This window comes from Engystomops pustulosus, chromosome 2 (genome assembly GCF_040894005.1).
Source record: "Engystomops pustulosus chromosome 2, aEngPut4.maternal, whole genome shotgun sequence".
Classification (NCBI taxonomy): Eukaryota; Metazoa; Chordata; class Amphibia; order Anura; family Leptodactylidae; genus Engystomops; species Engystomops pustulosus.
The window spans coordinates 59,572,638-59,697,839 of record NC_092412.1 but is presented as its reverse complement, the minus strand read 5'-3'; the positions used below and the strand labels follow the sequence as shown (position 1 = coordinate 59,697,839).

Here is a 125,202-nt window from a genome sequence, read left to right as displayed (position 1 = left end):
TTTTAAAATTATGCAAATGAGGCTTCAGGCATCATTTAACCCCCTCAGGCTCATTTGCATTGAGTTAAAAGCCTTTTTTGTATAAACCAGAGCATAAGAAGCAAAAAGAAGAGCGCATCCTGCCAGAGGGGTGCATACCAGTATGTGAGTGTGCTTGGGTTACAATCCTGCATCCTGTTGGTAGATGTCCTTAAAGATGCCAAAGTGGGGGTATAGCAATGTGTTGTCTATTTATTATTTTATAGCTATTTTTGAGTTTATAACAACAAAATCGTTTATTCACATATATTGGTGACATGCACCTGTGTCAAATTAAAAGGAACCTATAATCAGAAACTGGCCTAATAAACCACAACAAGTATGTTGTCTATGAGCTTTACATCTTACAGATCAAGTTTCTTTTATTGCCCATTATGGTTGCATCATCCAGAAAATCAACTTTGAAGTGTGTGTAAATTGGTAGCATAAAGTCAAGGAAGTGGACAGTTTAACAGTAAAATCAAGCTCTCCCCACCTCTGATTACCTGGCATCAGAGGCGGCGTATCCTGCTCGCCCCCTTCCCCCCATTTACTTCCCATGTCCTATGCCTCTTATCAGCACGTCATGAGACCAGGATGATGTTATCTAAGTTCCTGTTGCATCTGCAACATCTACTCCATGGGGGAAATTTATCAAAAGTGTCTGAAAGGAGAACTGTTCTAGTTGGCCATGGCAACCAACGGGATCTCACTTTCTCCCAGCTGGGCTCTAATTGGTTGCCATGGGTAACTAGAACAGTTGTGCTCTCAGACACTTCTGATAAATCTCCCCCACTGTATGTATCTGATCACATGAAATCACAACATCCCTTAATGGAAGATGGGGAGGAGTAGAAGTCCATGGAGGCTGCTGTGATTTCATGTGATCAGATACATACATGGGGTAGACATTGCAGATGTAACAGGACCTTAGATGACATCACCCTGGCCACATGACTTTAAGTGCCCAATGATGTAACAGAACTCTATCTCAATGTTCCATACAGCATCCTGTCTTAGTGAGACCTGTCAATCAGGAACAAGGAGGCTGGACAGGGTAGTACCCACTGAATATGCTGGGCCTCATTGAACTCTTAGTGTGAATGGACTCACATCAGGTGAGTTGCATATAAGTTTACATATAATATAATAAACCATTTAGGGATAAGGGCAATGCTTTTTAATCATAATTTTTAACCTCTTACTGATGTGTGACGTATCTGTACGTCAAACGTCGGCTCCCCCTATATGGAGAGGGCTCAAGGGCTGCTTGCAGCAAACACCCACCGGTAACACCTGCGGTCGGTGCTGGCACTGATCACAGGTGTTTATCCAGCAAAGCTGCCGGAGGCATTAAAGTCTTGGCGGCGCGTGTGCTCCCTTATTTTATTTTAATTTCAATGCCAGGTTCTCTCTAAGACATCAATTTAAATGTGTGTGTCTGGCTTCCTTCCACAGTAAGTCATATACAATATTCATTTATTTTTATTAATGGATATAGATAATTTTTAAGTTGCTCTTTTCAATTTAGCCATGCGCCCCGCAGACATGTAATATTTCTTACTTCAAAATGATCTTCTTTGGCTCATACAAACAAAAGTATTTGGAATTGGTGGTAATATTATCTTTCATCACTATGCACATTATTGTTATGATAGACATGACACAAGCTCTCAAGCAATAGGGATATTTGATGCACCTGCATGTTGTCAACTTGTATAGTAAATCTCCCTGGTCACGGCACAGAAGGAATGCTGCCTCTCCGCACGGCATGTGTTCAAACAAGATCTGACGCAACAGTCCCAAATCATTACAGAGTACAAAATGTTGTCCACAGGGCTGAGGCTACTTACTAGAAAGAGTAACTTCCAAACATGAAATGCATATTTACTATCACTGTTGTATGAATATGCATATCTTTGTTGAAGTTTCAAGACTCAAAGCTTTCTTCTGACACTGGTTCTGACATTAAATTGAAAATATACTGTATATTAAATTCTATATATCTGTTCTACATTTCTGCTCCATCCACCTTTGGCTTCTTGACAATTGAGCTATATTGCTGTGTAACCAACAAGTGCTGCTTACATCACTGTCAGGATGACATTTGATCCTGGCAGTCTAGTCAAGTCTATTGTTCCTGATTTCCTTCTGCGATGTTCCCTAGACTATTGCAGAAACCCAAGGTTGACTCATTCTGGTTATAATCTCTATTGCAATGCCATTGTTTTCTGAAACTTATTAAAGCAAATCTATTGTTTTTATGCATTATGAACCAAACATACCTTGAGAATGTTGTAGCTACTCTGATGCGGAAACATATCTTGTTTAATCGCTGAACTAAGTGGTTTTGCTCATAAAAAAAATATAAAATTCAGGACCTTGGGAAAGCTGGGTGTAGGCTGGCTGCCGTACATAAACACATTATGTGCACATACAGAGGAGCTTCTTGTACTGTCCAGACAGGACTAACCAACCTGAGCTGGATAACACATACACAGCAGCTGTGGGATGGGGCAGCGATTACTTCTGCCTGTCAGGGACAACGCAGTGATGTGCCCCGCTTATGCTGGGCAGGACAAGGCTGGAGCAGTGCATAATCAGGGTAAGAGGAGAAGTGCCAGAGCAGCCACAGGAGCAACAGAGCCTCATTATCACAATTTTATAATTGTTTTTTTCAGCAAAACCACTCGGTTCAGGGATTAAACAAGATATGTTTCTGCATCAGCTGTGGTTGCCTCTGGGCTCTCCTTACCTTAATTATGCACTGTTTCAGAGAACGCTGTATTCACTGTGACAGACAGAAGTAACCAATTACTGCACCATCCCCCAGCTGGTGTGTACGAGTCATCAAGCTCAGGTGGATTAGGGTTGATTAGGTTGATTATGTCTGGACTGTTCAGGAATCTCCGTTTGTAATGTGTTTAGGTAGGCACCCAGCTTTCCCAAGGTCCTGAATTTTATTATTGTTTTTAAACAAAACTACTCGGTTCAGGGATTAAACAAGATATGTGTCTGCACCAGTGTAGCTAAAGCATTCTAAAGGTATGTTTGCTTCATAATGCATAAAAGCATATGGTAGATTTCCTTTAATGCCTGCTATATAAAGTCTACTAGTTTTCTAACTAAGTCAGCTAAATACGCAGCAGCAGCTCTTGGTTGTACCCGCCTGTTGATACTTTTTGTACCACTTGATTCTGTGTTCCTGACTATCTGCCCCTCTAGACCTGGTTCAAGCTCCTGCCCCTTTGTTGATGTCTTTGCTTCTATTTCACCTGAAACATCTAGTCTTGTTTGGGTCCTCTCAACTCAGTTTCACCAGTCCACCACTGCAGTAAAGTGGATATAATTTTCACAAATTTTATCCAGATACCTCACAAAAACCCCACAGCACTAATATCTTAGTATCACAACTCATGATGCTGTGAGTGCAGTAGTGAGTAGTAGTTCGGCCGAAAAATCCAGCTGACATGGACCATGTCTCCCAGCTCATCCTGGTATCCACCATCTCCGAGACATACACATGATCCAAAACATACAATTTTGTTCATCACATAACGGTCATGTAGAACACCTAAGAAAAAGGCCCTGTACACAAGTAAGGTGTTCTGGTGTTCTGTGAGAGGAAACATACAGTGCATACTATTCTGTCAGCACAACAAGTAAAATATATATAATAGCTGGAGGTCTTCATGTAAGCTAAGCTTTGTCTGATGCAAGAAATAGATGTCTGGAGCATTGCAAGCTCCCAAAGCTCTTATATCACATAATGTAGGTGGTCAACTATGCAAACATGGAATTACAGTTATAATGAGATGTTTTATGACTAAGCAGTCACATGCAACGTCTCTACATTTTTCAACATTCACATTTCCAATTATAATTATATGAATATAATAGTTAACGTATATATACTGTAGATGTTTCCTCATGCACTATCCAGTATACAATTTCCCCTATTTTTAGGGTATTTCAAGTTGGTACCTGCTATTAGCACATTCTTCAATGCTTTACCAAGACTACTACTGGTGCAACCATTTAGGAAAAGCAGTATGCCAAACAGTATGTGTTATGGAATAATCAATTTATGCCAACTACCACTGGGATTACGTATCATGAAATTAAAAAAATTATACGTTGGTATACATGCAAATTTATTTGTTGGATTTTTTTTTTCAAATTTTTACTTTTATTACAAACTTACATATAGATACAAAGCAATACATACAATACATAAAAATAACATTGTTACATAAATAACATATGGTAATTAACATGACATAAAAATATTCTTGTCCCATTATAGTTATCTTTAATCACTATTGCAGCATCATAGATTTTCTCTCTAATTTTCCCTATTAGTCATCATTTTATTCTTTACCTCTATATCTCTAATTATTTGTTGATTTTTGAACATATTGATCCATGGATTTTGCTTGTTGCATTGTACATTTTTTATAATTTCTGTAAACAGGGTATATTAAACCCCAGTTATTAGCTTTGTACTGTACTCAATGTATAAACCTTTGCCCTATCATTATCTTTGTAACTTTTTGAATTGTTTATACTTTATGGTGGCTAAAAGGGACAATTTAGGGGTTTTCTTTCCCCAGTCTTGCTTTATTTCATTAGGAAATTCCCCATTCTGCCTCTACTGACTGCTGTGCTACTTGAGCAGGTTCAACAATAGTGAGTGTTTGACCATTGTTGACCATATAGAGAGAATTGTTGTAACCATCTCAGACATAGACCATGTGTATAAGTCTTTTAATATGTGTCTGTTTGTGTCTCTTCCACCCTGAACACATGTCCATTTATTTCCTAACCCTCTTAACTATTGCCCATCATAAGAGATTTGTCCATAACAATTATTTTACTGTTACATATTTCCATTAAGATGAAGAATAAATAAATATACAAAATGTGGGTATAAAAATTATCATGTATGGCTACCTTCGTGTATAAAGTCTGCAGAAATGTTGTTATCCAAAATTCTGTAAAAAATCTCTTTTACATAATGAGTGTAAAATGCTCCACATTTTGCAAGACTGTCAACTTTTACCTACTTATGTGTAATATAGTCCTTATCATTCCAACACTATCTCTGTACAGGATCACATTACAAAGCCACCACGCTCAGCCTACATCCGATTCAAAGATGGTATGTACACATGTATGAACGGCAATGTATAATGCACATTGCATCAGTTTTTTCCATTCTGCAGATAGATTACAAGAGGCAATGCTAAATGTGGTGCATGTTAGGCAGTTTTGTTTTACTTTACATCACCCATTGGTTGTCTAATATTTGGGAAAAGCTTTAACTCCCAAGCCTCGCAACTTTCCTGTAAATAGGTGAACATTGGGGATATTTTCCTTTGGAAAAATTCTTGCTATATGATCCCCTCACTTGCATCCTGCTGCTCCATTCAATATCACCGTAGAGTTGGATATTGCAGAGTACGCCACTTTCATAGACAGTAAATGGTAGTGGCGGAAAAAACCAAGCATTGTGCTCAGCAGTTTCGTTACTTAATATGTAATCATTGAATTATTGAGAATGGGACCCCTGTTCTCCTAATCAGTAGGGATCCCAGAAATGGAGTGAAGCCAAGTTGCCAAACTTGGTACGATCCCTTTAAAAGGAACTTAAACCAGCATCAGAACTTTACAGGGCATCTTGTGTCTTGTCTGTGATCTTATAATGCCATAGTGTTGCCTTCATCCTCCAAAAAATGTTTATTCCTATGCAAAATAGTTTCCTTAAATCAAGGGAGAGAGCTAGGAGAAAAGTCGAGATCTTCACTACCCAACTTTGCCCGAGCTATGATTGACATCCCTTAGTCCTGCTAAAATAACCCCAGGTAATGGACTAGAGCTTTGAATGGTGGAATGGGGGTAAATGAGGCTGACAACCAGACAAGAAAGGAACATGTTTTTTTTATATTACATCAGTTTAACAGGTATTTTTTTTGTACTGTAATTAAAAAAATATTGGAAATTGAATACAATAAAGGATATTATTTTACGTAGATTATATTTCCTGAAATCTTAACCTTATAATGGTATATGGAATGTTTAACCTTTCTCTCAACTTTCCTGTGGTTAGGTCTCTCCAGACACTGAATCATTAACACCCAGGCAAACATCTTGTAGTATCCACCTAGATGACAAATCCGCTGTTTTCCATCCATGTCTCGTTGAGACAGACACACACTATTGTGGAGATTAGCCAGCCCTGGCATATTAATGAAACTCTTCTCCTTTATCTACCTGCAGGCAATCTCCCACTTCCATAGCAAAACCATGTTTAGAGGTTACCTCACCTTGTTTAATTGACCCCTTCAGGACCTAGGACATAAATACACGTCCAGGTCTGCGGGTACTTCCCTCTCCTGGACGTGTATTTAGGTCCTGCCTTGCTGTCGCCGATGGCAACTAGTGACAGGAGTGCGGAAGCCCGGCCATAGACGACAGTCATTCTCCCGCGGGGGCAGCTGGGAATGTGTTTTGGGGTGCGCTGATCATCTCTATGGCAGCCTCGGGGTCTGGACAAGGACCCCAGGGCTGCCTTCAACAGCACAATGATAAATCCTGTCAAAAACTGGATACGTTATTGTGCGCAGGGCCTGCGCCAGCACAGGGCATAGCTGGGCAAGTGCCTAGGCCCAGAGCTGCGGGGGGGCCCCACATAAGGCTGTATATAAGAAATCCATGGGGTGAGGGGGCATTATATAAAATAACCATGAGAGAGCTAGTATCGTGGGAGTTTTCCCGACGATCCGTGGCTTCAAAAAGTGACGTCATCGGGAAGAAGCGATCCATCGCCAAGGCTGCTTTGTATTAACCCTTTTATTAGCACATTGTAATGAATGAGGAGGAAAATCCCCATATACTGCCATACTGTAGTATGGCAGTATATGGTAGGATCGATCAGACAACCTAGGGTTAAAGTACCCTAGAGAGTCTGAAAAATAGCAAAAAAAAAAAAAGTTAAAAAAAACAATTATAAAAAAACAAAAATTATTTTCCCTAGAACTGATATAAATATTAATAAACAGTAAAAATCAGAAACACTTTAAGGATCACCGCGTCCGAAAATGCCCGACCTATCAAAATATAATAACGTTTTTTCACTGCGTTTATTCCTGTAACGGAAAATAGCACCCAAATTCGAAAATGCCACTTTTTTGCCATTTTAAACATTGAAAATGTCATCAAAAGTTACAAAAAAAAAAAGCTCCATACATCAAAGTATAAAAAAGTTATTAGTGCCAGAAGATGGCAAAATCCTAAAAAAACCTTTCATTTTTGTAAATGTATGAAAACATTATAAAACCTATACAAATTTGATATCCCCATAATCGTAGCGACCCATAGAATAAAGTAGACAAGTCATTTGGGGCGTACAGTGAAATCCGTAAAATCCAAGCCCACAAGAGTACGGTGCAAATGTGGTTTTTCACCAATTTCACTGCATTTGGAATTTTTTTCCCGCTTCCCAATATAAGGCATGGAATATTAAATACCAACATTTTGAAGTGTACATTGTTATGCAGAAAAAGCTCTGTACATGGAAAATGCAAAATTTGAATATTTTTGAAGGTTGGGAGTGAACACAAAAACGAAAAAGGGCATCGGCAGGAAGGAGTTAAGGGGTTTAGTATGACTTTTGTCAAATGAAAACCAATGCATTTTCCATAAGATCTTTACATCCTTACAACAATGGTATTGTCTTTTGTCATTTTATGAAGAAGCAGGAAGTTAGCAGTACATGATGGAGATGTGATGGCAGCAGTACTGGCCTGTGATAACAACCAGAAACAGAAAATCTAAGATCCAGATGTTTAAAGTGTAACTCAACTTCAAACAAAATTTTGATAATATTAAATTTAGTAATATACTTTTTATTAAATGTTCCACTGTCCTTTTCCCTATGCCTTTCTTCTTTATTTAAGCATTTTGTGTAAATCAGCTTTGTGTCCTGCAGCCACTGACAGTTGAGAGATATAGAACCTAATAAAGTGTCTAATGACTTAGATTAACTCACATTACCGTTCCTTCCCTCTCTTAAAAAAGTGAAGAATGGAGGTTTAACGGAGGTGTAACATATCAATTAAAAATCCCATTGACAGCAATGTAAACTTTATGTCATCCGTTAGTTTGGATCCATTATTTATGTGTTACTGCAGCCTGTTATTTTTCTGTCCAAAAAACACATTGATAACAGATTTTTACAGTGATGTCAATGGGATTTTTCACTGATACTTTAAACCCCCATTAAACCTCAATTCTTTACTTTTTCAACAGATTTAAGGTATGGAGAGAATGAACGGTAGTGTGAAATAACCCTAAAAGAGGTATTGGCACGAAGACAGAATTGTTAAGTATACTCATGAAGGCGAAATAATATATTTTCAAATTCTAGGTTAGTAACAAAAATGCTACATTTCACATATATAATTCTAACCTGTATTTACCAGTAATAATGTTGTATAATTTGGTTGTCCTTGGATACGACCATAATCTATGCCCTGAATATGAATGGCCTTGGATATTGTCTGGTCAGATTCCTCACACATAAACACCTTTCTCCTGATTGCTAAGGAAGGGGTTAACAGCTATCTTTATCATGTTAACATCACTATGGGATTAAGATTTATGAACTTTCTTTCATGGGCAAACTCCTTTAACTCTTTACAGACAGTCCCTGGATAGTCTAAACTCCTCAGGTCGCTGAATCATTAAGGGAAATGTTCTCTAGGTTTGGTGGTAGTTGATCATTAACCTCCTTTTAAGTCTGAAGTGGAAGGACCTCAGGAGGCTTTCTGATATGCTGCTCACTACAGGCAAAGTTTACTAATATCATTTGTTCATTTATTAATTTCTGAAATGAAAGAAAATAGATGGAAGTTGTTTCAGACAGAGAGAGGTTCCTTCTGTTATCCGGAAAATAAAGATTTTGTTATTTATATTGCAAGATAAAACAAAACCCCTACAAAAATCCTCGTTCATCAAGGCCCGATAGTAAGGAGTTAAAAATGTCTACACTATTGTATAGCTTAAGCTCCAACAAGAACCTATGTATTTTCATGTTAACAGAATCCTAGAAAGTGTAGCCTGTTTAAACAATAACTGGATAGGAATTTTTTTTTATCAAAACCATTTGCAAAACTGATTAATTTAACATTTTAGATGTACAGGCAGGTTACGTACAAGATAGGTTCCGTAGGTTTGTTCTTAAGTTGAATTTGTATGTAAGTCGGAACTGTATTTTTTATTGCATTGTAGCATCAGCCAAATTTTTTTGGTCTCTGTAACAACTGAATTTTTAAAATGTTGGGTTATCATAAGAACCAGGATTAACAATAAATCTTAATAGCAGACACCCTTGATAACTGTTATAGTTGATCATTGTACCTAAGGCTTAAGTTCAGTTAATTACCAACATCCAGAGGTCTGTTTGTAACTAGGGGTCGTCCCTAAATTGGGTGTTCTTAAGTAGGGGCCTGTATTGAAATAATAAAAGAAACGTAACCAGTTATTTCTTATCCATTGTCTGCTTCCTCCTCAAAATTATGCTAATGAGTCACGATTAGAGATGAGCGAGCACTAAAATGCTCGAGTGCTCGTTATTCGAGACGAACTTTTCCAGATGCTCGAGTGCTCGTCTCGAATAACGAGCCCCATTGAAGTCAATGGGAGACTCGAGCATTTTTCAAAGGGACCATGGTTCGGGAATAAAATGTGTTAATTAATTGAAAAAGAATGTCTTCTGATAAGTTAGCAGATGTATGCAAACATCTGCAATCTATTCTTCACTGTTCCGCGCGTATATTATCTCCCGACAAGTTAACAGATGTGAAGAACAGTGAGGAATAGAATAAAAACAGTGAACACAAGATCATTTAAGTGAAAAACACAGTGAAGAATAGATTACAGATGTTCTGCACATCTGCTTACTTGTCGGGAGATACGCTGTCCCGTGCCCCGCTGCTCTCCGTGCCCCGCTGCTCTCCGTGCCCCGCTGCTCTCCGTGCCCCGCTGCTCTCCGTGCCCATGTCTCCGTGCCCCATGTCTCCGTGCCCCATGTCTCCGTGCCCCGCTGCTCTCCGTGCCCCGCTGCTCTCCGTGCCCCGCTGCTCTCCGTGCCCATGTCTCCGTGCCCCATGTCTCCGTGCCCCGCTGCTCTCCGTGCCCATGTCTCCGTGCCCCATGTCTCCGTGCCCCGCTGCTCTCCGTGCCCCGCTGCTCTCCGTGCCCATGTCTCCGTGCCCCATGTCTCCGTGCCCCGCTGCTCTCCGTGCCCATGTCTCCGTGCCCCATGTCTCCGTGCCCCGCTGCTCTCCGTGCCCATGTCTCCGTGCCCCATGTCTCCGTGCCCCGCTGCTCTCCGTGCCCCGCTGTCTCCGTGCCCCATGTCTCCGTGCTGCCGCTGCCCGATGTCTCCGTGCTGCTCCCCGGTGTCTCTGTGCTGCTCCCCGGTGTCTCTGTGCTGCTCCCCGTTGTCTCTGTCCTGCTCACCGTGTTCTTCAATGTGTTCTTCACACATATATATTGTTCTTCACATACTATTTTGTTCGCACCGTTCCGCGCGTATCTTCCGACAAGTAAGCAGATGTGCCGAACATCTGTAATCTATTCTTCACTGTGTTCTTCACTGTGTTTTTCACTTAAATGATCCTGTGTTCACTGTGTTCACTGTTTTTATTCTATTCTTCACTGTTCTTCACTGTGTTTTTTTAATTAAATGCTCGATCTCGAGCAGGGGAAATACTCGTCCGAGCAACGAGCCGTCTCGAGTACCTTAATACTCGAACGAGCATCAAGCTCGGACGAGCATGTTCGCTCATCTCTAGTCACGATGGATCTGGAGTGTGAGAGAGGAAGGAATTGCTGAGTTGGTGCAGTGGGTAGGGTGAGATAGTGTAAAATCCTGTGAAGCTGCCACATAGAGGGGCTCTGATAAAGCACCCAGCGCCCTTCTGGCTCATTAGCATAATTATAAAAGCTGATTTTAAAAGGAAGGAGGCCATGGATAACAAATGTAAGAAGATTACTACAGCCATGGTGCCTGGATCTATGAATAAGATCTATTTTTTTTTTTTGAAAAATTTTTTATTTGCACATAAAATCACAGAATAACATGATTCCACATAATACATATGCAATACGTATAAATACACAACCTACAGTATATACCCCACCCACCCTCTCTTTTCCCTTCCCCTACTTCTTCAGTTTTTGTTATAAATCCTTGTATTCATATCCATGTCAACAGTAACAGAACCATTACGATTGCATAAATAGGCTTTTATGCTCGATATAACTATTTCTTGGTTGTCTCTTATGGCGCATAGTGTTTTGTATCGTTACTCGAGTCAAAACAGGTGAAAAAGGGGAAGAAGGCATTATTCCTTTTACCAATCCACTTTCCATGAATGAAACCCCGTTATCTTCAATTTATCCCCATTTCCCCCATTTTCCCCCCAATCCCCCCTCCCCCTTACCGACAGAGAGTGAGAGAAAAGAAAAAAAAAAAAAACCCCAGAAGCAGTTCTAGATAGATATACCTACAGGGTTCCAGTTCCCCCATACACTTTCCCATTTTTTCCTTCCTTTCAGTCCTTGCCTTATAAACCATGCTTTTTCGTATTTCTTAGTTTTTTCCACCAACTTGAGCCATCCTTCTGTTGAAATGGCCCCTGCATTCCCCCAATTTCTTGCAATGAACACTTTTCCGAGGTGCGTAGCTCTCTGCACCAATATCTGAGCCCCTTGATCTACTCCACATCCCTCCATGTCCCCCAGGATCGCCACCCGTATTGTTGGAATAATTTTTGTTTTTAATATTTTCGAAATATAAGAAAAAACCTTAAGCCAAAATTCTCCCATTATTGGGCAAAACCAGATGACATGGGCAAAGTCAGCTTCTCGTCCACCACATCTCAGGCAACTGTCGTCCGCCCTCAACTTCATTTTATATAACTGTGCCGGTGAAAAATAAATCATGTGTAAAATGCTATGCTGAATTAGTCTGTGATTCCAGCCCAGCGAGCAGTGTCTAATATTTCTGTAAATTCTATTCCAAACAATAGGACCATTGTCCTCCTTTGCTACAAGTTTTTCCCATTTGACTTGTGAATTGTGTCTATTATCCAGTGTCGTGGACCTCACCAAATGCTTATAAATCTTCGAAATCATTTTCCTTGTGCTTTTACCATTCTTAATAAACTCTATACACTCATGTGATACTACCCTCAGCCCATACCCTGTCCTATTCCTGTATTCTGCTAAAGCGTGTACTATTTGACCGTATCTCAGAAAATCTCCTCTATTAAGATTACATTCCTCTACAAGTTGGTCAAAGGACTTGAACCTTCCTTCTACAAACAATTGTGCAATATACCTAATACCCTTTTGTTCCCAAAACCTTAGGTCGGGTACATTTGATAGTTCCGCTATCGAGTAGTTGCCCCTTAGAGGTGTCATGTCCAAAAAGCCATGTATTCCCAATAATCCTTTAAAGCCTGCCCATCCTTTGTACAACAGCTTAGAGATTTCCCACTGTTCGAACTCCTTAGTATTAAGGATACCGCTCTCTAGTATCTCAAAGATCGAACCCATTAAGCCTTTTGTGGTTTGGATCAACCTTTGATATACTGGGTTTACCCTCCAGCCTAATAATCTAGACATCTGTGCAGATATATAATAGCCAAAAAAGAAAGGTATCCCCAGTCCACCCTCCTCTACTGGACGATATAAGTAACCCAACTTCATGCGTACTTTCTTACGTCCCCAGATGAGGTCATTCAACATTGCTTCTATGACTTTAAAATATGATTCCTCTATCCATACTGGGCTGGCCGAGATTACGAATAAAATTTGGGGAAGCAGGATCATTTTGATTAACCCTATTCTGTCGGCTCTAGAAAGGGGTAGTCTGTTCCAGCAGTGGATTTTATCCCTAATAGCCCCTATGAGGGGGACTAGGTTTAATTCCACAAACCTATCTAACTTGCTTGAAACGTGGATGCCGAGGTACCTAAAACTGCCTTCGCATATCAAGATCTTCTTGCCCTGCATTTCTTCCCTTACTCCCGTATCCAGAGGCAATAAAAGAGACTTTTCCCAGTTAATTTGTAATCCGGACCATTTCCCGAATTCATCAATCGTCTTGACCACCCTTGGAACTGTGTTAGGAGTATCTTGGAGGTACAGGATCAGGTCATCAGCATATAGGCAAAGCTTGTCCTGGTGCCCCCCACTCCCTCCACCCACTATCTGTCCATCTTGCCTCAGCAGGATTGCCAGAGGTTCGATATATATAGCATAAAGTAGAGGGGACAGGGGGCACCCCTGTCTTGTTCCTCTGGTCAGAGGAAACGGGTCTGATTGCGCTCCGTTCACCACTACTCTTGCCCTAGGAGCTGCATATAAACTTTGGATCCGTCTGATAAAATTGGGGCCAAAACCAAAGCATTCTAATACGGACCAAAGGAAGCACCACTCTACCCTGTCAAACGCCTTCACGGCATCTAAAGACAGGATAGAGCGGAGTCTCCCCTCCCCCATCTCCATTGCCGAATAGAGCCTATGGATACACTCGTTCATTCTGCGTCCTGGCATAAATCCATTCTGGTCTGTATGGATGATAGTAGTGATGACCTCCTGGAGTCTATTTGCTAACAATCTGGCTACGATCTTTGCATCTGTATTCAATAGTGAGATGGGTCAATAAGAACCCACCTCTAACAGATCTTTGTCTTTTTTCGGGATTACTATAATGTTTGCTTCTGACATGGAACCCGAAACTCTCCCCTTCATCTCTGGGTCCTCCAAGACATTTAAAAACAACGGCATTAGTTCCGCCCCATACTTTCTGTATAGAGCAAAAGGTAGGCCATCTGACCCTGGAGATGAGTCTTTTGTACATCCCTTTACAGTCCCAAGTAACTCCGCCAGAGTAATTTCTGCCTCAAGTTTCTCTCTATGTTGTGCAGAGAGTATGGGGAATTTTATTCTGCTTAAATATGCCTTAACATCTGGTTTCGAATCCGGGGCTCCCGAGGTGTATAGGTATTCATAAAAAGATTTAAATTGTTTTATCACCTCCCCTGCTTCCTTTACAATCGCACCCCGCTCCCCACGAATTGCGGCAATATAGCTATTTTCATTTAGGGGCTGGGTCATTTGTGCTAACATTCTACCCGCTTTGCCTCCCTCCGTAAAGTACCTTTGCCCATTGAAAAACATTTTGTGTCGTGCTTTTCCCTCCAAGAAACTCTCGTAATTCTCTTTGGCAGTCAACACTGCCTTACTCCTCCCTTCGTCTTGTTCACCCCGCGGGCTATTGACCGCTTCCATATATTTTGTTTTAAGCTGTCGTTCTTCCTGACTGAACGCCCTTTTGGCATCTATTATACCCCTTTTGAACACTCCTCTCAGATGAGCCTTAAGTGCGTCCCAAGTGGTCCATCTATCTGCTGAGTTTAGATTTGCCATCCAAAACTCAGTTATCGATCTTCTTACATCTATCGTGTCCCCCAATATAGTGAGCCAATATGGGTTAAGCCTGAAACTTTTGCTTTTTCTTTCTTCTATCCCTATCTCTACCATCACAGGGCCATGATCAGAGACGATTATTGGTTCGTATTGCATCTTCATAATGCTATGAACGAAGGATTGGGTTACTAAACAATGGTCAATACGAGTCATTAAACTATGTGTTTTACTAAAATAGGAAAATGCTCTTTTAGTGCCATATTTGGTACGCCATACATCTACCAGGCCAAGTTCATTACACAAGATAGTCAACCTGGAACTCCTTTCCGTAGTGATTCCTCCCTCCCGTTTTTCCAAACTCTTCCTATCTAACTCGTTATTGAATATTGCATTCAAGTCCCCCACTATTAAAAGTGGGAAACTTTCCTTTCCTTCCCTGAATTTTAAGAGTTCTACAAATATACCTGGAGAGAAGGGTGGGGGAATATACACAAATGCCAGCACAATCTGCTGGCCAGCCATTTTTCCACACAAAAAAACATATCTCCCTTCCTTATCTATATGAATAAGATCTATGAGTAAGTATTCCTAGTTTATCCATGCTTGATTTTGCTGGTAGATTTCATTTAAATAAATACAAGATAATCTGCAGATAAAGGATAAGAACAAGAAAGTTTGAAACTGAATATACATTAGAAAGTCAGGTAGTATTAAGAATGACTTGCTAATATTTACAGGCACCTTAAAGAAGACCTGTCACCAGAATTTTACCTTTAACACCAGTAATACCTGCTAGTAAAGGGTTATAATTCCTACTCAAATCACCTAAAATTATCTGCCACCATGGAATGAGGCAGATCTCCGCTGGACACCATCCATCCCACAGAACGCAAGCCCATGGTCTGTGCAATACTACATGCAACACAGGTGACATATTAAAACCTGTCATCCTCTGCCGGGTCAAAGGCCTATGGCCAGAATGGAACCGGCCCAGGCGGATGTCACAATACTTAGACAGCGCAAGATCTAAGAAGAAGACACGTTTCTTTTTTTTTCACATTGGGAACAGGGGAACAGCACTGCCTACTGTAGGGCCGAACCTTACTTTTCGCGTTGCTAAATCTTTAGAGCAGAGTTCTGGCGGTAAGAAGCTGACGCAGAACAGAACACATTTTCTCACAATTCTGCACTCAAAACACAACATTGGGTTTGGCTTTAGTTATGGTTTCATGTACTGATATCTCTTGCTCTCTGGTTGCAATGTCACTGCTGCGGCTCTGTATAAATGGGAGGCATAGCGCTGGACTAGAGCACCAGTGGGGGGTAAGTATAACTGCTTTCTTGTTTCTACAACCCCTGTAATTTTGGAAGGCGCTATATATGTTTGTGGGACAGTAGTTTAGAGTTAGTGGGGCTAGGGGACATACTCCGGTTCCTGATGGTTATGTTCACACGCTGTGCTGGAATTCCACTTAGGAACACAATACATGCACAGAAGGGGAGGAGTGTCTCCCAATCACATGCGCACAATGCATACCATATAGTGAACATTCACAACGTTTCAATGTAAACGCAGATGCGTTCTGGAGAAACTTACCCCCACTGTGCTGGAATTGGCTTCAAATGCATAGGGATAAACGCATGAAATGCATGTGCTTTGTAAGTAACCACGATCAGCGATGGTTCAGGTTCAAGTAAAATTAAAAAGTTCCACAACGGAAGAGGGAGGTTTAGGTATACCATATTTTTTTGGTTATTTTATAGCGGCACAGATGGTTAGATTAGTTAGATGGAGGGAGAATGCAGGACTTTGTAAATTGGTTAACCTCACGAAAAGTTGCAGAAGCTCAATTTTTGAGGCTCTGGAAAGTGGAGCACTTGGAAACGGTAGTAGGACACATTGGGTAACTTCTAAACTTTTGGGGAAAGTATGGGGGAGTTGCAAAAAATTACTGGGGGTACACGGTTTTTTGGAGATGACACCGTTATGGGACAACCTCCAGATCCGAGAATTATTGGAGGTGCCAGACAATGTTTTGGGAAAGAAAAGGGATTAAGTTTGTTGCACAGTTCATTGAGGGGGGGGGAGTTTAAATCGTTTGAATATTTTAGGGAAACATATCACTTGCGTAGAGGAGATTTTTTGAGATATGGACAGGTGATACACGCGTTAGGGACATTTAAGAAAAGAATGAGTTTCGGATTAAATGTGGTTTCACACGAGTGTCTTGATGAAGTGTGTAATGGCAACTCTAAAAAGGGACACATCTCTAAGATTTATAAGCACTTAGTGAGGGGTTTGGCACTAAACATTAGGCACAAGTCACAAGATAAATGGGAGCAGGTAGCAAGGGCAGAAGGGAATAACCCCATCGCATGGAATAGAATATATAGAAATATCAGGCAAAGTTCTCTGGGATGGAACCACAGGTTAATTCAATATAGTATAATACATATGATATATTACTCCCCACTCCATTTATACAAAATGAAATTAAAAGAGGATAATAAGTGTGCAAGATGTGGAATGGAGGAAGCAGATTTCTGTCACGTCATTTGGTATTGTCCAATAATTGGAAAATTTTGGCAGGAAATCTGCACCCACTTGTCAAATATGCTTAGCATGGAACTCCTTCCCACGATACAGGTAGTGATTTTGGGGGACACTGAGGGATTGGGGGTAGATCAGGGCACCCAAAAACTGTTGAATAGAGTCACGCAAGTGGGGCGGGTGTGTGTTGCAAGAAATTGGGGGAATTCAGAGGTTGTTTCCATATCCGGCTGGATAAATATGGTGAATAAGATTAAGCTGTATGAAAAGATATGGTTCACTAAGCAGGGTGGGGAGGGTAAGAGGAAATGGGAAAACATATGGGGAAAATGGAAGTAATGGCGCATCAAACAAGAACGTCCGCAATTTCAGGTTTCTTCCTTTTTTTTTTGTTTGTGCTCGTTCTCAGCCGGTCGGTGTAGGGAGGGGGGGGGGAAGGGGTATAAAGAATTTGTATAAGATTGTAAGAAAAAATTTTGTCTGGTCAAGATACAAAGGATAAGAGTGTGTATGCAATCTCTTTATAAGATGTATTGAATGCATGCTGTGTTGTTTATTCTCTTATCTGGTGTAAAGTTTTTTAATACTGACATTAATAAAGAAGTTTTGTAATGACAAAAAAAAAATAAAAAAGTTTAAAACATTAAAGAGTAGCTGCAAAGGTTTTTTTTTTTTCCAAAAATGAATAGCTCTTGGGACATAGAACAATGTTGCCTATTATCTTTGTTACGTATATGCAGTAGTTTTTTTGCTATAGCCCTCAGATTACCTCAGAGCTGCAGTAGCTGCTTCCTCTCCAAGTGCTGATAAGCCATATGAATCCCTACTTTTTTTTACCCTGTTTCTTGGTCAGTTTCATGGGAGGGGAGGAGCTGTTGCTCCCTGCTAACAGGGGAGGAGGTCATTTGACATAGTATGTAGCAGAGCTGGAAGTGTACAGAACAGTGGATACAGATGTCTCCTGCACAGAATAGTACAGGATACAAGATCCTCTATGGTCCCTATCAGTCCCTCCATCCCAGTCTGTGATTCTACAGAACTTTCTCTGTCTCTCTCTTTGCACCACATGCTGCTCTGTTCCCCCACCTTGTTATAGGCACCATCAGCTCTGTGTAGATAAGCTATTAACCCTTAGTGCTCACACAGCACAGGCTATAGACTTCATATAACTGGTTAACTGATGATTTCTACCACTTATTACATCTTCCCTGCTCCTCTATGTGATGGAAGCTGCCAGGCTGTCACCATATACATCCTGTATGTGCTCTGTGCATGTCCCCTGCTACTCCATGTGATGGAAGCTGCCAGGCTGTCACCATATACATCCTGTATGTGCTCTGTGCATGTTTCCTGCTCCTCCATATGATGGAAGCTGCCAGGCTGTCACCATATACATCATGTATGTGCACTGTTCACTGGAGTTACTTGTGGGAAACTAAGTGGATTTAAAGAGGATCTGTCACCCTCTAAAAATCCCCCCCCCCCCCCCCCCCAAAAAAAAAAAAATGATTCCCCCCCTAATCCTTTCCCCAGCCCCTTTATATTTATAGCATTTTTATTAAAATTTATGTTTGCAAAGGTGGTTTAAATCGATACGACCTCTTACCAAATAAATAAGAGGTTGTATCCTCGTATTCTGTCCACTGGCAGTCGGCCTTATGCATGAGGGGCTGGCCAACACTCCCCTCTCTACGCCCTTGTCAGTTTGGGACCTGTAAGAATAGCCGGCAGCAGCACATATAATGTGCAATTGCTTCCGGCTCTCTGTGATGCGGCGCAATGACAGCGGCTGCGCAATGCTTTTTGATAGCACCGGACGAATATACATAGCCTGTACAATTTGACAACGCATATCTGCTCTTCCATTCTATGCCCAACCTTGTGCCCATACAGAAGGTTACCACCACATATGTGGTATCGGTACACTCGGGGGAAATTGGGTATCAAACTTGTAATTTAAAGTACAAAGTGTCACGAGAAAACAATCTCAAAGTCCTCTGGATATAGTGACACAGGGCAGATTTGAAAAATGGTCCTGAAGGGGTTGACATTAAGTGATAACAATGTCACACAACACACGCATGCTGCCACTAAGAAAATGTATTAAGGCATTTTGCCCAATGCATTTCAAAACACAAGGAAGTGCATCGTGTGAACGCAGCCTGAAACAGTTTTTTAATTTAGTGCTAGCAGTGGAACATTGGAGACTCCCCAGCGCTGCTCTCTTCTAGTAACATGCTGGGGGTTATGGACAGAGGCATTACCATAACGGCACCAATAGGGGGCGTAAGCACTTAGAGTGCTTAGGGTAGCATCAACACCAAATATGGCCCTAACTATCTGCACACAATGTAGATTTTATGCACAGATTTCCTTGTGGAAAATCTGCATCATATAACAGTAGTAGTCTATAAAACATTGTAGTCTATAGAAGAATCAAAGTCTTCATCAAATCCTCGCTATGATTCAGATTTTTTCTTGAAATTATGTCAGATCAGGTGAAAGAGGTAAAGAAACACATGAAAAACTTTAAAAAAAAAAAACACAACAACATGTAAATTTAAATCAATATCGCACATAAAAACCCATGCATATTTGATGCAATTTTATGCTGACTTTCAGCATGACACTCCACAGTGTGTGCTAAAAGGCTTTTATAAAAGTTATGAATTTTTAGACAGGTTACTTTACCATCCCTCTAGGCTAGAGCTCCACAGAGGCCCCATAATCTGTCATCAAAAGTACATAAATACAGAAACTAAACAGGAAAATATTGAAGTCCGTATGAGAAAGTTTAGAAAAACTTCAGGAAAAAGGTAATTTCTAAATAAATCACACAACTGAATCATTTCACAACTGGTTTATTAAAAGAATAAGAAAACAGACATCAGTCCAGACGAATTTTCAAAAATAATATTTTAGGAATTTTCTACATTGTTTCTTTGATTCACCACCAGCAAAATTTACATTTGCTGCACCAAAGTCATCAGAGTGATAGGCAACCACATGGCATTGTACATAAATGCATTGCATAATGCAGCGCTTATAAAGTCCATCGATGAGGAATGCAGTTTATGGCCAAAATATTCACCTGATATCCAAATACAATTTTAAGAAGAACAAGTGCACAAAGTATTTGGCTGGGGAAAGATTTAAGTTCTATCTGCTCAAGCACATTGGCAAGTGACTTCAAAAGTCAAATCAGACTATGGTGTCCACTATCTTGTCCAAGTGGCAGATCAGAACAGCATCATGTGGTGGAGCTCTACGGTACAAAATGTGGGAAAAGAATTGGATTTGCGGGAGCACACATCACTCTCCAGCTGGGTCCAAAATCCATATGTTTCATAGCAACGCTATAGAGCCAGTCCCAAGTCTCAAACCATATAAACTGCTATATTCCTCTATGGAGAGGGGCAGGGGAGAGCGTTGCTCACCCTCTCCTCCTCTCCCTGGCGCCAACATGTGCCCGCCGTGCTACGGTATGGCGGGCCCACAGGTGTGTGTGTGTGTGAATATAAGCCTTAGGAAGAGGGAAAAATCCTATCACCACCACTAGGAATCTTGACTTCTGAGAGTGCTGTTTTCTACACGCTGAAATACAGCCAGGAAGTTTTGGCCTTTGTTCCGCTGAACCTTCTTTCCTTCTTCAGTAGATGTGCCCAGTTTATCAATGATTATGTCATCTGCCTGCAATACATGACAAACAGGAAAACATTTACTTATCTAAGATTCCCTAAAAATGTTGCATGTCAGCAAAAGTTGTGCTTGAAACAACAGGGTTGTTAAAAAATATATATATATTTTTTCAATTTGACTGGGGCAGCTGTAAAAATAATAAAGAGCTTATACTCACCTCTCTTCTCACTCCCATTCAGCTGTGGTGGTACCCATCACTTCTGGTCTATTTTTGAATATTTTTGCTACAGCAGGAATTTCATGCAGTATCAGGTGCACATCGGTGGTCACCACATCACTTGCTGCCTATGTATATATACACAGACTGGCAGTGACGAATGCAGAGAGGCGCAAGTATAAGCTACTTACTATTTTTTACAGCCCCCACACATGTACAATTTGATTCCCTAACAATCCCTTTAATAATGATGCTACATAATTAGATACAGCTATGCTTTTGCTTGTATTGCTTTACTCCCACATATGTTATATATCATGGTGTTTCAGGCCCATCATTTTCATTTGTTGAACTCATTATTATTCAATAGCTAAACTGAGAGCAAAGGATGTCATTTTGTTCTTCACTTAGCTAATATGGGATAATATTGGGGGGGGGGGGGAGAGCACACAACATGCAAGTCATCTCTAGATATACTTGTTTGAATCCCACATCATGTCATTAGGCCTCCTGAAAGTAATGCTTGCTGTTAAGGTGAATGCCTTACAAGGTAGATAAAAGTGGCATAGTTTTCCTTGTATATTTTCCCAGAATCCCCAAGTGGAGCATCAATGACCATAAGTCTCCCATGCCAAAAAGGTTGCATTAATCAGCAAAGTTTCCATAAGGAAAACTCTTGCTCCCCAGCCCTTGTCTAAAGCCTTTCACTCAGCTAAACCAGTTCTCTAAACTGTACTGAAGAGATGCTGTCCACAATTGGGAATTTGTTCCTTTAGGAATAAATATACCGATTTGGCTTTAATCTTGCATCCGGTCATTAGACTTCCTGAAAGTCATGCTTGATATTATGGGGGCTGCCTAAAAGGTAGCAAAAAGAGGTGGTCTTCCTTATCCTATACTGGAAAACTTATTTGCATATTCTTCCACTTATCTCTACAGTCATTAAATGCCAATGTATACATTCTACTTGGAGACCAAGAAAGAGTCTCATAGGAGAATATGCATATTTTGGAATGAATTCCAATTCCTGTATTCTTTATTAAAGGACATCCACCATAAGGTATACTGATGGTAGACGCCTATAAATCACCAGCTGTCTTCTGCACTAAAACATTTTTATTACTTGATAGTGTATCGTCTTTGATTAAATAAACTTAGATTCTATATGCTAATGAGCTGGAGGCGCTCAGGCTCTCAGGAATGACAGCAAGCAGAGATCTAAGAAACTCTCAGGAATTGATACAGAAAGTATACTGAAAAATTGTATAAATTCTTCATCATAAAAGCAATAACCAGTTTGCTGAAATGGAAGCGCCCCTTTAATAAAAGTTATTCAATAAGTCATTTTTACCCCGGAATGAGGTCACTGAAATATAAAACTAATCCTTCAAAAAAACTGACAAATGTAAAAACTGAAAGTGTAGAGAAAATATCATGCTTAAACAGCAGCAGTACATAATATTTCATTGCAGGACGTCATCTTACCAGCTCTTCTTTTGAAACCCTCTCAAAAAGAGGATGTTCTGTGAAATGTGTCACCATCCACTCGTGCACTTCTTCTACGTCTGTGATTGTGTACACCAGCCCCTGTAAAGCACACCGAGCCAGGACGTCATAACCACACATGAAAATAGTCACGCACTGCATTTCCTTTATTACAACAAGTTAAACTGGAACATGGCCACAGATTACCACATCCGCCAAATCCAGCAAATCATACTCCTATGTGGGAAAACCCCAACCACTGGTGACTTAAAAGTTATTAAATCAAGTTATACACACACATCTAAACATAAGGGAAATTTATCAGAAGTCTGGGAACAGAATTTTCTAGTCGCCCACAGCAACCAATCAGAGCTCAGCTTTCATTTTCCCACAGCGGTTTATAAAATTACAGCTGATCTCTGGTTGGTTTCCATGAGCAACTAGAACAGTTTTACCTCAGACTCTTCTGATAAATCTCCCCATACACTGTATACTCAGTTGTTGAATTTTGGAATAATCTGTACCCAGGAATCTGCATTTTGTTTGCATTGCAGACATTTATTTTCTGTTTGAACAAAAATGATGCAGCTTGCAGAAAGGGAAATGCCACACAAAAATAAGTAAGATATAGCTCACAAGGTTTCGTAGTATAGACCCAACAGTCATGTGAGGGCACAGTCGATTGCGATGCATTGCAGAAACGCATAGCAGTTAAAACCACCTCAAAATGATAGTAATGCAGTTTTAAGGGAAGTTTTGTTAATTTAACTGGTGAAAGACATGAACTGAAGGGTAAATTTGATTTTAAGGGAAATCTTGTACAACAAATGGAATTCACCTGTGAGTTCATGTCTTTCACTTGTTAATAGTGAACTGCACCTAAAACCATCTCAAAACGGATTCTGTTTTTTCTAATTTAGTTCTGATACTGTTTTACAGATGCAGTTTTTGAACCCAAAAGCAGGAGTGGATCATAACGGGAGAGGCCTTATCATTAAGAAGTGCTACTCCTCTATTTTCACTCCTGGTTTGGACATCGAAAACTGCATCTGAAAAACTGAGCATGTGATGCCACCCTAAAATACTGTGTTTAGTTTCCCTTATTATCTTACAAATCCTATATAACTGTAGCCTAACTTTCCAGTTCTCACTGACTTTGCAAAAATGTTGTGCTATTCCAAAGTGACAAACCCTGTGGCAACAGGCTGTCAAGATACAGGTCAAAAGGGCCATAGGAAGAGAAGTTGGTCAACTTCAAAAACGTCAAAACGTCACCAATGTCAAAAACTTATTCAAGACCCCCCAAGATGGCTGGTCATGGTCAAAAGACAACTGCAAGAGAGCAGCGGCACAAGCTATGACGCTGCAGTGTGTTGTGTCAGCGTATTGCAACAAAGAAAAGGAGAAAATCTCTGCTGCCTGGGTGAATCAAGAAATGTGAGTACTTTGTAGTTTTTCGTGTGTTTTTTTTTTTGCCCACAAACCGGTGGTTTGGGACTGCTGCTCTCTTGCATCTGTCTTATGAGGGCACCCAACCTTTTTGGAGAACTTGAATGAGTTTGAGATGTTGTAAAGATGCAATATTCTAGAAATCATACTTGGAATGACCAACTTCTCTTGCTATGGCTGAGAGGGTCAGCCCTTTGCCTTCATCTGGACAACCTGGACATCTTGTTGATGAGGGGAGGCTGCTGCTAGAGATTTTATTAAATAGTAGTGGCTCCATTTCCCACCCTAGGCTTATTCTTGAGTCAATAAGCTTTCCCACTTTATTGTGGCAAAATTAGGGGCTTATACTTGACCCAAGTATATTTGGTATTTGCGGGGGAACTCTTTTTTTTCCAGAGACCATGGTTACCCGAACTAGTACCTGACAAAAAATCTTGGATGAAGTTGGTCCCTGAATACAAAAAGGTTGGGAACCACTGCAAGAGAGGACAGGAAAATGCAGAGTCTGCATGGGTAATCATTTCAACAATGCAAATGGAATTCCTCACTAGTTCAGCACTGACGGAGGTAAGGAAATGCCTTGTCATACAGTGTCTCAACATTAAAGAGCATTTAGATTGAAAGTCCACTCCGTAGTGACTAGACCTCTTATTAGCAGAAAGGATCAAACCATGTTGTGCCGCAGGGAGAAGTGGTCCACAATTCCTTTTAGTGATGAAAGCATGTCTAATTTATATGGATCAGATAGGAAACATTATGTTCATCGACAAACTGGGGAAACACTGAACCCAAAGTGTGCAAAGAAGTCAGTGAAAAGTGTTGGAAGAAGTGTCATTGTTTGGGAATGTTTTCTGCAGCTGGAGATGGACCTCTCATACAGCTACATGGCAGAATGAAAGCAAGTGCGTATCAGAACCTTATTCATCAACATGTGGTTCCTTACTTTCACTCTTCAATCAGCCAGAAATTTTCATAAAGTACAATGCCCCGTGTCACACAGAAAATGGGTAAAGCAGTTCCTTGAAACAGAAAACAGTGAAACAATGAAATGGTCTGCCTGGAGTCCTGATCTAAACCCAAAAGAAAACCTCTGGAAAATCTGAGGTGACAAAGCTATGGCCAAGAAACGGAGAACGGTCACACAACTGTGGAAGAGGCTGAAGAGTGAACCAAAAGCACATCTGCACAGTGCGAGAGACTAGGGATGTCCTGTGGCCGCAGATGTGCTGAAGTCATTCAAAGCAAAGGCCTGTGCACTTCTAACCGATTGGTGACTCTTGTAACCTTGAGAAAACATCATTAGAATCTGTCCTACAGTAATTGCTGTTCTCTAATAATGATCATCATGTTTTTTTTGCAAAATAAAGGTTTTATGTTGATATACCTTGGTATTTTTGTAAAACACGAAATTAAGCTTTGGACTTATTAGCAAAGCACACAACTGAGTTAAATTGAAATTACTTTGCCAAAACACCAGGATTTTTTCACAAGACTTTGGCATATAGTAAACCAAAGAACCTGCAAAACTGATGTGGTATGATAGGAATCTCACAAATAAGTAAATAACTACAGATTAAAACAAGACAACAGCAAGAGACAGATGTTTCTTTGCAATGATTTTTATACATAAGCCCCTTTTTCTGTAGGTGTATGACTTACCCCCACACGCAACACATAAGCATATTCTGCCAATAGTGTGGAACTGATGATCCTCCATTTATGTTTTGTCTTCTTAAAGTGAGGGTCCGGAAAGAGGAAAAACATTTTACTAAGCTAGAAGAAGAAAAGGTATAAAAGTTTAGTATAAATTTACAAATTATCTTCATATGAACTAATTGCTATGGGAAATAGTAGGGGGGGGGCAGCTGCAGCAGCCTGTGCATCAGTCTCCTCTCCTTCAAACTCATCCAGCTCCCTCTACCCCGTCCCCTGTGTGCATTGAGCAGGCAGGGGAGGGAGGGGATGGTGTGGGGGGTTGTGAAAGAATGCATGAGGAGTCCGAGACACGGGCACACAGGTTGCAGCTGCCACCAGCCCCCCTGCCTCCCGAGACTCACCCCACTCTGCTTGCAGGCAGCCAGGTAATGTGAAATAAAATTTTATAAAAATAATGGCAGTATTTAGAATGCTGGCAAAGGGATTTTTAAAAATCTTCATAGCAAATGGTATTGGAATCTGTCACCAGCTAAAAATGACATTGCTGGTGACAGGTTCACTTTAAAAGGTTACTATATATTTAGCAGGATTATTTCATCCAGCCAAGGTCTTTTTCGTGTTAAGAGAGGCAGTGCTGTAGAAGTTACCTGTGCTTTCCTGAAAAAGTTGGGCAGATATTTCATGGCGTTACTCCTGATACAGGCAATATTCTGGTACTGGCCAGGGTGGCAGACTCTGAGTGACTTGATTCGGTCTTGTACATAGTCCGATACTTTTACACGTATCTCCAATCCAAGCATGAGTGTATTTGGAAATAATGGGGACAACTCAACTGCAAATCAAATATAGACAAAAAAAAATTATATATTTAGTGATGTAATTTATCACAAAATCACAGGGGACTTTTACTGTTACTACAGGGATCTCTGGTAAAAATCAATTCCATTCATCTGAATGAACAAATCCAGATGAAATCACCATTAAGATAAATGGGACAATTAGAAATATCACTGACATGGTAATGACTCCTCAGATGAGGAAAATGGTAATAGGAGCTCCAGTATCTCATCGAAAGCAGCTCCAGAGGTGAAGATTAACCTTCAAGCAATTCATAAATAGTCATAGAAGACAGTACCCAGCAAGCCGCCATATCCACAGCCAATGTCTGCAAACTCCACTTGGTACTCCTGCTTCTTCACCTCTGTCATGTCCTTTATGTCGTCATGAGAACCATCCAATGATAAAGGCTTGAAATATTCGGGATAATACTGTGACCAATCCATTACTTCTGGTTTAACAGGGCTGGAAAATAAAGCAGCATTACAATTGTTTAAAGGGGTTTTACATTAACAAGACTGATCCTACTACAGGAACCCAATGCCATCACAAGGGTGGGGAGGTCCATACACACACATGACTTGTGGACCCCCACTCTAATGAAAGATGGGGGTCAGAGGTTGATTCCCAAAAATCAAACATAGATATTCACTAGAATGGCTACACAATCTACACCATGTACCTAGTGCATTGATATAAAAGGCTTATGTACGGGGGACTGCCAGTCCTGTGCAGAGTCAGCATGTCACATACACTGTATGCACTTACTACTGGAACGTGTGATCAGCCATGGGGTTGGAGTGGGCTCTCTGCCGGTAGTAGCGTTTCTGAGGCATGGACACGGCCTTCCCTGGCTGTGCGGCCGCGGTACATGGCTCTACCTGGGGCTCGGCCATAGTTCTGCCAGATCCTCAGCCACCCGCACACCGGCAACGTGCTGCCCGCACTCTCTTCCCTGCCCGACGCACAGGTGACGCAGGCTCAACCACGTGACCAAGAGCGGCTCTCGCGCGGCCATCTTTGAGGCTGGCAGAGGACTGTACCAGGGATTGTAGTCTGTGACAGGAGTACATAGCTGTATTAAAACAAGAGGAAAAAGCTAAATATGTAGTGCATAAACGGGTGCAAAGCGTTTAGGAAAGAAAAATCCACCATTTGTTTTTAATCTGTTTAATAGAAAAATAACACCACAGCACTCCACACCACAGAGCCTTATGCGGGCTTGTTGCCTGCTAAACAAATTGTACTGTTATAGCTAATATTAAAATTGCTCCTATTGTTAACGTCTAATCTTATGTGGTGAAATTGCAGATGCATCATCTTCTTATAGGCTTCAGTTTTACGGTTTTCACTGTACGATCCAAACAACACATCACCTTTCCTCAGTTTGATCATAGAAATAACACGTTTATCTTCCTTTTTTACCTCCCAACCTCTGGGCCGAAGAATTATTTTTTTGAGTAATAAATCAAGCCCCTTGCTCAGCCCTTTATCCCACCCCCTAGTATTCCAACACAGTAGAAAATCTAGATTGATGGCGCTGGGGGGGTAACACCGATCGCGGGTGTTACCGGTAAGTTACTCGGCCCGCAAGCCCTCTCCATGAAGGGGTTAAAGGAAATCTACCATCACAATCTACCATGATAAGCCAGGGGCACCTACTCATAAATCCAGGCACCACGACTGGCCTCCTTACCCATGGCCTCCTTCCTTCTTAAATACATTTTTATAACTATACTAATGAGCCTGAAGGGCTATGGTGGGTTTTTCCAGAGCCCCTCGGTGCTGTAGTTTCACAGTCTGCTACAATGAGCACAGCAGATCTGCCCCTGCATTTCCTGCTGCTCCTAGATTACACAGGAGAGGGAGGAGGGAAAGAGCAGGGGGTTTAGTGAAACATATTCTGCTCATTGTAACAAGCTTTGAATCTACAGCATAGAAGGGCTCTGGTAACACCCCAAGAGCCCTTTAGGGCGGATTTTAGAAGGAAGGGTCAATGGATAACAAATATAATTAGATAACCACAGTCCCGGTGCCTGGATCTATGAGTATACGATCACAGTTTATCATGCTTGATTTTCTTTAAGGTGTTCACCACATGTGGTAATAATTTTAATATTTTGAAAGTCTTGTTCAATATTCAGCATAAGAGATGTTTTCGGCTGTGGGCTGTGTCCTGTGAGCTGAGTATACAGCCAAAACTCCCTCTAGTGGTCAACAGTAAAAAAAATATTAAAATGATAATATAATTTTATTTTATAATTTTAATGAAATGTGTAAAACAACAAAATCAGTAAATTTATAAACAACAATTTCACATTAAAAAAAAAACATTTTCTTTGCTGCCACATTTCTTTAAAATCCCACCTCACTAAGATGCTAATGTAAATCCGCAGCTAATCTACCGTGTGACTCCTGTAGTGATTCTTACAATGGCATGAAACCAATCATAGTAGGAAAATGGCAGTTTCATTGCAAAGGCCGAGTTCTTCAATTAGAATCCCCATCAATAAATACGTCAAAGCAAACGCAAGCACGCGCGTCAAAGCAAACGCAAATGAGGAAAGACCCATTGGAAACAATGGGACAGAGTGCAATGCAAGTTCTGCGCGTCAAAAGCACGCGCAGAACTCGCGCGTGAAAAACGCTAGTGTGGAAGGGGCCTAAAATGGGTGGGAAAAATGGCGAGCCTGGTAAGTGCCATTTATCAAGTGGAACAAACTGGCACTTGTTTTCACAGCAGTGATTCTTCACTGAAGCCATTCTGTACACATACTGATTTGCTTTCACACTTTAGTTTTTTCCACTGATCCAGTGTTTTAAGTAAATAAAAAGGACAGGGCTCGAAATATTTTTCCACAGTCCACTGATTAGTGGAAGAAAACTGAACTGAAGCCTATTGAAAGAATGGTTCACTAAAGAATCGATGAAAAATCACTAAAGCCAGGAAGTTAGGAAAATCTGTATGTGTTCATACATGGAACCAATAAATTACCCAACTTTTATGCTTGCCTGGTCCAGTTATGAGCTCAAACTTCATTAATATTCTGCCTTATTGAATATTACACATTGTAATCAGGGGTGTACCAAGCCTGTCTGCTGCCTGAGGCGAGCCATAGAGAGACGCCCCCCCCCCCCCCCGCCCATATATGTAATATTTCAGGGAGTGTCAGGACCAGATCCATCATATTGGTTTGGTGTGAAAATTAAGCAATGCAAAAATGCATACAGAGTACCGCCCTGTAGTATTTAATGCATACAGCATGCCGCCATGTAGTATAAAATGCATACAGAATACCACCATGTAGTATAAAATGCATACAGCATACCGCCATGTAGTATTAAATGCATAGAGCGTACCACCATGTAGTATAAAATGCATACAGAATATTGCCATGTGGTATAAAATACATACAGCGTCCCCCCATGTAGTATAAAATGCATACAGCACCCCCCCCCCATGTAGTATAAAATACATACATCATATTGCTATGTAGTGTAAAATGCATACAGCGTATACGGCATGTAGTAAAAAATACATACAGAATATTGCCATGTAGTGTAAAATACATACAGCGTACCACCATGTAGTATAAAATGTATACAGCATATCGCCATGTAGTATAACATGCATACAGAATATCGCCATGTACTATATAATGCATACAGCATATCGCCATGTAGTATAAAATGAATACAGAATATCGCCATGTAGTATAACATGCATACAGAATATCGCCATGTACTATATAATGCATACAGCATATCGCCATGTAGTATATAATGCATACAGCATATCGCCATGTAGTATATAATGCATACAGCATATCGCCATGTAGTATAAAATACATACAGCATATCGCCACATAGTATAAAATGCATGTAGCGTATCGCCATGTAGAATAAACCGCATACAACGTGCCACCATGTAGTATAAAATGCATACGGAATACATATATACACATATAAACACGTACATATACACATACACATCACATACATATACACATACAAATCACATACATATACACATTACATACACAAATCACATACATATACACATTACATACACAAATCACATACATAGACACATCACATACATATATTAATATACATTACATACACACATCACATACATATACACATACATATACACATATACACACATACAAAGACACATCACATACATATACACATATATATATATATATATATATATATATATATATATATATACATTACATACACACATCACATACATATAAACAGATAAACTTACTTTATTTTCTTTTATTTTCCAGGAAGGTTCTCCAGGAGCGGGGGAGGGGGGGGGCTTGGGCGTACAAGGGGGGGGGGGGGATCCGAGCGGAGGAGGGGGGCGGAGCGGAGGATGCCGGGAGCGGAGCAGAGTGGAGGAGAGGGGGAGGACTGAGCGGAGGAGAGGGGGAGGACTGAGCGGAGGAGGGGGGGAGGACTGAGCGGAGGAGGGGGGAAGGACTGAGCGGAGGAGGGGGGGAGGACGGAGCGGAGCATAGCGGAGGAAGCGCAGATGAAAGGGACAGAAGGAGCGGAGCAGAGTGGAGGAGAAGGGGGAGCCGAGCGGAGGAGGGGGGGAGCCGAGCGGAGGAGGCCGGGAGCGGAGGAGAGGGGGAGGACTGAGCGGAGGAGGGGGGGGGAGGACGGTGCGGAGCATAGCGGAGGAAGCGGAGATGAAAGGGACAGAAGGAGCGGAGCAGAGTGGAGGAGGAGGGGGAGCCGAGCGGAGGAGGGGGGGAGCCGAGCGGAGGAGGCCGGGAGCGGAGCAGAGTGGAGGAGAGGGGGAGGACGGAGCGGAGGAGGGGGGAGGACGGAGCGGAGCATAGCGGAGGAAGCGGAGATGAAAGGGACAGAAGGAGCGGAACAGAGTGGAGGAGAAGGGGGAGCCGAGCGGAGGAGGGGGAGAGCGGATATGAACGGGACAGAGGGAGCGGAACGGAGCAGAGTGGAGGAGAGGGGGGAAGCGGAGCGGAACAGAGCAGAGGGGGTGTCAGCCTGGGATGGTGGTCAGGTGGACGGCAGGACAGGCCGGCGGGCGGCAGCACGGGTGGGGGTTCCAGCGGCAGCATAGGCAGACTGGCGGGTGGTAGCATGGACGGCCGGGCGCACAATGCCGCCCCTTGTCCAGCAGGTGGCGCGCCGCCTGAGGCGAGATTCTCAACTCGCCTCATGGCAGGTGCGCCCCTGATTGTAATATTTTAAAATTGACAGAAGTTAAAAACAGAATAAACAGAGATATCTGAAGGAGGACATTTTTTTATATTGAAAACATAATACCGGTAATTAAGCAGAATTGGAGTCATCTATTATAGTAAGGTGTTAATGTCACATGTAAGCATCAGGGTCAGGGGTTGTGGTCATTATTAGCAGTTTAATGACAGGGTCGGGTGTCAGCAATAGGTATATAGATACCCATACTAATATGTGTTACTGTCAGGATTTACAGTTTCATGTTACATTTCATGTTATTTGTCAAGGGTTACATCTCAAGGCTTAGAACTGGTGGTTCTGTGTATGGTCATTATTGGATTATTGGATTTTAGCATCAAAAGTCAAAGTCCGTTATTGGGTCAGGACAAGGGGTCAGAGCTAGATGTTTAAGTTATGTTATATCAATGTGAACTATCATTTACGGGCCAAATGTCATAGTCACAAGTCAGGTTTAGATTTTGTCATCAAAAGTTATGGTGAGTTATTAATGTCTACGATGTCTGGTCAATGAGATGTCAGATTTCAGATGTCATTGTCAGGATTCACATTCAGAGTCAGTCAAGGTTAACATTAAGTCAGAATGCTATGAACAGTGTTGGTCAAAGTTCAGCATCAGAAGTCAGGCTCAGGTGTCATTGCTAGAAGTCACAATCAGATTTCAGAGTTATGGATCAGCACTGTCAAGAATCAGAGTAAGATAAAGTTGAGTACGATGTAAGCGCCTGGCATACAGAGTTGGGGGTTCAGTGTTATGTCAGGGTCAGAATCCGATAACAGGATCAGAATTTAGGATCAGTAATAATTGTTAAACTTGGAGTCAGATGTCAGTATCATATATCAGGTCAGAGGTCAGCGTTACCGGTCATATGTCAAAGTAAGATGGCAGTTTCAGGTGTCACAGTGACATGTAAGGGACAGGTCTCAGCACAAAAAGTCACAGTCAATTGTTAGCTCCAGTGGTCAAATTAAAATGCAATAATGAGATTTTGGCTAGAAAATCAGTGTTATGGGTCAGTTGTCAGCAGTCATCACATATCAGGACCAGTTATCCAAGTCAGATGTTATTGTCAGAGTTGTGGGCCAAGTCTATTGGTCAGTTTTCAATATCAGAGGTCAACATCATGGTAAGTTGTCAGTCACCTGTCATGGTAAGGTCTGATGTCAAGATGAATTGTTCACTCTGATGTTGGGATGGGTCTTTTGGCATTTAATGATATTGTAGAAGGACGCCGTATGCCACACTAGGAGATGGAATGGTGGGCACAAATCTTCATCCTTCTTTGTATTTATTTTACTTTCCAAAACATAAAAATGTGTTCTTGTCACATTTTCCTACAATAACATAGATTGAAATTTTCTTAACATAATTTTCTGTAACTCAAAAAATGTTATGTCTTTTAAAAGCAAATAAGCTCATTCCCCAGCGACAAGGCAGCAGGTCTTTTGGATCTTCTACGTGGCAGTCCGCAGCTGGTTGTGTAGTGTTAAACATCGCAGTTGCATATTTATGTTACCTCAAAATAGATGTAGTTCAATTATAAAAAAAAATGTCTTCAAAGGGGCGTTTTCATTTTAATTAAAAGAACTTACTATATTTGTGAGTTTTTATTGGTGAAATCTTGCATGTCACATCTTGTAAAAGCAGTGTTAATAAATGCATGTGTTAACACAATGTTAACACATGCATTAACATTGCATTAAAGCATGCAATTTTTAAACACATTGTTGACAGCAATGTATTTAGGCAAATCTTCTCAGCTGTTGTATTGCATTTGAAATAGCACATGTGAAAAATCCCTAAATCACAGAAAACCGCCATGTGTGAGCGCTTTGAGGTGGTTTTAGGTGCAATTTTGTCAATTGAACAGGTGAAAGACATGAACTGAACGAGTGAATGACATTTGTGGGGCAGGTTTCCCCTTCAAAATCAAATTCACCTGTTCAGTTCATGTCTTTCACCTGTTCAATTGACAAAACTGCACCTAAAACCACCTCAAAGCTGATTGTGATGCAGTTTTAACTGCAACGTGTAAACGTGCCCTCAGAGTGTGCTCCTGGTGAATCGAGCTATTCAGTTAAACTGATATCTGTACCAGGGACAAACACAGCGCTGGTGTACAGGGCATATAGCAATCGGTAACCAGAACCCGATGTCTTGCATCTTTTGCATTATTACCTTAATGGTACTCGTACACCTCCATACCCACTTGGGTAAAATTAAATGCAATTCCTGGCAGTTCTCAAGGAATTGCGAATCATTTCAGGTCTTGTACGCCAGAAAACTGGCACATAAGCCCTGATTATTGTATCCAAATGAGTACATGCAGTCATTGTGAATTCCAAGTTGCATCACCAATACATCAAATCAAGCAGCAATACCCTGCGATCTTTGGCCACAAGATGTGTGTTGCTACCACGCTGTCCTAGCCTTCAGCAGGTCATCTTTTTTTTCCCAATGTTATTAGATGAAGTGTTAGTTAATAGGTTAGTAATGAGACAGCAGAGATATTATTTATTAACAACTGATTGTATTTTTCAGTTCTATGAAAACACACTTTAAGCTGATACAATTTACCATTTTTCTCTTAGGGATATGATAAACTGCATTACTTATGTTAGGGTTATTCTGAAGTGTTACAATAGATGCAGAGGCTGTAGTCACGGCAGGGTCCAATAGTCGGCACGTTAGCTCAATGGTTACCAATGCGGGTCCCAGTTTCAGATCTGACCAAGTGTAACATCTACTTGCAGTTTGTGTTGGTTTCTTCCAGGTACTCCAGGTTTTTTCCGCTGTGACTTTCCTGTGTGCATTATGACATAGTATGTACTGGACACCATATTCTTTACCTGACACATCACTATGGGGCAGATCAGTCTTTTCACTGAAGAAAATTGTCTTGGAGTTTCTTTATCAAGGTATTTTAGGCACTTTTACAACTAGTACAATAAAAGGACACAGTCTCATGAAAGTAGATGTGGCTTCACTGGGAGAAGTCATTGCACCAAAAATTATGCAAATGCCAGAATTTTGACATAGTTTTATACCAACTTTTATAAGTCAACTAATAGGAGGTGCAAAGGACAACTGGATAGTCTTAAATTACACAAGATTTATCATCCATCATTACCCACTATGATAAATCTGGCACAGCATAAGACTGTCTAGTCTAAGGCCCCTTCTACACTCGCAACGTGTGCTGCTCAGATTGCAAACCGGAACTGAACTCAGCATGTCAGTTCAGTTCCGGTTTGCTGCGTTCGGGCCGTGCAATCCGAGCAGCACGCGTTGCAAGCGTGATGCGAATTCATTGCATCACACTTGCGAGTGTAGAAGGGGCCTATCTTTTCTCCTTGCAAACAATTGTGTTCTGTTCCCAGGTCCATTTCCGTAGTCAGTTTTTCTAATGTCTGTGATTTGTTGTTGAGCTAAAGGTCCACAAAGAAAGTTCTATGTGTCAACCAGATGTCGTCCATTTTGCTAGTGATGTCACAAGCTTGAACGGTTACATGATTGTCTTATCTATAAACTGATCTGCAACCTGCTGTGAGTTTTTTCTTTCAGGTTGATCGGCTCATACACAAGACCATGCCAAACACAGCCTTGTTTCTGAAAAGCATCCAGTAAAAAATATATGTGGATGAGTGCAAACCATGCATAAATCCATGATAAATCTACTGGGAAAAACTTTGTGCAGTATGTGGATTTTTAATTTACATTTTTTAGGTCAATACAGGCAGCCCCTGGTTTACTTAGATACAAGATAGGTTCCATAGGTTTATTCTTAAGTTAAATTTGTATATAAGTCGAAACTATATATTTTATAATTGTAGCTCCAGACAAATTTTTTTTTTGTCCCAGTGACAATTGGCGTTTCAAAATTTTTTGCTGTAATGGGACCAAGGATTATGAATAAAGCTTCATTACAGACACCTTATAGTTGATCATTGCAGTCTGGGACTAAGGTAAAGCATTCAAAGAGCTTCACCAGAGGTCACAGTAGGCAGAGAACTTACAACTTCTTCTGAAATGCAGGCTTCCCTGAAGCTTAGTGCTGTGGCTGTTTTGGCTTGATGGTTTAAGTTTCCTGCTCTTTGCCCTGGTGTTTTAACTACCACATTTTAGGCCCCCTCGATGAGGATCTGATCAGGGTGCAATCAGGTTTTGGTCAGTGAAAAACTGACATTTTGCATCAGAGTTCAATCAGTTTTCAGTCAGAGTTTGTTCAGTGTCTCAGTTATTCATGCACGTTTTCAATGCATTTTCAATGCGTTTTTCATGCGCAGATAACTCACGAGAAAAGGACTCAGGACTGAGCTCTATCTTTTCTATGGCAATTAATGCGTGAAAAACGCATTGCACTTTCATTAGACTTGCAAGTGTCTCAGTGTGCGTTTTTGATGCGTCTCCAGAGATGCGTTTTTTTTTGTACGTGTGTGCGTGAAAAAAAAATAAAAATGCAAGTCTGAAAAAGCCCATTGATTACAATGGGTCAGGGTACAATGCAACTTCTGCACGTCAAAAGAACGCGCAGAACATGCGCGTGAAAAACGCAAGTGTAGAAGGGGCCTTAAGTTTGTGTGGCATCCGTGCACAGGTATCCAAAATATAGTGAATTGGCTACTCAAATGGATGGCCCATTAGATGGCTGCATTTTACCATTTGCATTTAAAGGACACCTGTCATCAGGTCTGTGTCACTTGTCCTGTCACCTCTACCTGTTGGAGCAGCTCACAAGGATCCCATCCCAGCCTTTATCTAGTTATTTCATACATTATTCATTGTAAAATCATCTATTTTTTATCATGTACATGAGGCTGGTCACATGGTCAGAGGCAGTGATGTCACCCCTGTTACCCCTCCCCTCTCCTCCCCCTGCTCATGTCTGTGTGTAATGTATAGTAAAGTATGGCTAGTGTGTGTGCTGCATCTGCTGACATGCTGCATACAGGTGAGAGACACAGACATCAGCTACACATGAATCTGACATGTTCTGCTGTAACATGGCTGCCTGGAGCTGCTGTATCTCTCCTATATACACACACATGCACACACAGGCTGCAGGGGGCGCCAGCACCAGGAAGCACATCATTATATAGCCTCACATCATTATACAGGCTGTCAGTCAAGCACTGGGGGTGTGGCTGTACCTCCCACTCATGAATAGAGTGGACAGCTTGAATATGCTAATGCTTCATTGGACATTTCACAGGTCATTTGCATACAGCTTTAGCACCTCATTGCTTAGGTTTACAGGCATGTAGAGGGACAATGAAGGGATAGAGGCAATGCTTTCTAATGGCAGTTTATGGAAATATATTTAGTTTAGGGGGGTTATTTTGCATGACGGGTTCTCTTTAAAATCCATAGACACTATGATAAATTTTACCATTTGCTTTTCAAATCCATAGCCATGAGGTAAGTCTACCTCCAAATGTGATCCTGAACGGAGCCGGTGTCAGCTGTATGTTACAGCTGGCACTCGTCTCTATAACCCGCTTTAACCCCTTACACGCCGCAGCCACGCACGACCGTGGCATACAAAGGTCTTTTTCACTTGATCGAACACCCCCCCCCCCTGTGGAGCGTACCCCGGGGGAACTATAGCTCCGATGGCAGTGTCGCAGCCGTAACAATATGTACAATAACTCAGAAATATTATTGGCCTGTTAAACTATATAAATGATACAAAAGATACAAAAAGAAAGGAAACCAGGATTTACGATTTCCCCCCATACATTCAAGAGTTAATAAAATCTCATCAATAAGCTAAAGACCAAATAAAATGCATCTAATGTTGCAGAAAATAACCTCTTATTTGTCCAAATTGCCAAAAAAATAAAAATTATATAGCCGTTAAAAAGGGACACATATGGAGTATTGGGGTACATGGGAGAAATTGGGTATCAAACTTTGTGGAGCGTTTTGGTATTTTATCCACTGAGAATTTGTACAATTTTTGAGAAAAACACATTCATTTAGCCAAAAAAATTTAAATTTAACCCCTAGGCGCACCACGACGTTATACTACGTCCCCGGGGCTAGATGCTTAGCGCACCGGGACGTAGTATAACGTCTAGCTTCTGGGACCGGCTCACGAACGGAGCCGGTACCAGAAGCAGCGGCTGTCAGCTGTCTATCACAGCTGACACCGCGCTGTAACACCCGCGATCGGAGCCGGCTCCGATCGCGGGTGTTAACCCCTTACACGCCGCGGTCAAGCATGACCGCGGCGTGTAAGGGTGTTCCTGCTGTGGATCGGATCCCCCGTGCCGCTTACCGGGGGATCCGATCCTCTTCCGGGCAGCTCCGAGGACTGGCATGTGCCCCGGAGCTGCCCGGTCTCCATGGCAGCCAGACCCCTTCCGGGTCTGGCTGTAAACTGTCTGAGCATGCGCAAGCTTGCTCAGACAGTTTACACTGCTCTACAATAAAATAGTATTGTAGAGCAGTGTATTGAACTTAAACCAGTGATCAGAGCATCACTGGTTTAAGTTCAAGTATGTATAAGTAAAAAAAAATGCAAAAACAGTTAACACTACACATTATAATAAATAAAAAATAAATACATAAAATATAAGCCCCTAAAATGTCACTTTCCCATAAAAAACTTAATAAAGTATAAAAAACATAAAAACACAAAAAAAACCTGCATATTTGGTATTGCCGCGTCCGTAACAATCTGCATAATAAAACAGAATTGTTACTGGACCCGCACGGTAAACGCCGGAGGAAAAAAACGCAAAAAACGTTCCGAAAAAAGATAATTTTTAATTAATACCCTATAAAAAATGCTCTAAAAAGTGATTTTAAAAATTTTATGCACTCTAAAATAAGCCCACTAAAAAGAACAACTGTTCTCGCAAAAAATAAGCCCCTAACCAGATTTGTCAGCCAAAAAATAAAAAAGTTATGCATATGAAAAGATGGTGATGCTAAAATGAATAAGATTTTCTCCAAATTTGTTTTTATTCAGTACAATTGAATAAAATACACAAAACCCCCACATATTTGGTATCCCTGCGTCCGTAACAATCTGTATAATAAAACAGAATTGTTATTAGATCCGCAAAGTGAACCCCGTAAAAAACAACCTAAAAAAACTCTCTCTGAAAAAGATGATTTTTTATTAATGCCCTTTAAAAATGCTCTAAAAAAAGTGATTTTAAAAAGTTACGCAATCTAAAATAAGACCACTAAAAAGAGCTATCATTCTTGCAAAAAATAAGCCCTTAAACAGATTTGTGAGGTGAAAAATAAAAAAGTTATACATATGAAAGACGGTGATGCTAAAATTAACAACAATTTTGCCAAATTACTTTTTATTCAGTAAAAATGGTAAAAAATTAAAAATATATATAAATGAAGTATTTTCATAATCGTGGCGACCCATAGAATAAAAATAATATACTATTTTTATGGTATGGTTAACGGCCAAATAAAAAACACATAAAAATTTTCCTAAAAATTGATGATTTTCATTTCCTCCACCAACAAAGAGTTAATTAAATCTCACCAATTAAATGTAGATGCCCCAAAATTACATACCAGAAAAGTGCATCTCATGTGGCAAAAGAAATAAGCCCCTATAGGTCCTCATTAAAAAAAAGAAAAAAATTATAGCCTGTACAATGTGACATAGCAAATCTGATTTGGATGGCGCCTCCTTCCCTTCTATGCCCGGCCGTGCGCCCATACAGAAGTTACCACCACATATAGAGTATCCGTGTACTCGGGAGAAATTGGGTATCAAACTTTGTGGAGCCTTTTTTAATTTAATCCATTTTAAATGTTTAATTTTCCACCCAAAATGAGTGTATTGTGAAAAAATATTACAATTTGCAGACTGCACCTCCATTTTGTTTTAACCCCTATAAAACACGTAAAGGGTTAACAAACTTCTTAAAAGTAGTTTTTCATACGTTGAGGGGTGTAGTTTCCACAATGGGGTAATTTACGAGTCTTGCTATTATTTAGGCCTCTCAGTGTCAATTAGAAGTTGATCAGGTCCATCTAAGTACGGGTTTTGGCGATTTTACAAAAAATGTGAAAAATGGCACCCAAATTCTGAGCCTCATAACATTCTAGTAAAATATGTGGAATCTTAAAAAACCATGCCAACATAAAGCAGACATTTGGGAAATGTAAGTTATGAATTTATTTGGGTGCTATGACTTTCTGAATCAAAAGTAGAGAATTTAGAACGTTGAAAATAAAGAATTTTTCAAAATTTTTGCCAAATTTTGTTTTTTTTCATAACTAAACGCAAAAGATTTCATCCAAATTTTTAAACTAATTTGAAGTACAATGTGTCACGAGAAAACAATCTCAAAATCCCCTGGATATCTCACAGCGTTCCCACGCTATAACCACTTATAGTGACACAGGCCAGATTTGAAAAATGGGGCCGCGTCCTTTAGGCCAAAAGATGCTGTGTCCCGTAGGGGTTAAAAATTGCACACAATTTAGTTTTATCCCCTGTAAAACAACTAAAGGGTTAACAAACTTCATGAAGGTTGTTTTACATACTTTAAGGGGTGTACTTTCTATAATGGTGTAATTTATGGGGTTTTTACTATTTTTTAGGCCTTGCAAAGTGACTTGAAACCTGAGCAGGTCCTTCAATAGCAGGATTTTGTGTTTTTTATGAAAACTCGCACCTAAAGTTCAAAGCCCCATAACATCCTACAAAAAAGATGATGCATAAAAAACCATGACATTCGGTTAATGTTAGCTATCAAGTTTTTTTGCTTTTACGACTATGTGTGGAAAAGGTAGAACATTTTGAATTTCGAAAATCGAGAATTTTTCCCAAATATCATTTTTTTCCATAAATGAACCAAAAACATACCGCAACATTTTTTCGAGTAACATGAAGTACAAAGTGTCACGAGAAATCAATTCCAAAATCACTTATGTTAAAGTGTTCCAAAGTTAAAGCCACTTATAGTGACACATTTGGAAAAATGGGCCGTGTCAGGAAGGTGAAAAGTGGCTTTGTCGGTAAGGGGTTAAGGCCAATTGCACACATATGATATCGGCCTTTCCCCAGAAGTGAAATAGTACTATTCTATAATAGGAGATTTACTAATCCATCTCTTACCTTCATGAAGCACATTTACAGATTGTCTGCTTTATGCTGGCATGGTTTTTATGTGTCCTTTCATTTTAATAGGATGTTAGGAGGCTTAGGATTTTGGGTGTAAATTTTAACATCTTTATGAAAATCACCAAAACCTAAGTATTGAGGGACCAGTTCAGGTTTCAAGTGGCTTTGAGAGGCCTAAATAAAACTGAAACTCCATAAATTACTCAATTATAGAAGCTGAACCTCTTAATATATATAAAACAACTTTTAGGAAGTTTGTTAACTGTTTAAGTGTTTCACAGAGGTTGAGCAATTTTGAAATTTTCTAAACATTTACATTGTATAAAATTCCCAAATGCACAACAAACCCAATTTGATACCCAATTTCTCCTGGGTATGCCAATAACCCATATGTGTTGGTAAACCGCAGTATGGGCATCTTAAAGGAAATCTATCACTTGCATGGCAGTAATTTACACTAAATATATGTAAATTACTGCCCGATCTTAGTTAATCTTGACACACCAGGTACTTTAAAAAAAAAATATGCTAATTATCCTGGGGAGCTCTGTGTACATCACACAGGGGCTCTGGACAAATAATTATGCACGCCTCCAGCGCAATACTAACCACCTCTCCTCTGCTGGATCCCAGTGACGTCACGCAGGAGGCATGCATAATTATGAGCCTTGAGAGCTCTGTGTACACAGGTTGCCCGACGCACCCATCTAATAATTATGCATACCTCCTGTGTGACGTCTCCAGCCCTTCATCAGCCCTCAGGGTTGCCATGGGAATGATTGGATGCCTTGGTAAGTTGCACAGGGTCCGATCATGTGGGGGGGGGGGCACCTCACCCTTGACCTTGCCGAGTAAGGTGTTAACATCAGTGATCGTTGTTATCTCTGGTCATGGGTGTAATATACAGCTGACACCAACCCTGTATTGCACTGGCTCAGGAAGGGGTTAAGATGATTATTCTTGCACAAAAATTATATATGCTGGATAACTGTTCTGCGTGGATAGAAATAATTTTTTTAAGAGAAAAGATTAATGTACAAATTTAGAATAGAAAGAATTTGAATAAAGTTAGAATTGCTGACAGACCAACAAGGGTGGTGAGGGGTACCACACATGTTTTTTTTTAAAGTTATTTAGTTGACATAGTGGGGAAATCCACTAGGATAGTGGGGAATATTTTTGGAAGTACGGTACTTGAATTAATAAATGTCACGGGTGGTCCCGCGACCCATATCGCGGGTCGCGGGCTCACCCGTGCTTCCCTGCCCCCGCCAGCGCGCCGCCAGCGCTGCTTACCTCCTCCGGCTCCCGGCTCGCTCCCTGCCGCCGTGCGCGCGCGGCCCCGATTGCTAGGGCGCGGTCACTTCTCAAAATTTAAAGGGCCAGTGCGCCATTAATTGGCGCTGGCCATTTTGGCAGAATCTATTTAAGCCTGCCTCTTCCTGCAAGCCCCTGCCGGATCTTCGTGCCTAGCGCCCTAGAGAAAGCTTTTCTGATGCCTTGTGCTCTTCTTGTGAATTACCGTTGTGACCCTGGTTCCGTTTCTGACATCGCTCCTTTGCCGCCTGCCCTGACCTGTTGCTACGTCCCTGACTCCGAACCTGTGCTGCCTGTCTTGACCGCCTGCCTGTCCCCGACTACGAGATTGTCTGCCGTTTCTGTACCTCGACCTCGGCTGCCACTGCGGACAAGTCACGCCTGTGGAACGACCTGGTGGTACCACGCCGCAGCTTGTCTAACCCGCTTTGCGGCGGGCTCTGGTGAAAACCGGGTACCACTTAGACTCCGGTCCCAGGTAGTGGCTTGTGCCATCGTCCGCAGTGGTTCAGAGGATCCACAACCTCACGGACCCTGACAGTAAGATCCGGCCATGGATCCCGCCGAGGTTCCGCTTCCTACGCGTCCGACTCTGGCTTCCATCGTGGTCCAGCAATCCCGAGCGATCGCCGCTCAACGCGAGCAGCTGGAACAGGTGACCACCTTGCTGCAGCAGCTGCTAGCCACCCAGCAACAGCAACAGCTCTCTGAGCCTGGCCCCGTGGCTCCCGCAATCCCGGCTTGTCTTCCTGCCGTTGAACCCCGGCTTCGGCTGTCTATGCCCGGCAAGCATGATGGCGATCCCAAGTTGTGCAGGGGCTTTATAACCCAATGCTCCCTGCACATAGAATTCATGCCGTCTCAATTCGTCACGGAGCGATCCAAGGTGGCCTTCATCCTCAGCCTCCTATCTGGGAAAGCCCTGGCCTGGGCTACTCCACTTTGGGATAGAGACGACCCGGTCACGGCTAATCTCTCAGCTTTTCTGGCAGAGTTCCGGTCAGTCTTTGAAGAACCTGCAAGGGCCTCTTCTGCTGAGACTGCGCTCTTGAATCTACGCCAGGGGAATTCTTCCGTGGGAGAATACGCTGTCCAGTTCCGTACCCTGGCTTCGGAACTTGCCTGGAACGACGCGGCCCTGTCCGCAGCTTTCAAGAAGGGACTTTCTCCTCAAGTTAAGGACGCCCTGGCCGCTCGGGATCTGCCGTCTTCCCTGAGTGGTCTTATCACCTTAGCCACCCGGATTGACGTGCGATTCAGGGAGCGTGCAGAGGAATCATGCCTTGAACAACACCAAGTCCGCCCACGACGTCTTCCTCGCCTGGCTCCTGCTTTCCAAAGACCACTCCAGTCTCCTGCTGTACCATCGGCAGAGGAGCCTATGGAGGTGGACAGGGCCCGACTCTCTCCTCAGGAACGTATCAGAAACGCCAGCACCTAGGGTTCTTGGGAGAAGCGTCCCTAGGTGTAAGCAAAGCTTCTCCACGCTTGATGATACCGGTGCGTCTCAGCTTTGGCACCTGCACCCAGATCCAGGTCTCTGCCTTCTTGGACTCTGGCTCCGCGGGGAACTTCGTGGATGCCAGCCTGGTCTCGCGGCACCACATTCCCGTGGTTCGTCTAGAAAAGCCATTGGTCATTTCTTCGGTTAGTGGCCAAATCCTTTCCGACCCAGTCCGGTACTGCACCAAGCCTCTGTCCGTGCAAGTCGGAGTTCTACACAAGGAGAGACTGTCCTTTTATGTTCTTCCACGGTCCACGTCCTCCGTCCTGCTGGGTCTACCATGGTTGCAGCTCCACGCCCCCGTCCTTGACTGGAGAACCGGGGAGATCCTCCAGTGGGGACCTGACTGCCAGTCTCGCTGTGTGAAGGTGTCTCATCCAGTGCCTGTCCTGGCTTCGTCTGTGGCTCCCAAGGTCCTGGAGGGCCTTCCCGCTTGCTATAAGGACTATTCTGACGTCTTCTCGAAGAAGCAAGCCCAGACGCTGCCACCTCACCGTCCTTACGACTGTCCTGTGGACCTGTTGCCGGGTATGTCCCCTCCGCGGGGTCGTGTGTACCCTCTCTCCGTACCAGAAACCGCAGCCATGTCGGAATATATCCAAGAGAATCTGCAGAGAGGATTCAAACGTAAGTCCTCTTCCCCGGCTGGTGCAGGTTTTTTCTTCGTGACCAAGAAGGACGGGTCACTCCGTCCATGCATTGACTACCGCGGTCTTAACAAGGTCACAGTTAAGAACCGCTACCCATTGCCGCTGATTACGGAATTGTTTGACCGTCTTCATGGAGCCAAGGTCTTCTCCAAATTGGACCTTCGAGGGGCCTAAAATCTCATCCGTATCCGTCAGGGAGACGAGTGGAAGACCGCTTTTAATACCCGTGATGGACACTTTGAGTACCTGGTAATGCCGTTTGGACTCTGCAACGCCCCAGCCGTTTTCCAAGAATTCGTAAATGACATTTTTAGAGACTTGCTTTATGTCTGCGTAGTGGTCTATCTGGACGATATCCTGGTATTCTCTCCGGACCTAGAGACACACCAAGTCCACGTACGGCAAGTTCTCAATCGTTTAAGGGCCAATCGTCTCTACGCCAAACTCGAAAAATGTCAATTTCATCAGCGGAGTATTCCATTTCTCGGCTACATCATCTCCGACAGAGGTCTCCAGATGGATCCTGCAAAGCTGTCAGCGGTTCTTCAGTGGCCCCGTCCAGTAGGACTGCGTGCTATACAGCGGTTCCTGGGATTTGCAAATTACTACCGGCAGTTCATCCCACACTTCTCCTCGCTGGTGTCTCCTATTGTGGCGCTCACCAAGAAGGGTGCCAACCCCCGTCATTGGCCTTCGTCTGCTGAAGAGGCCTTTACAAAATTAAAGTCTATGTTTGCTTCTGCTCCAGTCCTGGTGCATCCTGACACTGAGAAGCCTTTCCATCTGGAAGTAGATGCCTCCTCAGTGGGGGCCGGTGCAGTGCTAACACAGAAAAGTTCCAAGGGCCGAACCGTCACTTGTGGATTTTTTTCTAAGACGTTCTCCCCTGCTGAGAGGAACTATTCTATAGGGGACCGAGAACTGTTGGCGATTAAGCTTGCCTTAGAAGAGTGGCGCTATCTTTTGGAGGGAGCTCGCTTTCCGGTCAGCATCTATACGGACCATAAGAACCTTCTCTATCTCCAGACGGCTCAGCGACTCAATCCTCGTCAAGCTCGCTGGTCACTCTTCTTTGCCCGGTTCGACTTCCTTATTCATTTCCGCCCGGCCGAGAAGAACATCAAGGCTGACGCCCTCTCTCGTGCCTCGGATGTCATTGGGGAGGAACCGGCTCCTCGGCATGTCATTCCTCCTGATCGACTGGTACTGGTCGCACCTGTGGATCTTCGTCAGCTTCCCCCTGGCAAGATATATGTAAAACCTGCTCTACGGAGGAAGATTCTGTCTTGGGGACATTGCTCCCGTGTGGCTGGGCATCCTGGGGTGCAGCGCTCTCTCTCCCTCATTTCCCGATTCTACTGGTGGCCAGAGCTGGCCAAGGATGTTCGGGACTTTGTGGGTTCCTGTGCTTCCTGTGCCCGGAATAAGCCATCACGTTTCAAGCCTGCTGGTCTTCTTCTACCGTTGCCGATACCCAGCTTCCCGTGGACTCACGTGGCGATGGACTTTGTCACAGACTTACCGCCTTCATCAGGCAACACCGTCATCTGGGTGGTAACTGACCGTTTTTCTAAAATGTCGCATTTTGTCCCTCTGCCAGGCCTGCCGTCTGCTCCACACCTTGCCAGCCAGTTCTTCACCCATATCTTCCGCTTGCATGGACTTCCCTTGCACATTGTCTCAGACCGTGGGGTCCAATTTGTCTCCCGCTTCTGGCGATCCCTATGCAATCAGTTACAAGTGAAACTGGACTTCTCTTCTGCGTACCATCCGCAGTCAAATGGACAAGTGGAGAGAGTTAACCAAACTTTGGGCTGTTACCTGCGTCACTTTGTCTCTCCCTGGACTCGGAGTCTGCCGGTGCTTCACCGTTCTTTATTGTGTACGGAAGACATCCACGTCCACCTCTACCCCTCTCCGTGTCTGCTGATGTTCCTGCTGTGGAGGAGTTGGTAGCAGATCTTAAGACTATTTGGGAACAGACTCATCAGTCCCTGCTTCAGGCATCTGCCCGCACCAAGGCTCAGGCTGATAAGAAACGCAGGCCTCCTCCCATCTTCTCTCCAGGGGATAAAGTGTGGCTCTCTTCAAAATATGTTCGCTTGAAGATTCCCAGCTACAAACTTGGTCCTCGCTATCTGGGTCCATTTGAGGTGCTGAAGCGCATTAACCCCGTGGCCTATAAGCTACGCCTTCCTCCCACCATGCGCATCCCGAACTCCTTCCATGTCTCTCTGCTCAAGCCCGTTGTCCTGAACCGCTTCTCCCGGCAAGTTCCTCCCCCCACTTCAGTGACTGACTACACCGACACCTATGAGGTAAAGGAGATCCTGGACATGAAAACGGTAAGGGGGAGGCGGTTCTTCTTGGTTGACTGGAAGGGGTTTGGGCCTGAGGAGAGATCTTGGGAGCCGGAGGACAATATACTGGACCGTGGCCTCCTGCAAGGATTTCTCCAGCCCAGGAGGAGGGGGAGGCCGAAGGGGGGGGGTACTGTCACGGGTGGTCCCGCGACCCATATCGCGGGTCGCGGGCTCACCCGTGCTTCCCTGCCCCCGCCAGCGCTGCTTACCTCCTCCGGCTCCCGGCTCGCTCCCTGCCGCCGTGCGCGCGCGGCCCCGAATGCTAGGGCGCGCGCGCGGTCACTTCTCAAAATTTAAAGGGCCAGTGCGCCATTAATTGGCGCTGGCCATTTTGGCAGAATCTATTTAAGCCTGCCTCTTCCTGCAAGCCCCTGCCGGATCTTTGTGCCTAGCGCCCTAGAGAAAGCTTTTCTGATGCCTTGTGCTCTTCTTGTGAATTACCGTTGTGACCCTGGTTCCGTTTCTGACATCGCTCCTTTGCCGCCTGCCCTGACCTGTTGCTACGTCCCTGACTCCGAACCTGTGCTGCCTGTCTTGACCGCCTGCCTGTCCCCGACTACGAGATTGTCTGCCGTTTCTGTACCTCGACCTCGGCTGCCACTGCGGACAAGTCACGCCTGTGGAACGACCTGGTGGTACCACGCCGCAGCTTGTCTAACCCGCTTTGCGGCGGGCTCTGGTGAAAACCGGGTACCACTTAGACTCCGGTCCCAGGTAGTGGCTTGTGCCATCGTCCGCAGTGGTTCAGAGGATCCACAACCTCACGGACCCTGACAATAAAAGACCATAAAATTAAAAATAAGTTATTATCTGGGTTGTTCACAAAAGTATGGCAAAAACTTTTTCAGATGACAAACTCACTAAAATTCATACCACTTATTGACAGCTTTCCAATATTTGGAGGAAAAATTTATTTAGATACACAATAAAATTTCACAACTGTGCCATAAGATTAAAACTCTGGAGAGCTTGGAGGATGATCTAAAATGTATTAAAAAAAATTAATGGTGGAAACTGCACTGAAACATAAAGGCGGACATTCACTTACCCGGTCCTTGGAGTTCACAGAAAGTGCATTGTCCGCCGATAATGCACTATGCCACTGTCACTAAGATCGTGCGCCCGATATCCTGCATGTGTCGCTCCCTGCTCAGGTCCGCCGGAGTTCACCTTCTTCTTCCTGGTGCATGTAAGTGCTTGGTTTTGCGACACTATTTAAAAGTTGAATCCCGCGCTCAGTCCGAAATCAGTCTGATGTTCCGACGGCCCACCACCCGATTTGTGTCATATGAAAGCCAGTGCAGCCGAGCCACAATCCCATCGTGTGTGACACAATCTCAGTGCAGACACCTGTTAAATACTGAAAACGTTGGAAAATCCAAGGAAAGTGCGCGCACAACAGCAGCGTATTGGAATAATACAAAATTATTTGTAGCTAGAAATATCACATCAAAAGCACATAAAGTTACACAAGTTTGTATTTGGCTCAGAACATGTTACTCAACATATTTACAGTATTATGTGAAAGAGGAAGAAAATGGATTAAGCAAAATGTAATTAATGTAATTGTGAAGAATATAATATTTACTAAAAAAAGGAAAGTTATACAGTATAACAGGTAGGGAGAATTCTAATGTGCAATATTAGGGGATATGAAGGAAATAGAGGTTGATACGGTTATAAAATAAATAACAAAATGAAAGGAATTAGTAGGAAAATGGAGACAATATTGGCTTGAGTGGGACATGACTTATTACAAGTAGATATGACCTGTTGCTGAGTAGGAGGGGGTTGCAAACAATGTGAAAAAAGTTTATTTTAAATGTACCGTATATACCTGTGTATAAGCCGAGTTTTTCAGCACAAAAAATGTGCTGAAAAACCTCGCCTTGGCTTATATACTCACCCTCCGGCGGCCACAATGCTCAGTGCGGCTCCTCATCTGTCTTCTCCGTGGCTCCTCTTCTTTCTTCGGTCTTCTGTAACAGCCGGCAGAGACGTGCCCATGTTATCTCCTGGCCGCCGCATACTATGACGTCATCAGCGGCCGCATCACAGTATGCGCCTGCCGGCAGACGCATTGCCGCTTCTCTGTTGGCTGTTACAGAAATCCAATGAAAGTAGAGATGCCGCAGGGAAGACAGAAGAGGAGCTGCACTGAGCATCGGGGCTGCTGGAGGGTGAGTATATAAGTTTATTTTTTTTAAGTGCTGGATGGGCTGGCTGTATACTACTGGGGGCAGGCTGTCTGTATACTATAGGGAGCTGGCTGTATAATACAGGGGGCTGGCTGGCCGTATACTACTTAGGGCAAGCAGGCTGTATACTATAGGGAGCTGGCTGTATACTGCAGGGGGCTGTCTGGCTGTATACTACTTAGAGCTAGCAGGCTGTATACTATAAGCAGCTGGCTGTATACTACATGGGGCTGGCTGTATACTACTGGAGGCAGGCTGGCTGTATACTACAGGGGCCAGGCTGGCTGTATACTACAGGGGGCAGGATGGCTGTATACTACATGGGGCTGGGTGGCTGTATACTACATGGGGCTGGCTGTATACCACATGGGGGTGGCTGTATACAAAATGGGGCAGGCTGGCTTTATACTACAGGGGGCTTGCTGGCTATATACTACTGGGAGCTGGCTGGCTATATACTACTGGGGGCTGGCTATATACTACAGGGGGCTTGCTGGCTTTATATTGGAGGGGGGGCTGTGACCAATTTGGTGGTAAAATTAGGGGCCTCGGCTTATACTCAGGTGGGATTATACTCGAGTATATACGGTATATGAATATAATATATGAAATATTGTGGTGTTTATATGCAAAAAACACAGCATGTGAAGTTGTTCTTGGACTTGTTATAAGTAACCATCTTCAGTCCGTGAAACTCACGTGAGGTGGGCACATTTCACAGGCCAGACAATACCTCAGGGATGGTACTCGACTCATCACAGTTATGTATGATGCTAGGAGTTCCTGCATTCTCGCATAACATTACACCGTACTGAAAGCATGATTACTCCTAGCATCATACATATCTATGGTGTTGGAGTTTAACCCCTGGGGTCAGTATAATATATATATATATATATATATATATATATATATAAACAAATATTGGATACATTATATATATATTATATAATATATTATATATATATATATATATATATATACATATATATATTAAAATAGGCAGCTCGGGCGGTAGCCTGGGACCTAAGCCTTTCTAGGGGGTCCATGGCCACCAAACCCACCCACCAAATTTTATACTGAGAAGGAGCCTTACTCATGAAATCCTCGTACATCTGCTCCTGCTCTCAATACAGACATACACAAGAGCCGTTTCAGGACCCCTGAAGGTCCTCCAAGGGTCATGAAACAGCAGATTGAAATAAGAAAAATGCCAAGCTTGATTCTAGTACCATACGTAGGAAGTGATTCCAGACTTGTAGTGGCTTTAATATTCATACAGCCCAGGGCCAATGGCAGTCTTAATCTGCCCCTGTCTGGGGTAGTTTTCCATCACTGTACCTCCACATGTTTCAAAAGACTGTGCATGGCCGTATGAAACATGCCTTAAAAAATGTAGTAACTGCTAGACCACATTAAATATATAGTGGACATGCCACGGCTCACAATATTGGTTAATAGAAGGTAGGTGTTGGACCACAAGGTTTTGGTATTGATGCTTCTATATTCTTCCTGGAAGGCCCCTTTAACTTGACATGGCCATATTTATACTCAGCTGATCACTAGCTCTCACCCTTCATAACTGCTGACAGTCTGTAGCTCCTGAAAATGCTGTCTGTGAATGTTCATCAGTCAGTAATGTGTTCACAGCATCTACTTAGGATCAGAGCCTAATGTGATTAAAGAGTAATTTCTGTCCTGATTTTAGGATTCCCTTAATTACTTTGCACAAACAAGTTACTTGCCAGCTGAGAGATTTACACTATCCATCATTATTGCTGCTGCTTTATGAAAGCCCACACAATGTTTGTTGCAGAGGTGGCTCCTACCAACTCAAAAAGTTAATGGACATAAACTCTCAAGCCAAAAAGTTCATAACAAAAACATACACTGGAGCGTATGTGAATAAAACAGTGAATATTTCCATATACAACATGCTACTTGCAATCAAATCTCAGAGGAGACCTGCACATACTCTGTATTCAATGAAGTGAAGCAAACCAACATGTACATATGCAGGGGGCCTAAGGGAAAATAATGTGATAGTTGGGGGTCCAACCAATGGGACCCAGAATTATCATGGGGATGCGGTGGAGCTGCAGGTTGGGCATGTTCCTAAGGCTCTATTCAATTTTGCCAAGCACAGCGCTCCGATATCTTTTATTCAACTTCTATTAGAATACAAGAGCATTGTTTGACTGGTGAGAATGGGAACTGTTCTCATAATCAGTGGGAGTCCTAGAGGTTGGACACCCCCTAACTAGATTACTACAATCTGTGGATAGGGGATAACAATAAAATAAGGGACAATACCTACCAGGATATCTACCATCAAAATATTTCATGATTAACCAGGCACTGTGACTGTGGTAATCTTAGATTTCTTATCCATGGCTTGCTTGCTTCTAAAATCAACTGCTGTTACCAGAGCTCCTCCATGCGCTGGCTTCACATGCTTTTACAATGTACAGGAGCACATCTCAACTTCCCCCCTGCTTCCTCAGCACTGTGCCCCTGCATAGTGTAACAGCCTGTGATGCTACAGGATGGAGGGGCTCTGGTGAAGTCCCCAGCAGTCCTCCTGACTCATTAGCATAACTTTAAACATTGATTTTAGAGGGAAAAAAGGCATGGAAAACAAATACAGGCAGTTTGTTCTTAAGTTGAATTAGTATGTAAGTGGAAAATGTATATTTTATAATTGTAGCTCCAGACAAAAAAAAAAATTTGGAGTTTCAAATTTTTTTTGCTGTAATGGGACCAATGATTATCAATAAAGCTTCATTACAGACACATTACAGCTGATCATTACAGTCTGGAACTATAGTAAAGCATTCAGAAAGCTTCACCAGAGGTCACATTGGGCAGCTCTGCCTGTAACTAGGGGTCGTCTGTAAGTCGGGTGTCCTTAAGTAGGGGACCACCTTAATAAGATATTTACCACAATATTACCAATGTCACAGTCCCTGTTTTAGTATGCTAATCGGTGAGGGTCTGACAGCTGGGACCCCTACCGATCATGAGAAAGTCCACCAATTAGTTCCCACTAATCGGTGCGCCCTGTGACTCCATTCAGTTCTATTACAGAAAGTCTGAGCACTGCGCTTTTCCAATCTCCGGCTAATCCCATGAAGTTTTTTGTTGTGGAATTTGGAGCTCATTTCCACCTTTCATAAATTAAAAAAAAATCTAGATATGAAAAAAAACTTATATGCTCCATTTGAAATGAGAATTTGCACATTATGAATTTTCAGTGCACAAATTTGTGCAGAAAGTCCACCTGTAATTCCTACATGTATGTATCTTTAATGTAAAAAAAGACTGTTCTTTCCATCAAACCCCATCACTGGCAGATGCTTTATTATCCATCAGTGATTTGTAAGTTAATAATGGTCTGAATGTATAGTGGAAGAGCGAGCTGCCGGTCATGATGAATGTGAATATTTAACATGAGTGGGTGTCCATGAAGCTTATGCAATCCTGTCATGTGGAATGTTTCTAAAGTCATTAGGCCACAAAAGACAAAGTCCCAAGTCTTTACATGGGCTGATTATTATCTGAAAGGAGCCATGGCACCTGGCTGAAGCGAGCCGACGGGCCGTTCAGCTTCACAGCCTCGTTTTGTCTGCATCGGTTCAGTGAACATGTAACAGTAGATTGACATTGCTTCTTCACCCTTAGAAGTCCTCCTTATCTGGCAAATTTGTTAACTGTCTGTATTTATTATTTAAAGTGGATCTCTCCCTACTATGAAAATTGAAAAGAACAGAAGACACAAGCCCATGGAAAGAACAACAGATTTCTTGTTCCTCGTGTGTGTCATGGTCTGATTGCGGAAAAAATAAGCAACATGCCCTTTATGTTTGTGCAACAACCCTGCCAATGCATAGGCTACATAGGTGTTGCCAAATTGTCCCTCTCCTTGTCAGGGACTATCTGGCAAGCTTGCTCAACTCACTCAGAAGCTACTGCCCTGGTAAGCTTTGTAATTGCAGCTGGAACCAACTGCCTGGGCGGGCAAGAGTTAAGATGTTGATTGCTCTTAACCAATTATATTCTTAGTCTTATTGTAAGGTAAGCTGGAAACTGATTGGAGAGTGCTGCCACCTGACTAGGGGAGAGTAAAAACCACTTGTGGGCAGGAGCACGTGATCTTGGTCAGAATATTCCAGAAGCAGGGGAGAGTGCAGCACCTGCCTGTGCTGCAGAAGTCAGTGTTCCACACCAGGAAGCAGAGGTGTCTCAGGCCAGCTGCCTGACACCTGTAGCCAGTCAGGAGACTAAGCCCCAGAGCAGAGGTCCACTGTCTGGACTCGGCTCCATCTTTACCAACCTGAAGTAATTACAAGGCTGTGAACCAACTATCTCCTACCAGCTTTCCAGCCTGCTGCTGCTGTTAGGCCGTTGCCTGCAGTTGAAGTTCCACTAAAGAACCATGAGTTGATTTGCACAACATGCCTCAAAGGGATCCCTGGATTAAGCTGCTTAACCATCATGGGCTCCCCATTCGTCACCACCCAGGGATCTCTATATATACCTCAGGGGTTGCCCCAGGGAGAAACTTATTCCACACTTGCACATAGCACCTGCTTGAAACCTGCCAGGCTGTAGGCCCGTCCTCCGGTCCCAATACCAAGCACCGTGACCATAGCATGCCCAAGGCTGCATAAGCCAGCCACTCCGGTATTCTGGGCCCCGGCTGCCTTGCATTGGAATCTAGGGCTCTTGAAGTATATGGCACATCAGGTTAACATCTGCATCAGAAAGCCTGGAGTGGATTTAGACCTGGTATTGCATATTCATTTTCTGGCCGAATTTTTCGGCTTGTTGCTGATCGCATGTGTTTCAATGGGATCGGGCTATCGCCGTCCCCGGGCTTTTGCATTGTGTTTGTAAATGCAATGCAAACGCTATAAGTAAACACACCCTCAATTGTATTGTAGTGTTTGCAATCAATGAAAATCTAGTAGAACAAAATCTGCAGTCTTTCTGTAACATGTTCTGATACCCTTACTGGGCCAAATGTGGAAATGTTAAACTGAACTACATTGCGCAAACACTAAAGTTAACACTAAAATCCCACATCCTAGATCTCAATGAGTGGAATACTCCAGTTGCAGTTCTTCATTCATTCATTCATTATAGTGGAATGTTTTGAGAACAATAAAACATAAAAGTTATCAATTAAAATCAAAATTAATATCCCACGGAGGTCTGGATATGGAATGATATCCAGATCAAATTTCAGGTTGATCCAACTTCAGTGGAAATGCCTAAAGACAAGTAGTGTGTGGCCTCCAGGTGCCTGTATGACCTCTGTACAGTCATGGCCATAAGTTTTGAGAATGACACAAATATTATATTTCACATGATCCGTTGCCCTCTGGTTTGTCAGATGTTTTTATCACATACATAAATACAAGTGCAATCATATTATGAGTAACAGTGACAGTTAGAATGAGTTAAAGGGGTATTCCCATCTGGGCATTTAAATTTAATTTAATTCTTTTGCCATATATAAACATTTCTTCAATTGGATGTTATTAAAAAAGAAATGTTCCTGTGTGAAGATAATTTCTCATAAATGTAGTCATTCTGTTCCTTAGAAACAAGATAGCTTCCTTGGATACGGCCACCTCTGCTGGAGGGATTGCACAAAGAAACAAAAGGTTTTTGTACATGAAATGTCCGGGAGTTACTACATGTCGCACAGCCACAGTGTGGTAATGATTGCTGAATCCAGGTGGTCAGGCAGGACTCTATAGCGCAAGTCTGTCCACCGGTGCCAGAATGTGAGGTGGTCGTATCCGAGGAAGTCTAAGGGACAGAATGACTACATTTATGAGAAATTATCTTCACACAGGAACATCCAATTGAAGAAATGTTTACATATGGCAAATGAATTCAATTAAATGTAAATGGCCAGATGGGAAAAACCCTTTAATGCAGCAAGTCAATATTTGCAGTGCTGACCCTTCTTCTTCAGGACCTCTGCAATTCTCCCTGGCAGCTCTCAGTCAACTTCTGGACCAAATCCTGACTGATGGCCGGCCATTCTTGTACAATCAATGCTTGCATTTTGTCACAATTTGTTGGTTTTTGTTTGTCCACCAGTCTCTTGATGATTGACCACAAGTTCTCAATGGGAATAAGATCTGGGGAGTCTCCAGGCCATGGACCCAAAATCTCTATGTTTTGTTCCCTAAGGCCGCGGTCACACGTGCCGCTAGACGACCGTTCATAACGCGACGCTAGCGCACAAGGCGAGGTCCTCGGCCCGAACGCACATGCGTTTCCAGAGAAATCGCATGCGTTCGGGCCAAGGACCTCCCCCTGCGCACTAGCGGCGCGTTATGACAGACGCCTAGCGGTACGTGTGAACGCGGCCTGGAGGACATTCTGGTCCCATTCTTTATTCGTGGATGTGTTTTTAGGCAAGACTGTGAGAGAGCCGATTCCCTTGGCTGAGAAGCCGCCCCACACATGAATGGTTGCAGGATGCTTTACAGTTGGCATGAGACAAGACTGGTGATATCTCTCACCTTGTCTTCTCCAAACAAGCTGTTTTCCAGATGTTCCAAACAATTGGAGAGGATTCATCAGAGAAAATCAAATATCATCGCGATCCCTGTCCATGAGGAATTATTTCAGAGCTTGTACACAAGTTCTGATACCTGACCCCCCCAGTACAACTTATAGGATCAGGACAAGCCCCTCCCCCTGCAGCCTTCGGGCGCATTCACACGTTCTGAGAGCGTCGCGTTTGTGACACACGGGGGGCGGGGCTAGGGGTGATCACATATGCTTTTCCCGGGAAACGCATATGCGATCTTCCCGAGCCCCGCCCCCTGTGCATTACGAATGCAACGCTAGTGGAATGTGTGAACGCGCCCTCCGTGTTGCATTTCAAAACGCAACATAAACGCTGCTGGATGTGAACCCGGCCTAAGAGGGGGAGAAAATTACAGAAATGTTATGTAAAGATCAAAAATAGCTGTGTTTTATATTAAAGGGTTAAGGTTTTGTTAGAAAACACCAAAAAAAAAACCTAAAAAGATGTGATATACTGGTTTCCGGCGGTGAGGCTTGTGCTCCCCTCACCTGTGACTCCGACCCAGAGTCTGGTGGATGACGCCCAGCACTGGCAGCAGGAAGCCGCTGTGTACGTGGCCTCCTCCTCTGTGCTGCTCCCGCCATGCAGGGGGACGAGGTGAGCGGCCCGGGGGACGAGCTGCCCTGGGATGTGGGCTCCCTCTTCTCGGACACGTACACGGAGGAGGAGCGCTACAGCTTCTGCGGCCGGGAGCTGCGCATCACTCAGCATTTCGGTGCCAACCTCGGGGTAGCGGCTCCGGTGTGGGACGCGGTGAGTACAAGAAGGGGGCGGCATGGAGCGGCGACCACCCGAGATCACACAGAAAACGCCACATGTGAAAGATTCAGCCCAACTGTGTGTGACCGCATGCGGCAGCTGGAGAGACCTGCTGCAGGAGGGGATGGCGGTCCTGTGCCCGCAGCGCACACCCACATCTGCCACCCGACAATGTCTATGCAGCCGGAGGGGTGTAATATAAGGGAGGTGAGGGGGTCTGACTTGCCTCCCAACTTTAATAGTAGAGAAAGATGCGGCACATAGGGTGTGTTCACACGTGGCGTTTTTGGGACGTTTTTTAAAGCAGCCCGTTAAAAACGGCATGCAGTTTTGCTGTTTTTTTAACGGACTGCTTAAACAACGGCCCAAAAACGGGTTCAAAACGCCACGTGTGCCACCGTCCTAAGCCTTTTTCTCCATTGCTGTAAGTGTAACAGCTGTGACAATGTTTACACAGCAGTTTACACTTCCAGCAATGAAGAAAACACATCGAGTAGCCAAACGCATTGTAACATTTAAAAATACCTGCGACCTGACGCACGCTCCCTGTCACATGCGTTTTGACGCAACCAAAATGCCTCTTGTGAATGCAGCAAAAGGGCGTGCGCCACATAATTTTTTTTTTTTTGCCCTAAGCTACGCATTTTGCTCTGCTCCTTCATGCCCGTGCTTTATTGTGATCCCTCCCCCCCCCCGTCAGCTCCCCCACTTATTGTATGTGACCCCTCCCCCACTTATTGTATGTGACCCCTCCCCCACTTATTGTATGTGACCCCTCCCCCACTTATTGTATGTGACCCCTCCCCCACTTATTGTATGTGACCCCTCCCCCACTTATTGTATGTGACCCCTCCCCCACTTATTGTATGTGACCCCTCCCCCACTTATTGTATGTGACCCCTCCCCCACTTATTGTATGTGACCCCTCCCCCACTTATTGTATGTGACCCCCTCCCCCCTTGCAGCTCCCCCTCCTACTGTGTGACCCCTCCCCCTGGCAGCTCCCCCTCTTATTGCGACCCCTCTCCCTGGCAGCTCCCCCTCTTATTGTATGTGACCCCTCTCCCTGGCAGCTCCTCCTCTTATTGTATGTGACCCCTCTCCCTGGCAGCTCCCCCTCTTATTGTGTGTGACCCCTCCACCCGGCAGCTCCCCCTCTTATTGTGTGTGACCCCTCCACCCGGCAGCTCCCCCTCTTATTGTGTGTGACCCCTCCACCCGGCAGCTCCCCCTCTTATTGTGTGTGACCCCTCCACCCGGCAGCTCCCCCTCTTATTGTGTGTGACCCCTCCACCCGGCAGCTCCCCCTCTTATTGTGTGTGACCCCTCCACCCGGCAGCTCCCCCTCTTATTGTGTGTGACCCCTCCACCCGGCAGCTCCCCCTCTTATTGTGTGTGACCCCTCCACCCGGCAGCTCCCCCTCTTATTGTGTGTGACCCCTCCACCCGGCAGCTCCCCCTCTTATTGTGTGTGACCCCTCCACCCGGCAGCTCCCCCTCTTATTGTGTGTGACCCCTCCACCCGGCAGCTCCCCCTCTTATTGTGTGTGAGCCCTCCACCCGGCAGCTCCCCCTCTTATTGTGTGTGAGCCCTCCACCCGGCAGCTCCCCCTCTTATTGTGTGTGAGCCCTCCACCCGGCAGCTCCCCCTCTTATTGTGTGTGAGCCCTCCCCCTCTTATTGTGCCCCCCCGGGCAGCTCTCCCTCTTATTGAGACAGTGCTCTATATTGTACAGTGGTAAGATTTGGTATTGCAGTTCAGCTTTAAGTCACTTGAATGGGACTGAACTACAAGCTGTTTATGTGATGGATGGATGTGACATCGCAGGCCTGGGAAGAGGAGGCACGACTCATAGGAGGCTTCAACAGCTTGAAAAGGGTGATTGGTGGGGAAGCTCTATGTCAGACCCTCACTAATTTGATCTTGATGACCTGTATAGGTGATTAAAAATTGCATATATATGACAATTTTGTCAGTGTGAACTTATTTTTTGTAGGACTTGCACTTTTTTTTTCACAGAACAGTTAGATGCACAGTCCAGTAAAATAATGGTCAGGTACATCAATCCATTAACATTTTAAAAAGAAAAATTAAAGGAAATCTACCCTTTGTTTTTATGCATTGTGCACCAAACATTCCTGGAGAATTCTGTAGCTACACTGATGCAGAAACATATTTTATTTTACCCCTGATCCAAGTGGTTTTGCTAAAAAAAACAATAATAAAATTCAGGGCCCTGGAAACGCTGGGTGAAGACTGCATGCCATGCATAAGCGCATTACACAGAGCTTCCTGAACTGTCCAGATAGGACTAATCAACCTGAGCTGGATGACTCGTATACAGCAGCTGGGGGATGATTCAGTGATTGATTACTACTGCCTGTCAGGGACAACACATGCATAACACAACATGCATAATTAGGATAAGAGGAGAAGCCCTGAGGCAGCCACAAGAGCCTCAATATCATTATTTTATAATTGGTTTTTCAGCAAAACCACTCGGCACAAGGATTAAACAAGATATGTTTCTGCATCCGTGTAGCTACAGCTTTCTAAAGGTATGTTTGCTTCACAATGCACAAAAGTAAATGGTAGATTTTCTTTAAATCCAATTCACATCGTGTTCTGGCTGGAACATCCGGCCCGAAACCACATAAAGCGGAACTAAACTCAGCAGGTCAGTTCAGCTGTGGTTGTCAGCGCTGTGACCTTGATGGAAATTTGGAAAGCACTTACCAAATTAGCTCCAGTGGCAGATTTCTCACAGCCACAGCAATTTCATGAATTTAGGGCTTCCTTGGTTCTCAAAATAAAACCGTTTCTAAAATATGCGAATTATGTGCTACAAGGGGGTGTCCTAATCAGAGCCTCTGTGAACATCTGTGATATAAACTGAATCCGTAGACACAGGACCCTGCAATTTAATCGGAACAGGGAGGAGCTTGTCCCAATCATATATGCGCTTCCAGTGGAATCCATGTTCTCGGTAAGAGCTCTTTGCATCGTTCATGTTCCCGATGTCTATCACACTATTATCTTCTAAATCCTCCAGAGGAAAATCTCCAACACACTCTTCCCCTGTGTCCTCTCTTGACCTCCGCTCTTGACCCTCTGCATAGGCAAACAGTTTGTAGAAGAAGATAAATGTTTGATCATTGGATCGGTGGACCCTGTCCTTTCTTACCAGGAATGCCGCATGGAGTAGGAGTTGTATGGAGCTGATCTGTTTCTTTGTATCCCAGAAAGATGTCAATCTGTTGATTCACAGGATAGTACACAGCCCCCTGTGAAAGGGCTACATGCCTACTTGGTTTGTGAAGTGGAAATTAACTGGGTTATTAAAGGGTTAAACCTTGAAGTGATGAATAAAGGTAGAGATTTATTTAGCGTTGTGTAAAGTCACATTGCAAAGATCAACCAGTGTTTGTCCTTTTCTCTTTCAGGCTCTGTATCTGTGCACATACTTTGAAGAACAGAAGCTGAATTTCAAAGGGAAAAAAGTCATAGAGCTGGGCGCAGGGACTGGTATAGTGGGCATACTGGCATCGCTGCTTGGTATGTTATCTAATGAAAATTTGTCCTATGTATTGTAAAATATTATATATATTAAAAAAAAATTGAACAGACAACCAAAATGGGGTTTATAAGATAATTGTGCTAATAATGACCTATCCATCCTTAGGGCATCAGCAACTCTCAGTAGTTTTAGCTAGTGTGGGTACAGCACTCCTAGAAGTGCATGACTGGAGAGGAGCAGTGTGCTGCTGGCTGACCCAATGCTACTTAACAATCTAAGAAAGAGATGGGTTTCCAAAAACTTATCCTCTTCTATAGGAGATTCCAGGAATCTGGAATTCCCTCTAGGTAGTAGGGGTGGAAAAAAGAAAATCTGCTTACTCTGCTCCAGTACTTTTAGTTTTTAGCCTTGCACCTATCAGCCTCCTCGGACAACAAAGGAGGTGACCTCCCATGATGAGCGGAAGTGATGTCCCATGGTTAGAGCGGTCCTGTCATTTTGCTGGCTGGACACAGTGCCAAAGCAGGGGAAGTATGTGTTCTTTTCCTCACCCCCTGTCCCTATCCCCTTTAAGACAAAACTTATGTCTTGGCTGGAAGCCTGGGAAGGGCAACTACAGTGTATAGTTGAGAGCAGGAGGTGTGGACATTTTCTGGTCACGAGGCGCTACAGACACATTCAGCCTAGTCAGCAGTGACCAGCACATTGCTGGAATTGGGAGCCAGATCTGGTATACTTTTTTTTTTCTTACTCCTACCTCTGAACGGTATCCCTGAATTCCTGGAAAACCCCTTTAATATTCAACTTAAAGGGGCTGCAGCTTAAATGCACCAAGTACTGCCACATAAAGTACCACCACACAATTGCCAAATACACCGTGCAACATTATAGATAAACTTCAAGGGATAATTCACCTGAATAGATGGTTTTAGTCCAGACACTTGAGCGATGATGCTGGACTGTGATTGGTTGTTATGGATAGTTTTTCTATTAGACAGTTTTCAGAAATCTGTCCTATAATGTCTTCATTTCTAGATAGTCTGAAGGCAACTAAACGGTCTGTTATTTTTTGACAAGAGTCGTATAAAAACAAATAAGGGTAAAACAAATGTTCTCATGGAATTCGTACAAGTGTTTGTGAGCGGATCCTGGGCTGTGTTGGTACATTTGATTAAAAAAGAAAATAAAAGGAAAGACTGTAGGGCACATCTTGGCAATGCTCTGCGGCACTGCTGTAGCGGTCCGGTATAATGAGCCTTAGAGCTGCCTTTATTCTATACAACCCGTTTGTGGGTGGATGGGAATGTTAAGTGGCACTTAGCTTAAGGGTACAGATGTCTTTTGCGATCCTCATTTCTTCTTTAAAATCTGGAGCAGGCCTGTTCTTCTTCGGTACAAGTAGCGCGCCCATTAACATTAACCATCTGGTTTACTGAAGGCTTCTCCATGTGTTGTGCCACTCAAAGTGCTGAACATTGGAGAACTGAAGTGATGGGAAGAGATGTTAAGAAGAGTGTAAAGGATATTTTACCCTCCATTCCCAGAATACTTAAACATGTTTTTTTTACTGATTTAGGCTACCTGTACACGATGTTGGCAGTTATATGGGATGCAAACGACGATCCCTTGTGTCATGCACCAGAGAGCTCCGCACACCCACTAATGGCAATAGGGAATCCACCGTGTGCAGGAGCCCATAGCGGTCATTTAGGACGGTTGTTGGTTGTGTCCTTAATACGTTGTGTCCACGTTCCTTTCCAGGGTAGGAAGAACCCTGTTTGCTTTCTTGCATGTTGCATGTCCCAGTTAGGAATGATTTGTAAAGGTTGTGTTAGGTCAGAGATCTGGCAGACAGAATCACTAGTCGTACGAGGGCGTCTGCAGACATAGCCTTTAATACTAGACTGCAGGAGTAAACAAGTTGTTGTGTCATAATAAAAGACATTGCTTTTTACTTACTAAGTGCAAGTAAAAGCAATACTACAAGATCAATAGAATTGAAAAGGGGGATAGATATGTAGATGGTTCAATATCCTTTATAAATGGAGAATTTCCCCTAGCGTCCCCCATGACGGCCCCACATGGAGGATGACCCTTGACCCTGCAGGGACAGGAAGCGGAGAGGTTAAAACACCCCCCCCTGCATCCACATACCAGTGGCTTCCTGTCCCTACACGGGCAGGGAGTGGAGAGTACTCCTCCGGTCTCCGCCATGTGGGACTGTATGGGGGAGTTTTTTTGTGTATAGGAGCGGGTACTTACCTTCATCCTCGGAGACTTGGGGTCGCGATCAGCGCCGTGCCTCCTCTTCCTGGTCCCACGAAGTCTCCAGCCGGCTCTGCCTGCGGCTCCGGGAAGCCAAAGACACCCGGCGCCGCCATCTTGGTGCTCCCGGCCACGTGTCGGGAGCGTGATGACAACTTCCGGTGGGCCGCGTCTCACCGGAAGTGACGTTCCGGATCTTGAAACCGGCGCAGGGCGCCAAAAAATTTAAAAAGAATGGCGCACGCTGATCTGAGGTCTACAGAATCACTCGTGACGCCAGCGCTGGTCGACCTGCACGCTGCTCTGAGGTCTATAGGATTACATCAGCGGTGACTCGGTCGTGACACTCCTAAACAGTGGGTGCAAGGTACTTTGTCAGGTCTATGACCTTAATGTTGCTGTATAATGTCTAAATTGCCTTATTCTGTTATGCAGGTGCAGCTTTAATCGGCAAAAACTCTGTATAAGGTCAGGTTTTGTCTTCTTGTAGTACATGTTATGTTTGGAAATTTCTAAATGCGTGATACTCTGTTTAGATTGAAGGCATGGAATCCCTGATTATGGATGTGACATTACCAGAACCCCCGCCTATAACTCCTGTGAGTGGTTTCGGGGGGTATCTGGGGGGACGGGGGGATTATCCTCCTTTACCGAAAAGATCTCTGTAAATTCCTGATCTCCTTCTCTCTTAGCAGGATACTAAGGAGAAGGAGAAAACTAAAGAGGTGGAAAGGAAAAAAGCGTCTTCAAAGAGATGCAATATGTGTTATAATAAACTGTCTCCTAATTATAAAAAGACAATCTGCAAGGAATGTATTGATGGGTTGATGCGAGAGGAAAGAACGTCATTTATGGATGAAATGAAGGGATTCATTAAGAGTGAGATTCAGTCATCAGTGTCTTCATCCATTTCTGCATTGATTCCGCAGTTACAACCACCTTGCAAAAGACCCAGAGTGGTAGAATCCCTTTCAGAATCAGATTCTGAGGGCGAACAGGCATCCACATCAAATGTAGAATTATTTGAAATGGAACCACCTCCCTCTTCCTCGGCATGTAAAATGGAATCAAAATATATGTTTCTGTCTGAAGATTTAGATGCACTACTAAAAGCCGTACGAGATACGCTTAAGATCGAGGATGTTGAAGAATCCAAATCAGTTCAGGATGAACTCTTTGGTATTCTAAAAGCAAAAAGAAGGAGAGTATTTCCAGTAAATGAAACCCTAAAACAGTTAATCTTAGAGGAGTGGAGAGAGCCAGAAAACAGGATTTCAGTATCCCGAGAGTTTAAGAACCGTTTAATATTTGATGAGCAGGATTCTCGCCTATGGGATAACCCCCCGAAGGTAGATATTCAGGTAACCAAAATTGCAAAAAAGACGGATCTTCCGTTTGAAGATGCGATACAATTGAAGGATCCATTAGATAGGAAGGCAGACAGTTTGTTGAAGAAAACCTGGGAGGCTAGTATGTTAAACCTTAAAGCCAATATAGCAACAACATCGGTGGCTCGTACAATGTTCTTCTGGTTGTCGGAGTTGGAAAACCATATTAGAAGTGGAACCCCGAGGGATGTCATCCTGGATACATTGCCAACTTTGAAATCTGCAACGGCGTTTATAGCGGACGCATCAGCAGAAGGAGTGAGGTTTAGCGCAAAGGAAGGCGCCCTCTCAAATGCTACCAGACGTACACTATGGTTGAGACAATGGAGTGGGGATTTCCGTTCCAAATCCAAATTGTGTGGTATTCCGTTTCAGGGAGAATATGTGTTCGGACCAGATCTAGATGCTATTCTAGAGAAGGCTGCAGACAAGAGAAAAGGGTTTCCAGAAACAAAGTCTTTTCCAAAGAAACAACCCTTTCGTGAGCCAAGAGAAAGGAAATTTCCTTATAAAGGAAAAGGCAAGCAAGGGAGATGGAGCTATTCCAAAGGAGGAAAAGGAAGAGGTTTTCTCCTCAGCTCTAGCAACACATCTCAGCCGTTCAGAAAGCAATGACGCCAGAGTGGGGGGAAGACTCCTAAGGTTCTATCAACAGTGGGCACAGATAACGTCAAACCCCTGGGTCCTGAATCTGTTGGAGAATGGCTACAAATTGGAGTTAACAGCCCTTCCTTCCAAAAAATTTGTAATAACAAATCTGCAGAATCGATCTCTTTCTCTTCAGCTATGGCAGGAAGTCATGAAACTTCAAGAGATGGGTGTTGTAGTACCAGTACCAAGGAGTGCAACATTGACCGGACATTACTGCCCCTTGTTTCTGATAAAGAAGCCCAATGGCTCCTTCCGACTAATTTTCAATCTAAAATCACTAAACAAATTCATCCTCTACAGAAAATTCAAACTGGAAAAAATCAGTTCAGCTACCAACCTCATCCCTCATCAGGCATTCCTATGTACAATAGATCTGAAAGATGCCTATTACCATGTTCCCATTTGTCAGCAGTCCCAAAAGTATCTCAGATTTGCGATCCTCTCTCCAACAAAGGAAATCTGCAAGTTCCAATACAGGGCCTTACCATTCGGGGTCTCATCAGCCCCAAGGACTTTCTCAAAAATTTTAATAGAAGTAATAGCCCATCTGAGAATGGAAAACGTCAAGATCATTCCATATCTGGACGACCTACTAATAATTGGGACTACGGAAGAAGAGTTGATCTCACACAGGGATCTAACTATTTCAACCCTGCAACAACTGGGATGGATCATCAATTGGGAAAAGTCCAATCTTATTCCCAACAGAGTAACTGTTTTCCTGGGTATACAACTAAATTCCAGTCTCCAGATGTCCTTCCTACCAGAGGAAAAAAGGAGCCTTATGATTCAAAAAATGCTGTTATTTCTGCAACGTCAGTCTTGCACAATAAGAGAGGCTATGAAGGTGTTGGGGCATCTGACCGCCTGCATAGGAGCAGTCCAATGGTGCCAGAGTCATACAAGGACCTTTCAGAGTTGGATTCTGTCATCCTGGGACAAGGATCCCTCGCACCTAGACCAAAAGATCCAACTACCTCCATCCATAAAGTCATCCCTAGTGTGGTGGACAGAGGAAGATCATCTGAAAAAGGGAGTTCACTGGTTTCCTTGGCCAATAAAGATCATTCAGACGGATGCAAGTCTGTCAGGATGGGGAGCATATCTGGAAGGAAGGTATCTTCAAGGGCAATGGTCCTTGACGACTCAGAAACGATCCTCAAACCATCGAGAGCTGAAGGCGGTCTGGGAAACACTAAGGGGAGCTTCTCAATATCTGAAAGACTCCCATATCAAAGTCTACTCAGACAATGTGACGACGGTAGCCTATCTCCGCCATCAAGGGGGCACCAGGAGTCAGGACCTGTTGCATCTATCAAGAAAAATTTTCACTTGGGCAGAGAACAACATTTTGTCTCTAACAGCTATACATTTAAAAGGGAGTCAGAATGGAATAGCAGACTTCCTGAGTCGGAGGGTGATAGACCATCACGAATGGTCTCTAAACCAAGAAATTTATGGCCAGATAACACAGAAATGGGGAGTTCCAGTGTTAGACCTCTTCGCTACCAGGGAGAACACCAAAACAGGTCTTTTCTTCTCGCTGCAAAGAGATGTCTCGATCTGTCAGAGAGATGCATTCAGTCACAAGTGGGACGCACCCTTAATGTATGCCTTCCCTCCAATGCCGTTGATATCCAAGATGATACAAAAAATTATCACGGACAGAGCAAAAGCGATTGTGATAGTTCCCTTTTGGCCCAAGAAAAATTGGTTTGCAACACTAAAAGCCTTAGCAATAGCAGACCCAATATTACTCCCATATCGGAAGGACCTTCTTCATCAGGGGCCCATATACCATCCAGACCCGCAAAACCTGAAGCTTTCGGCTTGGATCCTGAGTGGGGACTATTGAGGTCTAAAGGCTTGTCAGACAGTGTGATCTCTACACTTAAGGCAAGTCGTAAACCGATAACGTTAGCTATATATTCCAAAATATGGAAGAGATTTGTAGCTTTCTGTGGGACAGCAACCCCTAATCAATTATCTCCCAATATTTCTCAGGTCCTGGATTTTCTACAAGCAGGATTTGAAAAAGGGCTAAAAACCAATACGCTGAAGGTACAGATATCAGCTTTAGGGGCGTTTTTTGATATACCTCTTGCAGATCATAGATGGATTAAGAGATTCATTAGGGCCACCTCCAGGTTGAGGCCACAACTCAAACAAAGAGTTCCTACCTGGGATCTCTCCTTAGTTCTAAACTACCTAACCGGGCCACCATTTGAACCTCTAGAATCGGCTAGCATTAAAGATTTGACCCTAAAAGTAACATTTTTAGTTGCAATAACCTCAGCTAGACGATTGGGAGAAATACAAGCCCTCTCCATTAGAGAGCCTTATTTAAAAATATCCAGTGATAGAGTAACTTTAACTCTAGACAAAACTTTTATTCCCAAGGTTTCATCTGACTTTCATCGGAATCAGGAAATCATCCTGCCTTCTTTCTGCCAGGAGCCCAAAAATCCGAAAGAGATGGCCTGGCACTCCCTGGATGTTAGAAGAGCTCTGTTACAATATCTCAAACAGACTGAATCTTGGCGCCAGGATCACAATATCCTTCTTCAATATGGGGGGAGAAATAAAGGCAAAAAAGCTTCCAAAGCATCGATTGCAAGATGGATCCAATCGGTAATCAGAGCAGCATATGCAACTCAACAATTAGAGATCCCGGGGAAGGTTAAGGCGCACTCAACTCGGGCCATGGCAGCATCCTGGGCAGAGAAGAGAGGAGCATCAATAGAGGAGATCTGTAGAGCAGCTACCTGGTCCAGCCACATGACTTTTGCGAAACATTACAGACTAGACTTACATTGTGCTAGAGAGTTAGCCTTTGGTAGAAAGGTTTTACAGGCTGTTGTCCCTCCCTAAAAAGAAATGGTTATTTGTTATATCTCCATGTGGGGCCGTCATGGGGGACGCTAGGGGAAAAGTTGAATTATTCTTACCGTTAATTCCTTTTCCATTAGTCCACCATGACGGCCCATGTATATTCCCACCCTATGTCATATTATTGCTGTAAATGTTTTATGACTATATTGTATGTGAATGAAACATATAATAAATGGGTTGTATCCACTGCCAAGGTTCGTTATTGGAAGCCACTGGTATGTGGATGCAGGGGGGGGTGTTTTAACCTCTCCGCTTCCTGTCCCTGCAGGGTCAAGGGTCATCCTCCATGTGGGGCCGTCATGGTGGACTAATGGAAAAGGAATTAACGGTAAGAATAATTCAACTTTTCAGCACATTTTACAGTACTTCTTCCAATGCTGGACATCTCCCATAAAAATAAGTCCAAGCATACCCATAGTGGTATTCATAAGGAGATCATACCAGGAAAAAAACAACTTGAATTGGACTTTGAGTAGTCTTTCTTATACATTGTATGCCTATATACATAATTGCAAGTGCCATTATAATCCCATGTATGTGCCATGTATTCTACAGGTGCCCGGTGTGGGGTGACTTTTCATGCTGTGTGGCCATCTATTGGGTTGTCCTAGGTTATGTTAAAAATATGGACCCCAAGTGGAATAGACATAACAAACTATACTCGCATCTCCTGTCTCTGTTTGTATACAGAAGCTTATCAGTGACAACACGTTGACGGGGTATGTTTGCTAGAGCCTCTGTCTGCGGCATTTATTAGACTTCATGCAAATGAACGTGTGCAAAAAGGGTTTAGCATTATTGTGTGATGAATGAGGACCTGCACTAAATAATAATAATAATCTTTATTTATACAGCACCATCATATTCTGCAGCGCTTTACAAATCATAGGGGACATATACAGCTATAATACATTACAGAGTACAACCAGTCATATGGAACAATAGGAGTGAGGGCCCTGCTCACAAGAGCTTACAGACTATGAGGATGAGGGGGGACACAAGAGGTCGTATAATGGTCCAGCCATTCTTTATAAGGGAGCAATATAAAATAATTTAATAAATAAAGATGTTGCTGCTTGAACCAGCCATCAGCCGCCATCTTTTTTACAGGGTCCAGGGTGAAAAAGACTGCAGAACTAAACATCAGCATTCTCTATGATGCCAGTGTGTAAGACCCTTACAGTTCTGGAAAATTCCTTAAGGTCCCGGGTATACAGTAATGTCATGTCTTTCTTGATTCTACAGGTGGCCGTGTAACAGTGACAGATCTTCCACATGCACTTCCACAGATCAGGAAAAATGTCTCTGTTAATGTTTCCTTGGATCAGGCTCCTGATGTCTGTGCATTGTCATGGGGAATCGACCAAGTTCACTTTCCTGAAGACTACGACTTTGTCTTAGGCGCTGATATTGTCTACCTAAAGGAAACGTATGACCTCCTGCTCCAGACATTGCTGCATCTTTGTGGCCCTCGGACAACCATTTTCTTGTCTTCAAAAATGAGAAAGGAGCACGGCACCATGGACTTCTTCCAGAACATATTGCCTCAGTATTTTAAGGTAGAGATTGTTAAACATGATGTGGAGGACAGCTTAAACATCTACAAAGTGACACAAAAACTTGCAAGTGACTTCCAAAACTGATCTATAGTGTTTTTTACAGATGAAAAACTGAATTCTCTTCCTGGTTTCAGTTCCTTCATCTTTACACATTCCTCTTTTTTTTTTTTTTTTTTTTTTTTTTTTACCGAATTTGCTTATATTTTGCAAGAAATATGCTTATAAACAATTCTTTAGGGCCAAAGACAAACAATGGATTAAAGGACCCCCATTTACTATAATGGGGTCTACTGGGCATGTGTTATGGTACGCATCAATTTTCCATGAGGATGGTCTATGTGCATATTATCAGGCAGACTGCGCAGCCGATGGCTCCCAACTGATCTTGCAATACAGATGTGAATATAGTCAAAGAGGAGAATCCAAATTAATACACTAAGAATTGTGGTGGATCATGGGGGAAAAAACAACAATTTTCATAGACTTGGTAGTATATCACCTGTTATTCTCCTGGCTACAGTAACTGTGAAACATATAAAACAGAAGACTTATGAAGACTATGAGCACATTCAGGTTTTATTTATTTATATTTGCTCATGATATATTTTTAAAATGTTTTTAAAGTAAATGAAAACAAATCGTTTTTATATATAGGCTTCTATATTTTTGATGCTCCACTTATGAAAAATAATATTATATATATATATATATATATATATATATATATATATATTTTTTTTTTTTAGAATAAAACTTTCTCATAGTTTTCAAGATCCCTGCATAGAAATTCCTTAATAGATAGGTAATCTGCCCTGGTCATGTAGCGGACGTTTGGGTACAAGTCTAGTTAAAGTGCAGTTCTCTCTGCAGTGTCTGTGTGAGCTGCACATGATCTCTTAGAAGTACAACCATGTGGGCTACTATTGATGGGCTGCAAGCAGACATTTTGATAGCTTCAAGAAAATGGTACCAAAAAATTTCTGACAATTTTATAATTTTTGGCTATTTTAGAAAAAAATGTATTTTCTAAAACCTGAAATTTATGCAACAAAAATCGGTTTTATAAACCATCACTCACTAACTCAAATCATTAGTCTGTAAGGACTTATTTATATACAGGCGGTCCCCTACTTAAGAACACCCGACTTATAGACGACCTCTGGTTACAAACAGACCTCTGGTTGTTGATAATATACTGTGCTTTAGCCTGAGGGTACAATGATCAGCTGCAAGGGTTATAAATGGTGTCTGCTATTAAGTTTTATTGATAATCCTGGTTCTTCTGACAATCCAACATTTTCAAAATCCAATTGTCACAGAGATCAAAAAAATTTCACTGGGGTTACGATTATAAAATATACAGTTCTGACTTGCATACAAATTGAAATCAAGAACAAACCTACAGAACCTATCTTGTACGTAACCCGGAGACTGCCTGTAGTTCCTTCAAATTATGGCGTTTGCCACAGTATTTGATACTTTAATTATGTACAAAACTGGAGTTTGTCTGCACATGTGAATAAGCCTTAAGTCATTAGAACTGAAGCATTATGATACTTCTATTACTGAATGAACACTAGATAAGAATAGTATACATTTTTTTCATCATGATTTATTAAGCTGCCAAAATATTTTGGAAACTTTTTGGAAATGTTCTGCCTTTTATCTGAAATAAAACATTTTATCTATATGATGATGATTTTGTGAGACTATTTATCTACAGTATTTTTCGGAGTATAAGGCGCACCAACAATAAATGCCTGCTAAAACATCTAGGTTCATATATAAAGCGCACCTGATTATAAGGATGAATGACCAGCAGGTGGCAGACCTGTGCACAGTTCAAGGCAGCTGTCAGTACGGTTCATATATAAGGCGCACTGGACTATAAGGCGCACATTTGATTTCTGAGGAAATCAAAGGTTTTTTTGTGTGCCTTATAGTCCGAAAAATATGGTATGTATATATTTCAAGTCTATTTTAGTTAGGCGAAACTGCATTGTTGAGGGGCAAAAAGATGCACCATACTTGTAACGTAGGAAGCAGCGGCGTAAAGACATAAAATAAGTGTTGTCTGCCATGTGTACTAGAGACCTAGAATGGTGGCACACTACCATTGTCAGTCCTTAAAAAAAGGATCACGTGCTGGCCGGATTGCACAAACCAACCACCGCGCAGGATGGAACGGGCGTTGCATATGATGCAAGGAGTTCATTCTTCCCCAGTAAATAGCAGTGGCAAATTGTACTCATGATTACTCCTGTCCTCATCATGTCATGATGCTCAGAGCAGGTCTGTGACCTAAGGGCATCTGGAAAAGCCTTTAGTATAAAATAGGCAGATTACGGGCATTTTAGCTGCAGATTTTTAAAGCAGAAAGGTGCCTCAAAATCTGCTTATTATGCAGATGATTTGCGTGAAAAAAAAAACAAAAAACAATATTGTGTAAACGATGAGATTTTGAAGATTTCATCACAAGGAAGTTTGAAGCCAACACTAAAATCAACATCAAAATCCCTGACACAATCTACATGAAATACATGTAGATTTATTGAGGATTTTGGTTCAGGACTGCACTGTGCAGGGAATCTACACACAGATTATCCACAGTATGGGGCCACCTACTTGTATGTGAAATATTGGGCCGCAATGACCCATAGTTTGCATCTTGTGTAATCTCACCCATGGATAACAATAGAAAAGTGTGTAAGCGTATTAAAATACATGGGAACCTGTGCAAATCCCCTACTGCTGTTAACACAATAAATATAATTTTTAACCCTTTACTTTACAATTTTACTAAGTTTTATTGATGTTTTAGCTCCTATCACTCAGTCATGGTCCGTGTAAGATTCCAGAGTGTGGGGAGGAACTCTAAGCAAACACATTATGATGATCCATCTAGTTGAACTGACAATGTGGTTTGATTAGCAGGGAACAGTATTTATATACACTTTTATCTGACACATAGTAAGAGAGATGAGACACATGAGGGATGATGAGATCCATGAGATGCCTATTACACACAATGCCACTTTCCAGCTCTTGCTACATGTAAACTACAAACACACACGATCATATCTGATGTGCCTCCCCCTCTAGATAAAGAGGTAGCTTGTAGTCCTCACGCTGTATACATGCTGGAAGGAAGTCAGTGTCTGTATCAGAGTGAGCTCAGTCCTGGACTGCAAGGGGAGGGGCTCCTGCAGGGAGAAAATATCTCAGCTCGCCGGCCGTCAGACAAAAAACCAAGATGGCCACCAACCCTAAATACAGGGGGTCGGAAACCAGGGGCAATTGAAATTGAGTTCAGCAGGACTGATAGGTTGCACTTATATCTGTGAAATGCTGTATTTTTGTCAATAATAGTAAATTAGAGAATGTGGTATTTTGTTATCCTGAGTACATTTAAGAAACTTTGTGGGAATACCCCTTTTATGGCACATGGGCCCCTTCATACATAGTGGGCATCACATCATAGGCCAGATAATTACCCCCTGTGAGGTCATGGTCGATCTGTCATCATGACAGCTGGTAGTCGCTATGAGATCCAGACCTGTGTTCTGTAACAGATCTGCAGCAAAATCGCCATATACTGAACAAAAAATGTGCTGAAACCCCAAAACTCGGCTAATACTTGAGTAAAAAAAAAATTCAATACCCACCTTTCTGCAGGTCTTCGCTTCTTCTGTCCAGCAGAGGCAGGTCCATGCGATGTGTGCCGCACTGACCTGCCGGAAGAAGTAAAGACCTGCAGGGGTGTCGGAAAGGCAAGTATTTAATTTCCTTTTTTATGAATTGGGCAAACAAGTATATATGGGGGGGGGGGGGGCTGGCTGTATAATGGGACAGGTTGCTGGCTGTATAATGGGGGGGAATGGTGGCTGACTATATGCAGTACTGGGAGGGTTGGCCATATACAGGTGCTGGCTTGCTATATACCTGGCAGGGGCTGGCTATATACTGGGGGCCATGTGCTTGCTGGCTATATACTGGAAGCAAGCGGTGACCAATGCATTTCCCACCCTAGGCTTATACTTGAGTCACTGGGTTTTTCCAGTTTTGTATAGTAAAATTACGAGCCTCGTCTTATTTTCGGGTCAGTTTATACTCTAGTATATACGGTATAAAAATTTGGTATATCCGCGATCGTACCAACCAAACGAACAAAGCGAAAGTTTCACACTGTGAAAAGCTGTAAAATAGAGCCCACCATGCAAAGTTGCAGTTGTGTTTTTATTGTCTTATTTTACTGCATTTGGAATTTTTTTTTCTCCAGTTTCCCAGTACTTTTGTATGGGATATTAAATAGTGCTACTAGGAAGTACAATTGTTTGCCCTGTAAATGGAAAAAATATTACGTTGTGAAAAGTAGGGAGTAACAAAGCAAGCCTCGATGGAAAAGGCCATTGACAGCAAGGGGTTATTGGATCTATTCAACTTCTGTTATTTTAGTGAGGTAAGTTAATAGTGGTCTGAAAGCAAGTGTGAACATGGCCTAATATAGCTCGTTTCACCTTTCATATGAAAAAGTGTCAAACCCTGTTTGCATCCAGTCTGAAGGTTTGCTGCTACGATCGGAAATCTGCAAGGTTCTGAGTCTATACCTGACCAGACCACAAGGGGCAGCATTTATCATGGTTTTTAGATAGTCATGAGGGAAAGTTTTGAACGAGTAGCTTCTTCCCAGCTTCTCCCCTGTCCACCTCTTAGCGCCGTGGACGGCTCAGTAAGAGCTGCTGGCTTCATCAAAATGGCCGCTAAGACGACAATCGGCACCACAGCGTCTTCCTCTAGCGTCTGTGACGTCATCTCCGCGCGCCCTGCCATTCATCGTGGAGCAGTATGGCTGCGCTGTCAGGCTTCCTGCGCTCCAAGGTTAGACATGTGTCAGTGCGGAGGCTTCTTACTGCGGACATGTATTGATATTCTTATACTGTTACCAGTCACTCGGCGTTTGCCAGGAGCTATCATGGGCTGAACCTTTGTCTTCCGTGTGATATTGTTATCTATGTTGGAAGATATCACTTTCTAGCCAGACCAGTGTCCTTCAATTCATAGCCTAAAGTGATAACTTTCCAGTGTGATTTGATCGCTCAGTGATCGGTGTGCAGGTCTGTGGGCAGCACGATCATCCTGTGTCCTCTGCCTTGACCTGTCCTGTCTGCAGCACAGCAGAGGATCCAAGGCTTGTGGCATATGCTCCTCCTGATTTTATCTGCATTTATGCCAATTTTTAGAGCATAAATCTTGACTGCACTTCACACCAACTATCATTTGGCATATGTTTCATTCAATTGCAGTGTATCGCTTCCAGGGGAATATACCATGTTGTAGTAAATACTTGACCCATTCTGCCAGATGAAGGGGGTTATGAAAAATAACCAACGTCATTTACTCAACCCTGTCCTGTGCTCCAGAATTGATGAGATATGTTTGTTTTATGTATTTGACAGCTCTTCTCCTGGCAGCCGTCTGGACTATTCCACTCAGGTGTGCGGCTACTAGCAGGTGACAAGGAACTTTTGGTGAAGCTCAGAAAAAAGACTGGCTACTCATTTATCAACTGTAAAAAAGCACTAGAAAAGTTCAACAATGATGCAAAACAGGTAAGAGGTAGTAGATTCCAGGTTTGGAGAATGACTTGGTCTTCTTTCCTTCACCTAGTTGGCAGAATAGAGCTAAAAAGAATTACTGCAGTTCAGTTTCTGTTCCCTGTCTTAGTCTAGTGATATATGCAAGGAGTTCCTTGTTCCCAGCAGAACGGTTTTCCAGGGAAATGGACTCCTTGATGCTCAGCTGCATTATTTGATGGTCCCATCATGTAAAATGACCATGTTCCCTGCAGTTTGCATATGGATTTCCTGCTTTGCCTGCTGAATACTGACTGTTCTTTATAAATTCTGTATGAAGGCAGAGATTTGGCTACATCAGCAGGCCCAAAAAGAAGGCTGGAATAAAGCTACCAAGTTACAGGGAAGAAAGACTACAGAGGGTCTCGTAGGTCTTCTGCAGGAAGGCAACTCAGCAGTGATGGTTGAAGTGAGTAAATGTGAAATTGACTATATAGTATTGGTAGTTTACCCATACCAGAATATTAGAACCTGTAATATGGACCAGCCTACTGTTATTTATTCACCAAAAATCCTATTAGTAGACCTTTAAGTTTTACTGGTTATATGGGCTTTAATACTGGAAGTGTTCTCTTTATTGTGATATTTTGATAAATCGCTAAACTCTATATTTGTTGTAGATTCAGCTTTTACCATTTAAAAAAAATGAATGACTGAAGACTGACACTGATAATCTACATCTGACAATAAAACCTTACAATCTGTATTATTCCAGGTAAATTGTGAGACAGATTTTGTTGCCAGAAATGTGAAGTTTCAGCAGCTGGTCCAGCAGGCAGCACTTTGTACTCTGAGACAGTGTCGGAGTGGGGAGCAGCAGCAGTCTTCTTATTCAAAGGTAATCTTTACTCCATATCCCAATTTCCCCACCAGCGGCCATTTAGGAACATGTTTAGATTGTGGCTTTTGTATTTTTCAGTCTTAATCTGAATTGAACACATTAGGCAAGAGTGTGTTTATCAGATAGGCCAGAAAATGTTCTTTCTGCTTCTACTGTTTTTGCTTAATTGTACTGTGATGTGATTGTTTTAAGCTATCCCACTGTGAGCCATTTCTGCCATTCTTATTGTATCATTAATAATATTTATTGCTGGGGGGTTCTTGGCTTTTGGACTTTCAAGTTTTATCAGTCCTGTAGTAGTGACACATAGCACAGGAAAGCGCTCCATCCTGTACTCTGCTGACTTATATGGGATTTACAGATTGACATACGGCACAGCTGAAACCCGCAAGTCCAGAGCTTGATCATGGGAACTTGTGATCCCCCATTCTGCTTACTGCAGAGAAGGGGGGATCCAACAGCAAAGACCCCCAACATTGTATATCTGTTTTGTGGATAGGTGATGCATATTATTAACGCACAACTTCTTTTTTACTTACTTTTAACTTGCTAAATTTAGTCATAATTCTATATTAAACTAAATTAAATCTACTAGCATAAGGGTCCATGCTTTACTGCCTTCAGGGTATCTGACCCTTTTCTACTAGATTGCAGAAGTGTTAAAGGGTTTGTCCCAACCAATCGCAACAACGGTGGGTTGTCCACTTTCAGCAAATAATTGCTAATGTTTGTGTAATGAAAAGTTTATACAATTTTTCGATATACTTTTTGTATCAATTCCTCATGGTTTTCTATATCTTTGCTTGCTGTCCTTCTATATGTAGCTTCATTGTTCACTTCTAGTGGAGATCTGTCCATGGTCATGTGATGTCACACAGGTGCATGAGCCGTTATTATCACAGAGAGTAATCAGAGCCGTCTGATACTAACGACTCGTGCACATGTATGTCCATCACATAACCAGGGACAGATTTCTATCCACTGGAAGTAAATATAGAAGCTTCCTGTAGCAGAGATCTAGAAAACCATGATGTATTGATACTGAAAATGTATTTGAAAATTGCAAAGCTTTTCCTTACACAAATATTTGTAGACAACCCCTTTAAGGAATGCATCGGCAGGTTGAGCATTTGCCCTGCCAGATACAACCAGATAGAAAGGTGAGAGCATAGCAAAAATTTCCCGGTCATTTGCCAGACATGTTAACGATTTCGGGGCTGGTCTGGTCTGAATACAAGAGGGTGTTGGTGTTTCCCCTCATGGGAAATCTTTAAACCAAATCTACACATTTCCTATGCTGAAACAGTGACCAGATTTATCACTAATTGAGCATTGAACAAGATATTGAATTGTAGGATATACCGGCCTAAGGGTTCATTCACAAGCGGTATGCCCTCCATGTGCTGGAGTTGAGGAGGAGGTGACCTCTCCTCCCTCCATAGGAAACAGCATGCTCTATCTTTTTGCGGTGTGCGGCACAGATCGGCACCGTACCGCCGCCGGGCCACCATTGCTGTCTATAGGAACGTATATATGCGGCCGCATGTACATCCCCATGAACGGCCGTGTGAATGAGCCCTAACTGCAACATATACGGGAAATGTTGCTAGGTACCGTATGGAACCTGTATCTCTCCATACACAAACATATTTCATCTTGTATCTAGGCTAGAGGCATCCCAACATTATGGTATAAATACTATATGGATAGTGTCAAATGTTTTTTTAAGCATGGCCAAGTGAAAGACTCAATATAAAAATGTGTGATGTCGTCAGAGTTAAGATAATAATTTCACAAATCTAGATGTCGGACATTCAGCCTTAGTGCTTTCCCATACATTTACATTGATGTACTCTTAATTTTTCAGGGTTTCCTGCCTGGTGAGGAGATTTTGGAAATGAAAACAGATGAATCGCCTCTTAAAGATGTTCTCGCAATGACAATTGGTATGTACGATAGATCTTTAAGATCATGTGCTACATATCACCATGTCTGATGCAAAATGTACATTACTATATGGACGTACATATATTTATTTGTGATATAAATGTTTAATTGTATTCCATGTCCATTTATACTTGCACATCATACCCCTGAAAAAGCATCAGGAAGTGGACAGTGACTAATTTAACCAATTTCCCACTCTAAAATGAATAAACTTTATTATGATCTAAAATCCAAGTCCCATAGTACATAGTGTCAAACAGTCAAAACTGCTGTCAGATTACTTTTTAAAATTCTTACTGGCTCATTTTAAAGGGGACCTGTCGCCAGAAATGTAATTTTTAGCTGGTGGTGTATAGAAATACCTTTGTCAGCATTCTGAATCATTTCAGTAGCTTATAATAGTTTATTTTACATTACCTGGCTGCCAGCAGTGTATGGTGATTCATGGGGTGTGGGGCAGCTGCAGCCTGTGTGTGCCTGTATCTCCTCAGATATTCTTCCTCCACCCCACCTGTCTGCTCAATGCACATGACAGGAATGGGGAGGGAGTTGAATGAGTTTGGAGGATAGAAGACTGAAACAGGCACACACAGGTTGCAGCTGCCCCCTCCCCTGGACTCGCCGCAAACTGCTTGAAGGGGGAAAAGTTATGTGAATTAAACTTATATAAACTAATTAAATTATTCTGAAAGTTTCTGAATGCATTTTTAAAATCCGCATAACATAGACTTTAAACAGTATAGCAAACTCTAGAAGTGATGGTTTATCACTTGGACACAATATAACTTAATTCTTAGGATTAGAAGTCACAATTATAATGTAAAGAAACAATATATAGTACCTGCGCCAACAGATTTGAAACAAATTAAGAGAAATTAAAAACTATGAAAGTGTGCGTAAAGTAACCCAGCTAAGGTGCCTGCATTTGCACACTATACTCATACACACAGCTGCTACACCTAGATAACTGTAGCCAAGACAAAATGGGATTAACCAATCGCAGTTCGGTGTGTTGATGTACGTGTGTGTTAAAAAGTTGGTACCTGTATTGAAGCTGCAGTGGTTCCTCTCAGACTGGATATTCCGGGAAGAAAGACTTTCTTAGCACATTTGTAGTGTAGCCCGTCCTGTCACTGCGTCATGCAACTATTCCATTTGGAATGTGTCGCAAGCAAAACTGGACAGTACTCACTGCGTGAGGAGTGGAGCTCCGGCCTGCAGCTACACACTCCAGGCACAGTTCCGGTGAGTTCCGTACGGTGACGTCACCAAGATTACGGTAAGTCCGGAGGGACAAAATTCCGCCGACGCGTTTCAGAGACCAGTGCTGTCTTCTTCGTCAGGGCTGTCCGTCACTGTGTGAGCAGTGTGTTTTATACTACTGTCAGATCGAGTCAGTAACGCAGGAAGGGTGTAAGTATAAACAGTCATTTGACACTATTCCATATATGTATAGTAATATTGTCAGCTAAAACCTTAATTCTTTTATTATTTATTTCTTTGCAGTTTTTCAAAAAAAAAAAAAACTGAATGTACTAAAAATATTATAGGTAATTAAAAAATTAAAAATATATGAGAAGATATACATATGGATTAGAGGCTGCAGTGGGAGTGTATCCGTGTTCCTACTGATGTCTTCTCTGTATGGGCTGTGATTATTTTTTAATCGAATGCAAATAATTCGATTAAATAATTCGAATTTCGATTAAATTCGAATGCAAATAATCTCTTTATTGAGCCCAACCGGGACCAGTGTGTTAAGTGAGAAGATCCATTTACTTTCTGAGCGCGACATTTGAGAAATATAGTCTCCTCCTCTCCAGAATTTTTTCTATGGCAAAAAATTGTGTTTTTTCAAATTGTCCCTGATGGAATTTTTTATAGTGGTCTGATAAAGGGTGTTCCTCCACTCGTTTCTCGATATTTCTTCTATGTTCGTTGATGCGATCTTTCAGCATTCTCTTTGTTCGGCCGATATACAGTTTATTACAGGGGCATATTATACAATATATGACCCCCTTTGTTCGGCAAGTTAATTGACTTTTTATCTTGTACTTATCCATACAGTCACTAGGACCAAATGTTTTGATGATTTTTTTTATTTTTGGTGATCTTGCATGCCATACATTGTTTACATGGAAAGAAGCCTTTATTCTGTAGGAAATTTTTTTCCTTTGTAGATGTCACAGAATTTTTTACACACTTTACATTCGGGCCACAAGGCCTCCAATGTTTTTAGCTTTTTTAAAAATAAATTTTGGCTTCTTTGGTAGGTATTGGCCTATTATTTTATCCTGGGACAAAATATTCCAGTGGCGAGCTATAATGTTCTTAAAAATGTTTTGGTCCTGTGTGTCATATTACAACCATATGTTCAGCGACTGCCTGCCCACTTAAAAGATACGACACATGTTCTACAAATCCTAAACACAATTAAGTGGGAACCACATTTTATAATTGGGACTCTAGACGTCACATCACTATACACCGTGATAGAACATACTAAAGGATGTGAGGCTGTAAATTATTTTCTGAAGAAATCCGGACTCATGGCGGATTCACAAATCAATTACATAGGAGATTGCATAAAATTCATCCTTGATCATAATTACTTTAAGTATGAGGATTCATTTTATTTACAGACCTGGGGTACGGCCATGGGGACCAGATTCGCACCAAGTTACGCCAATTTATACGTGGGAAGATGCCTACATTTTTCCCACGGGCGGACTTGCTGCGAATCTGGTCCTCTGGTGTAGATTTATTGATGACGTGGTGTTTGTGTGGTCAGGGGGAGAGGAATCACTTTTAGAATTCCTCAACAATATGAATAAAAACGAGTACTTCCTGGAATTCACGCCCATTTTGTCCCATAATCCCATTTTGTCTTGGCTACAGTTATCTAGGTGTAGCAGCTGTGTGTATGAGTATAGTGTGCAAATGCAGGCACCTTAGCTGGGTTACTTTACGCACACTTTCATAGTTTTTAATTTCTTTTAATTTGTTTCAAATCTGTTGGCGCAGGTACTATATATTGTTTCTTTATTTTGAGTGGTCCCTTGTTACAAGCGACCTATATTGTAGATCGAGTGCAGGTCACGATCTATTGTTACCAGCGACAGCCTCTACCAATACACCCATTAAGGACTTTCCCACACAACAAGCGCCAAACCCGATCTCTTTTTTGGTCACAATTATAATGTGCATGCAGACAATCTGTAACACCCCTTCAAATAAATGGGCCAGCACTGGGGGTATAGTTGAGTGGGAATGCTAAAGATATACCCCCACTAGTCATAGAGTGATTGTTTTTCCTAGTAATATACCAATATAACAGGCCTTATATTTGTTTTCCAAGGCCTCCTTTCTTCTAAAAACATCTTTTAGAATTATGCTAATGAGTCAGAAGGGCTCTGGCTGTGATACTAGAGCCCTTATGTGATGCATATTCATAGGCTGATACAATGAGCAGAACATGTTTCTCTCACTCCTCCCTCTCCCTGTGCAATCTAGCACCAGCATGAAGTGCATGGCCTCTCTGGCAGGTCCTGCTCATCTTTTAGCTTCTTATGCACTGTTTTTAAAAGAAAGCTTTTAAAATTATACGAATAGCCTGAGGTGTTAACAGAGCCTGGAGCCCCTCACACTAATTTGCATAGATTTTAAAGCCTTTTTTATTTTTCCTTAAAGGGCATAACACACTTAAAGGAAACCTGCCACATGATATGGTAGTTGTAAGATGGAAATACCGAGCACCAACTTAGGGTGAGCTGGTGCCGGAGCTTATTTTTGTTAGTGTCCTAAACCACTGCGCTTCGGTGCACAGTGGTACGCGCTCAGCGCACCATACGCGCGACCGTGCGTGTGGCTCTCCTTCACTTCCTATGTAGGCGAGCGCGTACCACCGTGCACCAAAGCAGCTTTGGCTATAAAGTTTAAAAAGTGTTTTAAACCGCGATACGGTGGTTTAGGACACTAACAAAAATAAGCTCCGGCACCAGCTCACCCTGAGTTGGTGCTCGGTATTTCTATCTTACACCTACCATATCATGTGGTAGGTTTCCTTTAAAGAAGATCAGATCCTGTCACAGGGAGCAAACACCAGTTTTGTCCGTGTGCTTGGTTTACAATCCTTCATCCTGGTGATAGATGTCCTTTAAAGCAGGGGACAGCAATAAAAAGTCATAAGCAGATGGAATTTTGTTATATTCTTCATTTATGGCAAATCTGGCATTCATTCTTGTACAAGCTACATAGAAGCTTTTACAGGCAGATTTACTCCTTAAAAAAGCCTCCTGCTTACTGCTACACATGAGACTTTTCTAAATCGCAGCAGTGCTCGTCACTACAGTAGCCCTTAGATGACACACAGTAATAGTTGTTCATAATGAATGGTGTAGGATCACAGGCTGAACCTTTGCAGTATTATTCAGCCGACAGTATTGTACGTGTCCTTTTAATATCAGCTTTATTGTTCTCCATCTTGTATTTCTTATATTTATGTATGTTTTCTTTTTCGTTTCAAAGGGAAACTTGGAGAAAACATGTTGATGAGAAGGGCCGCATGGGTTCTGGCATCTTCCGACATGTTTATTGGCTCATACATGCATGGCGCTTTACAGACGGACCTGCCGTCCTTGTCACACATGTCATTTGGCAAATATGGATCTTTGGTAGTATGTAGAAGGACTGATGCAAGTTCTACGGGCAACATTGCTGAACTTGGCCGTAGACTGGGCCAGCATGTAGTGGGCATGAATCCCTTGTCTGTGGGATCTATAGAAGATGAATCTGCTGGAGATGCAGAAACCAGGATGATGGCCCAACCTTTCCTGCTGGAGCCCAGTCTGACAGTGGGACAGTATCTCCAGCCGCATGGAGTACAAGTGTTGGATTTTGTTCGCTTTGAATGTGGGGAGGAAACGCAATCTTCAGTGGGCACACAGCCTTAATGTGTCGTACAGAGCCTTTCCAGGATCTCACTTATGTAATATACATATAAACATTTAAAATAAATATTACATTTACAATACTTTTGCTTCAGGAAATTTTTCTGAGAAAAGTTAGAAAAAACTGTTTTCAAATCTGCTGAAATGTTTCTTATAAAGGGTTTGGCAACTAACAAGAACGTAACCAGGGTAAGTACAGGCGTCCTGTATCATCAGGTAGATTAAGGGGGCTGTATAGTGTGTGCATAAACCCCCTCCCTAGTGCCTGGATCTATGAGTAAGTGTCCCTGGTTTATCATGCTTGAATTTAATGGTAATTTTCTTTAAGCCATTAATATTAATTCCTGCACCATCCCTTTTCTAGTTTTTCTACCCAGTTGTTACACTATGTAACAAATAATACACTTGGCTTTATACTTCTGTTACTCGCACAGTATTGTAGTAATAACAGCACAATGATTTTTCTTGGTAACCATGTTTAATAGATATTTTTTACGTCATATTTGTACTGAAAAACCAATATCATAGACTTTCTTGCATACATTCAGGATTGTATTAGAAACATTGTCATAAAATTAACAAACAAAAGCATATGTATATTTTTGCACCAGCTGAAGTAAATGGCAAGTATGCTGTACTATTCATGGCACCTTAAAAACACATGAAATACCACTGTCATCCATGTATATTATGTATAATAAGGCAGGAGGGAATGCCTTTACTGGACTGACACACAAGTAATACTCCCAGAGCAAAGCATGCTGGGAATAGGAGAGGAGCTTGTCTATGCCCAGTGGGTAGCATCTCAAGACTTGTACATTGCGATATAATGTCATTAACATGTCATCTCTAATACGGTTAAGGCTCAAGAGAAGTGAATAGTAAGTGCAGTTTTATGATATTTTATTGCACAGTTTATTAGTCTGACATCAGTTTTTCTCCTATAATTGTGCTTCGGATGATCTTTCAATACGTCAGGCTTGTGCAGTATGATGGGAGTTCAGAACAGGCCAAGCTGCTTTTTTATATTCAATTGTTTCCATGAAGGTAACGCAGAAAATTCTCCTCGGGTCATCCCAAAAGTGGCAATAAAATCTCGGTCTGAGAGGTAGGTCTGTGATAGAAGCAGAAAGGAGCAGTCACTTTACTTTTTTAGCTTCAGGGTGTGTGTACAGTGACCGGGTAATGCTCTGGCACTAAAGTAAAGTACAATGTGCACTAATTAATTCATTTACAAAGTTACATAATCATTATAGTTGAAATAAGACATGGGTCAACCAAGAAATTAAAGGGATGGGATAGGGAAGGGATGTAAGTGAACACAATTCTATAAAACCAAAGATCTATGTTTTATTATCAAGCTTGGGATATGAGGGTATGTTGGACAACTAAAGTAGTATTAATCCTGTATAACTTAAAAAACATCATTTAGTTTTTTTTTTAAGTCCTCACAGAGATAATTGGACACAAAACTTCAAAAGTTATAGCTCTTGGAACACAATTGGTTGTACAAATATTGTATATTTAAATGATGATAAATCCAATATATTTGGCATCATTGTATCGTACTGATCCAGAGGGGAAAAAAAAGTGCAGCAAAATTCTATTGGTAATAAGGGCTCTTTCACATTGGCGTTGTGTTTCACGTCTGTAGTTCAGTGATTTCCACGGATGCCTGACAAAGCCATCGATTTATATGGGTATTTGCAAATTGGCTATTTTCACTGACCTGGAAAAATTTTATGAAACGTCCTATTTTTTTCACTGATGCAGATCGCGGAATGCAATGAAGTCTATGGGTCCACAAAAAAACCAGATGAAACATATAATATAATATTTTCAAAGCAATGTTAAACCTTCAGGTTATTTTACGGACACAGAGACAAAGCGGAAGGAAAACGGAGACAGTACACAATGGATGTGCAACTGAAGCTGAACATCAACGGCAATGTGAAGGAGCCCTAATGGTTTGCATTCTTTTTTTAAATATACTGTACAGAAAGTGTACATAAAATCAATAGTGAATTTAAAATTTTGTGACTACAAAAAAAAAAATGTCATGGTAATAAAACAAGACCCCTTTCAGCTATAGTGATAGAACATAAAACAATTCGGGTGTGGTAGTGAGGTAGAAGGCACCAGACATATGACCTGGTTGGGCCAAAGGTTTTAGTCCGGAAGAAGGGTAAAAAATTTAACCAGAAAGGAGAGACACATGAAGCATAAAAAAATTCTAGTGGGATGAGGAATTGGGTCACTTCAGATACCTACTGGGAAGCATAAAAAAATTAGCTGTGCCAGCAGTTTTTCATCTGGCCCTGGGTATTTTTGAGCTGCTAATACCATAAATACCTCCCATTCTCTCTATCAGCTGTAGTTTGAGATATTGAGCACTTCCATCAATAAGTACAATGGAAGAACGGTATTTGGACGATGGGATACATACGATGGCTGATTACTGTTGGAGCATCCAGGGCGAATGTCCAAGAAAACCTCATCCCAGGAAATCACAGAAACAAGGTTACAGCAACCTGATGGAAAATCTCTAGTCTACAGCCACAAAATATGACATTAACCTCTTTCGGACAGCCGGCTGACTCTAGATGTCAGCGGGCGCAGCTCCGAAGTTGACGTTGCTGCAGTTTTCTGCTCCTGCAGAGACCCTTGGCAGATGTGATTTATTATCGCTTCTCCACTCCTCACAGTAGCACGATGCAGAGAGGAGCCAAGCCTGCACTGCTGCTGAGTTAGGTGGTCGCTTCCCTCTGTAACTGGGGCTCTTATAGATGCCCCAGTTACAGTGGAAAGCTTGTAAAAGAAAAAGAGTAAAGTAAAATAAAAAATTTAAAATAAAATTTTAAAAAAGTGAAACTGTCCCCGAGGGGTCTTTTATGACCTCATGGATGACATATAAAGTAAAAACACACATAAAATGTTAATATTCATAAACATGCATTTACATTTCCCCCACATAATAAAAAGAAATCCCCCGCTACACTACAAAAAACACTGCCATAGTCGCCCCATTTGCCCGAGGCTATACATATTATATATCAAAATGACAAACACAATAGGGAATTCATTAATATTGTTAATTTTCAGTTCATTAGAAAATGTTACAAAATTTGTACTATAAATGACAATAAAGACTTTTTTCCAGTTTTAACCGCAAATAAAAATGAAACAAAATCTTTACACTTATATTACGTTATAACAAGCTCCATGTGTCCCGCAAAATTTTTTAAGGTAGCACGAAAAAAATGATGGCCCTTAAACTGCTGATTTGAACATTTACTAAAAATGCCTGGTCATTAGAGCTTTTTCAGGCCGGTCACTAAGGGGTTAAAGGGGTATTCCCACGAAGACAAAATTCTTAAATTCTTTTATTCACTGTTATTAAGAAAGATACTGCATTCCACAGATATAATTCCAACCTGACTAAATCTACAAGCTACAGGCAAGATGAGTTCTTTACAGCAGGGGACTGTGTGGAACATTTACTTACCAGTCCCTGGCACGTTCTATGATCCGGATTGTCCGACTGGAATGCATTATAGCGCGATTCACTTACATTGTGTGCCCGATTTACTGCATGTGTCGCTTCCCTGATCAGGTCCGCCGGAGTTCAGCTTCTTGTTCCCAGTGTATGTAAGTGCATGTCTTGCGACACAATTTTAAAGTTAAATCCTAAGCTCAGTCCGAATCCGTCCGACACACCCCTCCATTTCTGTCGCATGAAAGCTGGAGCGATTGTGCCAAAATCCGATCGCATGTGACACAATCCCCTTCTAAATAGCTGTCATAGCCGCGCTATCTCGAAAATTTCCTAAATCCAACGATTTCGTGGATTTTGCGTTTCGTGGACCCTTAGTAAATAAGTCCCTGTGTGTTTTATAGCTCAGATGTAGCAGGGGTGAAGTGTCATTGTGTGTTATATTCATCTCAAAGATCTTATGCCAGATACTAGTAGAATGTTCAGAGGCTAAATAAAAGTGTATATAAACCCTGTACCCTGATAATCTAACCTGATTGTCGGCTCACAGCACCAGAGGGATCAAACTGGGGTACATTTACTTACCCCGAAAGTGCAATGTCCGACAATAATGCACTGTGCCACAGATTGTGTGCCCGATATCCTGCATGTGTCGCTTCCCAGGTCCGACAGAGTTCACCATCTTTTCAGTGGTGCATGTAAGTGCTTGGGTTTGCGACAAAATTTGAAAGTTAAATCCTGCGCTCATTCTGAATCAGTTGGATTGTCCGATGGCACGCCTCCCAATCTGGTTGCATAGAAGCCAGTGCAGCTGTGCCAAAAAACTATTGCATACGCCAAAACAGTAGACAACAGTCAAATACCTGTCCAAGCTGTGAAATCCCTGAAAAACGTGCAAAATCTGATGAAAGTGAGCAGCTTAGTAAATGAGCCCCAATGTGTCTGTTTAGAGAACTCTGGAATCTTACACAGACCAGTCTAGGGTGTGTGAGGAGCTAAAACAGCAGTAAAATTGTAAAGGAAGGGGGATAAAAATGTATCTTTATTGTGTAAATATCACTAGGGGATTACAATTTTAGAATTTTCTCTCCTGTGTACACCTCCTTTAATTTAGAAATTTCTTTAGCACGATATTGAATGACAATTTGTTTGAGCAGTGTAAGGTGGCAATGCCAGATCTCCAAAAGTGGAGGTGATAGGGGAACATAGGCATCATTTCTAGAATCGGGGCACCCAAACACCTAAAAACAGTTCCAACTTTTTAGGCACCAAAATGAGTGTTCTCTGGTGTTATAATTGCATATATGAAAATTCCCTCCAGTAGTTGTATTTATAGTACAGACAAAATAGATTATTTCCTCACTGTAATAAACACTGTTATGCCAAAGTTTAGAAGCTGTATGGTGGCCACATGCACATTAGCAATCTCACCTCTTTCCTGGCAGGATCTACCCCCTCCGGCAGCTCATGCTTCTGCTTTCCTTTCAATGCATCTAGTGGGTGGCATTGGAAGGTAGTGCTGGGGCTCGGTGTGCTTGGAGATACGGCCATTCCATTGACATCCTGCAAGGAGTGCTTTATTAAATGGCAGTGACCTACTGATCCACTTTTAACCCAAACCCTTCTAAAATAAAATTAATATCAAACTTTATAAGTGTTATTTCAAGTTTGCAAAGAAGGGAGCACGTATATGCTACAGCCTTTCACTACAAAATATTTCCACGTTTCCACCTACCCTGCCTGCAGTCATGACACGAAGATTACCCCATCTTCCCTGAAGATTGATTTAATCTAATAGTAATTTGATGCCTTCTCGGCATGACTGATATACTACTTGTTCACTGTCATAAACTGGATAGTGGAGCAGAGATAAAGCTAAAGTATTATAAGTATGCTGTACTCTGTCTCTGACAAAAACAGAAAAAGCTGACATTGCACCGGATGGGAGTTCTTGTATCATAAAGAAATACGACACATGTAGACCCTGTCTGCCGGCCAAATATCCCTGCAGACCCTATAACAACTTATAAAAGTGTCTGTCCTGCGGTTCGTCCGGTAGACAGGGACTTCTTGCATCATATTTCACTAGGATGCAAGGACTCCCATTTACTGCATGCTTGTGTGAAGGGGGGCTTGCTCAAGATCAATATTACAAAAGCTTGAATCATCTGTGTATGTGTGACCACTATTGGTAGAAGTACACAACATTTTTAATCATTTATTACTAAGATGATCTATATACAGCATTTTTGGTTTTTATGCTGATTTTCAATGCTGGTTATAACCCTCCCCTGACAGATACACATGCACTCTCAGCAGTGAAAAATCTTTAACGGAAAAAAACTGATGAATAATAGAGATGTGAACTGGTTCCTAAAGTAAATCTTATCTATGAACTGTGTCCAATAATAGACCATATACAAAGTCTTCTTCTTTTAAACACATATTTTCTTTACTTCAATCTCATCATGTGGCTCATACTACCAGCAGTCTTGTGAGTATGGGTCTCTGCCCGAGGTCTGAACTTCAAGTGAGTGTCTACACTATATTTACCTAATTACGCTGTTTTTGCGAATGAAAATTTTTTTTGTATAGTGACACTTTCTATGCTAACACCATGTAACAAGCCATCATTGCTATTCTGCATAAAGTCATGAAGATTACTGCAATGGGATTGTTAATAATGTATACCTGTGGATATTGAAGTAAAGAAAATATTTGTTTAAAAGAAGAAAACTTTGTATATGGTCTATTATTGGAAACATTTCATAGAAGCGTTTTGTGTGAGGCTTTGGAGATCCTCTAGTCCTGGACCAAGTAACTGTTTATTTCTTTGTCTATTGTTTTTCTGGATCCTAAAGTAAATCTGTCATCAAGATCTTACATTTTTACCTAATGACAGGTTCCCATAGTCTGTTTAATAGTAATTTAACAGTAATGTTTCCACTTACTTTTCAGAGTTGATAAAAGTTTACCTGGCTCCCTGCAGGCAAACTAGATTGAGTAACAATGTTTTCACATCTCTGCTTCCTGCTCCCTCCTCCCCCTTCCCTCATGCAGACCTGAGCTGAGATTTTCTTGCAGCCCAGGGTCAGCTCATGTCTGCATGTGGAAGGAAGCAGAAGCAGGAAGCAGAGTTGTGAGAGCAGTGTGAGCAATGCTGATGATTCAAAGCATTTTTCTGGTAGGGAGCCAGGTATAATTTTATCAACTGAGTGGAAACAGTAATGTAAAGCAGATTTGGAATTGGTATTTAAAAAAAAGGCTATGGTAACCTTATGCGGAAATGTCAAATCCTGATGACGGGTTCCTTTAAGATGGTTGTCTGCTCTTACCAAAGTTAGCAGGCTCTTCTAACATTGTTCTCATGTATATACAGTAGCCACCTGTACTGAATTGCCTGGGTGCATTGGAAATTAATACAGACATAATGTATGTATTATATCTTATGAAAACAACAATTATAATGTAATTTTAAAAAGTTTCCTATTTAAAAACACAAGTTGGTAAGCAAGAAAGAAAGATACCCTTGTAATTCTCTGTATGGCTGTGGAGTCTCCTAGCTCCTTCTTTAGCTCCTCATAAGATTTTCCATTCTATAGAGAAACAAGAGGCAAGAAGAGATTAGATCTTTCAGTCGTTATGTTATTCACACAGTTCTAACAAGGATGTGGTCAAACTGTACATGTGATATTTAAGGGATATTGTGACTACAGACACAGGAAAGGGGTTAGTGTCTAATATCTTGGCTCTGACCATGTGGACTCTCAGCAATCGGGAAGAGAGGTCCACAAGTGCCCCCTGTATCCCATTTGTAAGGAGCAGTCGTGTACATATTCACCCACCACTGCATTTAAAGGGCCCAGTTTTTTGGATAGCAAGGGTCAAAGTAATGAGAAATGTATCCCCAATTTTGTGGATAAGGTAGAATGCAATTAGTGGTATATATATTATACAACCTCGTAATAAATTCAGTGCAATACTAATTAACTATCTACAGTAATATATTACTGTGTTCACTAAGAAAGCAGTAATAATAACTATTCTTTTTCTCCCATTGCAATAATCTGTCCTCACTTATAGAGGATCTGTCATCCATATAAAAGGCACTAAGACCTGCTTACTGAAGTAAGCAGCTCCTAGTGCTACAACAGATACATAGCTAGCGTTATCGGAAACCTAACGTTGGTAAGCAGCTCTTAGTGCCTTTTATATGGATGACAGATCCTCTTTGAAGTTTGTCAATTTGGCAAAATGTATTCCAGTGCATGGTATAGGCATGTCACACAGTCTGCTAACAAGAGGTACACAACACAAAAGTAACATCACTGGCCTGAGCTCAGTTTGTAGGCCTTGAGAAAAGAAAACACTGTTGTGCAGCCATAGTAGCGCTCCTGGCTTTTACTTCCTGTATTCTGAAATCTAGTATAACAAAATAACTGACATGTAATATATAACTATATTAAATCTCACACTCCATTTCTGTGGGTCCCAAGCCAAGAACCATCCTGTAAAGTTTGGGGGCTCGTATCCCTGTTTGATGATAAGTATTGGGGTTTCCGGATCTCGGCCACTGGGATGGGTCTTTAGGTAATCCACAGCTGTTACCACTGCTTCATTCTTCTCAGTATCATTAGCCTCTTGTCCGATCCAAAGGAATATCTGAGATAGAAGAAAACGTGAATATTTTGGAGATTAACATCATTATTTCCTGTTTTTTTTTCTTAGCAGATTTCTACTCTTCAAAAACCTACATTAACTTGACCAACACACTTGCTGCCTTATTCTGCCATCAAGGGACCAATAGCAATATATTATAGAATATACAGATAATGTAATGTAAACTATTACTAGAGGATTTGTCTTGTAATCTTAGAAGACTGATGTTGTAAGGTTACTGTATGTATAAACATGATTCCAACATAAAATCCAAAGCTGAGATTTAGGCTACCCTAACACGAGCCTGCTTGGTCAGTGCAAAGAGACCTATGTGCAGGTCACTTACCAGGGACTGAGCACAGTGCAGTGTAGGGGAGTCTTTTCATAGAAAAAAATACAATAAAAGGAGTCCCTGTCTGCTGGACACTGTGAGACTCTTTCTTCTAGACCAGCTAACTATTAAAGGAGGTCAAGCTGATAGATTTTTCTACTATACTTATTACCCCCCCCCCCCCCCCTACAACTGTCCTGTTCTTATGGCATATCACTTTCCATCTGACCTGATCCCATGTGTCCAAAAGCATGACATCGGTTGGATCAAGGTCATCTTGGTTGAAATCTGTGACTTCAGTTACAACAAATCGGCCAGTCTTGTTGGAGCATTCAAAGAGTCGAGGAAGGACATCTGCTTCTACTTGCTGGAGCCTGCAATGAACATCAGACAATAACAAAATGCATTCATATTAAAATTACACCATGGTGTCTCAGTTTACATTAAAGGAAATCAAAATCAAGCATAATAAACCAGGGGCACTTACTGATGGATCCAGTGATAATCTTCTATGTAAAAACGCCATACATTGCAATACTGTAGTATTGCAGTACATGGTAGGAATGATCAGACCATCTAGGGTTAAAGTACCCTAGAGGGTCTAAAAAACAGTAAAAAAAATAAATAAAAACTAAAAATTCAAATCACTCCCCTTACCCTAGAACTGATTTTAAACTAAACAGTAAAATAACAAACATGTTAGGTATCACCGTGTCCCAAAATACCCGATCTATCAAAATATACAAAATGGTTATTCCCACCAGTGAACCCCATAATTATTAGCATCAGAAGATGACAAAACTATTTTTTTTCACACACATTGTTTTAATTTTTAAAAATGTCAAATTTGGTATCTCCATGATCATAGCCAACCAAAGAATAAAATAAGATTTTTGAAGGTGGATACTGAAAAATGAATGGAAAAACGCTACAACACGGGGGGTTAAATTACTTTAAACTTTAGACTCAGTGCAAACTTAGAATATACAATATATTGGTTAATGGCATCAATGTATTGTAACCCAGAGTAGTCCATATGGCAGGTGTGCTCTGATACATATAATTGCACCTGGGAGCATAAGGTGATTTTCCCCGTCCCGTTGGGGGGAAATGGTGCACAGTGCACAGGATACAGCCTCTGGTTGTGGGTTTGATAATAATGTGAGAAAAAGAACTGTACAATCCAGCACTGTTATGTAGAAACATTTATTTCTCCTTTATTAAATCATCATATAAAGTTCAGCATAGGCATACAGCAGTATCCACAAACAGCTAGGCATTTCTAGTACAAGGACTCTTGATCATGGCTATGATACCGCTGATGAATCTTATATGATTGAATAAAGAAGAAAGACATTTTTCTACATAAGTGCTGGATCGTACGATTCTTTTCCCCACAGTATTCTAACCTAGACCTTAATTCAAATAAAAATCTTTGTTGACCTGAAGAGAGACCCTCGCAATCTCAAGGATTTGAAACTTTCACAAGTAAGCAGTGTATTTACCGGTATATATCATGCCCAAAAAGACTAAATAATGTCATAAAAGCATAGTATTAATTTAAGTGTGCAAATATATGCAACCCCATTTAAAGGGGTTGCATTATGGTGAACTAAGGTTTGTCCTGTGATCTCGGCCTGTTAAATCTGGCCAATGCAGGTTCAGGGTCATATGTTTTAGCCCTACATTAATTCAGATGAATCTTTTTCATGGCACGTGGGTACATGGATTTGTGATGGTTCTTTTGGAGATACTAAATTAAATAATTTTCATGGCCTTATGTGCAATGTAAAATGTTATTGAGCTGAACTATGTACATGTAGAAACCCATCACAATTTTTTTAATGATGCAAGAATTGATGTACCTTGGTTGTAGAATAATACCACACAATGGTTGGGGGTAGTAAATAAAAACAATGTGATACCTCTTGTCATTAGCATATGGTGCCTTTCCCCCCAGTATCTCCCAAAACTGCACAGACTCCTGTCCTTCTGCCAAAGTCTCTTCACTGCCATCAGACAAAATAGCTGCCAACTGCTTCGCCATCTCTCGTTCATCTCCACTTGAACCCTGATACAAAAAGCAGAATAATAATAAATATATAATTATATTTTTTAGTTAAAAAAACAACTGACCATTTAAGAGTCCCTTTTTATTATGAACGGGAACAATTCCCAAATGCTATAAGCACTTATATTGCTCACCTTCCCATACCACAAGAAATACTCTGTCTGTGCCTTCAGCAGGAAGACATCATTGGAGTTAAGGGAAGAGGCGAAGGCGGGAACTTCCACGGCTTTCGTATTAGAAGGTTCTGTCCCATGAATCTGGAACAGTCTTACAGGGGGCTCGGGTTCCTCATTTCCTTTCCTGGAAGTACCACCCTGCACAGATATAACCATTAAAAAGACCAAAGTAAATGTGATAATGATAACTTTTAATATTTTAGGCTGTTACTGCTCTATGAGAAGTATTAATAAATGGGGACCATGCCTTTATAGTCTAACACTGTCCAATCTGACTAGACAATGTCAAACTTTGAACGGGTTTGTATTAAGACAGGCATTTTCACGCTGCTCTCAATGTTCCACCCAAGCACTGACACAGTTTGTGCATAATTTATTCTATGGTAGTTATACATTAAAAGGAAGCCCTTTTTCTGGCTCCTCATGTCCCCATAGAGAATAGTGTACACATTGCCAAATAGTTATTACAGTAAAACTGGCTTTTTGAAAAAAAGAAAAAGTTAGATTAAAGTTTACCTTTCTGAATGCAAATCTGTGTCCCAGTCCCATGGGAGTGGCCAGTGAGGAGTGCCCCCCCCCCCCCCCATTCAACACTCGGGAAACTGCTCTTTCATGCATCAATTTCGAATTAGATAAAAACTTCCCATGTCTCCCATGTCTTCTCCTCAATCGCTTCCCCCCTCAGGACGTCATAAACGTCTGCCCCAGTCCTCGCTGGCCACTCCCATGGGACGGAGGATACAGTCTTGTATGCAGAAAGGTAAACTTTCATCTTATTTATCTTTTTTTGTTAAAAAACAAGTTTTATTGTAAAAACTCTTTGACAATGTGTCCACTATTCTTTATGGGGACTTGGGGGAGCCAGGAAAAGAGCACCTGATGTCAGGTTCCCTTTAAGGGCATAGCTTTATGGCAGCAGATGGCTGTTGTGAACTTATATGTAAAAGATGATAAATCGGGCAAGGGTCGAAGACTCTTTTTGACAGGGGCTGGATATGTCCAACATCAGCTTATACTACTATTCCCACTAATTAAGACATGTACCAAGTGCATGTATATGGGAGAAAGGGTGGGAACATTAGCCAAATCAGCAGCATTACATTTAGATTGTTTGGTCTGTAGTATCACAATGCTAATATGTCACAATTAAGAAGTGAATGAAAACTCCTGAAAAATATAGTGAATTATTCAGGCCACATTGGGATCAGCGCACAAAGCATGGTCTTAATATATTTTAACCCCCTAAACCAGTGCCAAACTTTGAACAAAATGACACTTCTGAATTGCTGTTCTTCAGGGAAGAAGATAGTCCTCATATCATATATCACTATGGTGAAGTCTTGTCCTCTGCACTGTGATCTGCCCGTTAAATCTGGACAATGCAGGTCCATGAGGGGATTGAAAAACATCCATTTGTGCATAAATTAAGGGGGAAAATCTGTATCTTTGTCATAGTTGGCTTCATAAATGCCCCCCATTGTACTGACAGTGGAGGGCGTTGCAGCTTCATATGAATGATTATGGAAAAGAGCCTGAAGTTAAGTGTGAAAGCTCCAATGCACGTGTGAAGTGGACATAAATGGAAGCAGAAAAAGCCATTGCAGTATTCAAGACAAAGTCTAATTGAATGAAGAACACACTGGCAGGCTTACCTCAAATATGACAAGCTTTCCTTTGAATATGGCCATGAAGTGTCGTGGTTCCTTTCCCATGCAAACTCGCACTTGTACAGGTTCACCATTAAAATCCTGATCAAGCTGAACAGCCAAGTAGGCGGATGCTGCCAGCTCATCCTGTGATGCATGGCGCCCCTACAGGGAAGATTAGGTAATTGCAGAAATGAATTGTAATGTCTGTTTCATATTTTTGAAATTAAATAAATATTAGTAACCAGCTAAATATCTAATATTGTAAAATATATGTGGTGTGAAACTTACTTGCCATATATAGAGAATATAATGTGGCTTCTTATTCACGTGGTATGTATAAAGCACCAGGTAACAGTCACCACCATAAAAAAAACCATACCATTCGGGCTCCACTGGCGCCAACTCCAGATTCTCAATCCTCCAAACCTGAGAAAATATCCATGTTACTGGTGAAAAAATAACTATTCTACAAAGCACAAATCTTTCTGTTCTTGGTTTGTGTGGCAAGTGGTTTCAGAAGAGAAATGTCTCATACAGAAAGGGGCCCCATGTACTTGTAAGAAATCCTTGATATGATCTGGAACAGATAGCTGATAGGCTCACATTAGGAAAATTCCCCACTTATCCAGAAGCTTTTGTAGGTTAGTGGTAGAAAGATGTCTTCATTCATAAATGGAAGGATGTTGGCATTTTTTTTTGCCTTGGTCAGTAGTTAACAGGATACACATAACATTACATTGCTGAGCAATAAAGTTATCCAGTTTATTATGGCTACATTCACACAAGTTATTTCCAGCACGGGATCCAGGGTATAGCACATGGCCAGGTGCAGAAGAGAGGGGGAGTGAGCGCTCCTCACTCCTCCACTCTCCATTGAAAGCTCCACAATTCTGGCAAAATATAGGACATCCTATACTCATGGCCACCCGATTCGGTGTACCACCCTGTGCTCACCGCATTGTGAACAGGATCCATAGACTTCTATTGTGTCCCTGATCTGGCCACAATTTGTACGGGGCCTATTGGTGAGATAAATTTGATCAACCAATAGTCTGTTACCTCAACACTACCACTTCCATCGTCCACCATGCGCTCCTGGGCAGCCACCGCTGGCTTAGCATGGAGTAAAGAGGCATCAAATTTCTCTTGGCTGACTTTAGCTGTAATAGACATCGACATTAGATGGACTCATTATCCTAAGTGACATATTTCATTACAAAGACAGAGAGAACCTTATGCTACAGCATTGTTCCTAACTAAATCAGTTTTTTTAATCCTCTAATAAAACTGATGAAAAGAAGCTGATTTGAGAACAAAAAACACTGATAAAAATATATGTGTATGCGCTCTGTCAAGACTGTTAGATTCATTAGGGCAGATTTACTTACCCGGTCCATTTGCGATCCAGCGCACGCGTTCTCTGCGGTGGATTCGGGTCCAGACGGGATTCACTAAGGTAGTTCCTCCGACGTCCACCAGGTGGCTCTGCTGCGCTGAAGTTCCACAAGGCCCGTCAGAATGCCCTGAAGTTCACCGGCCTATACCTGGTGAAGGTAAGCGCGAGTCCCGCAACACTTTTTTTTTTTTTTTAAATGCAGCGTTTTTTCAGAATCCGTCAGGTTTTCGTTCCGCCACGGCCCCCGATTTCCGTCTTGGTGCATGCCAGCGCCGATGCGCCACAATCCGATCGCGTGCGCCGAAATCCAGGGGCAATACAAGGAAAATCGCCACAAATTGGAAATGTTTGGGTAACATGTCGGGAAAACGCGAATCGGGCCCTTAGTAAATGACCCCCATTGTCTTTTGAGAAGTTGCATATAAAAACTGCGAAATTATTTCAATTCAACAAAGGAAATCTACCATCAAAATCAAGAATAGATAAACTAGGGACACTTACTCATCCAGGCACCCTGACCACGGTAATCTTATATTTGTTATCCATGGCCTCCTTGAACTCTTCCGGGTCATTAGCATAGTTTTAAAAGTTGATTATAGAAGGAAGGAGGCCATAGATAAAAAAAAATATAAGAAGATTACCACAGTCACAGTGCCTGGATGAATAAGTTGTATAGGTAAGTATCATGCTTAATTTTGATGGTAGATTTTAAATTACTGTATATACAGAAAATTCTTATTAAATAGCCCCCCGTGGCTCCTATAAACGGATCTTACTCACCGATCTTACTGGCACTGTAAGTTTTTCCCATGCCTATAGACTGATCTTTCACTGACCATTTCTGGAAGAGTTGTTTGAACATTGCAGACTCTGCCCCATCATTGACAGTTTCCACGTTGGTGCTGTGCGGATAGGATTTCATCTTAATAAACTCCTGTTATATGTGACACCAGAACAATTAGTCTTTATGACATTCTATGCATTGGTGTAACACTATTCATTCTCTTTAGGACAGGTTATCATTGACTACAAAATACAGAGGAATGTCAGGATTCTGCAACGTAACCCACAATAGCAGGATCTCTCTGTAATGAATGGTATGGCTACTTACCAAAGCTTTAGACATGGCTGTTTGCCGTTCTGCCTTTGTGGCTCCTTTTCCTTTCCAGACATATATTTTGGTCCCTCCTTGATCCAAGATGTAACAGTCCTGGAAAATTAGTTTGGAACTGCTGCATATTAACTAGGATTGGCTCAGTGACATAATGTACACATTTAGGAAGGATATAAAGTAGGTATTCTGCTTCCCATTCAATAGTACATGTTAATAGTACATGTCTTCGCACTATGCACACTTGTCATCCATTCACAGGATCTGGTATAAGATCATAACTTACCAACCAGGGCTCCACTCATATGAAGTAATCAGGATATTTGGGGTTTCCAGCAGTTGGATAGAGGATACTTTTATATAGTGAGAGAATCCCTTTAATTCTCATATTATAACTGTACTGAGTGATATAGCTCTTCTTGTTGTGAAGCTTTAAAAATATGTATTGATAGATAAGATGTCTGCCACTTGGTGTCCTCTCTCACAGCATGTAATATCGTATTAAGGGTGACACAGCTTTATGACAAACACTACATCTCTACACTTGATTGAATTTTACTATAATCTCACTGTAAGAGACTTGACATTTCCAGTAATGCAGTATGAAATTTGCTCCTTGATTCTATCTTTACCTGATGATTCAGCATCTCTTGAACTAATGGACGTGCTGCCACCTCTGTCACCTCCATTTGTCCACCAGCATCTGAAACACTATTATTATCATACTTTATTACTCACACGTATTAAGCAGATTAAGATATATAAATAATTCCTCTAATTGTGAACATAGTATACAGAGAATAATAATTTAAAAAAACCCATATAATTAGCAGTAGAGACAGGATGTCCACACTAGATATAATATTTTATTTTCATGGATGTGAACATAAAGTTCTTATGATTTTGTCCTCACTAAGTAAAATTTGTTATTTTGAGATCATAAAATAGTGATTTGTACATAGCATAGGTGTATGGATTGATCCGATCAAAGGCATTAAGACCCAGGTTGCATCCTGATGAAGACTTTTTGTTATTTTGATAAAGAATTTACACCAAACCTGGGTCTTAGTGCATTTGAGTGGATCAGTCCATACAGGCCATATACACACCTGATGGTTACCAGGGATTCTGGACCTCCATGCCACTGGGACGATCCAGTCGATCCATGGTGATCAATATACACAAATTCACATTTTAAAGAAAATCTACCATAAAAATCAAACATAATAAACCAGAGACACTTGCTCATAGAGCCAGGTACTGTTCTTATCAATGGCCTCCACCCTTCTAAAATCAACTTTTAACATTATGCTAATGAGCCACCAGGGTTCTAAGGATTTTACCAGAGACCCATAGTGCTGCATTTTCAAAGGCTGTTACAATGCACAGAACACGTCTCACCCATCCCCCTGCTCTCTCCCTCCTCCCTCTGCTTGTGTAATCTAGCAGCAGCAGGAAGTACAGGGGGAGGGGAGACCTGCTCTGCTCATTGAACAGCCTGGGAAGATACAGCACTGAGGGGCTTTGGAAACACCCATCAGAGTTCTTCTGACTCATTAGCATGATTGCTAATGATTACGTGTCCCTGATTTATCCATGTTTAATTTTAGGGTTAGAATCCTTTAAGAAGGTGAGAATCCTGCGGGTTCTCTCTTCTCTGTTTTTATTCTCCACATATCACCCTTCCAGATAGACAGTATCCATGAAATAAATATTGTAAGTGTCCTTATTATTGGTGTAACATAAACACTTACTGGTATAACGTGATGTTAGCTTTTTGTGCTTGGTCTGCAACTTCATCAGCAGCTCCTGGCCCAATTTTTTGGGTTCTCTCTCCAAGTGTACTTATAAGAAGTTTCATTAACTCTGGTGATGCTTGCTCATTATCTCCTTCAATGACACCAATCTCCATCCTGCCTCCTCTTTCCCGGTCGCGTATGTCTTTGGCTAATAACATTCCCTAATGACAGTGCAAAGAAGCAATCATGTTAGTGTCACTTTATTTCATGTCATATATGTCACCAGCCAACAAAGTTTTAGAATGTTTACAAAGATCAGAATTAGTATTTTAATTATGAAATAATTAATAGTATCTTTAATGATAAAAGGACTTGACATTTTTATGCATAAGGGTCGGTTACTAGAATGCTCTCTGTCGCAAATTCCATCTTATAAAATGGCATTTTGTCTGAAAGATCCCATTACGAAGAGATGAGCGGACCCAAACTTGTAACCTGCAGCTTTATGCCCCTAGCAACTAAGCATGGCTGTGATTGGCCAGTTGTGTCCACCTGGCCATTCACAGCCATCCCATGTTCCGGTCCACTCATCTGTACATTAACTAACGGGATCCATTAGGTGCCATCTACTATCCATAAGGTGACATGTTCTTTCCAGATTTATGTGACATAACATAATTTTCTGTACACTATCTTTGATGCACTCTAAGACAATCCTATGATTTGGGAGGAAAACAGAGTATGGAAATATATTTCACTAGTTCCTACACAATAAAGACTCAAAGTACCTGTTGCCTGACTAGTCTCAGGGCCGGCGCTATGGGTAGGCAAAGGTGGCAATTTCCCAGGGCCCCCTGAAAATGGAGAATCTCTTCTTTCAAATGAATTTTGAATTTTGTTTCTAGGTGCTATGGATCCAAAGATATTCAGGTTTATAGTGAGAATCAGGTGCCATTTTTATATATAAGAATCACTCCCAACGGCAGTTTAACAGTTAATATCTCTGTTTTCCTGGCACTTAGAAACACAAATTTAGATTCATTTAAAGAGGAGACTCTCTTCTTTCATAGGAAAAAACATGTGAGGTTCTGTGTCACAGAACCCCCTGAATGTACCCCCCTCCAGATTCTTAGCCATCAGCCTACAGGGAGAATTTGCTGCACACAGGAGCTGCTGCACTTTATATATTACTACATTTTAAGAAGGGATAATATCAACTAATGTTCATGTTTTTAACCCTTCTCTATGCAGAACTATCTGAGAACACACTTTCTCTCTTACTGCCTTTTATTTTGTGATAGTTTTTTTATTGGTAAAATTGACTGATACGATGAACATTCGATCCTCTATGCCTAATGTGACTACATATTAACACCGCGACCCAGAACGTGTCCATAAAGTTATATGTAACACCAAAAACACACATGTTCTGGAATAAAGTTTTTATTTCCCACCATCCTCCATTATTTACACCTATGTTATGATATTCTCACTCAAATTCTTATGAAGCACGGAGGGTTCTGTTATTGTGCGGATAATACATTGGTGCACATATAAAAGTGACTTTTGTTATCTCATTAGCCTGGTTTATGGATATATAGTTATTTATTTGGGTGACCATTGTGTAAGGGATCATACAGTGATAGATGTGTGTGACGCTCAGTGCAATTTTCTGCAGCTCCCTTTGCTGCATATTTTGGTGAATATACATGTGGGGTCTGTATGATCTCCTCACATCTTACTGTTTTAGGAAAGTAGATTTTCTTTATATAAGTATCGGGATTTGTACATATTTTAGAGGAAATTTTGAATATTAATTGCCAAATGCATCGCTTGGTTGTCTGATTTCAAAATTCTATAGGTTTTATGGCGCCTTTACTTTTTATTCTGTTTTATTGATATATTTTGCAGGTTGTGACTGTCTAAAAATGTCTAGCTGAAAAGCAGATATAGATTTTCTGTTTGGAACAAATTTTTTGCCATCAAAGTCAAATTTTAAGTATTTTTATAAAATGTTTCAGTTTGAATCAAAATTGCATGAAGGTGCCTATGTCTGTAAACTATTTGATGCAATTTTGAAAACAGGGCAAGTGCTTTCAGAAAATATCGGTCCCTGTCCCCAATGGGCCTCACAGTCTAATCCACCTACCAGTAATTTTTTGGAGTGTGGGAGGAAACCGGAGGAACTGGTAGAAACCCACACAGACACAGAGAGAACATACAAACTTTTTGCAGATGTTATCCAGCGCTGCAAGGCAGTAGTGCTAACCACTGAGCTACCGTGCTGCCCATCAATCTCCCTATCATCTATCTCCTATAAAATTCTCCAAAATTACATTTTATTTTACCTTATTAAAGGGAGCCTCTTGCTGACTGTGACTGGTCATAAAATAGTTTTATTTTGGAGCCCCACTTTTAGTTTTGCCCAGGGCCCCACTTTGTCTAGAACCGGCTCTGACTAGTCTTAAAGTAAGACCAAACAACAGAGGTCTTGTCTCCTTTTTCGTAGTTTCGTAAAGGTGTCTAAAACGCTTGTGGTGTAAATTTTTGGTGCAAAATCCATTTTTTTCTTAATAATTTTTCTTTCTTTCTTTTTTCATCAAAATCACATAAAGAAATGAAAAATGCATTACATATGAAAAACTCTCCCCTTTATTCTATTATTTGCACCCAGAGAGCAATAAAACTTTACAAAAAAAAACATTTAAAAAATATTACCATTTTCATACCAAGGATTTCATGTTTGAAAAACACATTTTTACCAGTCACACTATAGAATTTAGTCTCAAAGATTGAATTCACTTTTTTATCCTTTTATGTAAAAATAATGTCAAATACCTTCATTCTCTCCGCTTTGTTGCTGTCAGGTCCGTTCCACTGAGTGATAACTTTGCCAAGGTCCAGCAAGAATACATCTCCAAGGTTAAAACTGCTCCAGCTGAGCTCCACCTATGTACAGAGTAGATTTTGTGATATAACATATATAAAGAACACATGTTAGAGATGGAAGCATTACAGGACATAAATTAAATGCAACGGACAGATAGATAGTAATCGATAGATTACTTGTCCTTCCTTTGATATAGGAACATTACTACTTTTTTCAGTACTCCTCCCATAATGCACCATACGCTGGCATTGGTAAACTGTTGTATTATAAGCTCTTCTAAGCAGGGCCCGCACTTCTATTGTCCCATATGACTGGTTGTACTCTGTAATGTAATATTATATTTGTATATGTCCCCTATGATTTGTAAAGTGATACGGAATAAGATGGCACTATATAAATAAAGATTATTATATGTATTATCTAAAGATATGTTATGGATATGGCTTGATTTTCTAGTGAAGTTATTCACGAAGGAGTTAATATTTGTATGACCACCAAGCTCACCACATCTTACTTGACCTAAAAAAACCTCATCTTGTACATTCCTTGACTGGTACCATAAAAATACATGTGCATGTATATTATGTGCCATGGTTATGCCTATTTTGGCACAGCTATGGAAATTTGACCAAATTAAGATAACCCAGTGAATGCTATGTTAAGTGTAGTAGCCAGTGTGTGTGTGGGGGGGGGGGGAATAACAGTTTTAACAATAATGATTTGGAACACAAGGATCAATACACTCTGAGTGGCACACAGGTTTGAGTGTGCATTCCAGATAACAGATAAAGTAATAAGTATTTCCTTGATATTTACCTCAGTGGCTGTAACATTCCTTTTTCCTTTAACATGCAGCAGTCTCTTTACATCATAAGTGTTGGTGTCTACATGTTTCATGCCAGATGCTACTCCTCCTTTTTTATAACTAATAACAGAACATGAACTATGGTTAGTACCCTATAAAAATATATGAGCAGAATTTGTCAACATCTTTATTTTGTTGATCAATGGGTTAAACCGCAGCAGCCGGGAGGGTGCTAGGAGGTAAGTACACGTTTATTTTTTAACCCGCTTCCTCCCAGCCACCAATGGGGTTTTTTATACCCTCAGATAACCCCTTTAAAACCCTTAAGCAAATCTTAAAAATAATATTGAATAAAACAATTTATTTCAGAAGGACTGGCCATCTTATGTATATGGAGGCATGGAAAAAAATAAAGGAATTCTCAGCACTCACATGCCAAATCTTCCTAAAATAAGAAGAAGATAACGCTTCTCTTGGGAATCTGAGTAAGGGTAAACCACATTATCTGCTTCTATTTGGACAGCTAGAACCTCCCCTATTGTTTTCCATGATCATCTACATGCTAGTTATTTTGTTCCATTGCACACAGTTCCTTGTGCTTGATTAAACTTGCTACAATGTAGTGAACTGAGCTGGACTGAGATAATTTTACTGTATGAATAGGGGTGCCGACCAACTCTCCTGATAAGGCAGATTCTAGGTGAGAAAAGGATCAGGAAATGGGCTTGCAACATAAGTAATTGGGTAGTGACTTCCACCTCTCCTCTCTCAGTTTCCTCCCCTCCTCTTTCAGCTTCCTCCTTCCCCTCTCAGCCTTCTCAGCTCCTCTATCAGCCTTCTCCCCACCCATCTCTTTCAGATTCCTCCATTCCTCTCTCTCAGCCCATAGCTTCCTCCTCTTCTCTTTCAGCTCCCTCATCTCCGAGTCACCTCTCTCAACTCCATCTTCTTTCAGCTTCCTCCCCTCCTCTCTCAGCCTCCTCCTCTCTCTTCTCTCCTAGCTAACCCTATCAGCCTCCTCTTCTCTCAGCTTCATCCTCTCCCAGTCTACTGTCTCTTAGCTTTCTCATTTCCTCTCTCGGTCTGCTCCCCTCTTCCCTTTATCCCCTCCTCAGTCCTCTCCCCATCTTAATCCTCTTCTCTGTCATCTCCCTCATCTTCCACCCTCCTCTCTCAGCCTCTTCTTCTCTCAACCTCCTCCCTCCTCTCTCTCAGCCCCCATCTTCCTCCTCTGGTCTTTCAGCTGCCTCATCTCCGAGTCTCCTCTCTCAACCCCTTCTTTCAGCTTCCTCCCTCCTCTCTGAGCCACCTCATCTCTCAACTTTACTTCCCTCCTCTCCCAACCTCCTCCTCCTCTCTCTCTCCTCTCCCAGCCAGTTTCCTCATTTTCTCTCTCTGTCTGCTCCCCTCCTCTCTCAGTCTCCTCATCTCACATGTTCCTCCTATTTCAGCTTCCTCCATTCCACTCTCTCAGTCTTCCCTCTTCTTTCAGCTTCCTCTCCTCATCTTTCAGCCTCCTCCCCTCTTCTCTCAGCTTCCTCCTCTGCTTTCCTCTCAGCCTTCTCTCCTCCTCTCTCAGCTTCCTCCTCGCCTCTTGGCCTCATCCCTTCCTCTCTCAACCACCTATTTTCTTTTTTTATCACCCAAAAATGATAAATAACCACATACACAGACATACTGAAGTTAGGCCAGCACATTAATATTTAGATCTGCCAGTACTCACATTATTCCCTGCTTAAAGTATCCCTTGAACGACTCTGACTCATGTCCTTGAACCTCCCGATGCTGGACTGGGCTACCGCCCAAATAGTCATCCAGCTGAATGGTATATATGGCTGCTGATCCCTGCTCATCTTGTGACGAGTCATTTCCAATCCAGTAGTGGATATCATAGAACAAGGAGTTGCCAGATTTTCTTGTCTGGAAGATGAACAATCAATGATAGTTTCCATATGTGGAAGGTCACATTATTCATTATTTATGAACCATTTTTAAGTAGGCAGACAGGACGTCGGAACAGAAAAAAATCTCCTATTTAATTTCAATCTTGCATTTACTGGATTCTGTGCCCGGGGTAAAAGCTTTGCTGGCAGCATTTTCTGTTTGCTTACCTTGAGGCTCGCCAGTTGTACATACTGACATCCTATTCCTTTTCTGTTTACATATTGATTATATTGTTTTTAGCTACTCAGCATATTGTGCAGTGTCTTTCTGAGTTTTATAGGCAGGCCCTATCCTTATTACTTAGACACTTACGGATAGCAATAGATAGCAGTCTCCTTCATAAAAGTTTCCATGGGCCTTCTGTGGCACCAGCACAAGATCCATTTTCTAAAGAAACAGATAAAAATGAACATTTATAAAATTGCTGAAGAATCCTTTTTAGGACCCTTGGGCCAATGCCGTACAACTTTGGTATTTTGCTTTGGTGTTTTCTAGCAGTACTTTTTTTTAATGGGTTGGCCATTAAATACTTTACCAGGGTAAGAACAAAACTGTAATAGGGTCGCCAATATTCTAGTTAGGCAGCAGGACTCAGGACTTCCTGGCAGTCCTGTGTCCTGCCGGCTTCCGGCGGATGGAGGTAGCTCTGCAGTCATTACTTAATGTATACCCAGTCTATCAAAACCTCCCCCATATCAGTGGTTTGAAGGGTATGCCGAGGACATCCGCAGGCTCCTCCAACCACTGATATGACTGTGTCCAAATTATATAAGCAAAGTTACATAGAGAAAGCAGTGTGCTTTTCCACTGAAGAGGTTCCAATTCTCTTAACGACAAAATATATTTCACAATGTCTATCTGGAATTGTAAAAAGCATTAAATGTAATTTTTAATAAACCATGACTGTAACTGATAAATTGTTGTAGAAATATCTCTATCGTAAGTCTGGATTGAGGTGCAATGGTGCAAAAAGTGGAATTTAGATACTTGGGAATGTACAATACCATTAGGTAACAATCATCAGCATAAAGTAAGTACTGAAAGTTATAACTGCTGCTTATGTAATACCGAAATCATTTTTTGTAAAGAATAATACTTAGAGTCAAATATAAATGCATTCTTATTTAAATGTAATTATATGCAAATCCATTAAGCCATTTAAGATTTCAATGTTAATTATTTTAATGTCTGAGGCTAGCATTGTGCTCTTAGACGGAAAGTTCCCAGTCAGCAGAAACCAAGTATTCTTAAAATGATTCTGGATTTTATAAGCTGTCTAGCATTCTATAAGATAGGATTCTACACGTATCCAAATTGCTATGTAAACTGCTATGTAAACCCAGTATCATGTTTCATTGGGGCAGATTTACTTACCCGGTCCATTCGCGATCCAGTCGCACGTTCTCTGCGGTGGCTTCGGGTCCGGCCGGGGTTCATTAAGGCAGTTCCTCCTACGTCCACCAGGTGGCACTGCTGCACTGAAGAGCATCAGAACACACTCAAGTTCACCAGCTTATTCCTAGTGAAGGTAAGTGCAAGCTCCGCGACACTTTTCTTTTTTTTAAATGCGGCGGTTTTTCGGAATCCGTCGGGTTTTCGTTTGGCCACGCCCCCGATTTCCGTCGCGTGCATGCCAGCGCCGATGCGCCACAATTCGATCGCGTGCGCCAAAATCCCGGGGCAATTCAGGGGAAATCGCCGCAAATCGGAAATATTCGGGTAACACGCCGGGAAACCGTGAATCGGGCCCTTAGTAAATGACCCCCATTGTGTCTCTATACTATGAAAAAAATAATTAGCACAGGGGTATTTAATGGAGAAGAAAACCCTGTCATACAGGAAACATGCTATGTACTTAGCTTCAGTACAAAATATGAAGCCAAAGCACCAAATTAAGAGAATAGGAAAACATCCTTTCTTTTTACTAATGTGAGTGCGACAAAATAATACCCACACTGTTAATTTCCCACTTGCAATGTATATAAAATCAAATCAAATTAATTCTTGCTGTAACCACTCTTTGCCTTCAAAATACGCTTGCACACAATTGTTGAAGGAACTGGGCAAGGATTTTGTTCTAAATATCTGGAAGAAATAACTACAAATACTTGCTGCATTGTGAGCTTCAGTGGGGAGCAGACAATAGTGGATTATAATATAGGCAGTTTGGGTGGTAGCTTGGGCCCAAGTGTTCTAGGGGGCCCATGGACACCAAAACCACCCAACAAATTTTATAATGATGAAATCAATGAAATCCTCATACATCTGTTCCTGCAAAGCAAACAGAATGGACACATCTTCCATTCCTCAAGAAGCTTGATTCTAGTATCATATCACATAGAAAGTGAATTCCAAACCTGTAAGGGCTATAATATTCATACAGCCCAGGGTCCATGGCGGTCTTAATCCGCTCCTGGGAGTAGATTAACCAACTTGTGCAGCAAGCTGTAATAGTGTGTCTGATAAAGTGCTAGGTTCCCTATATAAAACCAGTGTGAATTGATCCAATTATATTTTCAATTTAACTGGATATGATATGTTGGGCAAAGTTTACAACTATGCTGTGAACCTGTCATCTTATCCAAACTGCAGGCTGTAGGGTAACTAAATTTTCAACAAACTTTCCATAGATCAGTAGTAAAAGTTAAAACAAGAACACACACAGAGAAAATTGGCTACTTTCCTCAATTACTTTGGCTTTTTTTCAGTCCCCTTCCCCCCTGCTTTGTTCTTAATCTACTTTTCACTATAGATTCACTGAATTCTCTGCAGAATTCCACCTTGCTAACAGGACAGAAGCTCACAGCAGTATAAACTTGTTAGAAAGCTCTGTTCCTTAGGGAGAAAGAGCAGTGAGTTACAGCTGCTAGTTCTCTTCCAACTAGCTTATAAAGTACTGAAAATTAGAAATGCAGACTGCTGAGATATGAGCTACTAGAAAATAAAAGCAAAAAGTTACATAATCCAAAATCAGAACATTGTTACTACATGATGTGCATACACTGGACTGATTTCTGCACGTTTGCCGAAAAGTGACTGTGACAATGGGGCTTATTTACTAAGGGTCCCGTGAATCGCACTTTCACCAGATTTTAGAAATTTTCGGGATTTGCGCCGCTGTGACAGGTATTTAACAAGGGATTGTGTCGCCTGCGATCGGATCTAATTTGCGCTGGCTTTCATGCAACAGAAATCAGCGCCGTCAGATGATCCGACTGATTCGAGCTGAGCCCAGGACTTAAGATTAAAATTGTGTCACAACCAATGCACTTACATGCACCAGGAAGAAAAAGGTGAACTCCGGCGGACCTGAGCGGGGAAGTGACACATGCAGGATATCGGGCGCACGATCTTTGTGAATCGCACCGGAGTGCATGATCATCGGACACTCCGTATTTCGGGAACTCCGACGGCAGGGTAAGTAAATGTGCCCCAATTTCTCTGCCCAGGCTCAGACTGGCTTACAGGTGAACAGGTGGAGCCACCGGTGGGCCCCTGAGTTAGGTGGGTACCCAGACCTTGCATTAGTAGTGCTGGACAAGGTACTCTCTCTCTAATTTATACATATATTTAGCATAGAGCATCTCAACTATCCTATGTATTTATACGATTATATTAATAGATTATGTAACAAACTTATAGTTGTAGGGCCCCAAGATTAGATTTTACTGGGGGGTCCAAGGTATCCCAGTCCGACACTGTCTCTGCCATTGTCATGTGCTTCCAAATGCAACATGGCTTTTATTTCGTCCACACATTTGAGGGGGGGACATTACTTTCCATGTACTACAGACATTCTAGAGGAGATGGGAAGGGCCGGTTATCAGAGGAGAGAGAGATGAAAGGTGAAGCCCCTGCGGTTGGGGGTTGTTTAATGTCATAACTGCATCTATGTGTGGCCACACAATTTCAGGTGTGAAATAAAGCATTTTAAGGGTTTTATTGTCTTATTTTGAAATAGTATAAAATTAGTTCAATGACAAATTCTCATCCCAAACCGAGTTGGAGGTCCACACCTACCTCAATTCTCCAAATTAGAAGGCCGGGTGTCTTGGTGACCGCCTTAAAAGCACCACTGAGTGCCATGATTCACTCTTGTGTATTGAGACCTGGACAGAACAACAAAAGACAGAATGACTTTACAGTTAAAAATTATAATTAGCGTAACTTTATACAAGGCAGAAATGTGAAATTATAGGTTTAGAGTAATCCATACCCATGCTTTAAGGGGCTTTGAGCGTCCTTGGCCCAAACCAGTGTAAAATTTATCATTTTTCCCACATTGACAAACATAAACCAATAAATAAATTATTAGCACTTTAAAACTAAATCAAAAACATCATTTAAGGGTTTTCCAGTCACTGCTGAATGCTTCTGTTCTCTTTCTTGTGAACATTGCGGCACAGATTGGCTACAGCAGTTACATGACCAGCAATACTTCTAGCCCCACCAAAGGCATAAATAAGGCACCAGACCAGTGGTATGCGGCGTCAAAAGAAGATGAGTTATTTTTTTGCCAGCCCCCCTTTTGATGTCCATTTTAACTGGAAAATCCAGAATGGTCCCACAAATCACTAATCACTAAAGGTGTAAACAGATCCACCAGCTCATTCACTTCCATAAGACTACCATCCATCCAAAGTGATAGACATCACCGTTTTGGGTGTGTTGATTGTGTTTCTGTCTAAAATCGTAGACCCCATGTATACTAAGAACGATGTCTATGGTGAGTTCACAATGTGACATAGATTTCATCTGTTTTGCTTGAGCTGGGCCTATAGATGTTGACTTCAGTGTTTTTTATCTGGCTTAGCAGGTATGGTCACATAAAAAATCCATGTTGTTAGTCACAACTATTACATACACCAGGGATTTCACTTATAGACAGGACCTTTATCCACAGCTTCATTGTCAGTATCACAGTATCATGTATTCACAGAATTATTATGGATCACAAAGTGGAAAGTTGTCTACTTCATAATCAACTCACCTGTAACATTTGACATAATACTTTTGTATGTAAAGAAAGGTTCTGTTATTGAGATGGAATATGATGACATACACTGGATGACACTGGAGGTTTTACCTCTTACAATGCTATTTTTAGATGTGTATATCTGTCTTACTTACAATATTATATTAAAAGGGACAAATACATTTTTATCCACGTTCTTTGTTTTTTGTTATTTTTTTTATTTTTATACCATTTGACCTTATATACATCAACAGTGAAAATTTAATCCACTGACAATTTTGCAAGTTTTCTCACCTGCAATGAATGGAAAGTTCTGTAATTTTTATCTAAAAACAATGAAAAAGGAAAAAACCCAAAGATAAAAAGCAGTCCTCAGTTAAGATGACTATTTAATATTTTTGTATCTAAATGTATCCATAAAATCACATTCTATGGGGGTAATTTATCTTATCTCTGTTTGTTTTGGTTAGTTTTTGCCCTTCTTTTTTACGTCTGCTTTTTTGGTAATTTATCAATCTCACTTTTTCCTTGTGTTGAATGATTTTTTTTTTCCGATCTCTTTTTGAGACATTTCTTACAAATGTTGCAAAAATGTCGCACAAATGTCTCAAGTCATTTCTTTCCATTTTCTAAGTTTTCCTTAAGCATGGTTTGGTCTGCAGTTTTTCGTGCCAAATAAAACGCAAATTTTAGACAATTTTAAATGATAAATATCATTTGCGACATTTACCACATCAGGAATAAAAGATAAATGTGTCTTACTAAGGATAAACCAATGTCGTGCGGACATTTTAAAATGTCCCCAAAAGGTGCAAAAATGACAGAAAAAAGAGGAAGAAAATAAAGATAAATGACGCTCTATTACTTCTAAATAATTCGTTTACATTTTATTTCATCTTGACAGTGCACTGTTCGAACTTCATGGACCAAACATAGTCCTGAGTATAGGGAAAGGTGCTGCAAAAACAAGGGCACAGTGCCTAAATATTTAATCCAATTCGGCAGAGGTGTTCCACCATCCTTGTATCATATTTCCTTGTATCATATTTCAATCTGATGCCCAGAGTCCCATCCCCGGCACTCTGCTGAGTCCATGAAATCTGGTTGCATGGTACATTGTTTATGGACCGAGCATGAACCTACATGTAATATCCTTTCAGTGGCCCCTATATGGTATATGGAATAAAGATGTGATTATGGAGGGACATACTTCTAGATTTTAGGTAGTAATATTAGACATCGAAGAAGAAGACTTCAGCCAGAGTCTCTATAGAAATCATGTAGAATGTGGATGGCAAAAACAACTATAATAATTTTTATATTCATATATAAATTGGAAGGTTTGTTGAAGTGCAAGGGTTAATGACTGATACGTCTATTCCAACAGTGACTTTATCTCTGCAGAGCAATCCTCATTATAGACTCTGCTGCAGGGAAAACAATAATACAATATCCCACTAACCCTGCTATGTGGGCTATTAACCTCATGTAATTTGACAGATGCATTTCCTCTGCTTGTCAGTGAGATTGTCTTGCAGTGATAATGCTGTATAATGTAGGTTACAATTTTGTCTTGAGCCTCTTACTGTGATTTAAATAAGATGTTATAATTTCTTTTTAAAATGATCTATGGCCCGGAGCTTTGTGCGGTAAGCATTTATCCAATTTCTTTTTTGCACTCAAGGTAATTAGCATAATAATATGGCTGTAAGAGCTATCTTTTCTTGTAATGTGATAGAATATCACTAGGACACAATTTATGATCAATTAATGATCAGTGGGGGGGTCCAACTTCTGGGACCCCAATGGATTCTGATCTGTAGCTCCCCCTTTTTTGTTTTTCCCACCACACAACTATGCAGGATATTGTAACCAACCCTAGCCTACTTAGGGGTTTAGGGGTTTGCCCATGAAAAAAAAAACTAATTTCAATCCCCTAGTGATGTTTACACAATAAAGATCATTTTAAACCCTTCACTCTACAATTTTACTCAGTTTTATTGCTGTTTTAGCTCCTATCACTTAGTGATGGTCAGTGCAAAATTCCAGAGTGTGGGCGGGGACTCTGTAAGCAGACACTTCATGATGCCTCTATAAGATGCTATGAGCGGACAATGTGGTTACATTATCAGGGTACAGGTTTATAAAGAGAGATATATAGAGTCATAGATATAGAAAAAAAGAGAGATGAGACAGATCAGAGATGAGAGATGATGAGATCCATGAGATGCATATTACATATGACATTCTCAACTTTACTACCACAGCCATAACATACACAGCTCTGCTATATACCTACCTCCCCCACCCCTGGATAAAGACCTTATCTGCCTGTAGCTTGTAGCTTTCTCTCCTCACAATGTGTTGTTGTTTGCTGACAGGAAGTGTGTATCTGTGTGAGCTCCTCCTGGAATGAAAGGTGGGGGCTAGAAGGAGAGAGCATAGAAGACCTCAGCTCCACAGTCTCTGACAGAACAACAAGATGGCTGCCAACCCTGAACTCAGAAGATACAGGGTCGGGTCCAGGGGCAACCAAAATTGTGTACACCAGAACTGATAGAGACAGGTTGGAAGTACTGTATATCTGTATTTTTGTTAATAACAGTGTGTTAGAGAGGGAATACCCCTTTAATAGTGAAATACTGCAGTCCCACACAGAGTAGCAGAACTACTGTGCAAAAAGAACACTGCTTGTTGTCATAGGAAGCAGCAGGCAAACTTGTTAGACACATAAAACAATAGTAATAATAATATCCTTTCTGAGCTCCTATAAATCTGATTCAGATTCTTCCTCCTTATCAAATTACTGACGTAAGCGTTGGATTTCACTTTAACAAGAAAAGGCTGCTGGGAAATTTCAATCCTGGAAGCTGCATAATTGAGAATACAAATGTGGACTGGAAAATACATATCTTAATAACTAAACTGTGTATGCAAATTAATCTACTATATAAAGAGTATGTATGTATGTCCATAAAGGAATCTGCACCATCGTGTTTACAATCGCCTAATTTTGCAAAGTAGCTCCCTGTAACTCAGGGAACATCATAAGTTTGTGTTGAAATTATTATCCAGCGCTTTCCAAAATACACTTATTAACCACTATATACAGAAGCCATCGTCTGCTGGCTGTTGTGGCAGTCCAATCATAGCTAAGCTTCTAGCAACCAATCACAGCTCAGTTTGTATTTTGCCATATGTCATTAATATGAGCTCTAAACTTTGATTTAAAAAAATTTGTGCTGCCTTTTCATCTTTATTAGATAGATAGATAGATAGATAGATAGATAGATAGATAGATAGATAGATAGATAGATAGATAGATATAGATAGATAGATAGAGACAGAGAGAGACAGAGAGAGAGACGGGTACATGGATAGACCCATATAGAGATAGATACAGATACGGAGATAGATAGAGATAAATAGGGATACATGGATAGAGACAGAGATAGAGATACAATATTGTATTTTTTTTTGTTAACCCATACTATTTTGTCAAAGCTACAAGACCTGTTTGTTATCCCCGGAAACGCCGGGGGCTACAGCTAGTTCTCTATAAAAACGATACCATAATGGTCAGAGGTGGACAGAAATTTAACAACAGTGTGATGTTTTAGAAGTTACACACTACTGTTCAAACCTCCATATAACACACGGATAACAAATCCCTGCTTAAACTGAACATAACAGAAGACATAAAATATACATCGATGTCAATGGGATTTTTAATTGATACGTTAAACCTCCCTTCTTTACTTTTTTGAATGGTTGTCTGAACTACCGTTTTTGGCAGATTGTCTTCTGAGCTGCTGTGGATGTGTATAGGACATTATAAGTACAAGCAAAAACCGGTTTGGGGTTGTTGCATAGCAAATCAAAAAATATTATATTAATTCAAATATAAACAGTTTTTTTAAAAAAAGCTTAAAAAATCTCTACAGGCCATTTATTTTTGGGACCACATAGTACACATTAAGGGCGACTTCAGACAAATGTATGAAAGCTCACCTGCCCGTAGCCGGGCGTGCATATGTTCGGCACGCTGGAAAGGCAGAGGGGTGACCCCTCCCCTCTCCATAGAGGTGCATGGCGCATGGCCGTGCACACAGGGGAAAGATGGGACATGTTCTATCTTTTTCCCATGTACAGAGAAGTACAGTGCAACACGTGTGTGGCACCGTATCGCTCTGTGCACCTATTGCTGTCTGTGGGGGACGTATGTACGGCCCCCATACATCCATGTGAATGTAGGCTAAGACTGCTATGCTAAACGAAATTGATCTTTAGTTTGCAAACTATTATAGAAGTCTATAATACCCATGTAATTCTACAATAAGTTCACAGATCTCTTTAAACCAGTGTTTAAAGAGATCTCTTACTATGCAAATGAGTAGAGTATTAGTGGTTCACTGAGATTAGGACTGGAGTTTTACTATTGCCGGTATTTTAGTAAGAAAAATGTGTTTGTGCCTAAATTTAAGTCTCAAACTTAGTGATTTATGAAATCTTGGACACCCAGTCATTTGAACAAAGTAGCAATTTTTGGCCTCATTCACACAACCATGTGCTCACCTAGGCCAGAACACAGACATAGCACATTGCCAGGTGGAGAAAGGAGAGTGAGCACCCCTCACCCATCCCCTCTCCTTGTGGAGCCGAGCAACCACACCCTAAATCAGGGCAAAAATAGGAGCTGCTTTATCTATTGCAGTGCAGCCACCCAGTTTGGTCACGGTATAAGAGAAACGCTATGCTCACCACACTGTGACCGGGTGTAATAGACCTCTATGGAGGCCTTAGGCCACATCAAGGCCCCCAATACAGACGTGTATGGGTCCTTATTCTCATTATCAGAGGCTCTCATATGAAACCAAGGTAGCAAAGGGCATATCCATCACTGCCGCTGCCATAAATGCTACTACAGGGCCCATGCCTAACATGCTCCTCATGCAGAAAAAAATCTATAATGGTGGTTGACAGCTCTGTACTCCACTACAAAGAGCAGGAGACAAGCTGATGTTATTACACTGCATTTTGTTATTTAAAGGGAACTTGTCATCAGCAATTGAACTTTTAAACCACTACCAGAATATTGTCAAGCAGCATAACACCTTCTAGTTTTTGTTTCTTTCATTGTCCAGTGTGGTAGCATCATCTAGAAAATCAACTTTAAAGCTGTAAATTAGTTGTATAAAGTCAAGGAGGCGGAGAGTTTAACACTGAAGTCAAGGTGTGTAGCTCTGAAAGCCTCCCCCTCTGTAATATCATGCATCAGACTTCAGGAGATCTGGTTAGGGATGCCTCTTTATGCAGGTTAGTGATGGCTCTTGATCATTTACAATGAAAGGGCTTTCTGAGGAAGAAAGAACTTGACTTTTAGTGTTAAAATCTCCTCCTCCTTGACTTTATACAACCAATTTACATCTCACTTTAAAGTGGATTTTCTGGATGATACCATCACACTGAGTCATGAAAGAAACATGATCTGGAAGGTGTTGAGCTGCTTGACAACATACTAGTAGTGGTTTATTAGGTCATTGTCTGATGAAAGGTTCCCTTTAGGCATCTCAGTACAGCTGCCAGAAGCAAGAGGCGACAGATGATGACGTCACCGCGCCTCATCGTTTTTCAGTATACAGTGTGAAGGGCAGCCTTTAGATTGAAGAACATTATTTACTGGGAGCTATGGGAGACATTACTCAGTGGGGGACATAATTTTAGTGGGGCTATGAGGACATAACTTACTGGAGCTGTGAGGAAATGACATACTGGAGGCTGTGAGGGACATTACTTACTGGGGATTGTGGGAACATTACTAATTGGGGGCTTTCGGAGAATTACTTAGTGGATGCTGTAAGAAACATCAGTTAGTGGGTTATGTGGGGCCATTACTTACTGAGGGATGTTGGCGCATTACTTAACAGAGTCTGTAGAAACATAACTTACTGGGGGCTGAAGCGTTCATAGAGTAGTATTTTCTGATAAAACTTATAATTGATGCTCAGAAAATGGTGGAAAGTGGCTCACCAGATGTGGTTGTGCTACAGTAAGGCACAGATCTAGTTATTCCAGAGTAGGAAAAAACGATTCCAGGATCCAGCTATTCGCAGAATAAAACCGCCTTTATTGTGTTCGTATGGCATCCATCAAGTAAAATACAGGTGACATGGTACAATCATCGTCAACGCGTTTCTAGCACAAACCAGTGCTCTTAATCATGATGGATGCCATACGAACACAATAAAGGCGGTTTTATTCTGCGAATAGCTGGATCCTGGAATCGTTTTTTCCTACTCTGGAATTGTCTTGCCCTGCAGCGGGGTGGATCCGTGCAAGCGGATAAAATTACCGCAGATCAAGGTGAGCTGGAGGAACTCCTTTATCCACAGATCTAGTTATTGCCTTGTTTTAGACACCAATAGGTACTGCCTTCAAAATTGATCATCAGGTCACAGTAGCCACGCTGGACTGGATCACACAAGAATGGGATAGGTTTTGTTTTGTCTGGCGCACTTCGGTAGTAAGTAATGGACGTGGGTTTACAGTCTAAACTGTTTTGTTAGTGTTTTAATATCACAACGTGTTTCAGGGACATAAAGGGTCCCTTTCTCAAGTGCAAGAGAATCCCACAGAAGACGAATTGCTGGAGCCTATGCGGTGGGGTACACAGGGACAGAAGGCAGTGGGGTAGCTCCTTGCAGAGAGAGAGCAGCGGAAAGCAGAGTAATGGGTGAGACAAGGCTCAGGACACTGCTGAATCCTGCAAATGTGGGCAGAAATAGGAGCTGCTCTTTAATTTGTGATGCGTCCGCACAGCTTGGTCCCAGTATGGTGAGACACTGGGGCAGATTTATCAAGCAGTCTGAAAGTCAGAATATTTCCAGTTGCCCATGGCAACCAATCACAGCTCAGCTCACTAGTGCTCATGAATATTTTAAAGGGGAGCTGTGATTGGTTGCCATGGGCAATTGGAAATATTCTGACTTTCAGACACTTGATAAATCTGCCCCACTGTGTACTCACTGCACTGTGACTGTGCATAATGCAAGTTAATGGCTGCCAATGAATACGGCAGTGTGCATGAGGCCTATACTCTTCCTGTTTCCCGGTGATCTGTCTTTGTTGAGAATATTGGGCCTTGTAGTAGTGCTAGGCCTTGTCAACTTGCATAGTCCTTTGTATGTTTGTTTTTTAACACCTTATATGAACGAGGAATGTCAAGAATTGCTTAAGGGATGACGCTGAGTGTTACTAGACAGCACAAAAAAAGAAGACAAGCTTATCACTGGGCACTGCCAAGCAGCCAAAACTGAAATTAATTTAAAATTATATCTTTAAAAAGATCTTTATTTTAAAGTATTCCCATCACATCCATTTCATGGCTTATCTAGAATATAAATGTAGGTTTGGAACCTGCAGTTTAGTTAAGAACAGCAATCCTACAATACACTTGGCCGTCTTTGTGACTCTCGCAGGAATAGGCAGAGAGACGTTTGCAGCTCTAGTTCAGATGTAACCACCTCATTAGGTGGGATTGGGATCTCTGCTCTCAACATAGATATGGACCAAAACTTTTGATGCCATGTCCTGTCTTTGATGGTCTAAAATGTAAAACTGGTATGATAATGAACAAGTTTTTGTCAGCAGGTAGTATTTTCTTTTATAAAACACCAACCATCTATAGATGCCCTATAGATAGGCGATTAATATGTTTTAGCTGGAAACCTAGTTAAAAATGAAGATCTCAAATTCCATCTCCTACTACATAGCAATAAACAGTGGGATGAAAACTTCTAGCAGTTCTCTCTAGTTTACTGTTACCAGAAACATCAGCCCACAATCCATGGAAAGCTTTTTAACATTCACACATTTTTGTGCCTAAGTGCAAATGAGAACAAGAACTGTTGTTGTCTGCCAGGCGGCTGGAAATTTGTGGTTTTGGGGTATTAACTATTTACACAAATGCCTAGCCTGCAAATGCTACACTCAACACAATGGGTGAGATACACTAACAGTAATTTAACAATAAATGTAAATATAAGTATTAGATCACATCTTCCAACTCTAAAAACTGTACCGCATGCTCTCTTTCAGGCAATCAGAGCTTACATTTATACAATTATACACTTAGTATAATCTTAGATTTGAGCTTTGCCAGACGTGCCAGAATTATAAGGAAATTACTCGCACCAAAATTCTAATTTATACCTGCCGAGGGCTAACATAGATTTCAACTATAGGCTCAGTAATATAAATATATAAGTAAATATAGTAAAGCTGATCAAGGCATCTAGATAGATAGATAGATAGATAGATAGATAGATAGAAATTGCAAATTTTTCATGTCCTATTACACTCATTCATTTCACTGTACCAAAACAATAAAAGGGTGTGCTAAATATTTACAGAACAAACTGACTGGCTCTACAGGTTTTCAACCTGTCAATTTATCCTGCAGGTTTTTCTTATGGCTTTTATCCTTTGGAATACTCCCACAAAAAATCCAACATTTTGACAATGTTCAAACCCAGTGCATCTCAATGTAATTAGTGATAAGATATTTCAGAAAAATTACTGACAAAAGTGTTATCCAAAAATGTCTTCTAGATACCAAGTCTGGGACCCTTACCTATCTCCAGAATGGGGTTCTGAGAATAAATAGTGAGGCACTAGCAGACATTCCCTCCATTCACTTCTATGAGAGTCTCAACAAGCAATTAGTAGCAGATGAGATGAATGTGGAGGTGGCAGTACTCTCACTACACAGTCACATGCTTGGATATTTGTGAAAAAAATCATTCCATAAGTCATCCATTCTTCAGATAGATCATAAATGTCTAAATGCTCTCTAATTGGCATTTTGAGACAAATTATGTCATAGAGAATATTACCTCGGGGACCTTCTTTATGAGACAAAGTAAGGTTTGCTGAAGAGATGGTATGACCAGATCTGTCACTGGTCATTCATGGTATGGCTGACTTAGAGAAAACAGCAGAGTCCAGAGGATTTTGCAGCTGGAGTGAATAATCAATGTTCTGTCGATGGGGTATCACCTATCCTTGGGAAAGGTAATCAATTTGATGTTGGCAGTGGTTTGATACTCGACAACCCTTACAAATTGGATGTCTAAACTGGTAAGCACCATTCCTCACATGGCACATGTGTTCAATCCAATGCAATACCAAGCCCAGCCACTTTATTATATAAAGCTTTGTGCTTGGTAGGAAGTTAAGAGGCTGCAGTATTGGGCTAAGTGCTGTGGTCTCTTCAATGCATTGATCCCATACAACAGTTTATTTCACAATATGAAGCCCAAAAAGATGGAGAATTAGGGATGATAAATGTTCAAAAAGCAAAGAAAAAGGGGAAAATATAAAATAATATGATGTCAGATACCTACAGATTTTGCCCAACATCTTCCCCAATTTAGAATATGCTAAATTACCTCTCTCAGACTCGACCACACCAATATTTCTAGGATACCGCATCTGGTTATGTTTAAGTGTAGCCAAAACATCAAAAGAAAGGGATTTCATTTCCCAAATCACATCATTGTTCCAGCACATGACATCTGATTCCACTATAGCTGCCAATGACAATTAGAAATATATTCACAAATAGACAAGCCATTACAGGGGCCTCAGATGACTCTGCTTTTCTTCATGTAATTAGGCGATTGCTGTCAGCTTCCTAGGTTCTGGTCCAAGCATGTGAAACTTTGTCACCAGTCATGCAAACAGATCATGAAAAATACATCCATAATGGCCCGCAGATACCTTTATATAGACATTGTTATGGTCAATAATAGAAACACAAACTACTTCTGATACAATGGAAAAAATAATCTTACGTCATCAATAGCATATAAGAAACATTCTGATATAAGGCTACAATACTAAGTCATAGGTTATACAGTAAAATCCTATGAATGGGACAGATGATAGTGAGATGAGCACTTACCAGAGCCAAGCACAAGTCAGCCTTTCCTTCCAAGATACAGTCCAGTCTGGTATCTTGTGTACAGTCCTAACAATGCCAGCAGAGGCAGAGAGCTACGCTGCCCATTAAATGTCACACCCAAAGCCACGTGGAAAGCCCTGCATTTACAGCCAGGGAGGGCTGTGTGGTGAGCTTCTGGCATATGAAATTATATACTGCATAAAGACAAGCAGGGATAAAGCCGTAGCCAAGCCCCTATGGCAGCAGTTATTATACTGGGATCCTGTAATCTTAGATCTCCCTCCTAGTAATTTTGCATGATGTAGGTTAATATCCGAGCTATGAGGAATTGCTGAATTATTCTGAGTGTGTGTCATATTACCGTCTTCAGGTTTTCACTTTGTCTATAGCTTACGTAAAGCACATAGAACACTTTTTTATATCATCCTGACTATGTCAACCCTCCTACACATGTACATGCCGCTAACATATAATCCTACATTTATACCGCTTAACTTTTAAATACAATATGGTGCAGGTGGTAGAGGCCACCAACTATTAATAGTTAAATTCTTTATTAAAGAGATTTTTCACTAACAAAAATTATTTCTTACTAATGGATTATGGGATGTCTCCAAAGCGTATGATTCTGACAATAAATGGGGAGGGAACCAAAATTCCTCATGTTATTGGAGCAAAAATGTATACCCGGATGGGGCTACTGCAAGATTGACACACCCTTTTTCATGATTGCTGGGGGTCCAAAAAGTCAGAGTTAAAGCAGTAAAAACACTTTTAGGTACAGCACTACCTGAGCCAAAGAGTAGAACTATACAACTAATGGGTAAAATGTACAATGCACAGTGGGTATGGAAAGTATTCAGCCCCCATTACATTTTCGACTCTTTGCTTCATTGCAGCCATCTGGTAAGATCAAAAACAGTATTTTTTTTTTTTGCTCATTAATGTACAATCTGCACCTCATCCTGACAGAAAAAAAAACAGAAATGTAGAAATTTTGCTAAGAAAAACTAAAATATCACATGGTCATAACTATTGAGACCCTTTGCTCAGTATTGAGTAGAAACAGGTTTTGCGCTATTAGAGCCATGAGTCACCTTGGGAATAATGCAAGTTTCTCACATCTGGATTTGGGGATCTGCTGCCATTCTTCCTTGCAGATCCTCTCCAGTTCCCTCAGGTTGGATGGTGAACGTTGTTGGACAGACATTTTCATGTCTCTCCAGAGATGCTCAATTGGGTTTAGGTCAGGACTCTGGCCGGGACATTTAAGAATGGTCACAGAGTTGTTTTAGCTTGTTGGAAGGTGAACCTTCGGCCCAGTCTGAGGTCCAGAGCACTCTGGAAGAAGTTTTCATCCAGGGTATTGCTGTACTTGGTCACAATCAACTTCCTTCATTTTAACCAGTCGTCCTGTCTCTTGGCAGGTGATGAGCAGTGCCTGGTTTTCTCCACACATACCGCTTAGAATTAACACCAAAAGGTTCAATCTTCGTCTCATCAGACCAGATAATCTTATTTCTCATAGTCTGGGAGTCCTTAATGTGTTTTTTTTTTTGCCCAATGTAAGCAGCTTTCATATGTCTTGCACTGAGGAGAGGCTTCTGTCGGCACACTCTGCCATAAAGCCCCAACTGGTGGAGGGCTGCAGTGATAGTTGACTTTGTGGAACTTTCTCCCATCTCCCTACTGCATCTCTCGAGCCCAGCCACAGTAATCTTGGGGTTCTTCTTCACCTCTCTCACAAAGGCTCTTCTTCCACAATTGCTTAGTTTGGGAGAACAGGAGGCCACAATATGAGGAGGATGGAGTCCAAAACATCTTCCATTTTAAGATTATAGAGGCCATTGTGCTCATAGGAACCTTGAGTGCGGCAGAGATTCCTTTGTAACCTTGGCCAGATCTGTGCCTTGCCACAATTCTGTTTATGAGCTCCTTGGGCAGTTCCTTACACCTCATGATTCTCATGTGCTCTCACATGCACTGTGAGCTGTGAGGTCTTATATGTACAGGTGTGTGCCTTTCCTAATCGAATCCAATAAGTTTAATTAAACACAGCAGGACTCTAATGAAAGAGCATAACCTGCCTGTCTCTCAGTTACTCTCCCTGTCTGTCACTCACTCTGCCCATCTGTCTCTCTGTCACTCACTCTCCTCGCCTGTCTCTCACTCACACTCACTGGCTGCCTCTCTGTCACTCACTCACACTTGATAGATGTCTCTTTGTCACTCACTCTCCCTGCCTGTCTCACTCTCCCCACCTGTCTCTATGTCACTTACTCTCCCTGTCTCTCTCTCCGTCACTCACTCTCCCCATCTGTCTCTCTGTCACTTACTCTCCTCACCTGTCTCTCACTCACACTCACTGGCTGCCTCTCTGTCACTCACACTCGATAGCTGTCTCTTTGTCACTGACTCTCCCTGCCTGTCTCACTCTCCCCACCCGTCTCTATGTCACTCACTCTCCCTGTCTGTCTCTCCATCACTCACTCTCCCAGTCTGTCTCTCTGTCATTCACTTTCCCCATCTGTTTCTCTGCCACTCACTCTCCTGGTCTGACTCTCTGTCACTCAATCTCCCTGTCTGTCTCTCTATACCTGGCTGTCTCTATCCCTATCCATCTAAGGCTGCATTCACACACATGTATGGGGGACGTATATACGGCCGAAGTATATACGGCCGATATACGTCCCCCATACACTTCTATGGGCTGACGGCATCGTACGGGAGAGGTACGGTGCTGCACATGTGTGGCACCATACCGCTCCATAGCCCGGAAAAAGATAGGACATGTTTCGGTACGGTGCGACGGGCACACGGCAGTGTGCTTGTAGCCTTACCTCACACATAAGCTGTATTATAATCATTGCCTATAGTAACCAATCAAAGCTCAGAGCCCATATTAATGACCTCTGGCAAAATAGAAGCTGAGCTGTGATTGGTTAATGGCTCCTGTGTATTACTTCACATCTTTCACCTAATGCTGTGTTCACATGGTGCGTTAATAGAGGCATTTTAAAAATGCATCACAATAGCTGAGAAGAGGAAATTTGCCTAATTACATTGCTGTCAACATTGCATTTACAAAGTGTGTGTGTTCATGCAATGTTAACACATGCATTAATGTTTTGTTAGAACATACATTTGTTAACACATTTAAAAACAAATGCGTTAACACAAACAAAATGCAATGCATGAGCGCAGGCTCAGCTGTGTCATACTCATTACCTATAGTAACTTATCAAAGGTCAGAGCTCATATTAATGACCTGTGGCAAAATAGAAGCTGAGCTGTGATTGGCTACTTATTGCCATAGAAGACAATGGTTCCTGTATATGGTGGTTATTGTATTACCTCATATTACCTCACATATAACTTCACATGTTACCTCACACCTAAGCTGAATTATACTCATTTGGGCATATTTATCAGGGCCCCTGCGCCACTTCAGCTTATTGCTAGCACTTGTGATTATTGCCACCTTCACGCGGGGGGACGCAGCTGGCCGAGCATTACTGTCCCTGCTCCATGTGAAAAAGTTGCTGGCTGTGTTTATTTCTATGCAAGACCCGGCCAAAAAAGCGTCCATAACGTCCATGCGTCAGCAACAGGTTTGAGAGTGTGCTACTACTTTTATCAGCCTAAGATTGATCACCACAGGTTCCTCCATATCAATGTGACACAGGAGCCCAATATTGTGTGTCAACCATAGAGTTTCCCAATTAGGGATATGGTTTTGCATCTAAAAAGATATTTTTGTTCGTTTTTGATTGGAAGCCAGTTTGGTCACATGAAGGACACCTCTTCCTACACAAACCTCATTGCATTTCATTTGGGTCTGACTTATGTCATGGTGTTAAATGCTTTTGTAGGAGTTCAAATGCTATATTGTGCTATTCTTCTGAGAAATACCTATGGAGGTTCAGATTAAAGCAGTATTTTGTTAAAATGTATAACTGATAGCATACTTGGTGGCAAGGGCTTAACTAGGAGAGACAGGGCCCCAACTTCTGAATGGGGCCCCCTTCCCATATACATACTACACTCATCTATATACACACATATTTATATACATAAAAATACACTTCGTCACATCACACATATAGACATAGACACATCACATACACACACACATACAGTGCCATATACAGACTTACAGCATATATACACAAATACAGTAAATATACATCCTATACACATACATATACAGCATATACACCATATACACACACACGCATATAAACAGCATATACACATCACATATACGCTGTGATGTGCATAGTTTTGCCCTTGCTTGGGGGTTCTCTGTTGGAACATTAGTTACGAGAGGATACATTGGCTCTAAAAGACAGAGAAACACTGATCTAGAGTAGGCCTTTAAATTAAACAACTATAGTTCTCCTTGGAAAAACATCTGAGAATTTGCCCATGTTGGAGGGAATCGGGATTCAGAGAAGAAAGACAAGTCCAATCAAAGGTCAGAGGAGGTGCAAACAAAGCAATGTAACGAGAATACCTTTAATGATTTCATTTCGTATCAAGCAGAATATGAATCTTCACACATTTCTGAATGCTTGCTGTTCTTAAATACATAAGATTTCAGTCTAAATATGTTTTTTATGTCAATGAGTGTGAAGAGTATATTTTAAGGATGGTTCTTCTCTGAACATTTCATATTTAAGTAACTGCAGTAGACTTTGCAGTTGCCTTTTTGAATTCATTTCTACATAGAATACAGTTATTTATACAAAATATCACCAAACTCTTTGAGGCAACTCTTGAAAATCAAATGTGGACTTGAGATTTCAGTGTGAACACAGTCTCTCATGTTCACAGGTTAGTAATGCTAAATACTGAGTTTTGACCGTCTTCATCTCATAATAGGGGTCATTTACTAAGGGCCCGATTCACGGTTTCCCGGCGTGTTACCCGAATATTTCCGATTTGCGCCTATTGTACCTGAATTGCCCCGGGATTTTGGCGCACGCGATCGTATTGTGGCGCATCGGCGCCGGCATGCGCGCAACGGAAATCGGGGGGCGTGGCTGAACAAAAACCCGACGTATTCGGAAAAACCGCCGCATTTAAGAACGGAAAATGTGTCGCTCGGGACGCGCTTACCTGCACTCAGCCGGCCTCGGTGAATTCCGGCGTGTTCAGATGCTTTTCAGCGCAGCAATGGACCGGGTAAGTAAATCTGCCCCAATATGTTTTTAGTGATCTGCGAGGGACAAAACTAAAGCATACTTTGGAAGAAAGAAGGTAACTGTTATTTTAACTTTTTATAATATTGACTGGTAAGAGCCAACCATGGCTGTTGGGTTTAGAATACAACACTTCCATTACCACCAGAAGAGACACACACTGGAAACTGTTTAGGTTTTACACAACCAGATGACATGTATGAGACCCTCCTCAACTCTCCCCTCACAGCAGATGTCATCATAACCAATCCCTTTGTTCTCAGGAGATCGGCCAATTCTGCATATTGTCCTCTTAAGCATGCATGAGAGTTTAGATGGTTTGTTTTATATATATATATATATATATATATATATATAAGTTCTAGAATGTTTACAGACTATTCTATTCTTCTCCTAAAAATACAACAGAAAAGTTCTAGTTAGAGGGTAATAGCTATGTTAACTACTTTTTAACAAACAGGACCGTATCAAAGCCTTCTATTGATTCACATTTGAAATTTTTCCTCTACACATAGCTATCAAGGACAGATGACATCCATTGGCATCCTCCAACATATAGTAGCCAAGCACAAATCACACATTTACTGTCCAATACCGCTTCGTCATGAAAAGTGAATGTACATAGACCAGTACAATTGATTAATGCTGGATCTACACAAGTCATATAGATGAGCTATAGTGATACATGTGTCTCACCTTATAACCTGAAGTTAACCCCTGCCACGCACTTCACCAGAAAAACAAAAAAGTAGAAAGCATAGAAAATAGAAGGAGCTTTTCTCAGGAATCAAGTGCTTCAGCTTGTGCAGACAGGGTGGCTATTCTCCTCCAGTACATCTCATTTGCCTGTATTTCCATTGTCATATCTCTTACCAGGTCCTGCGCCAATCACAGTTCTGATGACCAACCCATTCAGAATACACAAATGAGATGGAAATGATCTGTTTGTCAGTATTCAAACCACTAGTATACAGAGGTCTAGTATACTATTTGCTACCAGGCTGCTTTCACATTTCCTACTGTGATTGATTTTTTTT

General features: G+C 41.6%; 5 protein-coding genes across 11 annotated transcripts; 3 read left to right on the top strand and 2 right to left on the bottom strand.

Moving 5' to 3' along the window:
• Positions 1 to 19,919: 19,919 nt before the first annotated feature.
• METTL1 (methyltransferase 1, tRNA methylguanosine) lies at positions 19,920 to 27,370 on the bottom strand. The gene is made up of 6 exons (XM_072134825.1): positions 27,126 to 27,370; positions 26,656 to 26,822; positions 26,168 to 26,352; positions 25,524 to 25,637; positions 22,416 to 22,517; positions 19,920 to 20,764 (listed from the first exon to the last, which is right to left on the bottom strand). The coding sequence occupies exons 1-6, from the start codon at positions 27,251 to 27,253 to the stop codon at positions 20,630 to 20,632; spliced, it is 831 nt and encodes a 276-aa protein (XP_071990926.1). The 5' UTR covers positions 27,254 to 27,370; the 3' UTR covers positions 19,920 to 20,629.
• Positions 27,371 to 55,842: 28,472 nt separating this feature from the next.
• On the top strand, positions 55,843 to 81,841 carry TSFM (Ts translation elongation factor, mitochondrial). 4 transcript variants are annotated; one of them, XM_072134819.1, is made up of 8 exons: positions 55,854 to 56,109; positions 59,560 to 59,671; positions 68,075 to 68,388; positions 73,845 to 73,997; positions 74,302 to 74,430; positions 74,737 to 74,859; positions 76,730 to 76,808; positions 81,337 to 81,841. In XM_072134819.1, the coding sequence occupies exons 1-8, from the start codon at positions 55,939 to 55,941 to the stop codon at positions 81,759 to 81,761; spliced, it is 1,506 nt and encodes a 501-aa protein (XP_071990920.1). In that variant the 5' UTR covers positions 55,854 to 55,938; the 3' UTR covers positions 81,762 to 81,841. The 4 variants fall into 4 exon arrangements, with proteins under 4 accessions (XP_071990924.1, XP_071990920.1, XP_071990921.1 ...); XM_072134820.1 differs by lacking the exon at positions 55,854 to 56,109 and adding an exon at positions 56,189 to 56,322; XM_072134822.1 differs by lacking the exons at positions 55,854 to 56,109; positions 59,560 to 59,671; positions 68,075 to 68,388 and adding an exon at positions 73,120 to 73,266.
• On the top strand, positions 61,735 to 63,901 carry LOC140117773 (uncharacterized). Its single transcript, XM_072134824.1, has 3 exons — positions 61,735 to 62,366; positions 62,435 to 62,497; positions 62,594 to 63,901. Exons 2-3 carry the CDS (start codon positions 62,444 to 62,446, stop codon positions 63,899 to 63,901), a joined length of 1,362 nt encoding a protein of 453 aa, XP_071990925.1. The 5' UTR covers positions 61,735 to 62,366; positions 62,435 to 62,443.
• On the top strand, positions 64,073 to 67,344 carry LOC140117771 (uncharacterized). The gene is made up of 2 exons (XM_072134818.1): positions 64,073 to 65,998; positions 66,338 to 67,344. Exons 1-2 carry the CDS (start codon positions 64,073 to 64,075, stop codon positions 66,806 to 66,808), a joined length of 2,397 nt encoding a protein of 798 aa, XP_071990919.1. The 3' UTR covers positions 66,809 to 67,344.
• A 376-nt stretch (positions 81,842 to 82,217) lies between the features above and the next one.
• On the bottom strand, positions 82,218 to 124,993 carry AVIL (advillin). Of its 4 annotated transcripts, XM_072134816.1 has the most exons (21): positions 118,962 to 119,102; positions 118,447 to 118,587; positions 108,043 to 108,131; positions 104,335 to 104,409; positions 103,802 to 103,998; positions 102,090 to 102,198; positions 101,222 to 101,332; positions 98,399 to 98,604; positions 97,277 to 97,355; positions 96,645 to 96,743; positions 96,314 to 96,467; positions 95,197 to 95,297; positions 94,426 to 94,563; positions 94,141 to 94,299; positions 92,447 to 92,626; positions 92,167 to 92,312; positions 90,471 to 90,615; positions 89,725 to 89,913; positions 88,779 to 88,847; positions 86,683 to 86,814; positions 82,218 to 82,872 (listed from the first exon to the last, which is right to left on the bottom strand). In XM_072134816.1, exons 3-21 carry the CDS (start codon positions 108,106 to 108,108, stop codon positions 82,759 to 82,761), a joined length of 2,469 nt encoding a protein of 822 aa, XP_071990917.1. In that variant the 5' UTR covers positions 108,109 to 108,131; positions 118,447 to 118,587; positions 118,962 to 119,102; the 3' UTR covers positions 82,218 to 82,758. The 4 variants fall into 4 exon arrangements, with proteins under 4 accessions (XP_071990917.1, XP_071990916.1, XP_071990915.1 ...); XM_072134815.1 differs by lacking the exons at positions 118,447 to 118,587; positions 118,962 to 119,102 and adding an exon at positions 124,862 to 124,993; XM_072134814.1 differs by lacking the exon at positions 118,447 to 118,587 and having other exon boundaries at positions 118,962 to 119,111.
• Between the last annotated feature and the right edge of the window lie 209 nt (positions 124,994 to 125,202).

What these genes read in the sequence shown, in the direction of transcription:
- LOC140117773 (XM_072134824.1), top strand. Translation starts at nt 62,444, where the DNA reads ATGGAATCCCTGATTATGGATGTGACATTACCAGAACCCCCGCCTATA. An exon ending in AACCCCCGCCTATAACTCCT is followed by an intron (nt 62,498 to 62,593) that starts GTGAGTGGTTTC and finishes CTCTCTTAGCAG; the next exon opens with GATACTAAGGAGAAGGAGAA.
- AVIL (XM_072134815.1), bottom strand. Translation starts at nt 108,108, where the DNA reads ATGGCACTCAGTGGTGCTTTTAAGGCGGTCACCAAGACACCCGGCCTT. An exon ending in TTACAGTGCCAGTAAGATCG is followed by an intron (nt 95,298 to 96,313) that starts GTGAGTAAGATC and finishes TGTCTATTACAG; the next exon opens with CTAAAGTCAGCCAAGAGAAA. An exon ending in GGGACCCACAGAAATGGAGT is followed by an intron (nt 88,848 to 89,724) that starts GTGAGATTTAAT and finishes GTTTCTCTATAG; the next exon opens with AATGGAAAATCTTATGAGGA.
- TSFM (XM_072134819.1), top strand. Translation starts at nt 55,939, where the DNA reads ATGCAGGGGGACGAGGTGAGCGGCCCGGGGGACGAGCTGCCCTGGGAT. An exon ending in TATTGCCTCAGTATTTTAAG is followed by an intron (nt 68,389 to 73,844) that starts GTAGAGATTGTT and finishes TGTATTTGACAG; the next exon opens with CTCTTCTCCTGGCAGCCGTC. An exon ending in ACTCAGCAGTGATGGTTGAA is followed by an intron (nt 74,431 to 74,736) that starts GTGAGTAAATGT and finishes GTATTATTCCAG; the next exon opens with GTAAATTGTGAGACAGATTT.
- METTL1 (XM_072134825.1), bottom strand. Translation starts at nt 27,253, where the DNA reads ATGGCCGAGCCCCAGGTAGAGCCATGTACCGCGGCCGCACAGCCAGGG. An exon ending in ACTTTTTCAGGAAAGCACAG is followed by an intron (nt 25,638 to 26,167) that starts GTAACTTCTACA and finishes TTCTTCTTCTAG; the next exon opens with CTTAGTAAAATGTTTTTCCT. An exon ending in GGGTTTCAAAAGAAGAGCTG is followed by an intron (nt 20,765 to 22,415) that starts GTAAGATGACGT and finishes CATGTATTGCAG; the next exon opens with GCAGATGACATAATCATTGA.
- LOC140117771 (XM_072134818.1), top strand. Translation starts at nt 64,073, where the DNA reads ATGGCAGGAAGTCATGAAACTTCAAGAGATGGGTGTTGTAGTACCAGT. An exon ending in TAAAAACCAATACGCTGAAG is followed by an intron (nt 65,999 to 66,337) that starts GTACAGATATCA and finishes TTTATTCCCAAG; the next exon opens with GTTTCATCTGACTTTCATCG.